This window comes from Puntigrus tetrazona, chromosome 6 (assembly GCF_018831695.1).
Source record: "Puntigrus tetrazona isolate hp1 chromosome 6, ASM1883169v1, whole genome shotgun sequence".
Classification (NCBI taxonomy): Eukaryota; Metazoa; Chordata; class Actinopteri; order Cypriniformes; family Cyprinidae; genus Puntigrus; species Puntigrus tetrazona.
In genome coordinates, this window is record NC_056704.1 from 11,719,934 (window position 1) to 11,864,112 (window position 144,179).

Here is a 144,179-nt window from a genome sequence, read left to right on the forward strand (position 1 = left end):
TCAACTTTTTTTTTAATCTGGACGTTGATCTATCAATGTATTTAACCAATCAGAGTAAGGGAATGAGGGTTTCCATGGCAACGCTAGATAGGAATAAAAACAGAGAATAATTGTCAATCATTTGTCACCACCAGTCTAAATTGTTTTGATATTAGGTTGATATCTAATTTGCATTTTTAATTTCTCTGCAGATGATACACTCCCTGGTTAATGAGCAATTAATTGGAGACAAATTCAAATTAATATAAAATATGGAAAATGCCATGGCTTGACAGGGAACAAACAAAACATTTGCTGGTGCAGAATATAAAAGATAAAACTGAATTTCAGAAGTCGGCAGAGCGGTTGCACTTTTCCAAAACAAAAGCACTAAGTGCAAACGTCATTGTGCTGCATCATTGGGCTACTTGACATTGAGTCACTCAAAAGGGAGAAACCTGTTGAAGCATTTTTAAGACTTGCATATAGCAAATGAGCGGTTTCTGTGGCTTATAGCACCTTCAGAACACCTAATTTCAGTCGCATAATCACACGGCACAATGAACAGACTAAAATTGTAACAATTACATTTCAATCATGTGCCATGAATTCAAACTTTTTAAAAGCCTCTCAGTCATACAGTTCTTTCCTTTTGTCCCCTTTTAAAATGTCTCCTAATTTCCATGAGTTCCTTTTCCTGCCTCCAATTGGATAATGGATGTAAATAGGCCTTATACATCTAATATGACTAGGGACTGAAAATAGAGAGTAAGTGCCTTTTTATAAAGGCTTATATTGAGGGAGAGCTTTTGATTGCAGGAAATGGAGATCTTATCTCTTGTGTTTGCCTGGCAAACGCCTGCACACTGTAATCTGGATTATTTAACTAAAAAGCCTATATGTTCCCTTTTAGACAAAATGGATTAATCTTTGCGTGCATGTGAAGTATTTCCATTATACGCATCCAGACATGTTTTGGCTTGATGTTGCTAGGGTCTGTTCACTGTCTGTTTTATGTAAAGAAACTAAATCACTCAGAATGTTGCTTTTCATATCACCCATCTACCCATCCATATATCCACTCACCTATCTACCCATTTATACCATAAAATCTCTAACATGATTTTTTTTCTGACTTTAATTTAAAATATGTTTTATTAGAAACGGCCCTTTAGCAGCTTTATTAAACATTACTATCTGTGCATACCAATTTATTGCAGCGCCCGAGCGATAATGAACTCTCTTGCTCTATTAAAAACACATTGGCAAAACCCAGACCTGTGAAGTCACAAAGTAATGCTGTGCAAACACGGTCCTCCTACATTCTCCCTCTCACTTGACCTCCCAGGTTAATGGCTACATGGAATACACCCGTGTGACGTGCTGTTTAGAATTCTTGGTGTGTTACAATTGTTGGAACGGTACCCTAAACACTTTAATTCACCTCCATTCATGTGCAGTTTTCTTTTTTTGCAGCTGACTCTAGCAAGAAGAGAGGCCTTAGAGCAAGCAAACAGCTGATTGGGGTGGTTAGACATGTTGAAAAACTATCTTTTACTTCATCTTTTTTGCAATGTAAAGCTCAAAGAAAAGATTTAGGCCTTTCTAATGCTATCTCTTGCTTCTGCTTCAGGGCACGTTTCCCCCTCGCTGAGTCTTCCTCTGATCACTCCTCTTGTGTCGACTTTTGGCTGTTTAGGAGACAAAGAAGTCTTGTGCTGCATTTCGTGCTGACAACCTCACTTGCTTTATTTTGAATCGGCTTAGAATTCAGTGACCTTTTCATTTTGGGCCGTTTTTGTGCGCATCCATCTCTTGGGATTATCTCCATACAGATTGTTTGTGTGCGAGTGTTTGTACGTACGTGTCGGGAGGGAGGTGGGATAGGAGAATTATTTTAGGCTGTTATCATTCTAATGGTATTGGGGGGGAAGTGCCTTAGTTCAAAACAAGATCGATGTGAATTAACGTCCCCTTGGAGATCTGAGGACAACAACAGCACCGAAATCATTTTGTCCTTTTCACATGTTTTCACTCAGAGGGAATGAAAAATGTTCTCCTTTCGTACATGGAAATGAAACACGAGACAGTAGATAATCTCATAAATATGTGTTGCATTTCATGCCCAATTCTCTGGCTTACAGAGAGCGAGCGAGAGAGGAGGAGCAGAAAAGGAGTTAGAGAGAGAAGGTCTTTGTTTCAGGCTTGGCTGACAGGAAGTGGTGGCAGAGGGACAGTCAGGGACACTCATCCCCACGAATAAGGAATGCTGGAAGACACGGTATCCCTTTTTGATCAGACCTCGCTGATGGATCGGTCGGAGAAAGGCAAATGGGGATAAGACAGACTCTCGATGACAGCAGACCAATTTTGATGTCCTTTTAACTCTCATTGCGTTTTTGAGCAGCATGGGAAAATGGCCTTTAACCTGAGTGCAGAATCAGTGAGACCACAAAACAGACATGCAGGGAAAGAGACAGGGTGGGCCGATGTAGAATATTCGCAACACTTCTACAAGACATTACAGCTTTCAGGGGGCAGAGTGGAGCTGATCGACTCTCAGAGGCTGGTTTTGCTGGTGTTTTAACAAGATAAAGCTTTCATTAAGACCGCAGCGCAGGGCAAAGGCGACTGTCTTGTTGCCGTGGTCGAAGAGTGAGTTTCCTTGTTTGTCTGCAGTCGCGGCTGTGATTAATGCTCCTGCTGTCCACTTTAAGCAGGGCTTTCGAGAAAAACACTGAGAGAAACAGAGTGGGGAAAAAGAGAGAGAAAAGGAAGAATTTATGTTCCTGTCAAATTTCCTTTCTCCTCCCGTTTCCGAAAACAGCGAGGTTCTGAAACGAGACGACAGCTTTCTCTCTGCTTTGGACAAAATTAAAAAACAAGGACAGTGGGTTTTCAGTGGAAAATGATTAATTCCAAAACGCCAAACCATGTGCAAAGTGTTGCATTAGTGCAGCGTCCGGTTCCATATTGAATGTAACCCTAAACTCAAAGGCCCCGAGCCCTCCTCCATGTTTATAATGCATTAGTGGAACAAACTCTTCACTGTACTCTATTTACAAATCCCAGCAGGTCACGGATTAGTTGCAGATGTGGCTATGAAACGGCTCCGACCAAATTCATAACACAGAAATAAACGTTATGTTGGTCTAAGGTCTTTCTTTTTCTTCTGGTATTTTGTTTGAACTAATTTTGATGGGGTGCAGGAAATAAGAGAATTCGGCTCACTGTTTGGAACAAGAGGTGTGCTACAACATTTATATTCCACAGATTAGCTCTGCACTCATCTACATGTAAAACAAAGGTTATTAACTAGCTAGGCTAAAAGCTTTAACAAACATTTATTTATCTTGTGAGAGCGGATTCAGCAATTTGTCTTTGAACGCGACAATTATTGCTTTTTACATTGGCTCACACCAACACACGCTCACAGTCTCTCTTCATTTAACTGATTTGGATGAGCACTCAGGAACTCTTAGACAGAGCAACCTGAATTGATTTTCTCAACTAACACCTTGTAGCGAGGGAGACGTTTCAACAAACAAATGTACTGCTCTTGTCAGAGTCACATCCTTGCAAAAGCATCTTCATTTGCAATGATGTAAGAACAACAGCCCTGCTTACAAATGTAGGCACAACGGAAGTGGAATAGCTAAAGAAGAACTAAAATCTGACTGTCTATATACACGACTGGACACTGGTGTGCATTTTATCGTCACTCTGTCCCCTCCAGCCTCTTACACATGATCAGAGAGACAAGTGGCCTGCCGTTGGCAGGTTAATGGACAAAGGAGACAGTGTCTGGGGTGCAGGAAGACCTTCTGCCGGAGCTATCAGCCAGCCCATTGTTGGGCTCTCAGGTGCATTAGGATCATCGTAGCCCTCACTTTGTGTGAGAGGAGAGAACAGTAAATGCATTTAACTTCCAACAGAACACTGGACACGTCAGTCAAGCACCCCCGGAACGCCACTTACTTCCTGCTCCCCTTTCAAATAAATAAACTATGGCTATACCCTGCAACTGAAAAAATGCTTTTCAGATGGTATACGAAGGATTGGGACGCACTAAAACATTATTCGATTGCTTCATCTAAGTGAAAAGGGTCGTGACATGAGAAACCAAATTTTCCTTGATCTTTTGACGTAGAAGAGGCCTTTGTATGCTTAACACATACGGCAAGTTTCATCTATTAAAAGGTCCACTTCAAGAACAAAACAATCGTGTTATAACGATCAGAAAAAAGCTAGTTTGGATCTGAGGTGCCAGGGTGATGTCATCTAGACAGCAGCACATCTATGAATAGTCTTCTTTTTACCACAGGCCCTGCCCACTGGAGTTCAGTCGCTTAACGGCTGAATGCGAGTGTCGCAGATTGTGTGTGAGGATTTCTCAGAGTATTTCGTTTTTTTAAATGAGGCACAGTGCCTTTAAGAGTATACAAAAGAAGCAAGCACAAGATCTGACACACAAACCGTAAGTAAATGATGTCATAATGCCGTTTTATTTTGATCATGCTGTCAAAACACTCACAGGTAATAGAGAGGGGGCTGGGCAATGACGTTAGCCAATCATAACAGCGGCAGATTACTGTTAAGTCTTAAAGGAAATGCCCCTTAAAACAGGTCATTTTAGACAAAGGGCCAGAATAAAGGTTGAAAAATTTTTTTTTTGCATATGTGTGTGTGCGAAAAAGCTTACAGTTTACCCAGTAATATTTAGACAGCCCGGGTTGCCAGTTTGCAGAAAACACAGCGCATGGAAGAGAGCAAACAAACTCAGTCAGAGATTGCAGATTCTACCCGACATATAAAGCCTGGGCATCAATCTAAAAAGCTCTATGACCACAGGCATACTTTACAGTTTAAGGCCTGTCGCCTTCTATTTACAAACGTGTGCATCCTCAATCTGACAACCATCGTGAGCTGGATCTTAATACCAGATGCAAACGAGATCTGTGCATGATATTTAGGAACTTTTTATCAACTGCAGGTGTATTAAATCAACAAAGCTACATTGTTTCTCAAGACAAAACATTTCTGCTATTTATGCAACAGGCTGACTGCAACAGTAGAAGGCCAAGAGTCAAGCAAACCTGAGAGGGAAGTTTGGCTGAAAGTGCGCTGAGCCCTAATCCCACACTGACCCAACCTCTACCGCTTCATCCTCATCCTCCAGGGACCCGAACTCAGACCTGCATTCCTCTCTCTTATTCTCTGCTTAATCAGTAGTGTGCAAAATATGAAATGTATGGTATACTGGATTCAGTCCAATCCTGAGGAGAGCGTAAATCATGTTCTGCAAGACCCACGCTAAAGGCAGAGGTTTATACTAATGCGTGATTTACAATGACTTCACTGTCCAGGTTCAGATGGTAGACAAGCATGATCCTCAGACAGAGCTTGGGGAAAAATGTCAGCCCACGCTGCTAAAAACAAAGTCACATTTGAGTGTGGCCGGTCGACGGTCCCTTGTGGTTTGTATCCACATCCTGAAGTGGAGACAGTGATTTACACAGTGTGCCTATCAGTCGTTTGGGACCGGCGGTTAGCCGGTGGTGTGCTGATGACAGGCATGCTGTGTGCAACATTACGTTATAAATAGATCTTTAAAGCAAAGAGGCCACGCTGGAGCTCGTACGTATCTGTCGCTTGTTAAAACGGCCACAAAATGACCTGCCACCAAAACGGAAATACACTCCACTTCACCAAACCGTAAGGTCAAGTTACAGCCTTGTTTTCAAAAATGTGAAAGTGATTTTGAGGTGTACTACAGATGCTCTCTTGCAGCCATAATGCATTATTTGTCTGAGCACCTTAGATTTGTGGAAGATTTATCTTTAGGGATTTGGCCATTTGCCTCCGCATCAAATTCCCGCTGTCAAAGAGAGCAGGACAATGCTTGGAAATAAAACGCTGTAGCATAAATAAGGCTCCAAATTTATATCCTCTTCTTCAAAAAAAAAAAAATAGTCTGGGCTCATAGTGAGATCAGGACACTAGTGCAAAAGTCTCCTTCGACTATCATCTTCGCGAACTTTTCTTTACTCCGTTTGGAAGACGAATCACCCAACTGGCCGGTCAGATTTCACAGTGCTTTTCAAAAGGCTCTGAAGCTGCTACTCGGAAAGAAAGCAGCTTTGATTTGAGACACCTGTCTGTGCTCCAAGCTGTTCTGATTTGGTCGCTTTTCAGTTTTCAGTGAATGATACACACAGGTTTTGATGTCTCCACCCCACCCTAATGTTCCTGCTGCTAACATCACTTATATTATCTTACCGGTCAATGCAGTTTGCCGTTACAGAATACAGGGGGTGGCCCACCGAATGAACCTGACACCCAGAAGCATTGTCGCTCAGGGTAAGTCACACCTCTTTATTGTACCAGGAGGATGGGAAGAGGCTGAAAGCGTCTCGACTTTCTTCAGCTGGAGGATCCCTGCAGGCCCTCGAGACGTAAGCACTATGACACCAGAGATGTGACTCATTGACTCTTAATGCAGTCGAGTGTGAGTGAGTGATCACCTGAAGTGTTTACAACTGTGTGAGAGCAAAAGTTCAAGGGTCATATGGATATCACCACTGAAAACAGCTAAAAGCATCAGGTCCATTCACTAGAAAGGAAACATTTTCAGTGCAACTTCCTTAAATATTTCATCGTTGATTACTAAGTAGCACAACTATCGTAAGTTCGGTTCTGTGGAAATATCTGTGGACTGTTGCTAAAAGTTAATGCTCTATTGTGTTGGAAATATCTCAAATGGACAGTAATCAAAAAAGCCCACGGTGTTCATTTCTTTTGCAAACTGCAGTGATATGTACTTATTGGTACGTATTTCAGTAAAAAGCGCAGCAAGGTGAGTTTATGTCATGAGACCAGGTAGATATTAAAATCAAACACGTTTAAAGCACTCATTTTTTAACACATTGCTTTAGAATTTCAGTAAAAAGCGCAGCTAAAAATGAGTTTATGTCATGAGACCAGGTAGATATTAAAATCAAACACGTTTAAAGCACTCATTTTTAACAAAATAGTCATAAAAGCACTTAAAAAATAACAAAAACATGATTAATGGTATATAAAACTTACTATAAAACATATTATTAAGTTAAAGTCCCGTTTTAATTTTTTTTATATTTTTGGGAAAACAAATCCCTGACCTAGAGCGCCACATGAGTCAGGACTGTCAAACAAATAAATAAATAGCCCAGACACCCCTGGTTACGGCCTTCTTTTGCCTCGGAAGGCTGCTCTCGGTTCCATTTCATATTTTTGACTACTTTTAATGAACAGCTAATATGGAAAACGTGGCGAGCGGGTGGATATTCCGAGCTTTCACGTCGAGGCTCTTTTATGCTCGGGCCGTCCTGTTTTGCATATTTGACTTTTCCGACGTAGGTCAAGACTTTGAAAAGAGAGAAACTAAAATGGGTTAATTTAACTTGGCAACAGGTTAAATCGAGCCATTCAATAACGGCCAGCTTCACGTTGGTGAGCGGGGCCAGCCAGCAGTGTCATGGAATGTTTTTAAGTGGCCAGCTTTGATGTCTGGTGCGCGGGAGAGACTGCGCCCTCTACGTGCCCTAACATTTGTGCTTCTAACTCCCTCGCTCCGAGGCCTCTGTGATAGTCATCGTATGAAAGGGAGAGCAATAAACACAAAGAGAAAGGAATAGAGAGCGAGTGAGAAGGAAAGAGAAAGGACTGTAGAGCATTGTAATTAGTTGCACCTGTTTCCTTTAACGCGGCTCCGGTTTCTCTGTACAAACGCATGTAGATTAGGCATCAAAGTGCCTCTCTTCAATGCCCCCTTTGTTGGCAGTTGTCAGGGAAGCAGCCTCCAGAAATGTGTGACCCGAGCAAAGCTCTGGAACTCGAGCGCAGAGAACCCGCAGCCGTGTGTCCTCTCCACAGCGGGAGAGCGAGCTTCTGCTGGGTCACCGTTAGACTTCGCTCACTTCTGTAATGACATGTGGATACAGTCCTGCTTTGTTGAGGATCTGAGTGAGTGAAATGTTAATAAGCTGTCCTCCGGACGTCTAACTTACTAGTGAAAGTTACTTTCTGCTTAATAAAAAGCGAATGAAAGCGCCACGGTACGGTATACGTGTGAAATATTCGTGCTACGCAAGGCAAATTGCAGTATTTGCACGATTTGTACATTAATATATGTATACGTTCATCTATTTTTCTCTTTAATTGCTCTATTTACAAGTGAGATCTAATTTCTTTGGAGCTTGCACAAAGAATATGCCATTGCCAGCAATTACCGCAGCATACTGTATTGTTGCGCGCTTGATAAATAAACTTTGGATGCGTCCCAATTCATATACTATCCATCTTCTATTATGCAAGATTATAATTAGCGCGTCTCCAATTATAGCACGTTGAAAATAGTACTCTAAAGAGGTCCAAATGGTATGCTATTTTGAGATTGTGATGCTTCAATGTTAACCTTTTTTAGTTGCATAATAGAGGCAAGATGCAAGGGTTAATTTGATCTACTTGAACGAAGTAGTCAAGAAATTATTATTTTTAGGGCTATTATTATTTTAGAAAAATAAAAAAACAAGAAAACATTAGATACAAAGATAAAAAAGCAATAAAAAAAGACATGAATATAGAATATAGCTATTTATAAATACTTCAGAAAGGAGTCAAGCATGTACACGGAATTAGAAAAAAAAAATCACCCTCAAAAAAAAGGTTTGTTTCGCTTTAGAAATCTTGCAAATGTGACAAGGAAGCAGTGACACCTAGCGGCTGACAAACGCAAGTGCTAGAGAAGCTCATTATTCTTCTTCCAAAGTGGTCGTTTCATACTTTTATCTTTAAAAACTAAGAGTGTGAGGAATTCATAGTTTGTTTTAATGAATCTATGGTTAAGATAAATGACCTGTACTGTACAAGTTTAAGCGGCATGGTTAGATCTAGAATTTCTCCCCTTCTAGTTTTCATTGATTAAGAGAAGCCATATTTTGCACGAGACGGCTGATTGTGTTCTAACACACACACACACACACACACACACACACACACACAGTGTGAACAAACCAGCCTACTGTCCTTAAGAAACAAATATATTCTTAATTTAGTCATTTTACTTGAAACCATTTGCCAAAAAGCATGGGAGATTATCTACCTTTCGAATGATTATTTGAAATAATCTCTTATCTTGTCAAAGACATCATTCCTTATTTTAGCGTGAATAAAAAGCATGAAAATATTTAGTGGCGACTGAAGTATTTTCTCTCGATCAGCACGAGGTTTTCGAGAAACCGAATAGCAGCAAAGGGGAATAAAGCCGGGGATTCAAAGCAACTAAATGAAATGATGCAAAAGAGGGGCTCAGGGCTACTGAAAGCAATTTGCATGAAGGTTATTTACCTCTAACCGAGGCGGACTGGGAAAAAGTACTGTGTGTCCAGCAGAGACTGTAATGGCCGACAGCGACTAAAATAGCGAGCGTTTTTTCGTTCTAACACACTGGTTTGTAAGCAGCTACACGGGTCACGGATTCGGTTCGTGTTTTAGAAACCCTTTATAAATGCAATGAAATGTTTCGAAGAATAAAAGGTCTCTCAGCGCTGCTGCAGTAGGCCCTGCTCACGAAATGGTTCATCTTTGAAAGCGCTTCGCCACCTTGCAGCCTAAATGTTTTAGTCACGGTTAAGCTTCTACGCTAGCTACTTTTCGTCAGCAATTAGCATATTAAATGTCATATATCGATATAAGTCATATATTGCGTGTGTATTCATTTTACACGTTTACGTCGGTTAATAGTCTGGAAAATGTTACCCTTTTATAATATGTGTTTTTTAATTATTTTATTTTTTATCTTTTTTATATTATCGTCCTCCATCGTAGCACTTTTGCTCCAATGTTTAGCCAAAATATCAGGCTGTGGCCAGCTGCGTCACTGATGTAGGCTACAATCCAAAAATCCTCCTTTTGTAACATCACAGTGGAAAAAGAACAAACTAAAAAATAAAACCTTTTTCCTGAGTACACACGCGCGTTGGGTTTGATTTTAGCGCCTCGAGCACGAAACTGCGTTCGATAAACGCGAGTTAAGTTTAAAATGGTGGTTTTTGTAGTCCACTTAAGGTGCAACGGTGCCTCAGACCTTTTTGTGTTCAGACTGTTGCTTTTTGGGTCTAGTCCAGTTTTATAGCTGACCCTACGGCCCTCAACATTTGATCCTTTTCGCTTCAAGGTATGTGCCTCACTAATCAAGAGACTTTTTGTAAAGATTGTTGTTGTTGTTGTTGTTGTTGTTAGTATTGTTATTTTCTAGAACAACTACAACGTAACTACAACACAGCTTACATCTGAACATGGAATATACCTCAAACGTTTATCTTTTTCACAGAAATAGTAATATTTATTTATATTTTATAGCACGAGGCATTTATGACATAGAGAAAATAAAAAATAAAAAGTAAAATAAAAAAATAAATAAAAGATAATATAATAAACTGCTCTAATTTTTAAAGTGCTGTTTGATTGTTGTTGTTTTTTCTCTGAAATAAGCCTTTTTCTCAGGCTCCTATGTATACGTTCATTTCTTTCACTTTAATGGCAATGAAAAGAACCTATTCATTGCCAGTGAAGTGAAAGTACTGAACCTATAGGAGCCTGAAAAAAACTGCCCATTTATTAAACATTAGAATTTTTATCAGGCTCATATCCGCAAAAGCCTCCAAGTGAATTTTGCAATTTTGCAAATAAATGTGACCCTGGGTTACAAAATCAGCCACAGGTAGCACATGTTGTATATTTGCAGCAATAGCCAAAAATACATTGCGTGGTTCATAAATTATTGATTTTTCTTTTATGCCAAAATCATTAAGATATTAAGTAAAGATCAAAATATTTTGTAAATTCCCTACTGTAAATATATCAAAAAAATTATGATAAAAAATTTTTTTGGACAATTTGAGTCACAATTTTCCAAACATTTTTATTTATTTATTATTTATTTGTAATTTTTTTTAAATATATGTTGGCCACGTATTGTCCTATTCTAAAATCAATACATCAGTGGAAAGCTTTCAGATGATGCATAAATCTCAATTTAAAAACAAATAATGATTGATTTTGTGGACCAGGGTCACAAATGTGCATCTCTCCCATGCCCTTAAACTGTAAAAAATCCCGTTCAGTGTGAATGGCACCCAATAACGAATGGAAAAACACCCAGAATAAAAACCTATGATAAAGGTACTTACTTTCTAACAAGGTTGACAAATTCACATAATCTGGATAAAGCCATTTTAATAACGACGCGTATACAAACCAAATGTGCAGCTTGTTCAGTAGCTTTTCATGTTCATTAAACGAGTGTAAAGTTAGCTATTCGTTGTTAAATATGTATGTAAGCCTGTGAGGGATCCAAGTGGCATCTGTTTTGTAGAACGACCCTTAAGGACAGAATAGGAGATGCAAAGACAAGAAAAAGCCAAAAACCCTTTTAAAGCATGCTGACGATTGAGCAAGATCTGACGCAGGCCTTCAGCCTGTTACCATACAGCTCTGCACAGGTACACTGACAACAAAAGAAGAAGAGAGTCCAGAGGTAAATAATTTACTCCATTATCTGCACTGCGAAGCTCATCAGTAAGCCTGAACAATAGGCAAGATTGAATCGCTGATTGCATCTCTCTCTTTGCCCGCCAGGTCCTTTACCTCCCTGAATTCTGCGTTAAAGAGAAAGAGCGACACGAAGAAAAAGTGCCACACAGCCATCATATACATGCACCAATCCAATTAGGAGTCAAAGGTCACATCCGGTGTTTCTGCAGCGTAAGCTAACAGAAGGAGATAGTTACGGACAATTTTTCTGAAGGACCTTAAGTGTTGTTTCCATGTTTTGGTAGAAATGACCTAAAATCTAAAAAGCAACTGGATAAAAACAATTTGCTGAGACCAAAGCCATATCTCATACGTCAAACAAATTACCCGTCATTATGTTTATACTGAAATATCTCGATGCGGTTTACTTCAATGTCTTACCTAGCGAGCGATCGGATTCTTCCAGTACCCGTGTCTTTCGCCTCGAACCGCATGTTTAGCTTCTCCGAACTTACTTCCGAAAAACTCCCTTAATGACTATTTTTAGCTTGAATATAGTCAAGGGAGCCCAAACGGCCCAAGATCAGAAATAACGTACTGGTTTTCTTGGTTCTCCGTTGACTTTGAACCACCTTGCAATTTAAATCGCCACGTTTCCATCAGAGGAAGGCGTTGTCGTAGCAAGCGTAACAAGTCCCTTCAGCCAAGTGCTCAGAGGTCCTGCCTTCTGTCCTGGAGAGCAGGGGGTCAGTGTCTCTCCTCCTCTCTGCTCTGTTTGTTTTATGGAGCACCAATTTCAAAACACCGTGGCCAGTCTTAGTCCACAGCTCAGTGAACTCCTCTGATCTACCCAGAGAAAAAAAAAAAAACAGCCATTTTGTCAGAAGTCCAGAGGGTTATGGTCGTCAGGCCCAGCCAGCCTTCATTAGTTGAATGAGGTCATTATTTTGACTCTGATTTAGAGGTTATTTCAGCACAGAGACCCACGGCGCTCATCTAATAGCGGCGAGCTTTACTTTTTTGACCTTAAGTAGGCCTGAACCATATCCTTCAAATATAAAGAGAGCGGACTCAGTTTTCCTGTTATTAATAATGCAGCCAATCATGTCACGCTCATCTCGCTGTAATTTAACTAATAGAGAATTAAATACACCGGTTAGTGTATTTAGATCTGTGAATCGCTCATTTTGCTAAAAGCTTCTTGAAGACCAAAAAGTGTTCCCGGAAAGGCTTAACGTATTCTCTTGAAAGGCCACATCGCCAGCCCACCATTTGCACACGGCGACTTAAACCTTAGCGTGTCATTTATGCAAGAGAACAGAGAGAGAGGGGCACAAATTGCTGGGTCTAAAGTAAAGAGCTTTATTTATAGCTACCACCTAAGCTGAAAGCCAGTGTAGCTCTAATAGAGCAATCTGTATTCTTAATGGTAATGCCCCATTCGTTTGGTCCATTTGGCTCAGTACAGGTGCATTAATGGGGCTTGTTGAACAGTTCCAGCTGAGCTAATTCGAGGAGGACGAATCCGTGAAAGCAATACTCCCTCTGGTGGAGCAGGAAAGAATGACTTCTATTCTGCGTTCAATACAAGGCATTGTATATTAGATCAAATTTAAAATGGTATCAGATTTAGATATGACGGTATATTTTAGGGTTCGACGTTTATTTAAAAATATGTATATATAACGGACGTCTTTCCCAGTTTCATATTGATAAATATGGCGATTATGGTAAGTGTTAAAAATGTGCACTGTGTCACATTAAACTGATATGTTTTAATATGGTTTTGGCTGTATATTATACTTTAGTAAAGGTTGATAGTGCTTAATTACTTTGAAGAATTTGCTTTATGAAATATCGTTATAATGTTGCCATAATGGAATACAGTGCATGGGGACGGGACTTCGTTTTTTTTTTGTCGTGGCCACAACATGGTAACTTGTGGTTATGCCATATATTTTAGCTACATTTATGTTTTATTTGAAAAAAAATTATGCATAATCTGAACACACAAGGACAAAGGGTTTGTCAAAACCAATAACAATATAAAAACAGGTATCTGATATAATGTAATGTATATTATTTTAATGTAACGTAACAAATAAACCTGACTAGGGAACTAGGACGAAGTACATTCATGTAGAAAAAAATAAGATTTACTGTAAATAGTACTATTAAAGATATTGATTTTACATTAATAACATTATTTATAATGCAAAAGCCATTTAAATACTTAGAAAGACCTATCTGGTCAATGAAACATAAAATAATTTTAAGCTCCCAGACTGTTATAGCTCCTATGCACGATAATTTACCTCTTAGTGATCGTTCGAGAGATACTGCCATTGAAAGTGTTCTAAACAATCGATAACTCAGATAAAATCATGTTTCATAGCAGGATACTCACCGACATGGAAACAAACAGGCGATAGCGACGCTACATCAACAGAACACAGAGAACTTCAGTGCTCCTAATTAACCTTCTCCCTTGCAAATCAATACATAGTACAGGCTCTTTTTAATTGAGGAGTAATTATCAGCCTGTATGCATCTGCCTAATGAAACAATGCTTTGTTACGCCTGCAGCTAAAAAAAAAAAAAAAAAAAAAAAAAAGTTAATTGAGTTCTCTTTTGTGAAGCAGACATTCTCCCCCGGTCACGTGACGTGTCTGGTTTGGGCCTGTGTTATGTCTGCGTCTGCCGAGATGAACACGGATGTTTTGTCGTCCACTCTCGGTCCACTTTTACTCCGTACCACTTCAAAATTTGATTTTATTTTTCCTAGTCGGCACGACAGCCTCCCCTCGTCGATCGTTGAAGCTAAAACGGAGACGGATAAGAAACGACCAAAAACTACGTTTTTAGTCATCTTTAAGCGTTTAGCTCATTTAGGCGTGTTTGATGAGGACCGGAGCTGAAAGGTTGTAAAGTTATTTTCTATAATGAGAGACATTTCAAAGCGAAACAATTTAACTGACAAGAAAATAAATAATGTTGGCGGGGCTTGATAATGTAAGATGAATAAAAAGCGCATAGCAACAGTCTGGCATCAGTTGAGAAAAAAAGGGAAGTTGATCCCAAGTAACATTTTTATAATTTTACCGATCGGTGTATTTATGAACAAAGAAATCCTTTTACTATATGCTTTTGTAACATATTTATCAGTAATTGTATTAATCGATCATATAAGTAAAAATATACATATTTAATTGATTTCTTAAGTCGATAAGTCAACTTTGACGATCCTAAAAACTCCTCTCAAAATGCACACAACCATTAAAAATGTCTCCAAAATTAAGCATAATAAAAACAGCATGGTCTCACAGACAGTAAAGTTTATTTTAAATGCTTTGAGACGATTTATACAAAAAAAAAAAAAAAAAAAAAAAAAGAAAAAATGCAAATTTAAAAGGAAAGCTGGCAGTTTTAAAAACAATTTAATACACAGACTTTGTTTAAATGATCCGAACGACTGCTGAAACCAGAGTGGAATGAACGATTCATGAAGGCACTATTGAGTGTACAACTAATGTTGGTTTGGGCCTTTCTTTCTTATCTTCAGGTAAAATGCAATATTGCGACTTGTGAGAGGATGGTAGCCCGTTTAGACCAAGCTACCCTTAAACCAGTACCACACTACGAGATGATACTTTAATCGTTCAGGAAACCTGTTCTGGATGAAAAAGGCTTCGCACGGAAGCAAGCAAAGGTAGTCTTGTACCTGTCCAAAACAGTCTCTGGAACAACGAAACAACAAAAGTTCGTCTTGGAGGTCAGTTTCTGTTTCTTATTCATTCACTTTCATTCAGCTGTTGAGTTTCATTATTTTGGAGTCTTCAAGAGATGCAATGAGAAAAAAAAAAAAAGTCGAAATAGAAAAGAAAATAAAGCAAGCACCAGTGGGGTCCCCAAAAGATGTCTATGTTCTAAATAACTAGTTTTAAACTCTACAACTTTGAATTTCTTACAACCATTTGGTCCAATTACATAAAATATACATGTAAATAAAATTTTTTACAGATATGAAATCTGTTTTACCACATTCTCTAAACTCTGGCTACAATGCCTTTACTAAAGTCTGTAAACACTGTTCATGGCATTCTATTAAAAATGAATATACACAATGCGAGAAAGTGTTAAGAATTCACAAAACCACAGTTAGTAGTAAAATAAGGAGGTGCTCCAATGTACCAAACGTCTGGTACAAAAAGCAGTACCCTTTTGACCCTGTTCAAAATTGATTTTTTTTTTTCCACAACAGTGACTGATGGCCAAAGAGCTTCTGTCATTTTCTTCTGGAAGGCATGATGAATCAGGTGAAAATGTGATGTTGTTTTCAAGTCCATAAAAAGATACTGGGCTTAAAGTGGCTGGATACTGAGCGTCACAGTCAGGACTGTGTGAGGTCTCTCAAAAAAAACACAAAAAAACAACCCACTTTGAATCCTCTGACCCCTTCTAGTCAAGGACTTCCAGGTATTTGTGTCCACATTGTTGTAAGTCCTTTTCTTCTCTTCCCAGTAAATGTGACAGAACAGTACATGAACAGGCCAAAAGACGCTTGGACCATGCTGATGTCAATTCTAGTTTACTTTTGGATAGATTTTCTCATAAAAGAAGTTCTGAGCCAGCAGGTAAAGCTCTCCGTCTTTTTCCCTGACGCTGTGAGCGCGCACAAACTGAAATTGTTCCAGCGCAAACTCGTAGAACTCGTTCTCCATCTTCCATATATTGGACTGCTGCAGCTTTGAGATGGACTCTTTAGTGGGAGGTTTCTTCTCGCTGGTTTTTCTCAGGTGAGACTTCTTACCTGCAGATCAAGTCAAAGACGAAACAAAACGCAAGTCGCTCAGGAGGTTTAATGATACTAATACAAAGTGATCATGCCTTTTTTTGGTTTTCATTTGCACACTAAAACAGGAAGCTTTTTATTACTAGTACAATAAGATCGTTTTTATATTTAACGAACACCAGACATTTATCACGTTATTTATCAATAAATAATGTTGTTCATAGACCAGCAGAACGAGAAATAATTTCACCTCCAACTTTAAAGCCAAGGCTCAAAGAACAGTGGGTTTTTTCCACTGCTTAAATACAATCAATTCTAACATGGAGGCATCAACACTTGCGGCCCCTTATGAATATCTTTCTTCCACTGAACACAAAAGAAGAATTACGGTTTTTAATAATGTCCCAGTCATTCTTTTCCAAGCAATTACCTTGAATAGGAGCTGGAGCTTTTTAAGCTTCATAAAAGATGCAAAAGAAGCGCAAGTATATTATAAAGTAAGTCCGTGCGACTGCTTCTGAACCTATACAATACCTCCGTGTGACAAGCACACCAAATCCGGTAGCTGCGATTGAATTACGCCGTGAACGAAATATTCGAAAAGTTTGACTTCATTTCAACCGACGGACTGAAAAGAATCTGCAAAACACACATTGTTGAGGGGCTTCTTTTACGGGCAGTCGTGAATTTGACCTTGAGGCTTTCTCCTCACACAAAGCTATTGTATTTAGCTTTAATGTTACAAAAAGAAGCTTGGGTTTGGACCGATGATAGCAGAATTGTCTTTTTTCCCCCTTCAGTTCTTAAATATCGACAAAGTACCTGTGCGGTAGAGCTCGGTGGCTCCTCTGAAGAATCGTGGCAGCGCTGCCTCGAGCATCATGATGAAATCCTCCAGCTCCTCAGTCACTCCCACGAGCAGATACTCATTCACCAAATTATACTTGGCCTGTTCGAGAGCCCATCTACTGCCAACATTCCTGCGCGAACAGACACGCAAGATCATTTCCAGCGCTTACATAGTTTTCGAGAACAAATCGGTACAAAGACTAAATCAATCAATTTGTCTAATGCGAAAGAGCGTTTAGTGGGAAACGGTAACGGGGCTGCTCGTGTTACCCACCAGCACTCAGAGTAATGGCCACAGAAGAACGGGATCTGTAACCAAAGCTTCTCGGGAGCGCAGTCGGAACCTCCAGATGACACGCACTCGTCAAAGGTCTGAAACACGGTCGCGCAAATTGCATCTTAGCGTCCCACAAGGTGAGAAGATGAATAGTTGCTTTATAGTTTAAAAAGATGATACCTTTTTGTCCCCCTGTTTTCTCCGTCTGAGGCCTGGCCGATAATCATCTCCAAATCTGAGAAAATAGTAGTAAGACACCAACCTCTCGATGGGGTCCCGTACGATGTTGATGTATACCGGCTTCCCCTTGATTCCAAACCTATTTAGGAAAATAGACACACTTTGTATTAGGTGGCCTTAAATATTATGTACTTGCGTCAAAAAATAAGTACAGTGTACTTATTGTGGTCATATTGTGTTGCTGCTATTTAGGTGGGTATGTTTGGTGGTATGGGTAGGTTAAAGTGTAAGGGATGGGTCAAGAGTGTAATTATAAATCTAATTGCATATAGGTATTTTCTAAATAAATACAATGTATGCACACAATAAGCGCATTCTACCAAAAGCTGAATTTAAATGCAAGTACATAGTAGTTAAGGCCACCTCATATAAAATTTTTCTGCATTCTTCTAATAAAATGTAATAATGCACATTGCCTTTGTTACAATTATATTAACACCGAAACAATCGGTGAAAAACTGAATACGATTTCAGAGTTTTAATGTAATGCGCTCCTTCTGCTTTAATAAGGGCAGCTCCAAAAAAGTGTGCAAAAATGATTACGATCGTCGTGTTGTGAAAAGCGAAACGAAATATCAAACCTAACACAAAACAAAATATCCAGAGAGGAAAAAAAAAAAAAAAAACACACGTTCCACTTTCAACCACTAGAGTGCAGCCCTTAAACGTATCTTCTTAAGTAGCTGGCTGATGGATGTCCCATTTTTCAGGAACAGACAACAATAAATGTGCTGCTAGATAAGGTCTTACGTGCCTTAAGTACACATATAACCATATTAACTACAGTGAAGTGTAGCGCAATTGCTTCCAGTGATCGTTAAGATGGTTTTATATTAATACAGCAAAACTCACTTTGTGAAGTCCAGATAGGAGACGTGGCCGTGGTAGAAACCCGGTTTCATTTCTCGCCAGGATGTCACATTCCTTACAAACCTCATCTGTAAGCACAAGATAACGCATTCGATTTGTCCCCGTACACAGTTTATAAACCTCTAAATTTATTTTACCGCTTGTGCGATATGCCCCCATCATTCAAGCATCAGCGATATCCAAATCTCAAATAACAATCTCGCACCGACGCACCGCATCTGTCACGGCCCGCTAAACAAACCGGCCGAGCGACTGCTTAATGCAAACGCGTTTTAGCAATGTTTTCTCCAAACATCCTCCCCAAAGTCCCACAGCTGTAGTCCGCCGGGAGGCAAAGGTTGCACCATCTGCGCGGTCTGAAGGCTTTGTTGAAAGCTAGGCTGGATATTACCTTGGCAAAAAAAAAGAAAGAAAAAAAAGAAAATCACCCACAAATAACACCTTCCCTCCCCCGGCTCCAAAGCGTATTATTATTTTGTGGATGACGATGACGTGAATACAAATGTAAACACGCGCTCGTGAGCGCAGACCGACAAAGCCGCACGCTGTGCTGAACGATGCCGACACGTGAGGTCAAAAAACGATGCAGGAATATATATATATATATATATATATATATATATATATATATATATATATATATATATATATATATATATATATATATATATATATATATATATATATATTTTTTTTTTTTTTTTTTTTTAAGGGAGCACCTTCAACTCCGCAAGTAAAACTCGTCAGAGATTGATATCTGTGAGCTGACACGTAACGATGCATGTGATGAATGGAGGATTGTCTTTCTTCGCTGCTGTCGACGAGATCTGCGCTTCGTTCTCCCCCTTGTTCTTCTTTTTATCTGTCACTTCAGCTTGTTCAGTGCTGCTCGTCACGCAGAGGCACAACGGCGGCGTGGATATTGACAGTAGGTTATGAATTATGGAGGTGGAGCCAGAGACGAGGATGCTTGTTAGAGGCAGCGTGCGACAGAAAGACAGGGCCGCTGCGCTAACATCACCCGGACTGTCAAGAGCGAGAATTGAGCAACAAACCAATAACGATGTCATCGGTACAAGCACACTACTCCTCTGCACTTGGTCCGAACTGTGCGAGTTGAGCGTGTCTGGAAAATGTTCCCGATAGCCGGCATATTAGCATCAGTAGCTGTATACTCTGCTACATTGATGGAGTTCAAACCTACGATACTTACATTTAGGATGTTTTTGGTTTGTTTTGCATTGCGTGTATATTTCAAATGTTACGATTTTTTTTTCTTCTTAAAGTGTCGAATATGATGCATGACTGTTTCCGCAGTTATTAAGCAGCTCAAACATTTTCAACTATAAATAATAAATGTTTACCGAGCACATATCAGCATATTAGAATGATTTCTGAAGAATCACGTTACACTGAAGGCTAGAGTAGAGTAGCTTTGTAATAAAAATATATTTTTATCTTTAAAATTGTGATAATATTTCATTTTACAGTTTTACTGTACTTTTTATTAAATAACTGCATCCCACCACGCAATACTCCTAAGCATCTATTTCCATTGTGGAAAATAAACAGCGAAGTTTCATTGGCATTTAAAGTGGTTTGACATAATACACTTTTAACAGAAACTGTTATGGATTTAAAAAGAGGCTTCTTTCAAGCCTTGGACCACTTGGAGTGCTCAAATGAACTAGTGTGAAAATGACCTTAATCTCTTTCCATCACGAGGGGCAAAGTTTAAAGGGACGGTTCACCCAAAAATTAAATTCTGCCATTAAATGACTCACCCTCATGACAATTAATGACAATTTTAAAAAAAAAATAATAAAACATTCACTGTTCCTTTAAGAACTCGCATTAGTGCGCTTAATTTGACAAAAAATGTAAAATAATCTCACACAGGAAGGCGTTTTAAGTTAAATGGGATGCGATGAACATGTTACCTGGTCCTGCAGAGACATGACTGGATTATTCTTGGTGGTGTTGATGTGGAGAACGTGGAAGTGGTTCTTTCCGCACAGGTCGTATGCAATGTTGGTGAAGGAGGTGCTGGCAGTCTTGGGCACACGGTTGTAGATGATGATCAGATCTTCGATCTCAGGCAACGCCGGAGACTCCCGCAGGCCGTCCCGCGTCTGCCTCTGTTCCACCTCTCGCACCTCGTGTCTGGCCATGGTGCGCTCTGCAGGAGAGAGAAGACAATCACGTTTACATATACAAGTTTATCTGACTTTAGATTGCAATGAAAATGGCATTATCATGATGATATATAATCGATATTACATTTTACATTCTACATCCCAGAGTACATGAGGTACATAAGAACGTTACGTAAATCCATCCATCTTCAAATTGCGAGTAGCTGGTGGGAAAAGTAGCTGTAGAGCAAAGTTTGAGTATTTACTGAGAGAAAGAGAGAGCCAATAAATCTAGGCCGTCTAAAGATCTGTAAAGGATCCCAACAGGCACTTTAGCTACCTGTTGATTTAGGCGACAGAAAACAGAAGCAGGATGAAAAAGCCTGAATGATGGAGGGAGAGGAGAAAACAAAGCAAGCTGTTTCAGCAGCAGTGTGTGTTCTTTATGTACATACACACACACACACACACACACTCACACAATATCTTCACCGCCAGTAGTGCAGAAGTGAGACGTCAAGAGAATTGCGCACCATAAAATCCTCCAGTTTTCAGTTTTAATGTGCTCTACCGGCATGACAAATAATTGTACATTTATATTGCAAAAGAATTTGCAGCTCAGCCGCCTAGAACATAAACGGTGCACAGAAAGTCTGAAGTAACATATACAAGTAGAAAAAAAGTGTCAAAAAATTGGTAATAATAGTATAAATGTAGTAATTACCCAGTATATTTTGAAAAATATCTGAAAAAAAAAAAAACTGCAACTGTGAGAACCATTTGTATACACTTTTGGCTTAATAAAAAATTATATTTGGTTTTATTTACATTCTGGGAGCTGCAGACAAAAATAGACAATAATAGAAGATAATCGACGAGACTCACACAATTTCAATTAACGTAAGATGAAAAACGTACAAAACATGTACATGGAATATAGTATGCATTTCATAATCAGCTTCACGCATAGAAAAGTAAACATAAGTAAATAAAAAAAACATAACTAATCGAATTTAAGAGTCATAATTATTCATAATTGCCCAGGGCATAAATATTGTATGAAAACACATCTCGTTGCGATCACTCTGTGTTTATAAAGCAATGCTCCTTTGATTCATTATTCAGCAACTCTTGGTAAGAAACTGTGCATGTGTTATATTCAAGTACAGTAAAACTTTATAGTATCGGAATACAATTCATTTCAGAGCTAGAGCTTTATCCCTGGCCATACGACCATACGGATAAGACGTGCCAAAAAGGAAGATATAAAAATACATAAATGACCGAGCACTTAATAAAATGCAAGAGATTTAAATATTCGTTTTTTTCAAGCAAAATGAAAGCAGATTTGTCATTGTAGGCTACTTAGCATGTCCCATCCCAAACCGAAAGGCACATGTAAAGATCATTTCTCAGCAGCTGTGTTTTAAACAGGATACAGCACAGCTCTGAGCGCTTCACCCAACAGCGACCACCGCTAGCAACATAAACGCTCAATAATACAGCAGTTCCATGTGTTATGTATTCAGGCAAAATGAAATGTCTTATTAATTTAATGAAGTATGAGTGATCCCTGCTGGCGTTATGTTGCATCTTTCATCTTTAATTTTGAGACCACGCCGTACCCCGAATAAGAAACGCTTCTCATGCGGAGATACGTTGTGTGTTTTCTGTTTCAGGCGTGATATACTGTATAGACGATGAGGCTTTTTTCATGTGATGAGAGAATATTACTGTATCTACTAGTTTTCTGTTTCAGGCATGATATACAGTATATATATATACACAGTATATATATATATATATATATATATATATATATATATATATATATATATATATATATATATATATATATATATATATACACAGTATATATATACACACAGTACATATATACACACAGTACAAACCGTTCCAAAAAGTTGGGACACTATACAAATCGTGAATAAAAACTGAATGCAATGATGTGTAGGTGCCAACTTCTAATATTTTATTCAGAATAGAACATAACTCACGGAACAAAAGTTTAAACTGAGAAAATGTACCATTTTAAGGAAAAATATGTTGATTCAGAATTTCATGGTGTCAACAAATCCCAAAAAAGTTGGGACAAGGACATTTTCACCACTGTGTGGCATCTCCCCTTCTTTTACAACACTCAACAGACGTCTGGGGACAGAGGAGACCAGTTTCTCAAGTTTAGAAATAGGAATGCTCTCCCATTCTTGTCTAATACAGGCCTCTAACTGTTCAATCGTCTTGGGCCTTCTTTGTCGCACCTTCCTCTTTATGATGCGCCAAATGTTCTCTATAGGTGAAAGATCTGGACTGCAGACTGGCCATTTCAGTACCGGATCCTTCTCCTACGCAGCCATGATGCTGTGATTGATGCAGAATGTGGTCTGGCATTATCTTGTTGAAAAATGCAGGGTCTTCCCTGAAAAAGATGACGTCTGGATGGGAGCATATGTTGTTCTAGAACCTGAATATATTTTTCTGCATTGATGGTGCCTTTCCAGACATGCAAGCTGCCCATGCCACACGCACTCATGCAACCCCATACCATCAGAGATGCAGGCTTCTGAACCGAGCGTTGCTAACAACTTGGGTTGTCCTTGTCCTCTTTGGTCCGGATGACATGGCGTCCCAGATTTCCAAAAAGAACTTCGAATCGTGACTCGTCTGACCACAGAACAGTCTTCCATTTCGCCACACTCCATTTTAAATGATCCCTGGCCCAGTGTAAACGCCTGAGCTTGTGGTTCTTGCTTAGATATGGCTTCTTCTTTGCACTGTAGAGTTTCAGCTGGCAACGGCGGATGGCACGGTGGATTGTGTTCACTGACAATGGTTTCTGGAAGTATTCCTGAGCCCATTCTGTGATTTCCTTTACAGTAGCATTCCTGTTTGTGGTGCAGTGTCGTTTAAGGGCCCGGAGATCACGGGCATCCAGTATGGTTTTACGGCCTTGACCCTTTCTCACAGAGATTGTTCCAGATTCTCTGAATCTTTGGATGATGTTATGCACAGTTGATGATGATAGATGCAAAGTCTTTGCAATTTTTCGGTGGGTAACACCTTTCTGATATTGCTCCACTATCTTTCTGCGCAACATTGTGGGAATTGGTGATCCTCTACCCATCTTGGCTTCTGAGAGACACTGCCACTCTGAGAAGCTCTTTTTATACCCAATCATGTTGCCAATTGACCTAATTAGTGTTAATTGGTCCTCCAGCTCCTCGTTATGCTTAAATTTACTTTTTCCAGCCTCTTATTGCTACTTGTCCCAACTTTTTGGGATTTGTTGACACCATGAAATTCTGAATCAATATATTTTTCCCTTAAAATGGTACATTTTCTCAGTTTAAACTTTTGTTCCGTGATTTATGTTCTATTCTGAATAAAATATTAGAAGTTGGCACCTACACGTCATTGCATTCAGTTTTTATTCACGATTTGTATAGTGTCCCAACTTTTTTGAATCCGGTTTGTGTGTATATATATATATATATATATATATATATATATATATATATATATATATATATATATATATATATATATATATAGACAATAATAGACATAAATATGTCTATCAGTTTACACTGTAATGATCTCAAGCTACGCCAGAAAACTGTTTTTACATGCTGAGAGATAATGCCTTTAGACGTGATACACAACACAGTACCTTATTGTTTATACGAGTATAAATCGATTACTAGTTTTTCACAAAAACGAAAAGAAAAACGCATTAATATTCATTTAAAATATATATAGTTTTAGTTTCCTGCCTTTAAAATCTGCCACTGAATGTAAGCAATGAAGCTTAATGTGTGACTGAGAAGAACATTGGGTCAAAAATTGAATTCAACGTGTACATTTAGACCCGTCAAGCCATTCTTTCATTATCTTCAAGGTGCATTTAAAAGACGCCAGTGTCTCGGAGACCATCACTCAACAAAACAAGACTTCCCTTGCCGTTCATGTGGACCAGAGAGAGCAATAACACAAGACTACACACAACGATAAAGCCAATGAATTATTCCTCTCATTACTTTACAACAGAATTTCCAATTTTAATAAATGAATACGACTATAACACCAACTGATGCCACACTACTTTTCAGTATGAAAGGACAACAAAAAGGAAAAGGAAACTGCGGGCATTCCAATGATATTGTGCATTGCAGTAGATCTGCAATTTTAAACGATGATAAACAATAGACTTTCATTACACGAAGCCACTTAAATTAGACTAAAGAAGTATAATCTCTTCTCAAGTGTAAACAAAATAAATAACATTGCAGAATCGTACCCTCCGTGCACTACTAATGGAAAAGCACAGCGATCCTGACAACAAAAGCCAAGCTAAAAAAAAATAATAATGAAATCTCTCCCCAGTCATCGCGCTGCATCATGTGCTCGTTTTCCACACGGCAATTATACAAAATCTCAGTTTGCTAATAGACTCATCAGTCTTCAACCGCGCACGCCTACCAGTGCATAAAATAAGCCACTTAAAATATTGATCAACTCTTAACAAGCTTCCATGCATCAGCTGCACCGCTCCACAGCATCCTCCAGCTAAGAGGACCCTAACCACACTTAGCCTGACATCTCATCTGCTCCGTCTGACATCCCGTATAACTAGAACACTATCCCAGATCAACACGGCAGTCTACACAGTGATTGACATGAAGCACCAAAACTAGAACGCTCCCCTAACGCATTTCCTTACCGCCAATGAAACTACATTTTGTCAGTTGCTTGCCTGGGAGTATTATACTACAACACTGCCCACACGGAAACCAGCTAATATATATATATAGTCAGTATATACATTTATAATTGTACAAAAGACTTTTACACTGAATTGCATTTTATATATATATATATATAAAATTTTTAGGTGAACAATCTCTTTAACAACACACTTACTATAGACTAAGTTACACATTATGCATCACTTTCATTAATAGTGAATGTTACCCCAAAAGATAATAATTATAATTTGTAAGACTGGCAGGTTGTCCAACGACAATACTGTCTACTGTATTAAAAAAGTATATTAAATAAGATTATGCCATTTCAGATAGCATACAGAGTTCGGCCGTACAGCAGTGGAAAAGGCATCATAGATGAAGGTTGGGAGTGTAATAGGAAAGAAGTGATGAAGCCTGAAACCCGAGCTGTGGTGTTTGTCCTCTGCAGGCACTAACAGAAGGCTGAAACTGCACATAATGGAGAGGGATGGGGATGGCTCAGTTGTGTCATTGCGCATAGCGTCCATTACAGCTCCAGAGCCTTCAAAACCCCTCCCCAGCTTCTTTACATAATCACAACAGGAATGCATTTCTCGCACTTACGCGTCTTCGCTTTCATCTACCCGATGGAGGGGAAAAGCTTGAATCTCCCTCCAACAATAGAAAGGGAGAGGCCAGAAGGCACGATTGCATTGCTCCCCTTAATTAGTAAAACAAGCTGCTCTTTCCTGACACACAAACGCCTTTCCAGGTGATTAAGCCTTTGATGATGTTAAGAGGAGGATGCATAATTACAAGTGAAGCTGTTTGAGGTGTTTTTGCTTTTGTAATGAAAGCAAGGTCTGATGGGAGCTCATTAAAGACCACGAGCGCCTCCTATTCGGTCTGGTTTCTGTTCAGCGCAGCAGAGGGCAGCAGGTAGCCGAACTGACAGGGGTTCTGGGAGAGATTCCCTCATGGGAAGGCTCAGCAGGTTTCCCGGAGGGGTTTCGTTCACAAATTGACGCTACACAGAACAAATCGACTGTCGGAATCGATCAACTGCTCTTAACATCTTTATATCAGTGCGTCATCTGATGGGAAGACAGAAACCGACTGGAACTTTGTATAAAATCATGTTCTACCGATCATGTGATTACTGTAAATTATTAATGGAAAGCACAGCTAGTGCAGCTAGTTTTCTTAACACATGTAATGTGTGCATGCAGAATTGTGACCTAGTGGGTAAAGATCTAGAACCCAACTCAGCAAGCTTCTATACACACACACACACACACACACACACACACACACACACACACACACACACACACACACACACATACATACACATATATATATATATATATATATATACATATATATATATATATACATACATACATACATATATATATATATATACATACATACACACACATATATATATATATATATATATATATATATATATATATATATATATATATACATACATACATACATACATATATATATATATATATACATATATACACACACATAAACACTCTTTACTCCTAGGAAATATTTATTCCTAAATGAGCCTTTATGATCTTGTAAGAAGTATAAAATATATATATATATATATATATATATATATATATATATATATATATATATATATATATATATATATATATGCTTTTATATTTAATACATATGATTATATTTTGAAAAAACAAAATAAAGAAGAAAAATTAAAATATTACTCAGGTTGTTACAAACCTATAGGGATTTGTTATTCCATTGAACACGAATGACACATTTAGGAAAATGGTCTGGCTGCTCTTTTCATATTTTCTCTGCCAAGTTTGAATATGCAGATGCAATAAGTAGATACGGCAAGCCTTACACAGTAAACACACAACTTAAATTAAAGTGTTTTTCCCCACACAAAACTACTGTAAGGATTGAGATGCGCTTCAATACAATTTTCGTTATGTAGAAGAAAAATCGTTCAAATTTCTCATATTGTAGTCAGCGAAAAGACTTGATAGCATGAACATTGAAACACGGACGAACACTGATGGGACAAAAGGACACTTTATAAGTTCGTGATCTCCAGCAGGTGGCGCTTATCTTGAATAAACAGAGTCAAGAGATTCAATGTTGTGTCTGTATTTTTTTGTATGTACACATTTCAGATACAGCATCTAATCTTCAATGAACGAAGAGATGTAACGACTTAAGAAAGGGGCCAGAGCGGTCGTGCTCGGTGCAGGATTTCTTTTGATATCCACCCTTTCTCCAATAACCCGCGTGCCCTTTCACTCTAATAGCGGCTGCCAGTTATGCCCTATTCTGTACCTGTATTTATTATCCTAATCCAGCGCCTTTCCTCTGAAGAAAACGCTCCAGAGGAGTCATACGCTTATATGCAGTTAAAAGGTGCAGTTGAAAAGGTGCCACTATCAGGAGTTTAGCTGCTGGAATTCAAGCCTTTGTTGTTATTCTCATGAGGCAGTTCCGAACCGCGGCGCTGAAGTTCATCTCAGTACCACAAGCAGCAGGAAGAGCACTCATGTGTGCTTGGAATAAGAGGTATGTGATCAGCAGAGCAGATCTCATCCCCGAGCGATGACAGCAGTCTTTAAATGTGTAGAAGCACGTCTGCACACGTGAGGGTAGTCTCTCTGTGGGGTTCGAAGCTCATTCAAACATGACAAGACAACATATCCTGCTTGAAACCGAAAAACAAACCTACACTCTTTTCTACTGTACTAAATCAGCTCCTATTAGATGGACCCAGCAGTCAAGAGATATAGAGGGTTACTTTATTACTATAGGAGCGTGACAAAGTACGCGTTATTTAGGCAGCAAAAAATATGTGAAAAGCATGTTTACACGGTGTGTTCAACAAAAACTTCAAGCAGCAAATCGTTAAGCAGATTATACCTGCCTACTATTGATCATTAAATTAAAGATCAGAACGAATGGGACCGATTTATTCAGTATATCCAGGAAACATTCTTGCTTTGTAAAAGGTTCAAACACATGTTCTCTTAAAACCTCCAATACTTTCCGATTCCTATACGACCCGGAGCTTAATTTTGCATGCAGACCCTGGAAATGAAAGAATGACTCAGACTGTAGTTTCCATTCCGACGCCGATGGCACAGAGGTATAAAATTAATTTTAATGGCGCATTCCTGATCGATTAGAATCAATTTAGACGAAACCTCAGACGTGAAGAGAAGGGTTCTTGAAGTTTGCTACAGAAACGGTACCGGAGACATCTATTTGATTTGGCTTGAGTTGAGCAACAAAATGACGCAACCGCAAACAGGAATCTGGAAACCCTGCAGTGAAGCCCACCGATGTACACCTCCACCAATCTACCTAAAAAAAACCGGGACGTCGCCAGGGTCAGACAGAGGTTTTACAGGAAACATATGTCGCAGGTCAAACCATCACGGGTTTATTTTTTAACCTTTTAACCAATCAAACAGCAGGGTGCCAGCTGGTAGTATCTCAGTGGTAATCAAGCTGATGTAATTCAAAGCAGGCAGGAGCGTCGACATTATCGGAACATAAAACAAAGCTGAGATTAATGGCTGATAGGGCGCTAGGATGGGGGCAGATGGGGAGAGGAAGGTGAGATGGATCGATCCCAATAACCTCTGCTGATTTAATTAGATACAAGCATATTTATCACCCATCTGTCATAGAGGAGGAGCGCGGAGGACAGGAGCCGGGAGGCAGTACATTATCTCAGCGCACCTGGCTCCGTAAACACTCGCCTGTCTCACGGGCCAATATCACTGACAGGCGGCTCACCCTCTCCTGATTAAAGCCGCAAATTTATTGTACGACACTTCACCGTCTCGGTTCTAACACGCAGTCCTCTTTTCTCTCTCTTCCGATTTCTTTGTTTTCCCCTACCTCTAACAGCTTTTTAGTGGATGCTGATAAATATAGACAAACACTCCAATTAGTGGGTTTTTAAGCAGTCAGCATTTTACACCTTGCCTGAAAAAACAAAAAAAAGCCACAGAATACGTCTGATCTTCAAATTAAAAACAGCTGTCTGCGGTGATTGTTTTGTCGTAACGAGAAAGACATCTCATCTGAACAGAACTGCAAAACACTGAGTGCAAAAACACAATATGGATGCGAGGTGGGGGTTTTTTTGGTACCAAAATGTTGACTTTGGTACCACATTAGTCTCTGGTACACTTCAGGCAGCAAAAAAAAAAAAAGGATGAAAACGGCCTATGATATGCTACGGTGGCCCAGCAGTTCAAAACACAACGAAATCAATCAGCAACGCGACAAAATTAGCACAATGGAAACGAGTCATAGTGAAATTAGCACGACACAACAGAAACTAGCGGCTGCACAATCTGAAACGAGCCACAACAAAACAAAATTAGCACAACAAAACGGAACCAAGCCACGGCGTAAGTAAAAGTCACGATGGAAACATGCCACAACGCAACAAAAATAGCAAAACACAACAGAAACGATGAAAACAAGCGCTGAAAACAAGTCACAACACAAAGACAATAGCACAACACAAGACGAAATGTGTCCCATGTAGGGCTGAGCGATATATTCATTCATGTATTTGTGCGCATTTTGTCTGTAAAGCCAGTTCTTTGATTAACGGTAAATCTTTCTCACATGTGTGGCAGTTAATACAAGCAACATCGGGTTCAGTATCTCAAATAAATAACCCGCGAAACCGAGTGCGATATTGCGTAGCTTGTTAGTGAACTACGGCTCTGTGTATTAACTGCCGCTTCATTTGAAAACAGATCAAAAGAACCGGCTTTACTGGCGAAATGCGCATGAATTTATCGTTGAATATACTGGCCATCTCTAGTCCTGTGCGATGTGTTGTGATTTCATTGTGTTGTGCAGCACAGGGTCTACATAAAAAGCAAATCCACTACGTCCTATGTATAGCATGTAATCCAATAATAAGCCAATAATAATATAAATAAATAATAATAAATTAAAATAAATGTATTATTAAAATAATAATAAATTAACATAGCTCCAACCGAAAACATATTTAAATGAATAAAACACATTTCTATTGTTTTTTGCAATTAAATTTCAATATCGTGATTATATCACATACCATGATAAAAGCATTTAATCAACATGAATAATTTATACCGGCATATGCCAAACTCAGACAAAAGGCCTTGTCCTCCAAGTTTTGGCCTACAATCTTCAATACGCCACACTCCCTTACTCTTCTGCAAGGTGAGCTTTAACTTGCGTTTTCATGGTCCTATCCGTAACTGTAACTGCAGCAGAGCTTGATGGCATCATTTAATCTTGGGACTCACTAATAATCAAGACGTGATTGAAAGCCATGACAAAATTCTTTAAAATGCCCATTAAACAAGAAACGAGCATCCCTCACTTTCATTACAGCCCAATGCCTTTACAACGATTCCCTAAGTACAGACGATAAACATTGCAGATGACACCCATAATGACAGCCACTGCCCGCGCAGGACACTTTACATCCACGGCGGATGACAGAGAGAGAGAAACAAGGCAGTTATCTGAGGGATGAGAGAGAGTCTGTGAAGGTCAGAGTCAGTTGAGTGGTGTTAAACTGACTGGAGACCAGTTCTGACATCATGACAGCTCGGCTTAGCTGGAGAAAAAAAAAAAAGGTGCCTGTGGACCCTTAACCGTAAAACCTTTGATTTCTTGTAGCACGAGGGCAAAACGTAGCATATTTTTGGCACTGACTCAGAGCTTTTGAAAAAAATAACTTTGACCTTAAACTTCACACAAGTACACAGTTCTGCAGCGATCCCAAGACGTGTGTTTCCTAAGGCAATTAGGGTATGTCTGGTACATAAAAAATATCCACCTGACATGTCACTTTATAGCAGTGCGTAAAGCATTTCTTTGTGCAAAATATAGTACATGAATCCAAGTATACTGTATTTTGATTTTGTGGTGGATATCAAGTGCATAATTCCGTAACTGCTCTATAGTTTGTTTTCCAAAAGCACCGGTAACCAAAAAAGGTTTTGACATTTCCCCAAGACCCCAGTTCCGATGAACATTCGCAAACTGGTGTTAGAAGCATATTTTCCTCTTATATCAACGGTGACCGACACAGATCACGCTATGAATTCTTTATCTTCCATTCTAATTAAAATATATATTACATATAAATACGCAACCCAAGCTTTTTTTGAACGGTGCACACGAGAACACCAGAATATGACATAAGTGGTCAAGTAAAGCAAAACAGTAGGGAACAACAGTCAAGTACGTCCTCCTCAGAAACCATGACATTCAGATATCAAAATTCATGATTGAACGGGACTATTTGAAAAAGAAAATATGACACTAAAATGAATGAAATTATGTAAATGGCAGAAGTTGTTACGCGCGCCGTTTTTACTGAGAATAATAGTTTGTTGAATCAACCTGATTCGAACGATAGAGGCATGTTTCTACAGTTTCGGGGAAACGGCTGCAACTAGCTAGTTCATTTATCCACTTACATAAAATATAATGGTAGTTATGCAGTGAATTGAGAATAGTGAGCCATTGAAAATGTGTTATGGAATGCTCGTGCTTTGGGGAAAATATAATTCCTTCTCCCATGCAAACAGTGTCAGTGTGACTAAGAATAAGACACTTACAGTAGAAATGCGCCGGAACAACCCAGAACACCTTAGGACAAGCACACAATCATATATTCTTAAATATAGTTTAAGATTAGTCTTAGTGTAAGCTTTCCTTTAAAACCCCGTGAAAGGTGAAAAATAGACAAAGCTTTGTTTGAGGAGTGGGAGGTGTAATAAGGTTGCGTCCTCATTTCATCATTCAGTCAACAGAAGAGGATTTATTAGAGAAAAAAAGACGACGTATCGAGAAGACAGAAGCCTCAAGACACCATAAAATGAAAAAAAAAAAAAAAAAAACGTTGAGGCTTTCCGCAAGTGAACTAGCGTTGAACCCGTTTAATGTTAATGCAGTACTGTTTCTGTGTCTTTATAAAAACATTCAAGGTGGGACACTGGAAAACTTTGACCCGCGATTGAACTGAAAAGCTTTTTTAATTTCTAAATGTTCCCCTGACGTCTAGCGGACGAACAAACGGCAGACATTACAAAGCAGAACTCATCCTCCGTGAAATTCTGCTACCTTGTAACAGGAATTTAAAGCCTCTGTTTATCATTTTGCCTCTGGAAACAGAATGAAACAGTCAACATTAAGAGCCTGATGCATGTGAAGGGTATAGATAAGAGGATTTGTTACGTTGGTTTAATAAACCCAGTATGCTGCTACTGTACTGTACAAACTCAGGTTACAATGTTTTTCTAAATCACTAACCACTATTCCACTCTACTGCGTGTGCGTCCACCCAACTATGCTTCTCCCAACACATTATCACATTTTAAACGTCAGTTAATGCATCAGGCACCGTAAACTACAATTAAACATTTTACATGTATAAAACTTAGCTTATTTGTGATTGCCACTCAAACATTCAAACATTACAAAATGTTGATTTGCACCCGATTAGCATTAGTGTGTTTGTGTGTGTTTGACCCTGGAGCACAAAACCTGTCATAAATAGCACGGCCGTATGGTATGGGCGAACAAATATGCCAAAATCATTGGAATATTAGGAATTTCTGCACCCTCCGATTCCACATTTTCAAATTATCTCTGTCAAATGTTGTCCTATCATAAACCATACATCAAATGGAAAACTTGTTTATGCAGATGTCAGATGATACAATAAAATTCCAGGGTCACTATTATAATAATAATAATAAATAAATGACCAAGCAATAACTATGAAAAGCAACAATGGTAATAATAATTCTGAGATAAAGCACGTCATCCTGAGAACTACAAGCCATAGATCATTAAGCTAAGAATGCATTACAACCACTTTCTCTATTACTGTCAAAAAGAAAGACAGCCTAAATGGTGCAGAAAATCTCAGAGAGGTGTCCAGCACTGGTAGGTGCCTCCTGTGATACGCCACAGCCTACCTGCTTCCTCACAAAGCCGTTGAATAAAAAAAAAAACATGTTTGTACATTTTTACTGAACAACAACAAAAGTGGAATTTAAAACTATGACGCAGAAACGTGCGATTCCCAACATTCATTTGTTTGATGCTGAACAAGAAATTGCTGCAGCCAATCAAAATGCAATAGTTATGTAACAGTTATGAGAAACAGGCCTGTAGACCAATGAAAGGCAGGCCAACCTGGTTTCACAGCACAGATACAGAAACCAAGTGATCTGTGAAGTGTCCCACCGCAGTCACAGAAGGTTAAGAACATTTTCTAAAAATAGTTTCAAGAAAAGAAACCATTTAGTTTTCCTGGTTTTACTACGGCGTCGTCTATTTCCTGTTTTGAGCAGCATTTGGCCCTAATGTGTCAGGAATATGTGACGAAATACGCTCGGTTGCGTTTGGCCTGCAGGCATGCCTTAAAGCTGTTGTTAGCAATCTCCTCCATCATCTGACTCATCTCGCTAGAAGCTGGCTTCAGTAAATCCTCTTGTCCCAATTAAAGCGCACTCAGTGCTTTGATGCCACTTGATCTCACTGCCCCCTTAACCCCAGGGGTTTTCAGCACTAGGGGGCGATCACTGTCTCTTCCCTTTCAAATCAGCGGATGAGACAAGCTTTGGCTAATGCTTGTTCCCAATTAGCAAGCGTTACACTTCCCGATGTATGGTAAGGGCTCACAGTTTAATGAAATTACAGCAGTCGGATGAGACTCTGTGGGGAGTGAAGTGAGACAGTGAGGCAGACCGGCCAAATCCTCAGCCCATTGTGCAGTGGCCTAGATTTTACCTCCCTCGAACCATCTTTCAAAACCCCGACCATGAAACCGTTCAGATTCCTGCAAATGAATCACACCATGCATTAATGTTATCTGCCACTAACCATACTGCTTTTTGTGCGCAATCGAATCTCAGCGGTACAACGGCAGAGCATTATTCTGACCAAAAACCACCTACTTGTGCAGGAAGAGACGAATAAACTGACATGTAAAGCGAGCAGCTGCAGTTTTTAGCTGAAATGCAATGCCATTCAAATACTTGCGATCGGTATGATTCGGTTTTGTGCATATAAAATAGAAATGAGAAGATTAGTGATTCTTAGATGAATTTAACACTAATATATATTACACAAGCTAATATAGAAGCGATTGGATATCGGTTAACCAATGTGTCACCAGATGTCTAGTTTTTATGTCCATTATGCATCAGTGAATTGACTCTAGGTGGTCTATTTGAGGCTGGGACTACCAAAATATCAACTTGACCTTAACCAAGCAACAGTGTTGAAGCTCCAATACCTCCTGTGCTTTGAGCACACATCAGGAGTGCTGCAGGGCCTCGTACTCGGCCCGGTTTGCTTCACTCTGTTTCACCTTCTGCTGTCAGCGCTGGCCGCGGGCGTGCGGCTAACTCAGGAGAGGACAAAAAGTGCAGTGCCTCCATCAGATGCCCGTTCAGTGACACTCAGTTGCTGACAGCTACTTCAGCCATGCGGACAGGTGAGCAGGAAGGGTGCTCTTATTGGGGGTTTCCGTCTCACTGAGCAGAGAGATGGATGAAGCTTCAGAAGAAAAAGCAAGAGGACAGAAAAAAGGATGGTTGAAGAGCTGCTGTTCGATGCTTTAGTGTCTCTTTAAAAGCCCAAACAAAAGTCAAAATGTGACCGCTACAAATAGGTAAACATTGACAAAAACATTTATTTTAATTTCCGTGTTGGTTTTTATATTGATTATAAAATATTAAAATGAAAACATTAATTTATAAAATAAAATAAAAAAAGCACGTATACAATTAGATACAATAAAAAAAATTAAAATAAATAAAAAATAATGAAATCAAAGTGCTGTTGATGGTTTATATTTTGCATGGATTTTGTAGGGTAGTGTAGGTGGCACTCGAATGATCTGTGCTTGGCTTCAAAGCTCATTCACTATTTTTATTCATAATGCCCACCGCTATTTTCTCATTAAATATCATTAAGTCCCACGATTCAGCTTCATTAGCGATAAGCTAATTATCTGATGACAAATCAGCTCTAATGACTGAAATGGTCAGAGAACAAAGGCACAATGCAACACACAGGATCTAAACGAATTTGACATTTTTAAAATCATGGACAGCTTTGATCCACAGAAATAAACAGAAAAACCAAAAAACAAACAATAAAACATGTCTGTTCTGTTGAAACACGAACTAAATGTAACAACTATACTGACAGCTTGAACTTCAATCACTCTCAACAATTACACTGTAAAACACAGCAGTCGACATCTCCAACAAAACGCCTCACTGTTAACTTCATTTAGGTTTAATTAATGCACTTCTATGTTATGAAACCATATCAGAAAATGTATTTTACATACCTACGATTTTATATAAAGACATTCACCACACTACTTTTGCTGACGTTTCCTGTTGCCGTTACGTTTTCTTTTTTCAATCAGGTTAACTTCTATTGAACATTTATTGAACACCTAAGACAACACAAAAGAAACGTCTAATAAATGTTTTTGCAAATGCTGTCTGCACAGCGGTCGGCTCAGAGTTTTAAGGCTAAGATGGAACGTCTGCACTCCTGGCCTGGCTTACGCTGCTGACTCAGGGAACCGGAGAGTCTCTATGGGCTTCCAAACTGCTGACAGCACACTGGCCTAATTCTCCGTCTCACAGTAACCGTGTGTGTGTGTGTGTGAGGGCATGAAGTATTACCCTCTTCAGAGATTATTCATTCCTTTCATGAGCGTGAGGTGGGTGAAGATTATACCACAGCTTTTGTAGCAACACATACAACACCAATACCTAAATAATTGAAGCGGAAGTTTATATTACTGAATGCCTTTTTCTTCTTTTCTGATATATTCCAACTTTGAGCCAGAGTTACACGTTAATACCAGTGTTTTCGATCAAGGAAGGTCCTGGTTGGAAAGTTGGAACAGATTAACAAATTCCAAATGTACCTCTGCACAATAAAAAAAATAAATAATAATATAAATAAATATATATAGAAATTGTTTCCAGCTGTTGCAAAGTCAAAATGAATAAAAAGCACCTACATTTTCATTCACTCACACTGCATCAGATTGCTTTTTACACTTTTTTCCCAGTGTTGAGCCATTTACACAAGTTTCTGTTGGGTTTAAGAATACAAAGCCCAATCCCTAAAAAATGCACCAATCGGAGGCATTCAGATTAGTAAGAGCTGAAAACGTACCAAAAACAATTACTCTCAAGCTTCAATGATCCCTTTAATGGTCAGAATTAAAGATGTTAATAATGTTTGCTAATGTATCACAGCTCACTTCAAGATGGGAATGTTGGTTCCTAGATTGGTCTGTACTAGAGGCAACTGAAATTCAGAAAGGAGAAATTAGGCTGGGCTATTTCAAGACATCTACAGAGATGTCCTTTTAATTACCAGACAGGAGCCAAATCAATGACAATTAATCAACTGATCTACTAAAGCAAGGAAGAACAGATTTCCATGGATTTCTTTAGCACTTCAACAAAGAACATTTGAGCATGCGCGTGTCAAAATAATAGTAATAACAAAACTGTTGTCTTTATGAATCTTTCAATTAATATTATATTATTATCATCATCATCATCATCATCAGTGTAGATGTTGTTGTTATTGATCATTTAAGTTCTAAAAGGTGCTTCCGCTATTAAAATAAACAACAACAACAAAAATTTATTTCTCAAGACAATTCTCTGAATTGCAATTGGTGCAAATTCTATTTCAGACCAAAAGTTACATAAAATCCAAGAAACTCTATAGCTGACAAAGCCATCCTAAAAGTTCAGTGTGGTTCTTGTATGTCCTTGAAACTAACATACTTAGCGAAGAGCCTCCTGTGTTTCAACGAGATTTCGAGAACACTCGAGTGTCTCTTATTGTTGGCCCATTATAGAGATCACACAAATGCTCCATTAGTCTGCTGAGTGAGGATGAGCACTGGCTCATGAAATAAAACGGGTCAGTGTGAGGGTGCTATGTGCTAATATAACGGGGCTAAAAAAGGCCATCTCATGACTCTCTCAGATGGTTCTCATCCCAGACTGGCCCGGACACACATGATTGAGAGATCGATGAAGGGTGAAGGTTGAGGGGAGGCTGTCGATGGTAAAGATGGAGACGTGTATCTCTTCAGGCCAGCAGGTTGCAGGGACTACTGGGACTAATTAGGAAGGTGGCATTTATCTCCTATGGCTGCAGCCAAACCGAAATGCTCCCATTTTAACAAAGTCAAAGCCATCCTTCATCCTTCTTGTTTGTCTTTCAATAGCATTAACATACAACACAATATGATGAGCAGTTATCACTTGGTCACGCTGTAACCGGTACGTTTGCGTGGGTAGCAATTTCCTTAAACATCTGCATCTCAAAGCCCTGATAGCTAATAGATATGAAAAGCACCTCATTAAATATCTAGTTAAAAACATCCTCTATGAGAATGCCTTAAGCTCTTCGATTGCAGCTGTCCGCTGGGATAACAAAGCTCTTGACCTGAATAAATAGGCACATGAGATTGTACGTCTTCAGCTCTACCTATTTTCCATCATTCTTTCAAAAAACTGGAGATTTTTAAGGGTGTATTCACACCTATCAAGCTTGGTTTGACTGAATTGAACTCAAGTTAGTTTAACCTCTTGGTGCTGATCTTTTGGGCAGGTGTGAATACAACAATTGCAGTCAGTTTGGACCAAAAAAAAAAAAAAGGTTCCAAAGGGACTCTCATACGATTCGTTTAAAAGGTATGACTATGACCCAACCTCAATTTGACCCAATTGCAGAAAATCACACTCAGGCTACGCTTACACAACAACAATATAGTCAAAAACGTTTAAAAGTGAAAAAGTTTGCGCTTACATGTACCAGTGAAAACTGCCAAAAACACTATTACGTTTTCCAGGACAGTCGTCGGTGCTCATGTGTACTTAAAATTTGCTGTGTGTATGTGATGTGTCTTCACTGTTGGTTGTAAAATTGGTGATGTAAATGCACACTTTCCTAAAGAAGTGTTGGCAAATTACACCAAGTAGTTCGGTATGTTTTTCCACGCTTGCCTTTAAAATCTACACGTTCTTGCTCATGTCTACATAACTAACACGAACCACGCATGACGCGTCACCACTTTTTGTCCCATTTCCCGATTCCCGATTCCCGTTTCGGTATTCACATGGAAACGACAGCAGCTGTGTTTTCAAAAATTGTGTGTTCAGTCCCCAAAAGACCACCGTCATGTAAACGAACAGGAAAAACTCACTTTTTTTTATTTTTTAAACACAATGCAACTGCAAATAATGAGTTTTCATAACCGTGGCGCACCGCAGATGTGAATGTGCTAACTGAAGTCGTACTGCTACTTAAAAGACTGGAAGGATTAACGTGGTTATGTTGAACAATAAAGTGCCTTTCAAAGCATGCTCTGGTCTTTCAATATGCATTAGGCCACCGGAGATGTTCTACAGCATTTAAAGGCCAGTGTGCCTTTTAAGCTACCAGCACAGGCAATTCCAGACCTCTCAACAAAGTAATTAAAAAGGGCAGTCTGTTATCAGACTCACACAGGACTCACTGGAGGCAGTGGCAGAAAGAGGACTGGAGCCTATCATTAATAATTCTGCACATCTTTTACAAAATACTCCCGCCCTGAAGCATGTTCAGCCACCGGCTTATACCACTGTCCCAAGAAACACTTTTTTTTGGTTTGTTATATTGCTATCTTCATTACCGTTTTTTTTTTTTTTTTGTTTTTTTTTTTTTTCAGGCTGAGCAGCCATTTATCAACCGGTGCCCTTGAAACTGGCCAATTTACTCAGTGTATATTTTGCTCTTTTAAATATACTTTGAGTCATGTCACTGCCACTTAGTTGATTTATTAAAGTGATATCTGCTCACGTTTTGCTTTTCTATTTGAGAGTACCTGAACTACACATCCGATATCCTACAAGCATCTGAGCCCTTAGATAACAAATGATCCACACTTGCACCCACGACTTTCAATCACTTGGTATAGGCTGTAGATTTGGAGAAACCAATTCTGATAGTAAGCTGGAGATAGAGAGCAAAGTGACTACAGGCATTTGATGGTGCCATCAGGCAGGACAGCTCTGTCTCTCGGAGTGTTCTCATCTCTTATTGAACACGAAAACTCCATTTGAACTCACTGGAGACTTTCAGACAAGGACAAATTATAGTCCTAAGAGGTCCTAGAGGGGGAATAAATTATTTTAAATGGTAGATTTTAATTAAATATAGCTTTACATACCAAAATAGGCGACTTGGTATGATCCTTGTGGTCTTTTTTTTTCTTGTGGACTTGATTCTCCATCTATAATGAGTCCAATTTTCAGCTTTGCCCAACACCTATTCGTCTAGTGGTTAGACAGGTAACCAGTAAAGAGGTCTACAAGCCAGTGTTATTTGGTGGAGGATCAGTGATAACCTTGGGTTGCTTCAGAATGGCTGGAATAGGGCACGATTATCTTTGTCAAACGCACATGAACCAAGCCATATACTGGAAGAAAACCTTCGCTGACAATGTTCCTCAACTCTGAAGGGAGTTCAAAGACTTTTTTTTATTCTTTCAGCAGTACAGTGTTCCATCAAGGTGCGGATGGAGGACTACCAGATAAAGATCCTGTCAAGGCCAGCCCAATCTCCAGACCTGTACCCCACTAGAAATCTCTGGATGTGATCAAAAGAAAGAACGGTGATCAAAACTCAAAACAAAGCCGCTTGAATTTTTACACCAGGAATGGCATAAAGTCACCCAAAAGCAATGCGAAAGGCTGATAGAGAGCATACCGAGACGCATGAAAGCTGTGATAGAAAACGCAGGATTATTCCACCAAATATTAAACCCAAGTTAAAACATTTGCATTGTGGTGCAATGCAATGGTTATTTTGAAGTTATAATTTTCTGCAAATAAATGATCCGACCAACAATATTTATTGTTAATTTGCGACAAATGCTGTCAGTAGTTTATAGAATAAAACAAAGATGGTAATTTTGCACATAGGCTGCCTATAAATTGCAAAATTAAACAGTTTGTCTGGTTTTACTGTGCTCTCGTTTTTTTCTTCAGTGCTCTTTATGCATATTAATAGGCGCACTCTTCACACCATGAGATTTGAAGTTTGACAGTAATTCTAATGAAATTTGTTGTTGGTCGGGGGAAATGTGTTGCAGAAACGCATATCTAGAGATGCAGCTTCTGAGAGTTTACCGTGCTGCAAGAACGCTATAAAGACCCCACACTGAAAATCCTTTCAGAGAAGTGTCTCTTATTCAACCCCCTTTAAGCCAGTGACACTTAAAACATTTTAATACATCAACAAAAATATAGATAAAATATTTCATTAAAGACAGGTCCATCAAACAAGCATCGTGTCCACCCGTACTCCAGATTTGAGTCCCAGTAGGTAACAGCTTCCCTCCCCGCCAGCTCATCTCGCTTCTGTTTCTGTCTGTCTGCCAATGATAAGCATGCTAGTGGTGCCAAAAGTGTTGGAGGCATGGATTTTATGTTAATAGCATTGCACAGGATAGGTCAAGTTAATCAAGTCAGAGAAATCACAAAATAAAATGCAACCAACTGCATCCTCGCCATTTTATTTTTTTCTTACTAAAAACATTCAGCCAAGATTTGAACTTGGGACATCTCATAATTATGGCGGTAATGATTCCCAAGTACGAAGTAATTTTTTATTTATTCAGCAAGGATACATTAAATTGATAAAAAACTGACAATGAAAACATTTTTAATGCTTACAGAAAATTGCCGTATCAAATTACATGCTGGTCTTTAAACGTTCTATTCAAAGAATCCTAATTTAAAATCCATAATGATTTGCAGAGAAAAAAATATATCAGCAAACATCACTGATAATATTATTCATATTATGATGAATAATATTAATCATTGTAATCATATTAAAATTAGTTCTGAATTATTATTCTGACACTGAGGACTGGAGTATCATCTACTGCATGAATTCAGATTCAGCCATCACAGGAATAAGATATTTTAAAATATATTAATATTTTAAACAGTTATTTGTAATTGTGATAACATTTCAGAATATCACTGTTTTACTTATTATTTAATCCAATAAATAGAGTCATATTTAGCGCCTCGTTCTGTTATTTATTTCAGCCTTTTTTTTTTATTAATTACATTTATTTACATTAAATGGAAGAAAACGGTAATTCAACTCGTCTACAAAAATACCTTCTTAGTGATTACTGAAGCTCTATCAGCTAGGCTGCAGATATTTAATGCACACATCATCTCAATATTACGCAGCCATACACCTCTTTTTCTAGGCCACCGCAATCAATCCTAAATCACGAACCAGTGCCTGACCACACAGTGCAAATCAAAATGACCCAGGACATCAGCTGATTGGAACTGTGCTTCTGTCTAGACAGGAACTTACCAAATCAATTGGACAGTAAACAGTCTAAATTAAACACTATCACCTCAGCATTAACCCCCAGCGGAACACAAACGGTGCTTCAAACCCAGCCAAACTGGCAAAGACCCAGTCTGGATCTGTGGAGCACAGCCCCCTTTGTCTGAACAGGGCAGCGCTGGCTAATTGGCCTATTGATTTCTTGACGGGCGATGAGTTTCCTGGCACTGCCGCGGGCTCATACATCATCTGAAGTGGACAGAAAAAGGCATGATGGGATACTACAGCGGGAATCTTCAGCCTAACTCATGACATAACATTAACCCTAAGGGAGCTAGTTTACATTTTACTGAAAAGCATTAAAAGGTATATAGTTTAGTTAGAAACTATCCATGTCATTTTAGTTTCTTCACTGAAACAGAAAAGAATAAATGTGAACGCATGCATTAGATGTGCATTTCCTTGCTATTCCATTCAATGACAAGTGCACAAATAAAGTGGTCCATATGACTTATGCAGGCATCAATGAAATCAGATTTATTTTTCTCATTTAATTTGATCAATTTCCCGGAATTTTCCATTTAAATTTTACCTGATTCCATTTTATTGGTCTAATTACATTTAAATCATCAAAAAGTATGTCTAATCAACGGAATTCATAAATAATTTAATAAAAAAGTGCCTCATGGAAAGGTTTATGTTTAAAAAAAGTTTTCTAGACTGCATGTTTTCTGATTTAATGCATTTTATTTAATTTGATTTAAATAAAAAAAATATACAGGATATAATCAAATGAATGGATGAACGATTACGATAATATTTTAAAAATCAAATCACATTTTGGCTTACTACTTGAATTCTTAAAACATTATCACAATTGTTTAGTTGATGTCATAATTTAACAAACCATATTATTTCTGTTGTTATAACTCAAAAAAAATACATTGTGCAATAGTAATATTCTGTATAATTACTTTTATTCTGTCAGGTAGTGGTGAACAACATTGATTTTCTGTAGGCAACACTTCTCAAATGAAACGCACGTGAAGTGATCTCTTAGACCGTTTTAGAAAATATATCCTATACTGTATATGTACCGAGTGTCTTGACATAGCGAGACTGCAGACACTGAAAACAAGGAGCGTTAGGGCACGTCTAGCCAAAATTGTTTTTACAATGTAATTACAACGTAAAATTATTATTATTATTTTTCTAACAGAGTACACGCCATATGGATCACTTTTGACAACGCTTATGCACCCATTCTGGAGCTTGAAAGCTACAATATCTAGAAAAATGTGACCTGTCCTGCTTTAGAATTTCATAATAACGACTTTTTAAAACTGACCAGAGACTCTGCACTCTGTGCTGACATAACCGGCAAGACACTCTAGACCGTTAAGATGTCCAAAATCGAGCGCCATGTAAATGTTTAATGAACTTGAGCCTTGGAAGGGTGAGAATTCACGCGGGCTGAAACGGATCTCTCAATCTGACAGAATGACTGAAGGCCGCGGTCAGCTGTAGTGTTGATGGGCTCTGTGAAACAGAGCACTCCTACAAATAAAGCGCATGAAAGGACAGTTGCATGAAGAAAACCGCAGAGACTTTACGATTTTTTTTATCCGAGGCACATAACGCGAACCTCTCTCAACAAAGATTACTACATCAACCTTGCATAATTATGTTCGGCTCCAATAAAACACATTTCAGTGTCTGCAGTCAATTTTACTTTTCCTCATAAATCATGCATGAGGGTCGATTTTTAATGTGCTGCACATCATCCAACTCCATTTCTGTGGAAATTGCAGTTCCAAGCATCAAAAGTTTCGGCGCTTCATTGTGGGCTCCTGCGTGCAATAAATGATAAATATTGAGGCAAATCCAACTGACACCTACGATTAATCTCACCATGACAGGAGAAAAAAATATATATATGTGTGCCTCTGCCATTTCTTTCTGACTGTCCATCAAGCACTATTTCCAAAACACTGGGCTGCTCAATCCCTCTCTCTCTCTCTTTCCCTTCCCTTAAGGAATTTTTGGAACCGGTCTCTTTTCCCTCGTCTACTTCCATTCTCGCTCACTTTGATTGTGACCAATGTGCAGCTTCGTGAAGAAAATTGAAGACTGCAGTCGTTAAAAAGCAAGCTACTGGCTGGCTACTTGCTTTATGATTCAGTATCCGTCAGAGATCGATCTGATATAACCTCACTGTGACTGCAGCAGGAAAATGATCGCATTTGTCTGAAACGTTCTTCATTATGACCTACTAATCTAAAGCTTGAGTGTATCGAGTCGGTTCTGCTGTGTGAAGAATCTCAGCATTAGATGGATGCTCTAGAGACATCTCTGCATCACAGGTTATTTTCAGCTCTCTGTCACTCGTACTTCCTTCTCTATTCACCTTTTTGCTTTCCGCCTCGAGATGCCATGTTAGACACGCCACAGGAAGCATAAACCCGGTTCCGCGGTCGCATTTTCAAATTCGAATCAAAGCAGGTCTGCTCAACAATTGGAACTGAAAATATCAATCAATTTGTGTTAATTGAAATCTGTATCGGAGCTGCGTGATTAACTGAAATAAAACTTTAAATCATATTACGAAGCTTATAATGATCATTGTTCGTCAGTAAAGTGCAGTGGCAGACTGAAAAGTTAGTATGTTTCTGTGATGAATGGTGATTTAACGCTACGTTGTCACCAAGTCGGTGAGACTCAATGTTATAAAGTAAATAAACAACTCCCCCATCTTTTACTTTCACAGTGAGTTTATAATATTTGTTATTATTTCAGCAACTGCAGAAAACACGGACAGAAGCACGGCACTGAGTCATAAAAATTAATAATGAATAAATAAAAAAAAAAAAAAAAAAAAACAGGTCTGTACACTTAAATGAAATTGTGATATAGATGCATGTTTGTGAATATTAAACCAATATACACAAGACAGAATTTGTACAAATATTATTATATTATCTTTTATGTTTACATTTGAAATACTGTGCTTCCTGCATAAACCTGCCCCTGTTTGATTGTTTGATTGGCTGTAGCAGGTTGTATTAAATAGTTACCTTGTTTATTTTCTCAATTAAGAAAAAAGTTAATTCTCACGAAGAATATCAGAGGTGTTTTATTTCACAAAATATCCGTATCAAACCCTAACTTTGCTAAACTTTGCCCAAACTTTTTTTGTTTGTTTTTTTTTTTCCATTTAAGACGTCAAATCTCCTGCAGCCCTCCTGCAAAGATCTATTATATGAGTTCAGAAGGTTTGGAAAATAGCGCACGGATCGCAAGAAGTACTTTTATTACATTACGTTTCAAAGCAAAAGCAAGTTTATACGGATTTGGGGAAAAAAAAAAAGCAAGTCTGATCAAATGAAGACAATTTTCATTTCTGAGTTAACTCTCCCAGTTTGACCTTGAATGAACCATTTCAGCTGAAAGCGCATCCCTCTGCGTTCTGCACCAGAAAGTACAATAAACCGAAAATATTTTTAGACAAACACTTGCGATTTGCGTGATCCTTAACCAACATCAGAGAGCGGTGAACATACAAATGCCACTTTAAACTTGGAATGATTGAACGATTCCCTTTAAATAGGGTGTGTGTGTGTGTGTGTGTGTGTGTGTGTGTGTGTGTACAACGTGAGTACAGAATAATGCACCAAAACAGGACGAGTAACCCTAGGGTTCACATTAGATGAATCAGCCACCACACACATCATTAGTGTAAAAGGGTCTTTAGGACAGCTCTCGTTACACAGAAACACAAATGCATTGAAAGCCGACTATTGTCCTTCTCTCTCCCCTTTTTAAAGCTCAGAGCATAATTTAGAGCAAAATACACACAACTGTCTGGTTCCACATAGACATAACCTATATAATATATACACAAGAGGATATAAGCAAGCTACATCTGTATAGCGACAGAGGAGAAAAAAAAGAACTGACTGTTGTTTTCACATTCTGAACCTCAATGCCCCATGACAATTCCTCCAAATTACTCAGCTCGAGTGTTACAGAGCTCCATTCATGACTAATTCATTAACATCCCAAAAATTCCACATTCCAAGAGCCACTAATGACCTTTGAAAGGTCTTCTTTCAAACAATATGAACTGATGCACATAAAGATGGGACAAACATTCTTGTGCAAGAGAGAAAGCTACAGCTTCTGTTTATGGTTTTATTTTATTCAAATGTGCCGTAGGCGACATTAAAAGGAACGGCACTCGAAAAAATGCCTTATTAGCTGACGGATCTCACTGAAATGGGTTACCTGACAGCCCAAGGCTTTGTTAAAAATAATAATAATAATAATAATAATAATAATAATGAGGTGGGGGGCATATTCTTTGCTCAGCCTATCAGAAGGCTTGGATGCACTATCCATCATTTTGCACGTTTAGAGGGCAGCATAGAAAACGGGACACTGAGAGTAAGTCAGCTGGAGTGGATCATTCAAGTTAAGCATCATTCAGCTGTATGTTTGTAGGGTGTTTTTTTGGAAAGAGGTCTAGCTTTCAGCTTCCAACTCAGTCTCTGATATCTAATGACAACTAAAGTGGCACTAGCACCTCTAAATGCCCTCTCCTTTTTAGTCCAACTGTGAGGACCCCGTCAGTTCAATTCAAATAGAAATTCTTTCATCATGAAGTTGAAATGCTTCAATTGTTTAAAAAAAAAAAAAATAGGCATTTCTCAAAATATCTCGTTTTATGTTATGTTTGGAATGCTTTGGAAAGACAAATGGCAGTTTATTTTTGGGTGCACCATCCCTGCAACAGGATATGTACAGTTGAACGTGAATAAAAGAAAGGACAAAAGGCAAAGATGAGGGAAGAAGAGGGAGAATGTCTATACAGAGTGAAGCGATGAAGTCTGACAAAAGTGACTGCAGATTTATTCTGCAAATCTACCTGCACAATGCCTGTTGGTAGTTCAAGGTAATCGTGGAATGGCATAGTTTGTGTATAATACCAAAGCAATTTCGTTTCTATCAAACAAAGCCGTTACAGATGAATTACCCACTGATTATTTTTATTTCTCTAAATCATTTTGATGAATAAAGGGGCAAACAATATGGGTTCATTGGCTTTCATTATATAGACAGAATACACTTCTGTTCCACAAGAAAAAAAAAAAGGTTGGGAACAATATGAGGGTGAGTATGGAGCAATGTGTCTGAATCAGAGATCAGAGAGACACGAGATTTTGTGGGCAAGGATGTCAAATGAAGAGGTTCACATATAGTTCAACTCTTGCAGCGAACAGTAGACTATTCAGTGACAACCGTGGAGCTCGGTCCAATCAAGCTGTTAAACATTAGAAAACAATCATATCCTTGACCACAGCAGTTGAATGAACAGAGATGGGAAACGGTCTAATTTCTGCTGCAGCAAATCATCCTGTTCTCTTCAAATGTACCTTGGTTTCCACAAATATTAGGTAGCACAACATTTTATAACAACAGTAAATATTTCCTGAGCATCAAATCAGTATTAGAATGATTTCTGAAGGATCGTGTGACTCTGAAGACTTAAGTAATGAAAATTCAGCCTTCAAATCACTGACATAGGAAAAGGCATATATACACACACACACACACACACACACACACACACACAATCACAAAACTATAGCTACTGGCAGCAGTCCGACGGACCGTCAGCACACATAGGAGACTGTGGCAATAAACAACTTCAAAAAGTATTGTCCCTCAGTTACAACCAAAGCAAGAAAGATCAAAAGAAACTAAAATTTACCTCAAGAAAGAACACTATGTACTCCACGAGACAAAATATTCCCTCGGACATTTCAAATTTCCATAAAACCTATTTACTTAAAATCCTGCCCTGCAACAACGCACGCAAAACTAATTGCGAGGTAATCATCTGGTAACTGCGGCAATGGTTCTACTTCCTGCATGCAAAGAAGAAAACAAAATGAAGAAAACTATTTTCAGGCATCGGGGAATTTAGCGTCGCTACAGTACAATACTGTACTGTGATTACATTATCGCCTTAAAAACGAAAAAAAGACAACTGTATGAGGGGCATTTTTTTATTAATATCGGAAAAATAATAACATTATAAAATAACATATGAAGCAAAACCAAGAGGCAAAAATATTTGATAACATATTTTTATTATTATTAAATAAAATGTACAAAAATGTTTTTTTCAGCAAAGAGATTCAATGTTATTAAGATTCTAGGCACTGGAGACTTCCTTTTAAGTCAAACCCATTACCCTGTATCGCATTCATGCCAAAATCAATAATACAACAAATGATTTGTCCTAATTACAAATGACGCCGGTTGAAAAACAAGAGTGCTAGAACGCATTTCGGTGCTTTAGAGGAAACATACCTTAGAAGAAACTGTGAGTGCAGGCGCATGCAGCACTGCTTTGATGTTCCTTTCATCACATCTCAATGCGGCCCACCATCTAGTTAACTGTCCTACCCTACCTAGACGCTAACCGTAAGTGAATACAGAGGAATGTTCATACAGTATTAGCAGACAAGCAGAGCAGGCGGGAAGATACAGAGTTCACAAAAACTCTGTCAGAAACCATAAATCACCGAAGAGCCATCATACTTCACAGTTCTGCTTTGCTAGAGCTTCCATCCTACTTAACTGCTCTAAAGCAAACGGGCCTTCGAATCTACCTACACAGCGCTGCAGACGCTCAATGAGATTTCAAAAGGCTCAAATCCGTGGACAAAGAGCGGGTCAAGATTCGGTGGCTGAACCTACATTTCAGAACACTCAAACTAAAGATTGTCGGCATGGAAACCACTCAAATTCATCTTTACCGGTGCAATAACTCCGCTCTTGAGTCAAGGTCTACAAAATTACTTAGTAATTTTTAGCTGCTTTCAAAACTATTTGCAGATGTTATTATTTTCCTCATGTTGATTTTTTCCCTGGGCTCTTAAAGTGTTAGTTCGTCTAAAAATCCAATCGATCACCCCCATATTGTTCACAACGATTTCCACGGTTTGAAAAAGAAATTAAGATGCATTAAAACGAAACCTTAGAGACTTCTGTCCCTCTACTGAAGTAAAAGAAAAGCGTTCTGAAGACTTCATGCGGTGAACAGACACGAGCTTCCGTTTACCATTCAAAGTTAAATTGTGAATTAACGACCTTCAGAGGATTTTGATTAAACGGCTTGAAAAGTGGTGAACTATGCCTTTAAGTATTAAACTTCTGGATTTTTAGCTCTAATCAAAATTTGCTTTGATCATTTGATGCTGCTGTTTTGTACATTTCATACTGACTTTATACTCACGCTCTCAAAGTGAACCAAGATTCAGATCATTCATATCAGAATTATATCACAATGATTCAAAAATATTTGCAATAATGATATTTATGACGATACACAAAAAATGAATCAATAAAAATACGGAACAATGCCTTGTTGGTGATTGCACTTAATAAATGCTGCTGCCAGCCAGCTGCAAACACAATGACGGGCATTTTCCATTTTCCATTAATGACAGGCTACCTACTTCAGAGTGGAAATAAGGTCTATTGTCATAAGGTGAAAGAAGCAGCGCTATAGTGTAATAGTAGTAAGTGTTGGGCAAGTTACTTTAAAAAAAAAAAAAAAAAAAAAAATTGTAATTGGTAACTTCTCACAAAAAAAAAAAAAAAAAAAAAAAAAAAAGTTAAAATGTGTCAAATAACTTGGATGCCTCCAATATTGAATGCTGAATAAAAGAAATGGACACTACATGGAATAAATTATTATTTTTTTACAAATTATACACCAATACAAGACCATTTAAAAATACTTATTCGGCGCTGAACATTAACATTCTAGCAGAGATACCAACAAAGAACAATTAAGACCCCCTTCTTGAGATCTTGCAGCCCTGCTGAGCAGAAGGAAAGTCTTTCAAAACATTAGAGAAGATTATAGATCCAAATTAGAACAGTGTGTGAATATTAAAATAAGTCTAAACGGAGCCGTTGCAATTATCGTTGCGATTATTATTTTTTTCTTTTGTGCTTTTTTTTTGTTGTTGACAGCAGCAGTTTTATAAATTATTCTCATTATTAACTTGGTAGGATGCACGTATCGCATTGTTACATGCATTGTTGAAAAAAAAAACGAAAGTTGCTGAGCGACTGACGAGCGCAGATTTTTCTTACAGTGTGGACTGTGAACGCTGGCGCAGCGAGCTCGTGCAATGCTGTTCTAACAGCCGGCAGTTCATGAAAGTATAACGTTTGGCTGTGTATTTGTTTAAGGCCATTTCACTATTTTAATCATCATATAGTAGGCTATTAACCAGCAACAACCAACCCTTCCTCTTCTCACGGAAGACACGCAAAGCAAAAATTGTACTGGTATCATCATGGACGGTACAATATGACACACCCCTAATTCATATTGTAATAAACTGGGTGAAGCGACATTCAGTCATTTGCAATTGTTTCAAGACAGAGCAAGAAATGATGAGAAGGATAGTAGGGGAGCAGGATCAAGAAATGTCACAAGCAGGACTCCCTATCACATTAACAGCATGAGCATCTGTTGAAGATCTGGCACATTTGGTGACATCAAAGTATTGAAAAAATAAGACTTGGCTAGATCAATAAGTCACTAGAGCAAAAGTATAACTCCATATCTAGAGTTAAAGACCCTAATTATAGAGCTTGTGTCAGACTGTCCAACAAAGTACAGCTCCAACCAGCTTTAAAACACCTGTCCTTAAGTTTCAAGTAATCCTGAAGACCTTGATTAGCTGCTTGAGGTGTGTTTTTTAATTAGGGTTGGGGCTAAACAGTGCTATGTTGATAGCAGCAACTTGTCTCAAAAGCTTGTAGATGGATAAGTCTCAAAGTCTCAAAACAAACAAACAAGGCGTGTTCTTCCAACAGTGGCTTATTCGAGGAACACCATGACCTGAGCTGGTTATTATTTCTGTTGGTTATCAGATTCTGACACACGCGAGAGTGTGAACATCATGCTAATGGATGCTGTACAGTGTGACACCTAGGCAGTGTTGCAGACCTCATAGAGGCTGTGTGAAAAACTAATTGCACAGGTTTTATATGAAGGAAGAAGACACTGCAGGGTTTAGACTTTGCAGGAACACTTTCCAGTCCAACACTAGTGGATCTACTCATTATTTCCAGTTTGGATAAAAATATCTGTATCGCTTCTTAAATGTGTGTTCTACACACTGTGTACTACATACTGTCACACTACGCACTACACACTCTACTGTCCAGTTCAGGGTCTCCAACCCTCACCTGCACCTTCTAATCAACGTCTTCAGGGTTCTTAAAAGAAAAAGAAAAGACAAATGTGTATTGAAGCAGTATAAGAACTTAAGTCTGCAGGAAGTTCGCACTCCAGGAGCAGGGTCAGAGATCCCTGGCCTACTTTCTACACATTAAGAGGAATTAGAAGTAGTTTCAGTCAAAGTTAATATGCAATAAATTCAGTACCATTAGAATTTCTAAATTTCAACTGTTGTATAAAATATCATAAAAACTCAAATTTGAAAACAACAGGCATTAACTTATAAATGTCAGTGAGGTATAAGAAATTTGCCTGAAAAATGATATATAATATATAATAAATATTTGCAAAAACAAACAAAAAAAAAAAAAAAAACTGAGCAACATTTAAAATAGTTCACAAACTGCCGAAGATTGTGTTAGAACACAATGAAACTATATAGGATAGTAATGTGCTAGAGAAAGCCAAAATTTCTAAACAAAATAAAAATACACAAATAAGTAATTCTCAAACTGCTTTGTGAACTACATAAATGCCAAACACCGCATGTTTCACTAGAGTAAATAAAAACTAAATATGCCACCACTGATACATCACTCCACTATAATAATATTTCCTTATTTCTTACCTCTAATTGGTGAAAAAAACAGGTTTACTCTAGAAGTGTAGCAAAACCAAGCCGCCTGGACCAATTATCTGCGTGGTGTGCCACAGAAACAGCAGTTGCGACTAGCTGGATGAAAATATATTATTATTATTAACAGAATTATGATGAAATTCATGCAACTGAACCACATCCGTGTTTGTTTTCATCATTCTAACCAATAGGTCCAGCAGCCGATCCTGATTAACTAGTGTTCACAACCTTGACCCACACGTGGCCTCGATACTCAGCAAAAAAAAAAAAGTCAAAATATGAAATCCAGAGTGTTCTTCGTAGGGCAGAATTTAAGATGAAGGGCATGAAGGATCTCACTTTGATCTCAGCATGTAGAGATGAAGCCATCCACATAAAGCTGGAGGAGATGAAAGTCACATCAAAGTCACAAGACTTATCATCAGGTTTCCCTAATGCAGTCCTTCAGAATATGAGCCTTTCACAGTTACTATTGATAGATAAAAAAAAAAAAAAAATACTGTCAAAAAGCCATCAATAGTTTACTTGGATTACACAAACGCTTGAGAAGAGTGAAGATAGCGGCCAGACTTCCCTTTCTGTGCCAAGGCGGCATTCAGGTGTGAGAGTCTGATGAATAATTCATGACGATCCTTCTGCCGTAATGATTCAGCACAACAACTTTCACCCTCTCCTCGCCGTGTGTAGAAGTTACAGCACCAGCCAAAGTGAGAAATTCTTCACAGACTGGCTCCGGGAAGGAGTTTAGGTTTGAGATCGTCTCTCTCTCTCGCTGCCAGATCAATACCTCTCACAACAGACAGCTGTTACACAGTAGCGGTCGCATCGGCTTTTCTGTGGGATTGCTGATATGATGTCTGTAAAAAAAAATGGCTGAGATTTATATTCAAATCCTGGAAGTAAGAAGTCTATCAATCACAAAATTGGGAAAAAAACTGAATTGTTCACCGATGCTTGTACATGACACAATGCATTTTTACGTTTCCGGTTCGTATTAACACCAATGTTTGGTACAAAAGTTTGACGTGACGCTCGCGTGCTTCCAGAAAAAGAAAGAGGCACTAAATAGAAAGAAAAAAATAAATAAAAGCAATACTGAAACTGGATTCTTCTTTGTTGGAAATCCAAAAATAGAGAACAATCTAGAAATACTTAATTGCTTTTTCTGAAATATTGCTAATCTTCATCGCTCAAAATGTAAAGAAATATTTGCTGTAGCCACAGCAAATGAAGGTTTCTTCTTTTTGTCTAAATGGTTTTAATGAAGAACCTTTAACATCTCTAGAACCTGTTTCACAAAAGGTTCTTTGTGGCGAAAGAAGGTTCTTCAGATTATAAAAATGTTTTTTTTTCTATTGAAAGAATGTGAAGAACCTTTTAAGTAACTACTTTTAAGAGTACCACTCTTATTTTGTGGAAACAATGATCAAAAGTAAAGAACAGTAACCAGGAAGATGATTACAACAACATTTTTGGAGGGTTACAGTTGTCAAAAATTAGTAGGAAGTTTAGAGGCCTCTGTATGAATGACTTTGAAAAGAGTGCTTTCATTTTAAAATACTCCCTTAAATGTTAGAGACAGGTAGAGGTTGCATTCACTCATGACTGTATGTCTGATCTAATACATAAGTATTCTCATGTTCTGCCTCAAACAGCAGTTTCTCTTTGCTGGACTGTGATATGAACAGTGTACAAAGTAACATCAGTACCAATTGTATTGTGGACGTGAATAGCACGGTATGTTAAACAGTGCAAACGGAGATCTATCGCTACAATATGCATCACATTACTAAACATGCTTCATCGTTTTCTAAAGCCTCAGTTTTCACAGTACAGACTACAATGAGAAACAGCATTTTTTCAACGTAAACATTTTCCTCCACAAAAACTGTGTTCTTGGTGTGGATGGAAGGTCGAAACTGAAAGGACAAGATGCGTTTTCAAACAAAACTGTGTGAGCGTGGACAAGGCCTTGGAGGTGCCCACCAGCAATCTCAGTGAAAATTGGAGGAAGGCTTCGGTTAAATAGGATTTGTCATATGTGACCTTGGACCACAAAACCAATCATAAGGGTCAATTTTGTAAAATTGAGATTTTTACATCACCTGAAAGCTGAAAAAACAAGCTTTATATATATATATATATATATATATATATATATATATATATATATATATATATATATATATATATATATATATATATTTTTTTTTTTTTCCCAAACACATACACACATTGAAATATATATATATATATATATATATATATATATATATTTTATATATATATATATATATATATATATATATATATATATATATATATATATATATATAAAATTTTAATATGACGGAAACTGTATTTAGCGGACTGTTTATTCCGAATGGAAAAATAAAACCATAAATTTAGAGCAAATCATAAACTAGTAGCAAAAAAGTCCTAAAATCATGACTTCCTGAAAACTAGGACAAAATGCAAATGAAAGGTGTAGCCACTGGCGAAGCAAGCATGGCTCTAATATTAATGTAATAAATGTACTTGTGGTTTAGAGCATGCAAACAAAACGCTCTGATGAACTTCATTTTTGCTAGCAATCGGCAGCAGATGCCTTCTGTCTAGGAGCGAAGCATCAGATAGCTCTGGAAGGTAACAATCAATCATCTGAGTAAATTATTCGGGTCACATCATTCCTTGATGTGCTTCAAAGCATTAGCCGAAAATTGTTTTATAAATATCTTTACATACATTGTATAAATGCTGGTGGAAATACTAAGATCTTGGTTTTCCCCATCAATCATTAAAAAACAGGCATAAAAATATACTTCTGAATGATTTCAGTCAAGTTCTTCTCTGAAGAAACAAGCTATTGACAAAACATTTTTTACTTATTTCATAAAGTTAAAAAAAAAATCTATCAACTTACAAATTTTTTAAATACAATTAAAAAAAGTACAAACTGTCCATTTCCCTATTCAGCCTATCTCATGGTAATACATTTTTAATTATGTTGGGCCTAAAAACCACCATCCTGACGCAGACCCAAATGACAGGTTCAGCATTACTACTAGAATCCTCCGATTGTCCATTACTACATGTGTGTACGGTCCACTTGCTCTCCTCCGACAACAGAAGCGTGATCAGTGGACCGTGTGAGGCTGCAGACGTGAGAGGGCGGCTGGAGTGATGTGTGGGCAGTGACGGAGAAGTGGACGTTTGCAAGAACATAGCCACACATTAAAAGAGCCTCTGGCACGGGGCACCAGGACGGCTGAGCGAGACGAGAATGGAAATGAATGATCTCGGGCGAGCGCTATTCTTGGGTCAGCACTGCTGCTATTAATATTCAGCTATTCTCATTTAGCGATATTAAGGATAATTAATTTCAGCCCTGAAAGAGACTCAGAATTTCCTTATGGGAGCTGATAAGTGGACTGCAGCTGTGAAAAGGTTTAAAAGATTGTATTAAATGAAACTCTGGGCCGCAGGAAAACATACGCAGTGCAAGAATGGAAAAAAATAAATAAATAAAATCTTTAGGTTGCAGGTGAAACCTCTGGTGTTGAGGAGTTGAGGCAATGATCCAGGCAGACCGGGTTATTTGTCGCTAGGGTTGGGCGATATGATCACTTGTCATAACCGCCATATTGCCAGACTGTGAGATCGCTGAAACACGGCATTATCATGTTAAATTTAAAACAGCTAACTCGTATATTTGGACACAGCAGTGATACGTCTCTATTAGGACAGCGTGCCCTACTGTGATGAGGCTCAAGTTTTAAACATTAATAAAAACTAATCCACAAAGACATCTGGTACTGTCAATATCTCTGACTGTCGTTGATGCACAATGCTATCGTCTATCGACACAACCCTATTCGTCATCGATTCGATTAATCTAAAAGCAAGACCTCTAGGGCACAATTAAACAAAGGGAGTGAATATATTCGGTTCAAATACCACGAACACAAATGCAAAATAGGGCATGAACTATTCAAATTTCTACACATTTGATAATTTTTCAGACCCAGTTTTGTATTTGTAACCGTGGTATTATTTGAATGGCTCTAATGAGTTTTAAAAATGGGGCGCTCAAGTTTTCTTAAAGTCTGGGTAAATGCAATGCCAAACATAAACCTAAGAAAAGAAAATTATTTTCAGTCATAGTCTTGTCATTTAGTTTTAGTCATCTGAATGGTTGTAGATTTGGGCTCGTCTTAGTTGACTAAAATATAAGAAAATATAAGTAATTTAATCGACTGAAATCTAATGGAGTTAATTTAATTGTAATGCATTATATATAGAGAGAGAGAAAAATATAATTGCTATGACACCCAACACGTTTCAATTTATCTTAAAATTAAATAAAAACAAGAATGTGGGTTGTTTCTCAATTTCAAAAACGCAGAGAACGGGCTTAAAACTTCATTAAAATTGAGCAAAACAAAACGTTAAATGAGCGAGTTTAAAGCTTACAGGTTTTTTTACACCGGCCAACCGCAGTGTCTTCTGGGATTTCTAATGGTTCGATCCTTTCTACACTTGATGCATCCTCGATATCAAGAACACATTCGGGAACTTGCGTGCGTCCTCTGAACTTGTATTCTTGAGAACTGGAACGGAACTTTGATGGTATGAAATCATGACATAGAACAAGAACACAAGATCGCTGAAGAACAAATATATAATCGTCATATGAAGGCCTAGGTAATCATATTAAACAATGATTATACAGGCCTATGCATTCTTTATAACAACTTATAATGCATTATAATCCTCTTCATTCTTTCAAGTATGCGTTTACATCTACTGAACCCATAACCAAGTGTGTTTATATTAATTCTCATCAAAACAGACAATTTGACATATTTCTGTGTATTCAGGTGCAACAAGACACAAAGGAGAACCGAAAGCTGACTTTCACATTGCCACACTTTTCTATTTTACCGCGTGTGTGATCAGCTGGAGCTTGGCCAAACGAATAACAGAACATTATAAAAGCATGCTCGCGCGTTTGAGATACAGATCATCGCTTGGATCTCATTACGTTTATTTATCGAAGGCATCTTTCGACATGGATCCAATTTAACCACTTTTGCATCTTCGCACATTATAAATGTCAGTCAACAAAGTGGAGGTTCCCATCATCCTCAACCAACTGTCCACCTTAAGCACAAATTTACCATTTAATAATAGTTTGCCCCATGGTTGTGCAAAGAAACATTTAGATAACGCATTTAAAAGAACCATTTAAATAACGCGAGCCATCCTGTAGCTAAAATTCTGACAGCAAGCAGAGATCTACGGCGTACCCTGCAAACTGTCAAAGATGTGCACTTCCAGTGTAGACAGCTCAGTTGAATATAATGAGAGCCATTAAGTTCTGAAGAGCCTGGTGCAAACACATTGTGACTGTAGGTAGTTTACAGTTGCCAGGCAACATTTCAATGCGATGCATTATTGAAGAGTTTAACATCTTTTGGTTTAACCCCAAGTTTCATAATGCAAAACATCTTTTTTCGCAAATACCAATATGAAGAAAAAAAGATATCTCTTTGTTATGCTCGCATATGAAAAAAAATCAAGTACACTGGAAGCAGAAAACCAATTCCAAAAAACAAAAAAGGTGCACGTTTCCTTGGAATGGCCCAGAAAAGTTTTTTTCCCTCGGAGCTGCAGTCTTTGTGATAAAGCTGAGGCGAAGTCTCTGTGGAACAATAGACTAGAGTTCACAGTAAAATGAGAGGCAGCTGTCAATCATCCATTCCCTTTTTAGCTCTCTACCCTCAGTAAACACAGCTTTGCCAAGGAGACCCGCAGGTTGAGCAGGGAATCCACTACAGAACAAGAGGCATTCCGCTCTTTGGATAAAGGGGAGGAGCAGAGAGGGAAGCGAGTTGGAAAATCTATTCAGCTGTTCCCACACTGGGCTCTATGGGTTTCCTGCTTTCAGATTTGGTCTCTGAGTGGCTACAACCCACTTCTTTCAAAAGGGATTTCTATTCAGAAAGAGGTGGGGAGGAGAGGGGGGCACATATTGGCAGACGGCATAATACAAAAATTAGAAAGTGACCTTTTATCCTACATGCTCCGTCCAAGCCAAAAAATGCGAACTGAATATTCATTGCATGCGATCTACTCTTCCAAGGCCTCGGAAGACACCGAAAGCCTTTTAAATGTATGCCTGTGACCACTGTTATAAACGGAGGACGCCGAAAGGGTTAGTTCACCCAAAAATCCAATTACCCAGCCTTAACATTGTTCCAAACCCATAAGACCTTCATTCATCTTTGAAACACAAATGAAGATTTTTTCTTAATTAAACCTGAGAGATTTCTGTCCCTCGACTGATAGTCTGAACACCCAAAACTTTGATGCTTCAAAAAGGACAAAAAAAAAAAAAAAAAAAAAGTCTCTTTTCGAAGCCGTTCAAGTAGTACTCAATGCAAATAAGCCATCCACATTTAGTTTTTCACATGAGGTTTAGCAGTGGATAAAAATAAAATTGATACTACAATAAAAGACTCAAACAACAGGAACAAAGTTGTTCTTGAGACTCGTTTAATTTCTACCAATTTCATATATAAACAAACATAACGAATATAACAAAGGATGCACCAATACAATACTGTCAATAACTAGTTTGTGGTAGATGACCAATACATGGCTAATATAAAAGTTCTATACTACTGTGTCTAAATGAATTCAAAATAAAACAGGCATTCATTTGAGTTACTTTAACATTATATTTAGTTTTTAAATATATGTTCATGAACAAATAACAGCACCCGAGCAAAACATACAGGTCTGGAAAAAAAATATAACTTGTATGAGAGTAAAATGTGTAAAGGAAACTAGGAAAGTGGGTCATAGAATCAATAACACACTAAAACTTATTCAGTCTATGCCTCTATAAACTACAAAATGTTATTCCAACATAAACTCATTTTTCAATGTCAAAAGTTCTAGATATATATTCAGAGTATACATTAAGACCCAGACACACCAAGAAAATAACCATGAGAATGACAACTATGAGAATATATATAACTACAAAAAAATATATATATATATATATATATATATATATATATATATATATATATATATATATATATAGATCCTTCTTTGATGTAGATGATTATTCTCTTAAAGTTAGAGAGTGTTATAATTTTGAAACTCTTCCTTTGCAATTACGTGGCTAAACAGCAAGATTATTTTTGAGATACTGTTTTTTTTGAGATGCTGTTTTTTTTTTTTTTTTTTTTTTTAATGGGTCAATTAACATTATGGCGACTGTAAAGACAAATTGTATCCCAACAGATGAATACATCTATACCAAAAAGATGCACCCTCTCCCTGGCAGGATCTCTGAATCATTTTAAGTGATATCAGGTTCAGGTAGGCACTTACAGAAACATAATTGCTTGTGTGCAGGTGAACAAAGTGCAGGTAACTTCTCAACCAATTTAGCAGTTCCCATGGCAATGGAGTGCCAGCGGCTTGCAGGATAATCTCTAGGAAATGGAGTTGACCCCTGTATGTATTATATTTCTTGGAAGATGCCTGTAAGCAATATGTGAAAAGCTGTATGGAACAGATTTCCAGCTAGAACACACACAAACAAAGACTGCTGCGTGGAGATTCTGTCATAGTGGGTTTTTGGACATCATGAAAAGAGAAACAGAACTTTCAAATAATGCGAAAAACTACCAAAAATAATATCTAAAAAACAATGATTATTTGTTATTTTATTAAAACAAAAGTAATTTTGTAAAACTTTTTATTTATAAATTTTAATGGATACTGAATAAAGAGCCAAAAAAACTAAATTGGACAGAATGTATATTAATTTTGATAACAGTTATATTAATAAACACTCTACAATAGGGTTCATTAGTTAACTACTATATTTAACATGATGAGATAATTCACTTATTGGATTAATATTAATCGTAACATTCGTCAATGCATTATTAAAATAAACAGTTATGATTGTTACAAGTTAATGCTAAGGGTCGACCGATTACTGGCGCAGATATTAAGGATGGTTATGATTATTGTATTGGTTATTTCTAAAACCGATTTGCTAATAAAATCATTTGAATTCGGCTCCGACGCAGCTGTCTCCGCCCACCACGTATCTGATTGGTTGGGAGTCACGAGTCTGACTAATCAACTCAAAGGCTGAAGGCACTCGAACAGAGGAGCTGCGGCAGTGAACAGCCGTCTCTCAAAAGGAAGTCATTCGCAGACGTGGCTTGTGTCGCAGGAAATCACAATCCTCCAAGTTGTACCTTAATGTTAAATCAATGATTTCTGCGATGCAGAATCCAGTCATATAAATGGAATTTACTGTATAATGCGAACAGAATTGGTCAAAGTTTGGATGAGTCAGTCCAGGTTGGGTCGACGCACCTAAATTTACTTCAGTCGTGCTATGGACTAGTCTCTATAAACATTAAGCAACAAACAGGCTATTTAAATATAACAACATCCCCAGAACTGCTCTCAAAGTCACTTCATGAGCATTTGACCGTTTCATTTGAGTAAAACTATCGCCATATCGTATACATAGGCTACAGAACCCCTCAAAATAAAAGTGAGAATATTACTGCGGCGCAGTAGAATATGTACTAGTACTACAATTATTAAACGTTTTGTTGAGAATTATCACACAATATGCCATTTCCTCCATGGTTTAACTGTATTATTAAACTCATGTCAAAAAATAACTCCTTTGAGTAAAAGATAAATGTATTTATGTCTTCATTTGCGCTGTACTGTAAATATAAACTAATGGAAATGTGTAGTGCCACATAGGCCAAGGTCATTACTTCACACCTGTGCTCTCATAAATCTGCACAAAGAAGCGAGCAAGTGACAACATCCGCATTTCAGCCTACAATACATGACACGAATGTCAGAAGCAAAAAAAATGGACAAACTGATCACAGAAATGAGAATTACTGACAAACAACCATTCACTGCTGTCTCTGACGATCTTTAAAGGACTCGTGGTTGTGGCAGAACCACGATATGCACTAAAGTGAGAAGTGTTATCGTACTGAGAAGCTGCCAGTGATCTACGAATGGGTTGTAAGTAAGATAAAAACCTTGGTCCGGCCAGGAAAAGCTGGCTGCTCGCTCTCCTTTCCAACAGACTTCTGGTCAGTATCAACAGAGTCAACGACGAGCCTAACATACCAGTTCATTGAGAACGAATGGAACAGAAGACAGTGCGTTTTAAACACAAGAGTAATGCACGGATCCCATACTGGGGAGTACATCAAAGACACATTCCTGCACATGAAGTAATGGAAAATTAATAAAGACCATACAGTTTTGTCCTTCACAATGGTGCAAACATAGTGAAAAGCTTGAGGCTTGCTGATATTCCCAACCTTTGCTGCACAGCACATTCATTGCAGTTGGTGGTGAATGATGGTTCGGCCAGCCAAAGAGCTGTGATAGATGTGACTGCCATGCTAAAGAAATGTGTCACTCACTTCCAAAATGGCTCTGCTTCCTGCACCGCAACCTGGTAGAAAGTTCTTGTCAGAGCTCGTTATTATTAATCGGTGCATTTGATCTGTAATAATCGGTATCGGCCCTGGAAAACACAACGATCAACCCCTAGTGAATGCACTCTGAATGAACATGAACTAACCGTGAACAACTGTACTATCATTAAGACAGATTACTAAATACTGTAATAAATGCATTGTTCAAGTTATTTAACGCATTAACTAACGGAAGCTTATTGCTACCTTAATATTAAATCGCAATGCGTTATTTTAATCCTTTTCCATGAAAACAGGAACAAGTATAGGCCTGTCGGTGAGCTATCTGAGCGGACTCTGCTTTCTGAGTTTTGTCTTTTGAGCAGACTTTAAACATAAGCGTTAGGCTGCTATACGAGCAGAAGCATGTTTTTCTCTTTCGGCAAAAAAACCCCCAAAAATGCCATTTTTGGCGACCAAAATTTCAGTGCAATTATTCCAACAAATGGTATAGGCCTATGTACACCAAGAATAAAACTCAACACGTTAAGGGCTATGGGAAAACAAAGTAACTTTTTTTAAAAGATAATAGTTACATAACAGACTACACATTTTAACTTAATCGAAAAGCAAATGCAACTAATGCATAGTTTCCCATCAAATCACATAATGACACCTCTTGAATCCAAAGACAAGGTGTTGCAAGAGTCTGTACACAAGACAGAAAACCAAGCCAGACAAAAAGAAAAAAACTGCATCTAGTCAGACATCACGGGGCCCATTTCCAATTCTATGAGTATGACATGAAAAAAAAAAAAAAACAGCTGAGAGGTGCTGCCGTGATGACAAACAGAATAAATCACTCCATTTAAAAGTCATCAGAGCAAGGTCTCCAATTTAGAGAGCTCCGCTACCAGCCAGTCACCCCGGGCACACGGACAGCAACTGTGTCCACCTCAGTCCTGAAAGAGATTCCAGTAGCTGACATGGGAATGAATCACCTGCTAACAAGGACATCCAATTCTGCTGTCTGTTAAAAGTTAACTGCTATCACTGCGGAAAGAGACCTTTTGACAAAATGCCAGCTGTTAAGTGAAAAGTGTTTTCTATCGGCAATACAAACCTGTATAATTAAAGCTTGGCTTGATAAAAAGTACAAAGAAAATCTTCTTAAAAAGGTCAAGTGAGCATACCGGCCACCGGCGTCACCGAACATTACTGCAAAAGTAAGGAAAAAGAACTCATTCTGAAATGACCCATAATAACTAATAAATACATAATAAAGTGAGAGTTCACCAAAAAGAAAAAAAAATGACTCGCCCTCAAGCATTCCCACATCAAACCAAACAATTTCAAAGTTGAAACAAACAGCATTCGTTATATAGTATCTCTCGATCAACCGACTTTCGATCAATTTAATGCGGTCTTGCTGAATCAAACGATTCGTTTCTTTCAATAACATCTATTTTATACACCATGCCTGCTGCTCCGCACCTCCAAATGCATTTTTAACAATCTGGTGAACTATTCGCTCGGCATATCCAAGTGATTATGCCCCGTATCATTGGCATCAAATTGATTTCAGATATTCAAGTCTTTCATCTCTCTGCCAAAAGCGCAACATTAGGAGAATTTTTACGACGGGCAACGTGGGCTCTTTAAAGCGGAGCTATTCTTGTCACACTGCATGCAGGCTTCTGCTTATTTCTCTTTGTGAGCTGCACAGCTGGTAGTGGAATGAGAATAAACTGATGTTGTATAATCTATGGCATAAGAAAAAAAAAAAAAAAAAACCAATAAGGGGCCTGTTGGCAGTGGCTGAACACCAGATTTATAGCTTGACAGTGATGCTTGTAACTTAGTGGAGTGGGAGGCAAAGCTAAGGGTTTTCCATCTTCTAATGAACCATGTCATGTGAGACAACCTAATAAGCATAGTGCGGAGTCTATAAATTCAAAGCCTGCACAGGGCAAATCAGATTTCACTCCTCTGTCAGCCCTGGCATCCTAAGCCTCAACAAACGTCCATCACGGGGTTAGAACGGCAGCGTTGCTTTCAATTTAATTAACTCTCCACTTCATGGTCTTATGATTAATATTTTCCTCATCCATAATGCAAAAACTGGGCTCAATGCTAAATACGACGCCATCGTTTGCACCGGTAACTGAGAGTGGCATGTTTATTCATTTATTTTAAAGGTGCCACTATATGGAAATGCCGCCTGTCATGCCATTGGCTTTGATGGGATTCCATTATGCCTATATATGCGTGCATTGTTTATTTCGAGAGCAAGTAATCAGGTTATTCCGCAACAACGCATCCAGATGTTTTCAAGCCTCCGGGATTCTTTATTATAAAAAACATGCATTTATTTATTTGCTTACTTGCATAAATAGATATTTTCATACATCTCTGCACAACTACGCAGCATAAACCGCTTCGAGAAACGTCTAAATGAAGCTTCCCCTCTCTAAATCTTCAATGACTTCCGCATACCTGTAACTCGACTCCTACCCACCTTTTTAGTGTCAGATTAAATAAATGGACTCTTTTCAGCCGTTCTGCTGCGCCGATGTGTGAACGCACCTAGACTGCAGAAAACGGTCATGGGTCGCCGGAGGACGCGTGTGAAAACACACCAGTTTCATCCGGCTCACAAGGCACATTCGCTGCAGGTGTACGGCTTGTACGGCAGATCAATTATTTTTGCACCATTTAGGACACACACAGAAAGCTTCGGACATTAAAACGATCCATGCAAGAAACAGCGATACAGTCAAACAGAAATAGTTCACCAATGAAAGAATGTTTGCATCTACTTGGTCCAACTATTTCTAAGCCACAATGCACGCTTTTATTGGCCTTCTACTGTATTTTCTAATATACAGCAGTCACAGTAAAAGAATGGCAAATGCGAGTCATCTTAGGTGTGAACCAAACACAGATTTGCTTTGCAAAGTTAAAGCATGAGCTTGATGGATCTCAGGCCGCATGGTCATGACGCAAATCATGCAGACTCCATCCTGAGCTGTTCAAAAACTTCCAGGATGAGGACCAACTCGAGGCAACCTTTAGGAGGCTATAACATTCATAAGCTCAAGACAAGAAAGACAAGACAGAGCTCCAATCAGCATTCGTAGAGTTCACTTCAGCTAAAGGCTGTTATGTGTCTAATAACCTCTCACCTGTCTCACACACTAAGCGTTATGGCGAGTATAAACGTGTAAGCTGATTAAAAACAAAAGCAGATTGGCGAGTAAAATCGGATCAGCGAAAGAGTTTGAATGTGTTAAGTACCGAGTGCTGTATTTATTCCATTAAAATAACTTTTCTAGTTTTTTTTTATTGTTGTTATTACAAATAAAAGGACCGTTTACCCAAAAATAAAAACGATGTCATTACCTATCCTCACATTTTGAAGCACGTCTTTTCTTATCAATGACAAAAACTCGTCAAACCTCAACAGAACGCATTCAGAAGTACAAAAGTCAAGACTTATATTCCAAGTCTCCTGGAAACAAAACAAAACTGATATCACGATTCACCGAAAAGCTAGTTTTTCGCCGTTACTCCACTGAGACAGATGTTGAAAATAAAAACATTTTGTATATACGTTATTTTAAACAATAGCTTTAAAATACTTTATTTTTGCTTTAAATCAAACGCTTGTAATATTGTGACTCACCTTGCAGCTGTTCATGGTGTATATATAACTGCTTAAAGATTTTTAATAAAAAAAAAAAAATAATATATATATATATATATATATATATATATATATATATATATATATATATATATATATATATATATATATATTATAATATATGTGTGTGTGAAATAGGGATGCTGAAACAGTATGTAGACATCACTGCACTATTATGGTTTGACTCTATTATAGAGGTGAAGATTATAAATAAAATATCAGTCTGTCCCACACAAACCTATCAGATGGCTTCAGATGACATGAAGCATAATGCATGAGGACTATTTTTATTTTATATCACTGGTGATTCCACTTACTATCCATGTCAACGCACCGCAGCAGCATTCTTCTAAATCTCTCCTTTGTCGTGTTACACAGAAGAGACGCATGACGAGTCGATCAAGTCTGGACTGGCATGAAGGAAACTACAGAATCTAATTTCCATTTGCGGGTGAACTATTAGCTGATTACTTATAAGTTGAACGCAGATTCGGTGGTCTTACATCACTCTCCTTCCTAACGTCTCGCAACGGTGTTGCAAAAAAAAAAAAAAAAAAACAACAGCAGCAGACCACCTCAAACCCTGTGAGCTGCCCACCTAAAGAGCGTTTCTGTCCGCAGGCGCGTTTCAACCGATCCTATTAAGAACCGAACGTGCGCGAGGTCCAAAAAAAGGCTTTCTGGGGAAGGCGGGCAGCTCGCTGATGTTTAACACAGAACCGCAGTCTTACCCAGCTTTGCCCGAGACTCTTCCAGCTTCTGAATCTGGTTCTCGATAAACAGCATCGCCACTCCAAACGCCATAACAGCCAGCAGCTGGAACTTGGGTGGCATCATGATCCTCAGGAGCCCCATCAAAGTACCGGATGATTATCTACATGTCATGCCGTAAAATGTGAACGAGAAGCTCGGATCGATCCGTTACTGGAGCAGTAATATCGACTCCGGACAGATGATCTCGTTTAAGCGTAGAGAACACAGTAAAGTTACGGATGTTGTAACCGAATACATCAGCGCGAGCAAAGGCATTTCAGACGCTCATCTGCTGGCTGAAGGTGGTGCTCTGTTAAGACCGGGGACGCCTGACTCTCGGTCTCTTATAGTTGTTGCACATCAGCGCGGCTCCGAGCGTCCACTGCTCTCCTGCGTCACTCAACGCTGGGATTTTATTCCTCCGCGGACTCCGACGCAGCGAGCGGAAAAGGACGGAGCTTAAAGCGCCATCTATCGGGTCGGAGATCGACGTCGCACTCGGTGATAGACTTGGCTGGCGTTGCTGGATCTCCTCGGGATTGCCACAAGCGCACCTTGCCTTGTTAATGTTCACGAGTTAAATACAGGGCCGGAGTCTGAGGCTGAGTTTTATTGTAAAAAAAACAAAAAGTGCAATGCATCGGATAGCGGCAGACTACCCCTTTTTCCCCACCGTGAACAGGCAAAAACTGTAACTGTACAATTTAAAGTATTTTGTCGAATAATTACGTTTCACTGTAGTTATCGGTACAAGGCAACGCATTTGAGTTTTATCAGAATTAGATTAATGTCAAGCAGGCCAATGTTCATGATCACAAGGAACAACCTGTGTTCTGGAGAATGATGCATCCAGACACAAGAAGCTCCACGTTTATGTACATATTATGCTGTTTATAGAATTTTTTGCATTGTTTTAGTGTATTGCCGTGACGGTGTTTTCTGTTTCTTGTGAATCACTATTATATATTATATATATTTTTACTGGGTGTTATTTGAATCTTTTGGGGCATGTACGTTCCTGTGAAACTCACTGTCAAGTTCAGTGATTTATTTGTAATTACACAGATTTATATTTGTAATTATTAAATACAGATTTACATAAAACATTTACTTCGTTTGAAAAAAATATTATTAATGCCTCTGAGTATTTGTTGTAAAAATGGCTAATATATTTTCTAGTCATGTTATGTGTGTGTGTGTGTGTGTGTGTGTGTGTGTGTGTGTGTGTGTGTGTGTGTGTGTGTGTGTGTGTGTTTTAAGATTAACATGAACTTTTTAATTAAATTGTTGATATTGCAGACAGTTTGGGGCACAGTCTACATCAGTTGCCAAACATTTTAATATAAGTTCTCTATGAAACTCCCTGAAGATTTATATAGCTACATAAAAATGATTGCAGTTTATTTTTTTTGTTTGTCTTTTTATTAATAATTCTTACCTGTGGATTTATGCTTGATATTTCAAACATTCCACCACTGGAATCATGTATAGACGCGTATAAAACCAACTGTATCTGCTGTGCCAAGTGTTGCCAACTCACAGCACATATAGAGGCATGGAGGAATCCAACAGTGCGTGAAATTGCCACCAATCATATCATCTGGATTTGGCTTCAGCTTAAAATAACTCCTCTTACCGTCTGTCACACAGCAGGTGTAGAGCCGTATCATCATGTACTGTATGTACGACTCTCATCTTTCTGCGGCACTGGCAATAGTATATACTGCACAAACTGTAGTATATGATGCATATTGAAACAGCCAATAGATTTTTGCGCCTATATGTTCAGACTGTGATGCATCTTAGAAAGAATATATACCCACTGGTTGCACAGGCCTACGTAAGCTATTACGTGCTCGAAAGTCACTTATGTTCGAACAGAGTTCAGTGAATCTATCGAGTTTATTGGACCGCGGTTTCATAAAGTGAGACGCATTCAGTGCTTCATTCAAGTGCTCGCAATTCTTTGTGTCTCAGGTCAATGTTAGAAGATAACAAAGAGAGCCGGTACGTCTCAAACAGACCGACCCGCAGACACAAAGCTTTAGACTTTCCAATGACGCAAGCAGATGAATATAGATTTTTTTTTTCCACGTGGCTTCATTCAGGGATAAATGATCGGTCCCCGTTGAAAGAAGCACATTTTTGAGCATTACTTATTTACTGTGTGAAACTATGAAATGCGCGCAGCTCCTTGAACCTCTCTTAATCCACCACAACCCGCCGTTTCCAAAAAAAATCAATACCGCTTCCCTCAGTGCTCAGTGCTGATAAGAACAGCTTCTGAATCACCCAAAGTTATTTAATGCATTTTGGCAATTTTATATTCATTTTTATTTCCAAACACCATGAAAGACAAATGCTTTCTCATTTACATTTTTTCAAAAAAAAAAAAAGTTTGGAACGGCTTCATTTTAGCCCTGTCTGACGTTTTTTTCTTTTTCATTGCAATCTGCTTAATAAGAAGGCTTTTTCCGGACTTTCTTTTTTCCTGCTTACAGTTTAACCGAAAAAGCAGAGACTCTAGGCCTTCGTGACGGCAGAGCAGACGAATGCTGTTTTATCCGCTTGCTCTTCGAGTCGCTGATTTGCTTCGCCCATTTTAACGTGCGCTTTTTCACTAATTGTTGCATTTGTTTTAAAATACATTTAAGCGCTTTCAAATGTCTCATTATAAAGAATTACCCCTGCGGCAGTGGAGAAAAACCCCTATTTAAATTCTAAAGGTTTAATTATCTTCACAACACAGCATGCAGAAATAACCAGCGAAGGGTGAAACCTCTTTTCCTTCCGGGTAATGTCTTAAGAAAGTAAATAAATAGAAAAATGAGATGCTTATATGAATTTGTAGAATAATTGCTTTTGATAAAGCAGACTGCAAGACAATATTCTTTACAACCAAATGTTTCTTCAGTAGTCTTTCCATGCAGTGGAGCCGATACAATACAAGGTCGATACATTCTCATGAGATTATTTGCGATCCATTGCTCGCCGTCACCTTGTATTGTTAAGCTTCTGTGTAACTGACTTAAAGTATGAAGTGCTATTTTCTAATATTTTCTCCTCTTGTGAGTTAAATGACATCGTCTCTCATTCACTGTGGGAAATCGGAGGTCTGCGGTTAAAAACATTACTCGCGGAGAAAGGAGTGAAACTATAAGGCGCAGAGGAGGCAACCTTAAAAGGATTACAACACTAATCAGCAGCAAGGCATCTGTTAAGGCAGTGAGAATACTCGTATTAGCAGCTAATTAACAATGCATTAATCGTGCCCAGACATCCTTTATTAACCTCTTGTACTATAACTCAAAACTAGTAATTAATAATAAATGCTTTGGCCTAAATGCTGATTTATTAATAGCACTGGAAAAAAGAGAAAAGTTCAGTATATGGCTTTTTCTATTAAAAGTGTTTTGCATAAGAGAGAGCCCGTGGGAAATATTTTATAGGAGCTTATTTTATGACAAGTGATGTAATCAAAACGACCTCAGGTTCATACATCACTAATGTAAGCAGGACACAATGTATTATATGCCTTTTTAGATGTATTATATGCCAGTTTTTTAACAGCTATAATCTGATTCCTTTGTTTTGGGGATATAATTCCTAATAAAATGACAGCCAGTCGCTGTTTGAGAAAACAAGCACTGATGCTTTTGACTCACCTAACCGATATAAAGCCGTACTTCACCGTGTGACGGCCACCTCTTTTCTCCCCCTATGCATTTTTGCGTTCCCCGTTACTTTGACTCTGAGCTCATAGGAAACAGAATCCCAGGCTGATGGATTGTTGTGAAAAGGAGGCACTACCGACAGTGAAGCTGTTAGGACTGTGTGAGAACAGAGCTGGGGAGAGAGTCACTTCAGGCAAGTCAAGCACCTCATTAAACAGACAGTGAAGGATGAACTTGCTCCTCAGAAGTGGCCAGAGCAGTCAAGCAGAGAGCACCGATGAGATTTAAACATCTCTTACAGAGAATCTGTAAAATGTACAGAAATTAATTGATGAGTGACACGTGAAGTTGATTTATATAGCAGTGTTTGTCCGTTCTTGCACAATCATAAACTGCTTTGTTTATAACTGTTGCTGCTAGCCTATTGATTTAAAACCATTAAACATACAGTGGTCCATAACACAGTAATTTAAATACAAGTTTATTGCATGTTTTGGGAAAGCATGCTAAGACTTGAAACAGTGAAATAGGACAGCATTGTAATTTTAATAATAATTTTTAATAATAATTTATCTTGTATTTGTATATATATATATATATATATATATATATATATATATATATATATATATACATATATATATATATACATATAGGATTTGTGGCGCCATCATGTGTTCCATTGCATCATTGCATGGCAGTTTCTGTATTGTTTTTGTAAATTCAAGTTTTCAATTCAATCTCTATTCGTTTTTAAATTAAATTAAATTGAATTTAAATTGATTTTATTTCTCAACTTTTTAGTAGAGGACAAGGAATATAAAAAATTAAATAAATTAATAAATAATTATTTTACTCTGTGGCTATTCAGTTTTGTTTTAAAACAGAATATCAGGTTATACACTCTTACCAGGGAACCAGGGACCAGGGAAAACATTACAGGTGTTCATATTTCATGCTGGTGGAATGTAAGGTTGTAAATACTGCTTCAAAATGCCCAAAAAGAAACAGAACCAAGAGACAAATGGAAATGGAAAATAAGCAATTTATTAAAAACTGCATTTAAACTCAAACAGGCTGTTAATCGGCTGATCAAAGGTTTAAGAAAAAACCTTAGCGTTAAAAAGTTAAAATATGCACAAAAGTATGTCATTGTTCTTCAGGCAGTAACATTGTCATGATTTCCTGATGGCAAAGGCAAAAAGTCTTTCTGTCTTTGAGTGGGACTGGATTGTTGAGGCGCTCATTTTACAATTCCTAAAAGATCCTGAGAGTGATGGGACGAAAACCTAGCTGTGGTTGTAGAACCAGAAAGGTCAGTGGAACACGCAGGGTGGTCCAAAAGAGCAACCTTATTCTCCTGGAAAAACTAGAGTTGTCCTGTTGAAAGACCCAGTCATTACTGCTCAGTTGAGGTCCTCAGTCGAGAGGGATGCCCCTGCATGTCCACATAGCCCATCGCCGGCTGACGCCCCTCCACCACCTGAAGACCCATTATCCCATTGAAGGAAAATCACCCCAGGTCGTGATGGATCCTCCTCCACTGTGCCGTGTAGAGAACATCTTCAGTGGGATCTCTTTATCATGCCCGTAACGTTGAATCTTACGGTTATCGGGCTGCAGTCAGCATCAGTAAGGGCCAGTAATGTGGGTGGAGGATCAGCCTGTGTCTTCATGAACAACCTGCCAGATCCTCCGGTGCAGAGCAGGTGATTTGTTTGGGGGTCTACCGCTTGACCTTTTTTTCGGCCCTTAGCTCTCAGGATTTGATTATTTTTTGAAAATAATTGTCTTGCAGAGTTTAATCTTCTGTCCCACTCAAAGAAAAATTACCTGAAAGACATATTTTTGTGCAGATTTTAACTTTTTAAGGCTACAGTTTTAATCTTTTGATCAGCCGATGAACAACCTGTTTGAGTTTAAATGCATTTTTTTGTTAATAAATTAATAAATTATTTTCTATTTTTCGTCTCTTTGTCCTGTTTCGTCTTTTGGCATTTTGACGCATTAATAAATTATTTTCTATTTTTCGTCTCTTTGTCCTGTTTCATCTTTTGGCATTTTGACGCAGTACTTGGTTCCGATCCACCAGCGTTAAATATGAACACGTATAAGGTACGAAGTGTATCAGGAGTGTATAAAAGTGGCTAAACACACACGATCAATCCGCAATTTTCCCGACAACTGTCTTTTTTCCAGCTTATCTTTAGTTGTGGCGCCTGAGGTCACGAGTCAGCAGTCACCATGGCAACAAGAAACGCTTCTCTCTTAGCCCCGCCCATCAGCAACAGTTACCAGCTGTTAACTTCTTCTTTCAGTTTGTAGCTTGAAGCTTTTAACTTATTACATTTGAGGTTTTTAAATGTAACCAAATCAAAGGTAAGTGCCTAAAATCTCTCTTATATGAACTATTACGGATACTAGACGTTACTTTTGTGTACAGTGTGTTGGTGTTAGTGATATTGGTAACCTTTTTCCCGCTGCCCTGTTACTAGCAAGGCTACAATGACTCAATGACGACATTAGATATTATAAACGGGGGCGATATTTTAAAAATCAGCTTTAAAGCATATCTCGAGTGAGCGCTTGTTATTAGTTACCACGTTTAAACCATTTTTAAATAGATGTATTAATTCCGTTGTCAAATGTGTTTGAAGTGAAGCGCTAATGCGTTTTGTTTCACTTATGTTTGCTCACACTGCTAATTATTTTCCAAAAAAAACTAAAAATTAAAAATTATTTTCCTTGCTGTTGTATTTGAAAACATTCATTTTAATTAATAATCTCAAAATACACGAGTCATCGACGTTTAAAGCCGTTTTCTATGTTTTTGTTACTTTATTGCTTATACATAGACCTACATACATAATAATAAGACGCAACAGACATCAAAAATACATACTTTAATTACTAATATAAATACGTATAATAATAGTATGGGACTTAATTGAGTTAGTTGATCAACCATTTGTTAAAACCCTGAGAAAATGTTTATATTACTGATATAAAATGAGCCTGGTCAGCTGTTGAGATTGAGCAGTCAGGTTTTCAGGTGTGGCTGGTTGTCTGGAAACATGGAAGTGAAATCAGCCAGGTAGTGTGACGGCTTTAGGTCGAGTCGCAGGGAGACGGTTGATATGTAAACTAAAAGGCACTAAACTCAGCTCAGACTGCATGGAAGCCATTCATATAAGATCAAGATGAACCCTTACCAAGTGCATTTTAAGGTAGAAATATTTGTATTTGACTGATATTAAGAAAACTGGTCTTTCGTATACAATACTCACTTAACAGATATACACTTGGTTCTGTTCTTATGGCTGATGTACTTACTAGGACGTAGAGAAGACATTTAGCTCTTGCTCTCTTTCGCACACATTTTGTTGTTGGCAATTAAGCTTTTCATTGACTTTGACAGTCGTGAAAACAACAGCGCAAGAGTGTTGTCATAACTGTTGTCATAGAGATGGACTCAAAGTTTCACAATATTTCACTCCATTATTACAATAAAATAAATACTAATGTAAAACGTAAAGATTTTAGCTTCATCCTGTGCATTTTTTGGTAGGATGTTTTTACCGTTACATTTTATTTTGAACAAAACACATTTATTTAATCCAAAAAACTGTAAAATAGCAACGTCGTGAAATCATTTAATAAACGTTTCCTCTTTAACGTATTTTAAAATGTAATTATTGCGCTAATGATCGAGCCTTCGGTGTCTCGTGATCATTTAGATGCTGATTTTATTGGTACAGCTAAACTGAAAATATTGTGTTTTCTCTCCCTATTCAGCCTCTGTTTAGGAATCCCCGCATCCATTCACCTCTCTGTCTCAAACCCGTCACCATGCTGGGCCAGTTCTCGCCCGGCGAGGCCTACAGCGCCCCACAGCTGCTCCAGCCCTTCCGCTTCCGCTCACGAACCGAGCCCGTAGACTGGAGGCGTCTCTCTGCCCTCGACGTGGAACGCGTCGAAAGAGATATAGATGTTGATGTGCTTCAGGATTTCATCACGACCGTTACATTCTGCGCCGTGGAGGGCGAGAGATGCCCAAACTGCAGAGGACCTGCTGACCCTTCTTTGATCAAGCTGCTTCGCATGTCTCAGCTGAGCACCGAGTACCTGCTGCGCTGCCAGGACTTGCTGAGCTCTCAGGTGTCGGGGCTGGAGGAGCGTCTGCAGGCAGCACTCGATCTGGTTCAGAGAGGAGAAGAACAACGAGCAGAACTCCAAAAACATCTGCAAGAAGCCAAACAGGAGAACCGGCGGAGAAAAAAACTGATCGCCACTCAACAGCTCCTCCTGCAGGCCAGTGCTAATAATTATCACAAGGTGGTTTTTTCTTAAAAAAAATTGGACAATCACAGATATACACAAACATTTGGGATCTCTATGGATTTTTTTAATGTATTATTGAAGCCTGTTATGTTCACCAAGGCTGCATTTATTTGATAAAATATTGAAAAATATTACATTATATTACAATTACAATTTAACAGTTTTCTTACATTTTAAAATGATGGCAAAGCTAAATTACTCTCCCGTCTTCAGTGTCATGTGATACTATCAATTAAAAAAAAACAACAATATTGAAGACAGTGAAGTATTCTTTAATGAATAGAGTTATAGAACAAATTTATTTATTTTTTTACCTTAGTTTTTCATCAATTTAATGTGTTACTTTTCATAAATTTAATCCTTTTACAATAAATAAATAAATAGTATACCGACCCCCCCAAACTTTTGAATTGTTGTAGGCTAATGCTTTTTTTTTTTTTTTGTAGAGTAGGCTGCCAGTTTCAATCCCTCCCACAGAATCCTATCCCCCTCCATCAATACCTGATTAAAAATGTGATATCTTGTTATAGATTTATAAGAATGAATTCTTATAGAGCTATCAAGCTAGTTGCCTAAGCTGGTATTTTGCTAAACAAGGCTAACTGAAAAGAATGGGAAATGCGAGCATTTATGGTCCAATAACATAATATAATATGTAATATGCAATATAAAAAAACCTTCATATATTTTCATGATTAAGTATAAACATATTTTAAATTACTGGCTGCTCAGGAACATTTAGTCCTAATATTTTGATGCCTTTTTTATTCATGACAGTGCCAGTTCTGTGAAAAATCCTTTGTCAACTACTCTTACTTACAAGCACACGTTCAGCGGCGACATCCTGAAGTTACAGATGCAGGTTGGTGGAAATAAATTAGTATTTTTTTTTGACGTTTCATAAAATTTCAGATGCAGGTGAGCTAGCGATTCACTTGAATTTCACTTGATGAATATCCATGATGTGGTTGAAAAGAATTGTTTAATAACTCATTATCGCCGCTTGCATGTGCATGTCTCAGAGAGACAAAAGAAGCGGAAAGTAGACGAGATGGAAGACGGCATAGAAGAGCTGAAGGAGAAACTGAGACTGACGCAGATGCAGCTACAGGCAGAGAAAGAAACAGAAAGTTTGAAGCGTCTGCAGGTGAGTTTGTTAAAAAAAACAACGATCCAGCATCCCATAGAGCTCCGAAATTCTTATATAACGTTATTTCTTTCTGTATCTATTTCCAGTATTTGATACTTAATGAAATTGTCAGGTGTTTAAAGGCATTCATTTACCCACCCTTATCATCAAGCAGAATTTCCAAGCTGCTCTTTTACAAACATTGATGTATGACTATAAATTATTTGCATTTATTGGGGGAAGACAAAAGTTTTGTGAGAGAAAATTTAGATTTTATGGCATCTTATTTTTCCATTACCATATTAATTCTTAGCCCATACATGTAAGTAGGAAAATGGGATAGGTGGAAAATTGTGTTCCTTTAAGTCAATTAAGTCACAAACATTTTGCTTTCTTCTGGAAACTTCTTGCGTGCTTGCTTGACAAATGTTTAATGCAATCACAAAACCGATGATCAAACAAATTTTTAATGAATGAAATGGAAAAGTTGCATTAAGAGGTCTCATCTTTACATGACCATTTAGATGATGAAGACTCCTTAAACTCCATATAAAATACCAGTTTAAGTAAGACAACAGACAGTACATCAATTAATTCAGATGTGTTCCAGGAACAAGAGGAGCAGCGAAGGAGAGAACAATCGGAGAAGGAAGCACTGGAGAGATGGAAAGAAGAGGAGAGAAGAAAGTCTCAGCAGGAAATTGGAGAGCTAAGACAGTTACTTCTCCAAGAGTCTAAAGACATGGCAAGCAAGAGCTCATCCATAGAGGCTGTGAGTATACGACCTTGGTTTGAAATGCAAAACTTTAAACTGTCACCAGTAGATGGAGACAGAACCTCTGGTATGTGGGATGAGCTTCTGGGGGGTATGGTTTTTGTATGTCGTTGTAACGACATTCTGTTTTTTTGTCATCGTTTCATCTATAGAAACTGCAAGTGTTGCAGAACAAGGAGGTGGGTGCAGTTAATAATGTCATTTTACAAGAAGAAAGTGACCCTGAGAAAGAACTGAGAGAAAACAGAGAGAGAGAGCTGAAAGAGAAAATGGCCAGGAAGGTGAGAGTTCTCATTCGTGAGTCATTAATACAATACCCTGGGTTATAAAATTAATGGTTATTATTTTTCAAGTTGGGAAAAAAAAAAAAGAATCTTCGTCAACAAAAACTAAAGCAACTTCTTTCTAATTAGAAATGATCAGTAAAGAATTTGAGTCTGAAAAAATGACTAGAGATCTCAACTCTGTGAGTCTCAGGTATCAAACTATTGTGACTTAAATGCGATTAAGGCATATTTTTTCACACTCAAATACAGACTAATTAAAATCAGCAAACATGGTCTATGACGTCTGTGATCTTTGGTGGCATGTTTACTGCCTTTGCAATGTTCACATTTACTGTGTGGGGAAACTTTTATATCACACTTGGCTATGTAAAATAAATGTTTTTCAGATTAAATAGGGGGTAGTGGTATATCAAAGACAGGAGAAAACATCCTCCTTGCATTATTTGCGTACCTCTGTGTGGTAAATCATCCAGATACAGCACTGAGATTCTGTCATTCTTTCTTCTGTTGCTTGTTCGGTTCAGCATCCGAGGATCTCTTTATTCAAACACAAAACAAATAAGGGTGTAATATACATTTTCGGAGAGTTGATGTAGTTCTGAATGGTGGGAGATGTCGGCTTATATGGAACAGCTCTGTAAGATCATAATATTTGCGCCTGTTAAACAAGATTTCAACACCGTTAGGGTTTTGGTAGCTACATTTGGTAAGAACTCTCTACAATGCAAGTAAATCACTCGCTATGCGAACTGATGTCCATAACTGTCCTGTGAAAATAGTGACAAAGTGTACAGTTTTCAGGCCACAAAATAGATCATACTGAAACAGCTGAATTTTTGGTGTCACAAATCTGGTCCTACGTTACACAGCTGCACGTTAAACATGAAATATATTCTGAATCTGATCGTCTGTTATTGTGTCACACATTTGTTTTTTAATTTTAGACCACTGATGAAAGGTTTTGATCCACTTCAAATGTTGACTACTATGTAATATGCATATATGGGAACTTTTTAGTTCCCAGAGTGCTTGCATTTTTGCATTTTCTGTGTTTTTATCAGTTTCTCAATATATTCATGTCCATTTTTTGTCATTTAGAAAAGTGAATGGAAGAACAAATTTCAGGAAGCACAGAAAAGACACCGACAGGAGAAAGAAGAGGCAAGTCTTTCGAGTGTTGCATTGTCTGGTCATTATGAGTGTATTGAAAATACATTTCTAAAAAAAAATTTAATTCGAAGACAAAAATAAATACAGAGCTTATACAGAGCTTATTTGTTAAATAATGAGTAATTATGAAGGGAACAGAATTACATTTAAAACAGACTTACCATGTAATTAGGCAAAGCCCTGATCATTTTCTGAATTCGAATGCAGGTCTAAATAATTTTTAGATTGCCTCAGATACAGATAATACCTCCACTACTCATGCCTACAGGGCAAATATTGGAACACCCTTATCATGTCTGATTTGTATGTGTGTGTGTTACAGTTGAAGAGTGAGAACACCAGGCTTGTGAAGGCCTTGTCTGTGGAGAAGAACTCTAGCTCCAGTCTGCAGAAACTTCAGCAGCAGGTTGTCTCTCTTTCTTCTCAGCTGAGCCAGAAGGACAGACTCATCAAATCTCAAAAGGAGAAGGTTATTTACTTCACAATTACAAACAGTGGATGAAAGTCAGCTGTAAAAACAATGCTCTTGTAAGAAAACGTTACCTTAATAGTAAAGTGCCACTAGAGGCACCAAACATAATTGCAGAAATAATGGTTACAGAGTCCCCAAACCAACCTACTAGTCCTTTGCCTTGTTTGAGTTTTTTGCAAACCATCCTGTAAAAAGAAGCACCAGTGTTTATACTCTTTGGAGGACCTAAACCTTTAGTTTCCTCTTATTAAGCTGTGATGTTATTTTTAAAGTATTTTAAACGATGGCACACTTTACCTTTAACTCATATATTAATACATATTTAAATTAAGCGATTGTAGTTATTGCTAAATTATTTGCTGATGTTTTGATTCTTGAACACTAATCATCTTTCTAACGATGCTTCATCACAGATTAAAAAGCTGTCAGTCTCAGGTAATGAATTATAGCTGCCATTTATGGACATACTCGTTGCTTGAATACATAAAGTAGTGTTGCTTTGATTGAAACCGAATTTGTTTTTTTTTTTTTGTGTCTTGTTTGGTAGCTCCAGTGGTTTTACAAGAAGCCCAAGATTTTCAAGAGGAACCAGAAGAGGAAGATGAAGAGAGTATGTGGTTCAGTAGTTTCTAACCATAGTAGATGAATACACGCACCAATCATGCGATGATGTACACTATTAAAACAAAATTTGCAATGCAACTTCAGGCATGGAGGATTCAGATGAACCTCAGTGGAAGGTTCTAAAGTTACATAAAGGAAAGTCAGAGCTGATGAAAGCATCTAGACCCATTCTAGAAGAATCTCTGGAGGAAAAACTAGAGAATATGGGACTGCGGAAGGTACAGACTGACTCAAACAAAAGCATAAATATTAACATTTAAGGCATAAGATACTAAATTAAACAGTGAGATTTTTAGGAAACATGTAGGAATCTTTGTCTGGTTCTAGTAAAACAGTCGCAAAAAAAATGTATAAAGTATGCAGCAAGATTAATTTTGGACTGTGGACATGATGTCCTTCAACAGCATTGCTCTGTGGTTAAAATGATGATGTTTTGGCAGGGTACCAAGGGTATCTCTAAACAAACTTTTAAGAGTCTGAGTGCTCTGTTGACTGGTCAGCAGCTGCAGAGATACAGACAGCAGCCAGACCTTCAGAACCAAAGAGACAACCTCGCACATGAGGTCATCAGGCGAGTTAAAAGCCTACAGAACAGCCAGGGGAAATTACCACCCAGCACTTTAAAACAGGGTAAGCAAATGTGTTATTTATCACGCCACCACACTGCCCATACTCACACGTCTAACTTATCTGCTTTCAAGTCAGTTCCATTTGGTTGCCACTATTCTGAACCAAGATCAGTCATTCTTTTATACTTGTTTTAGGGGGAAAGAAAAAATCAACCCTAGTGAAGGAAAAAAGCCTTCGATCCAGGGAGGACTCAAAGTCATCCATTCAGAGGGCCAAGAGCCAGCAGCCACAAGCACTTATTCCAACACCTAACCCACGCTCCAGTGTACCTCATACTCCAAAAACACAGCAAAAAAAGAATAGGTATGCTTCCTTTTGGAAAATGTTTGGAATATTCAGAAAGTTGTGATGTCTAACTGTTTATTGAATATTGAATAAACTATACTGAATATTTTACCTTATCAGTAATGAGTGTATTTTTCTTGTTAGCACACCGCCTTTCAGTTCAGATGAGGATGAGTCAGTTGAGGACAGTGCCTATATCACCAGCTCAAGGGGCAAGCCTTCCCCCTCCTTGCGCCTCGTCCAATCAGGATCTCTGCTGAATCCAACAGCTGAGCCTGATTGGACAGACAGTGAATTGTCAGAGGCTCCTGACGCACGCAACCTTGGTAATGAAATGCCAATCTGTGCCAAACAAAAGTTTACGATTCTTACAGGATTTGAAAAACTGTAACACGCACTGTTTCACCCAATCTCATGTTAATCTTAAATACCCATAGAGCAGTCCTGCATCCTTTATATCTCCAAAAAGTCTTTAGTTTTATCATATTTATAAAATTAAGATATAGATATAAAGAATGACAAGCACTTGAGCGACGATCACCAACAAAACACAGACACGCTCATTTCACTCACCGTCTGCAGTTCTAAATCATCTTTTAGTATGAAACGATGTGCAAGTACAGTGTCAAACTGGGCCTTGTTATAAAACTTACGAACAAACACACTTACGAAACTCCTTTGCTGCCCCGTAATACAATGTGCATCCACTATTCACGTAACTTAACAAGGTTCTGGAAGAAATGCCCATATGAAGAGTTCTATCATCGACTACATCATGCAGACCAACAGTCGAAAAAAACTCTCAGAAACTCTCCAAATCTTCAACTCTTTAACAAATCAAAGTCTTTAACAGTGTAAACAACTCTGAATGCGTGAGACTGCATGTTACCTCCCCTTTAACAAACGAACGCAACTTTGCTGAATTTGAAATCCTAAATACAATCAGCAGACGTGAAAAGCTAAATCTAAACCGACTTTAACAACATCTAAGTCAACTTTTTCAATAGCTATAAACACACACTCACATACACTTTCCATTACTTTTTCAGTTAAAAGGGTTTGTAACCTTAAATGCTAAATTGTTTCTGTGTCTTGGCCTCTTAAAGTTCATCACCCTTGCTGCATAGAACAAAAAACGAATAGACAAGATATTTTAGAAATGCCAGCTACAGAACTTGACATTTTAAGTTTAAAAATAGTTTAGTCCTACATAATTAATCAGGTAACACGAAAGCTTTTGATTGCAGGTTCTGTTGTCCAAACATTGACAAGAAGTTTGGAAAGACAGCTAAGCACACCAATCAAAAAGCCAGTAGGAGGGACTAGAGTTCTGCCCCCGTCCAGCCCCTCCCCTCGCCCTGCCATTGTAAAACAGAGAGCGGTAAAAAAAAAAAAAAAAACATCATATATTCTTGAGTAATTTCCATTGCTGTCAAAATCTCGCAACAGAAATATAATTTGTATTTGAATATTGCCTTCAGTATTAGATTAAAAAGCTTTGTACTATGTCTTGTAGCTGTCTGATGAGGAGAGTGACTTGGAGCTGTCCTCCATAGAAGAGCTCACGGCCAACCGTGCAAGAGCACACAAAGGTTCAGAGGTTGCCGGGACCTCAGGGACCAGCGCATGGAGTTCTGTGGCCAGCAGACCAGGAGCGTGGTGAAGCGTGATGCGCCTGCGTCAAATAAAGGCATGCTTTCATTCCAAAATTCTCAGAGAATTTACAATCTCAATTGCAAAGGAACCATTATTAAAAGACTTTAGGATATTAGCGAACCAAAAAATTGTACCCAGAAGAATCAGCCATTGCTTGTTTGTGTGCTGTGATATAATCTTCAGGTGCTTTGTTTCTGTAAGCAGTGCCAAACATGGTCCAGGATACATTTTATCTTTAGCAGCCAAACAGGAAGCAGCACTAATATGCAATGAGCTGAGAGCTTTTCCACATACAGTAGGTAATCATTAGCTGTAATCATTTGTGTTATTTATAATATAACTGAAATTTAAAAGTAATCGGATTCTAAAACTATCTGCTTCGAAGACTATCAATCGATCATAAACATATGAGAACTGAAATGTGATATTTAGGGAAATATACAGTGGTCGGTTAAATATGCTAGAAATGTGAGCAAAATTGTGACACATTTACATAATTTTGGTTACAGAATTATCATGTGTGCTTTCATTTTTCTTTGCCTGATCACAAATTGTACAGACACTTTTGAGCAGATGCTCATTGGGTTAGTAATAATACTTAGTGAGCATGTACTGATTCAGCACTAATGAAAATGATTTGTCATGTTAACTTATTTCAGATTTTGATACATTTCAGTTGTATGTTTCAAAATATTGAATATCTTTAGCTGTTTAGGAAGCACTAGATGAATGGATGTTAGATGGATTCTGATGTTTTTATTGTTCTTCAGCTGAAGAAAGAAAAGACTCCTGAGAGTGATTTCAAAAATATCTGTGTCATTACCATTATAGCTTTAGTGTCTACTTCCCTATTCACATAAAATTATGAATGATTATTAAAACTATAGTAGTAATCTTTATAGATTTAGTTTGTTTTAAAGCAAGGAATGATCATGCTTAACTCTTCCAGTAAAATAAAACAGTAGCTAATGAGTGAATATTGTGAAATAATGCTTCACGCTGTAAATAAAACAAATATTATGTTTCACAAGAAAATACTATTTCATTTTTCTACTTTAAATGTTCACGCTAATAGCCATTTCTGCAATAGTTTGAAATTCACAAGAAAATGTTTCTTTTTTTCAATGTGTGTGTGTGACAAAGACAGAACACATTAGTTTTGCAACAAGTGAAGTACCGTAGCTGTAAGTTCTGACCGAAAAATAAAAGCGACCACGCGGGCTACAGTCCCCACAATAGCCCGCTGCATGTACTTATCTCTCGGTCAACCGTAAGCCATTCTTATCAGCGCACATTCATCTCAGAATGAGATTAAATGTTGAATCACACCCCTCTCCGTTTCTCACCTGGCAACGCACAACCTGCCTTCCTACCGCTCTTTCAGCGGCGGCCTGGCGATTGTTTGTCCTATTTTACACCGTGACCTAGAATGGCTTGCATCCTCATAAAGAGACATAAAGGTTCCTGGCCTTTAAATTCTGCCTGTGCCTCTGAGCTCTGATAGCCTGAGCAGCTGCAATCATTGTGGACCCTCCATTAGCGAAGTCTCGGAGAAAAGAAGCTGAGCCGCGCGGCGTTGGCCAAGATGAAAGACTCTCCAGGGAAAATGGTGACAAATAGGGTGCCATTTACAGCCTTTTACCCGTGGTTACCTGGCTTACTTCCTCTGTAACTCTTCTTCACTAACCACTAGATTGATGCCTAATTGCTATAACATCCCACCTGCCACTAGAGGGCGCAGTGCGTTCAGAATAAGCCGCTTGTATCACAGCAGGAAACAAATTTGCAGAGCACTTGATAAGAGTGTTTCTTTTCATTCTCTTTTCATTCTCCGAAGCCCCAAGCGGAAACAGTTTGTTTGTACTTCTCAACAGGCCTTGAGGATTTCGCACTGAATGTGGGCCAGTCAAGAAGAGGACAATTAGGATTTTTACCCACATTTCACACTCGAAATAAGTGTTGAAACAGTCGATCCATAGTTCCTCGCAATCTTCTGTGTCCTTGTTCTTTATCTTCTGTCCATCCCGAAGCTCCATAATGCCAGCGCTGCCGCTTTCAGCCGTCAGACAGAGGATTTCAAATCCTCCAAGATGAACGCCCGGGGGCACCCGGCTTCAATGAGCGGCATCCACTAATACACAACACCAAGCAGGCGATACAACGACTCTCGCGGAAAAGACCGGCGAATTCGACTGACATTGAAATAGGTTTTTGTTCTAACACAGAGGAAACACAGATGCTAGAAGCTGACACGGTCCCGTCGGTGCTGGATACAGCAGGCTTAAGTTCTCCGGAAAAGGCTTCAGGATGCTGGATAAAAAAAATAAAGACCTTTTCTCTATTACCGATAGCCGGACTTAATGCGTTGACCCTCGGGTCAGAGCCTCGCGGATAGTGGGGTCACAGGGTGAATTTATTTAAGACATTCTTACCAGGCAACGTGAACTCCCTCTAGAGATAATCAAACATTGTATCGTCAAAATAACTTGCAAGCACAGTCCAGGGTACGGTCTGAGTTCGCTGGAATGAAGAATCACTTGACAAGTGAGTTGAGGGTGGAGATTCCTCCAGGAAGGCCGAGGTCCCCTGCAGTTGAAGGATGGACCCAAACTTTGCAGATTCCAGAGCCATTAACCAATCAGGTCTGGCAATATGGTGTGACAGAGTGAGCACATCATGGGCCGCTGCGACTCACATCCGTTATGCATTGAGACTGGCCAGATCTAAATTAGAGAGCCAATTAACTCTGCTAATAGCCCTCTCCAATTTAATCTGGGAGACAATGGGGGATTGAAGACGATGCTTTATTAAAGACGGGAGCTCACACAATATCCTCTTTCTGCTACGATTCGGAGGGCCTCCGCTCGCTGCCTTGTTTTTGCTTCAATTAGCCCACCGCCTCCCATGATTAAGTGCCTATAATTATTTTTCAATTAGGCTTTGATCTGCAGTGTACTGTATACAGCTTCTTGGCACGACAGAAAGAATGAGGATGAGACAGTGAATTTGTTCCCTTTCTGTTTGGCGTTGATGGGGGTGCGGGAGAGATTATGTTTGCAGCGAGGACCCTCTGGGACGGACACTTCCTCTGTGCAAAAGCTGATGAAAGCGCAGCTCGGATTTAGTGCAGGCTTTAAAGTTGGCGTTTCCTGAAATTTCCAGGTTCGAGTTTGTTCGGGAATATGAATCATGCTAATAAGAGGATGTAGCTGGGTGGTCTCGTAGCGCACATGCCTCGCGAATTGCAGGTCCTGGTTCGGTCCTTGGCATCTCCATGACAATACTCACGACTTGCAGTAAATTGGACTATCCCGATTAGCAACTAATCCTGAATACACAGCACTTGCAAACTGCAGCAGTGGAGGTGATGTAACTCACTGGAAAGGTTGATGCTTTGAACTGGGAGTCGCTTTGGATAAAATGTTAAATGTTAAATGACAAGTGAGCAATAAATTTGGGCAGATTTTTCGCAAAGGAAAAATAGCTGAATGTTTAAAGATACAAAAGGCATAAGGACGATCTTTATTTAGATTATTTATATATTAATTGCTTAAATGGGTACATTACACATAGTGCATATAAAAATTAAATAGCCAGCAACAGACTAAGAGAGAGAGAGAATATTATGCATTTTTTCAAAGCAATTGAGCACATATTAATGCCTTATTCTGCATAACCTTATTCTACATCCCTAATTCTTACCCAGTACCTAAACTCAACAATTACCTTACTATTATATAAATTAGGAATTTATTGAGGGAAAATTTGTGGTTATTAGTAAGTGTCCTCTATTCTAAAGTGTTACCGTTATTGCTTCATTATATAGATCGTATTTTGCATGACTTTAAGTCAAAAATAGCTAAGAAAAACAACAACAACAAAAAAGTGAAAGCTCTCCTGGTTATTTTGTTTTTATAAATGTCATTTTGCAAGTTGGTTTCTAATGCCAGATGAGAAATACTATACTGTTTTCAAACATGCAAAAAATAAGTATAAAAATAATTAAGTATGATAAATGTAAAATACAAATAATCAATTAAACAGCCATTCAGACAATCGATAAATCATCGCACAAAAACCCAAGGCCATTTTAAGTGTTGGGTTGATGCATGTACTGTATACCGAAGCCGCTGCACAGAGGTAGATTTATGCAACAGCGCTCTTTTCTTCTTTCCCACTCACGCAAAAAAATTATGAAATGCAAATGCATGCAGAACTCCATACAAATCTGCAATAAACTACACATTTATAAAACTATAATCAAACAAACACACATTCCCCACACTTCAGTGATTTAATCTTTATCACGATGTTTTTGTTACTGCCTGCCTCAACAGTTTTCCAAAGAATTCTCTTCAGGTTTCTGCCGTGTGTTTATGCGGGTGAGAGTTACAGAGTGGCACTGAAGGGATACTTACACTGAGCTTTTGTGGGGGCATATATATATATATATATATATATATATATATATATATATATAAAAAAAGTTGGCAAACACTGAGTTAAGTGTGCGTCCCCTATACCTCTGCTGCGTTACCTGTACTGGAGGTGATCAAAGAGAGAAGGCTGTGCCGGGCTGGATGACAGGCCGGGCTAATTATCAGTATAGCTGCAGGGATTAGAAGCGATCAGCGAGGAGGGACGGCATTCATGGGGCGGTGTGGTAGTGACAGCTTCCTTTGTGCGAGAAGCTTTAACTACTAGGCCTCACCACACCCTCCAGGCCCGTTCTGACATCCCGGTGCAGAGTCGTGAAGGAGAGCAGACTGGCCGAGAGAAATACTGGCCACTGACAGGGGACGGTTTCAACATCGCCGATGGATCTGCGAGCGAGCGAACGGCCATGTATTACAGCGAGAGAGACAGATAAGTAGTGACACAACGGGTGGGGTTTAGCTAGAGTAGTTATGCGGTTACAGATATGGGAGTTAAGACCTCAGGTAACAGTGAAGAAAAGAAAAGGAGAGATTAAAAAAAAAAAAAAAAAAAACGTTCAAAGCCTCTGGTTTTAACACAAAGCCAGAAACAGGGTGCGTCAGCATTCCAATACCTGCCTTCATTCAGAAAATAATTACTGCCGCCTGCAGAGGTGAACAGGTTTCTGGTTCACACCGAGGTTGATGGTGGTTGATATTTGTAAGGCCCAACACCCCAAATCCTCTTGTCAGTGTGCTATTGAGGACTTTGTATCTTTAAAGAACTGAGTTTTTCCTCAAGGCATTGCGAAGGATCCCTGAGCGAGTGTTTCAGCTAGAACTTTAGTCAAATCCAAACGATTAGACGAAGGCCATCTTTAGGAACTATATGTAATATTTTAATAAAAAGATACACAAACAGTACTGATTTTGAAGTTCTATAAAGAAGTTATGTATAATGACAGAATAATAATAAAAACATGATAAATCTTGAATATAACATTTTATATATACAGTATATATATATAGCATGTGAAAAAAGATGTCTATTTGAATAGATGTTCTTTTGAACTTCATTAAGCAAAACGCAAAATGAAAATAAATAATTCTTCTAGGCACCAGCAATCAGCATATTAGAGTGATATCTGAAGGATCATTTGACACTGAGGATCAGAGTAACGGCTGATTTACATTCTGTTTAATATAAGTGAAATAGAAAAACAATACCATTTTGTGGGTGGTATGATGTTTCTGTCTTTGAAGGCAGCTAGCCAGGTTGCTAAGGAATGTCAAACAACTTTTCAAGTGATAGCAGAATTTCGCAGGTTAGACGAATACAAATCAGATAACTCGGTCTGTTCCCTTTCATAGTCTTAAAACGAAATAGCTTTGACGTTATCAAGTGCACTCCTTAGCACAAGGATATAAGCATCCCGCCATGCATCTCATGTGCTATTTTATGCACATATAAAGGAAAAGACATCTAAACTAAAAAAGAATAGGAAATGACGAAACATACTTCAACAGCACCCCTATTAGATGCCCTTTAGAAGTCAAAGTATTTTAACTCTATCATGTAATATCTGGCAAATGAATGAAGAGAGAATTTCTCATCAACCTGCCTTTTCTATGGAACTGATGAAAAGGAGCCACTTAACACCATCAGTTAATTGCCAATGCGATGTTACAGATGCTTTGCTCTAATGGCATGGCATCATCTAACATGAATGCAGCCAATATTACCCCAGAAGGCATATAGGTTAGTTTCACAACGAATATATCAGATTTACGGAGCTATCCACAAGCATTACAGCTTGGAAGTAGCAAGGATAGATATATTTTTAACACTCCGAATGTGTTCGTCTGAAAGAAGAAAGTCATATGGGGGTTGAGTAAAGTATGCCTTAATTAGTTCATTTCTTTAACGTTAAGCGCCATTATTATAGCGTCGATTTCTATTTCATCGTAAGGCCAGTTCGCACCGCACAGACAAACGCCAACAAACTAGTCAAACTAGTCCCGTCGGACATGTTTCATCGGTGTTTGCTGCGTCGAGCAAACTCTGACGTAATCTGACACGGCCACCATGATCGTTTCAAAGCATGACCTTTTTCATTATTAGTCCATTTTTCAGCAAAGATATTAATAACAGTAAAATTTAGATTGTGGTTACAGGATCAGTTTCTTCCCTAGTAAAACTTACACAACCTAGTCGGTGCGACGCAACAAAATACGATAAAGCTAGAGGTCCGTTATATTGATTATGTGACGCTGAAACTGATTGATTTGCTGTGTACAGAACTAATATTTATTGCAATTTTTGTAGAATTCAGTTTCATTTATTGTGCCATGCACATCTGCTGACGTTACTTGAGCAGCTGCTATCAAAGGGCAAACTAAAAATAAGTATATTATATTGTATTATATTAGTTGTGGCGTTTGTAAAAACCTGCACATCATCAAGGGCTACACAGAAACGAGGCACATTACCTGAAATCATTTTTCACAGCCCACTTAGAAAGCACAAATCACTATGACCTTTGTACAAGAGTCCTTCGCGTCATAAAGCCAGTAGAAATGATGAAAGCACTTTCACCGATCGAAACTAGGTTTTAATTTGTGCATACATTTAATATTCACATTTAATTTGTGCAACTTTCGTGTTAGAAAAGTAACTGTCCTTCCTTTCATGCATAAAATAAAGAGGGTGGTGATAATGAGAACAAAACAGACCCGATTCAACAGTTTAGTGGAATGGAGGTGGTTACTCTTGAACCAGTACCAACAGAATTTCTTCAAAAGGCCATTTTTTAAATAGTTTTATAGTCTTATAGTTTTATCTCACAGGTAATCTACACCACCAATGCAGAATATGTGCAGGTTTTCTCCTTGTTTCTCCTTATTTCCTCATGAATCTTAAAGGAAATGGCTTTTTTTTAAAAGACTTTACCTTGCGTGAAAAGACCTTACAAGTGTAAGATATCTCAGAAATTCGAATCATCAGAAGTTCGTAATTTCTGTTTATATACATTTTTAGAATGGAAGGTTCTCCTTTTAATCTAATGTTAGCAGTTATGTTACCAGTTTCTCAATACAAATTCAGAGCAAGGAGAACAATGCTGTGTGAAGAAACTCCAGAATCCTGCACCAGATCCATGTTAAGGGTAAGTGTATACATTAACACAGAGCTTCTTTACACCCCCTACTATAACACACTAACACATTCTGTTACTCAAGGCTGCATTAATTGAGCCAACCAAAACCATGAACACATTCAACTACATGCAATGTAGCAAAGTTACATTTTAAGTTAGATGGCATCTACGGTAATATTTGTCTTTTTCATTCCTATTCCGAAGTCACTGGAGCCCCCCAGATCAAGACTGTATTCGGATCAGATAGTCACTGCAGTCACCTGAATCCAGTCCATATCCAGCCCAGAAGGTAGAACATCACCGATATATGACCTCTATAGCCCTGAATGTCAGCGGAGATCAGGACAGCTATGAGCCCCAGAGACATTTCCCCAGATAAAACTACAGTACCTCAACGGCCATCAGGACAACACCAAAGGAACCCAATGAGCCCAACGAGCCCTCTGCGCTTTCTGACTTTGTTGCAGTCTAGAATTAAACTGCTGGTTTTGTTTGGTCAGTTCCTTCAAAACATGGTTTTCCTGTTTAATACTGTAAACCTGCTTTAAATCAATCTGTATTGAAAAAAGTGCTATATAGATAATGATGACTTGACTTGACTGCAGTTTAATTGCTTGACTTCTTTATTTCTATGCATTTAAATTGAACCAAATAGTAAACAAGTAAGTACTTTTAGGCCATTTAAATTTAACATTTAAAATAAACAATTGTGCATAGAAATGTGAGACTGTAATATTTAAGCGTTAAGTAATAAATGTGATGGAACAGTATTGTAGTCTTTTTAATAATTTGATTAAATTAAAAAAATTTTAATTAAAGAAATGTTTTTTTATTTATTTGGTGCCCAAGCTGCTGGAATTTTTATTTATTAATCGCTATTTATTTATTTCCTTTTTTTTTTTTTTACAGTATTTTACTGTTAATTTACAGAGAAGTTGTCATTTAGATTACAGTAATGAAAATGTAAGATTACGGTGCACAGCTGGAAACCCTGCTGCCAGTATTTTACCGTTAATTTACAGGTACATTTTTTACAGTGACAATGCGGTTTATTTATATCAAAACCATATTGTGGCATGAAGACCTTGACGTATTATTTTCTAGAAAAAGAATGAAAATATGAGCTAAAAGCTGGAAGAGGAAAGCGAGCGTAAAGAAGTAAAAGTGGATCCAAGTGAAGTAAAGTACGAGGAAGTGAGGGAGAAGTGAGGGAGAATGGAGGGAGCGACAGATCGGAGAGCAATAATGTAATATCAGGGAAAGAAGAGAGGCTCTTTAAGGAAGAAGTAGGGATATTGGCGGTGCTTGTGCCGAGGTGAGGGGAGGGGAACGGGGTTTGGATTGTGTCTGAAACATTTTGTATGACCTCCTCTCTCGGCCATCCATCAGAACGGCTGGCTCATTATTCTAACTAGCCGGCTCTTTTCTTCTGTTGCAGGACGCCATCAGTAGCAATCTGCATGCCAATTATCGGCCAGACCCCCTGATACCCCCGTATGAAAATGATCTGTCAAAGAAAAAAAAAGAAGGGGAAAAAGGAAAGCGAAAAGGCTTTTGCACCATAGCCCCAATCTCTCCCCTCCCCTCATTTTCTACTCTCTCTCTCTCTCTTCCTCACCCTCCCTGTATGGGCAGTGACAGGGCTTCCTGGAAAATTAATCTATGGAGAGTGAAGAGAGAGGGAGTAAAAAAATTATAAATGTAGCTATTCTTCGTCTTCAGCCGGCTCAGCTCTTGGGCTCCGCAGGGCAGGGGGAAGTGGAAAGGGTGATAATTGCAAGAGAGAGGAGGATGATAACAAAGGGATACTCTTCTCCCCTTGAATGTTAGACTAAGGGCAAGGGCAAGTGGGCCAGCTACAGCCATCTTTAAACGCTTTGTGCCCTTCCAGGTATACTCCTTTCATTCGGCTATCAAATTACAGATGGGAATCCAACATTATGTCCACGTACTGATTGAGCTTCAGTAAAACTTCCTCCCGATGCTCTGAAATGTGGAGGGCCAAAATACATAATAAAGATGTCAAATAATGATGATTTTTGTACTAAGTCAGTAATAAAGATCATAGGGACAACATTATGGGCAACAGAACCAGTTAAGGTACTCTAACAGTGATGTTGGTCAACTTAAACGTATTCTAATGAAGCTTCATAATGTCAAATATTCATTTTTCAAAAACAATCATGACTCACAATGTTTAAGCAGCCAGTATATTTGGAGATTTCTGAAGAGAGGATCCAAAATAGCTTGTGATTTTTTTGTCAATTTTAGGTTGGCACCAACAATACCAAAGTGTAAAAAAGCAATGACTATCTATTTATAAGCAAAAAATCAAAGTACATAGAGGGAAAACTGTCAAGAAATATAGCTATTTTTGTGTTAAAGGCTAAGCAAAGTTTATCTTGGATTTAATGTGGATGGGAAACCACATAGGATTACTGTGGTGCTTTAAGCATATGTTTCATTTTTGTCATTATTATTTTACATTTGGCTGATGCTTCTATCCGGAGAGACTTAGACTTGATGTACGGTTTATTAATGTATTTCCTGGGAATAAAAAAAACCCCAATGACCTTGGCATTTCTAAAATAATGATCTATACTGCTTGGCTACAGGAATCCTTTCCAAGACACACCAGCTCCTGGAGATGCACGTTGGTGTGTACAATATTTTAGACTCTTTCTAATCAAACACACCAATCAAAGTCCTTTAGCTATTTCATATAAGAAATGGATGGGTCAGAAAAGGGAGACGTCTAAAATATGTTCTGTTAATGAGCTTCCAGGAGAATGGGTTGGGAAGAACTGCTGTAAGCCAAGGTTTTTTTTCCTTGTCTATGTCTTGAGACACTGGGTCAGCTCCCTACAACCCTAGACATGACAAAGTATTTGGAGAATGAATGGATTCATCGCCCAAATAGAATTAATCTGGGTTTGGGTCTGCTAGCTGGTGATCTCTGCTTTACATCTTGTTTCTGCAGCTCAAAAACAGCGCTTTGCACTAGCAATGGCACGATGGGTTTATTTCTCAGAGAATGTATGCAATGATTAAGGTTAATTAATATTGGATGAATGTGGCTGTTAAACATGCAAAAAAAAAACCTTTCAACAAACGTGTAATTACTCCAATACTCATTAGGTTTTATAAATTTTGTCACTTTATAACCATGTCAATTTTAGTTTGATCTTAAACCACTTCCAATCCATCAACACTCCAGCAATACACCTGCTAAGATCAGACATTTTGCACCAGACTCCATTTAGATAGAACGGTCAGAGTCTAAGAGAGTTTAAAAGTGAAAGAGGCCATTGAAATCCTGTGTGTCAACTCATTTTCAGCATAGGGGACAGCCAGTGAAGCTAAGCCAGAGAACAGAGGCTACGGAGCTCCAGCGGAGAATCATGTTTTCTCTGTTTCCCTTTGTGCTGCATGTGTGTGTGCTTTGATTAAAGAAAGAAGCACTCTAAGCATGTTAAGGCCATTTTGTCCGATTGTTTTCACACCCCCGTCCATATCCTCCCGCAAAAGAAAGCTTGATATAGACGCCACAGTGGAGCAAAAGCAGTGTCTCTCTAACCAGGCTGATCTACCCAATCTCACAGAACAGAGCCAACACAAGTTAACCAGACAAAGCCGGAAAGGGTTCTGTAAAAAAAAAAAAAATTTCATCATGGTGTTGTTGTGTTTTGTAGGAGATGAACAAAATGCAGTAGGTGTCTTGAAGCAATTGCGAAGTAGGTAGCGCACCTGCTGGAGACAACAGTTGTTAGCTTTTGGGTCCAGGGTTTGAATCGAACTTATAGTGGCATCATATGGCATTCCATAGGTTCTAATGACTCGAGGTATAGTCTCATTAACCATTTTGCAGCTAAAGGCAGTCATCTGAATAGTCACCTGGACAAGTTTAAATTTCACTTTGGAACGCCTCATGTGATTCAAGGATTCGGGTTAGTTCTACTTTGAGCAGACCCTAAACAATCACCTAAAAAAGCTACATGCAGTCAGGTCTAATCAGAGTTGGAACTAAACCCAGAGTTGGAGTACTGTACTTCTTTGCACAAGGAATGTTCTTTGTGAATCGGGCGTAACAACCATAGACATTGCAGGGGACAATAATGGCCCATCTGTTGCCCGGATATTGGAAATTCTTTCACTGATTTGCTTCACTCCATTACACAGGGCTCTTGTTGTTAGAAAGACAGAAATCTTTCAAGAGTTAAATTTTCAGCCTGGTCTATTTTAGTGGCCTAACAGGACTAGTCAATGTCAAAATAACTGAAGAGAGTTGGAAGTTGCAAATAATGTAATATTTGTTTTATAACAGAAGTTAAATGATTCACACCTGTATCCAGTGATATAAAGTACCTTTTTTTCAAATATGGACATTTTTAGAGAGAAAGGGATGGTCTTACTGAAGTTGGTAAACATATGCATAGAGATTTAGTAATACTATAGCAACTAAGATATAGTAATATTATAGCAACTGCCGAGCGACCACCCAGAACAAACTAGCATGACCTAGAAGAATGTAGCACCACAATATTGTACATAAAGACTGGCTATTTTTATCTTACTGTATTTAAACAGTATCTTACTGTAGCAGCATATTAGCAAGCACCACCCACATTTTCTTCTAGTTCTTTTTTTTTTTTTACAATTATGTTTGAGGCTAGTGCAACAGAAATTACACACTTTAACTTTAAATAACAGTTTAACATAGTCTAGCATATATAATGCATTTCAGTACATTATAAGAGTAGTTGGGTAGTAGGGAGTTGTCAGTCAAATATTGTGAAATTAAATGAGCAGTTAATCTTATGATATAATTATTATTCCATTAGCATGGTTCATTATTTTATCAGCTAGCGTCTGCTCCGACTGGATCGGACTTTATCATTAGCAGCTAATGTTACAAATACTCGGTGGTTCCGAACTTAAAGACTAAGTAGTCATTCTTCATCTGGACAATATTGTATTGTACTTTCACTCCATATTTCTGAAGCTCCTCTTTCTCTATCACAGTGAGAGGTTTGACACCAGACAGCACAGAGCGAGATGCATTTGAATATGGTAAGTGCAGTAGTCACGGCTGTTTAAGTGCTCTGAGTGGAAGAGCTGAACTCTCCCCCGGTCGCTGTTCCCTGAGGTAATAATTAACAATCCTGTCGCCAAGTCGTCAGCAGTCAATTACACCTCCTGCTCCCGCGATACATACGCAATGACTGCGAGCAAACACCAAGGAGCGAGAGAGAGGGAGACAAATGCTGGAAATTGAGATTATTGCAAACGGGGGGATTTTTGTATGGAGCTGAAGAGCCCAATGTCAGGAGGTGAACGGTGAACACGGGCAACCCGCCGTCCCCCAAAACATGGAGCTATTATAGTGGATTACACAGAACAGGGGACTTTTGGCGGGAGCGTTAATTGGAGCTCTGGATGGCGTCAGTTTCCAATTACTTTTAAGCTAGCCTACGGTTAATACAGTGACAATGGGCAATGGGTATGACATTCGGAGGAATTGAGGGATGGGGAGAGGGAGCGGAGGAAGTTGTGCTGTTCTCATTGATTTGCTGAGAGGAAGATGACAATGGTGGCTAACGCCGCGGTGACAGGCCGCGTTTCATACTTACGTGCTGCGGAGAAAAAAGTAAACAAGAAGAGTAGTAGGTGAAATGTATAAGATAGGAGCGGTTGCAAGAAAGCTTATTTTCCGCACACAATGTTCCGTGGAAATACAATGACAATTTTCTTGCTTCCTCACAAACTGGCAGAAGCGCTGTAAAAGGCTGGCACAGATATAAAGTGGAATTAGATGACACAGTTTGATTTTCCTGGCAAACAATAAAAGAATCCGATTTAAATGAGAACACTGATGGCTACTTTAAAGCATTTGTGATATTATTACATGCATATTGCTCATCTCTGATTTTACTGGAGTAGTGTATGTACTTTTTAAAGTGCGTTACAAGAGACATTATTTACATTACATTTTATTCTTTTTTGTCTTATTAAAAACAACAACAACAACAAAAAAGCTAAATATGATCTCTGGGTAAAAATAAACTCTTTAAAAACATTTTTTTCTTTTACAATGTCCACTTTTTAAAGCAATATATTTTTTCTAAAAGTAGTGAAAAATGACATCAGTGTACAGTAAACCGCTTCTCACAACATGTATTGAATATTAACGGGACATAAAACGTTACATTTGATATATTTAGGCATATTTTCCTCCATTGCCTTGGACACGTTAGCATTTATGTATTCATTAATAATTTATGTATTCACACATAATTTGTGACAGAATAATTGTCAGATACACATATTTGTAAGAAAGCTTTTTTTTCATTTTACACAACAAATATTTACTAAATAACAAATTTATTTCTGATATCCAATACATTGTGATATGCTTTAATGTGATTATTTATTTATTTATTTATTTATTTGTGTGTTTATTTGTGCACATTCGCAGATATGAAATCTTCACACTTTTATTTTATGTGCTGACTTCGTTGGAAAATTTGCTGAATTATATATGCAGATCTGCGTATGGTTTTTGTTTGCTTTGTAATCTGCTAATGTCATACACCATTACAGCAGGAAAAGACCAAGATCAAGATCAAGTAAGATTTTCTCTTAACCTGGACATTCACTGAAGCTTTGCCACTTAACATCTTATTATTGAACTATTTCCTCTACTGACTAATATACGTCTTTAAGCAGAATCTTTAGTTAATATGGCAAAAATGCAGTCCTGACTGTAGATTACCTCCTCATCTCTGGATCTCTATTCTCCACATTTCCAGTTAAACCGCATAACATGTTTGATTAACCCACTAATTAGCCATGTGACATGAGTTAGCAAAGGGGGAGACAGTGAAGCAGAACAGAGTTAAAGAGCTGGAACCGAAAGGCAGGAATCACACAACCCTCCTCTCTCTCGCTCTGTTCTCTTTTCCTCTTCCTCAGAGCTCCAGCATCAGTCATCCACTCCAGTCATCCCTCATGCCTTATTACCCCACTCTGTATGAAGGGCCTTGCTCAGGTTCTCACTTGAGTTTAAGTAGCTATTAGATTTGAATTATGAGCAGCATTGATGCACTCAAGCATATGGTCCTATCATATCAGCTCATTCGGCCTGTATAAATTACAGCTGTATGTGGGAGATGAATGGCAGCAGGCCAATGCCAGCCAATCCACACTGTGCTAACAGCTAGATGTACATATGCTAACTTTCTCAGAGTTTGTTAGTGAGCTCAGCCAGGTATCACTTTGGCACGGAGGTTTGTAGTTGGTCACCTAGTACTGTATTTATAAAATTAAACTTGACAGACGAATATTTCCTTAACTTTTTAAAAGTGCAGTTGAATATTCCCCCCCTCTTTTGGGTCACCATTGACTTCCATAGTAGGAAAAAAATACTGGAAGTCAATAGTGAACCAAAACCAAAACAGCCTGGTTACAAACGTTTTTCCAAGTATCTTCCTTTGTGTGCGGAGAACAAAGAAATTCATACAGGTTTGGAACTACTTGAGGGTGAGTAAATGATGACAGAAATTTCATTTTTTAGGGGAACAATTAAGTCTAATTAAATTATTAATAAACGTTTGTGTCACAACAGAACACATTTTTTGACACCCATGAAAGTTGGCAGTTATGTGCTTTAAGTTTATATTGTCAATATAGCAGTTTACAAATCATGCATTACTGTAAAAGTGTTTTAAGGTCATAAAAACAAAGGTGAGTCAGAAATATTGTAATTATAAAAAATCATTTTACTGTCAGAATACTTATGAAAGATGAATCTAGGATGAAACTCTAGCAATTCTAGGTAAATTCTACGTGATACATTGTTTGGTTTAAACATGGCAGAACTGATGTATAATGTAGGTTATGTCATATAATGCACTAATAATCTATAAAGAGGGAGGTCAGTATGCAGAAAGTAAGTTTGTAGGGAATGGCATGAAAAGGGAATATGTCAACTCTCACAGTTTGCTTTATGTAAGTAAAATACCATGTATAAAAAGCAAACAAATAATGAAAAAAATATTATTTAGATGTAATAATTTGGTTGTTGTATTAATGTAACTAATTTGGAATATGCACCGTTGTTCAAAAGTTTGGGATCAGAGAGATTTTAATGTTTTTTTTCTATATTACAATTAAAATATTATAGAAATATCATTGATGGTTTTCTACTTTTTAAATTTCAAATACATTTTTTAAATCAATGCAATATGCTGAAGATTTAATATAGGGAATGTTTTGGTGGAAAACCAGTGAGAAAATCAGTGGCGTGGTCAGAACGAGACGTTTTTTGCGCCTGGAAAGGAGGTTTTTTGAATCGTGAACTTAATACGTTTTCATAGCGCAATGAACACTTTTAACGCTCTCATTTATTACGAAAGATACAAGAAATCTCGAATCAAATATTGCAGTAAGCACAGAAGATGCACCTCTGAACTTTCTCCAAAGCAAATAAAAGAAGACCATCACCTTTTGGCTTCTTTTTGATGATAGGCTTTCATCTAATCTTGATGAAAAAATGTCATTCTCCCCTACACCCGATGAACATCATAAACTCTAGAGACTCGCAGAGGTGACTAATTTGTTTCTTTTCTCTATTTTAGTAAAACTGTGTAATCGTTCAATACAACTCCTTTACAGAGAGCAGTATAATGGAGTGGTTTTTGGCAAAGGATTGCAGAGTCTCTCGGTTTCCTAGGTATCACGTCAGCCTGCTTTTTGATCCAGCCTACGCCTATTGAGCACTACAGAGAGAGTAATTACTGCCTCCATTGAGTGTCTCATTTCATCCGCTATAATCTTTTTCTCCATTAATGTATTATTAGTTGGATTTGGTACAAACAGATTAAGCAGGGGGCGAGAAAGGCAGAAGTCATTTGTTAATTGCACAGGCACCTTTTATTTGGCTTCTTTCCCCACTCAAAGTAAGTAAGGCGTGAAGAATTCCACCGCTGAGTTTGTACTGTAGATTAGGGCATGGGGTTAGGCGAGAAGAAATGAAAGAGAGAGAGACTAGCTGAATGGCAGAATATTGCTCCAGTCTACCATGTCTTAGTTTCATTGACATTCAGATTTTTATCAAATAATGAATTAAACCTTGATTTTCTGTCTACTCAGCAAAGAGAAACCCAGCAGTCTGTGGCATCATTTATGATATTTCAAGGTCTGCTGGAACATTTCTAAAGGTATTCAAATACATATATGCTGGAGTACATGCATGTACCTTTATTTATTTCATTTCACGAGGGCCCGCGATCGGCTACAGAGCGCGTTTGACATCAGGGTGCATTCCTTTAATAATTCATCTCCGACCCCTCCTCTTAAAATCATACGTGTTTAGACATGGTCTCTGAGGATACCTGGCTATCAAAGAGAGGGAGAGAGCGGGAAATAGCAAATTAAACTCCATCAGCTAATGTGTCGTCAGGTAATGAAATAACAATCTGACACCCACTCGTATTGAAATGCAAAAGAGGGGTCTCACCATTACCCCGGCAATTTATCATAAAAGGTGGTGAATTTCTACTTAATATACATGAGCTCTGCGAGTTATTACGGAACTCCACAGTCTAACAAACTTCTCAAAGTGCGCGCACAAAAGGGTCAAGCATATTATTTTCACTTGCATCATATGTGGACGACAAAATGGCTTTCTGGAGAACTGAAAATCGAGTCTCACTTTGAACATGCTACAGTCTATTCTTCCTCCATACAATGCTCTCTCTCCTTCTCTGTCTTTTTGTGGATGTTTGGAATGAGAAGCAAGAGAGATAGATGTGTGTGTGTGTGTGTGTGAGTGTGCGTGTTAACTGGCGGTATCAGTGGGAAGGTGGAAAAGGCTATTTCCAGTGCTCTAATTCATCTCTGCCAACAAAGTCTCCAGGCTTTGCCTCTCTCAGCTCTCCACCTTCTCAAATGTGGCTTAGTACTTGTTGTACCCTGTTCACCTTGTTTTTCTGCTCCTTTGGGTATTGGGTCATTTCCCTGTGCCATTCTACATTTCTCTCTTTTTTTCCTTTTTTTTGTGTATACTGCTCTCTGAAGCAGAGGAGAAATGCCCTCAACCATTAATGTCAATTGGATAAGTAGCACTATTAGAGATGGAGGGAAAGTTTCACCATCTATGGACAAAACAACCTTAATAATAACTTTTTACTTTTGGAGTGACACAAGGGAAGAAGAATATGTAGGGTAACATGTTCTATGACACATTTATGTTGGCCTTTAACAATATATAGGACATATTGTGCAAAGAAATATATATATATATATATATATATATATATATATATATATATATATATATATATATATATATATATATATATATATATATATGATGATAATCTATAACCTTCCAAATACCCCTGATTTTAATATACGGACTGCAAAAACAATGAAAAACAGCTAATGATTATATATATATATATATATATATATATATATATATATATATATATATATATATATATATATATAAATAAATGAATAAATTAAAAAATCCTTGTTTCGAATGAAGAAAAACCCACCCCTTATTAGATGAATTAATAAAGAAAAGAATAACAAAAAGAAAAGAAAAACACAATGCGTATGTATCTAGTAGGAATATCCATGAGTAGGCACAGGGAAGCAGCATTTCATCCTTAGATTATCTAGAAATACATACAAATTTACCAGATATTGGGGTCACACTTGGGTTGAGTGTCTAAAGAAAAAATGATGGACAAAGCAAATGCAACATAATACAGCTTAAGCTGTTCTTAATGTCTTTCTGCGCCCATCACAGTAGGAGGATATTTAGTCCTGCATTGTTTACCATCAAACAACCTCTAATGAAACAGCCCACTTCAGTATTACTGGAAGCCGCTATATGAGGCCTTAAGGGAGGGGGTGGGGGTGGAGTGGGGGTTCGTTTTCATAGTCCAGACTGAATTTCACTGTAGACTGAGAGCTGTCATATCAATCTGTGGGGCATACCGCTCTATGCTAATGTATAATTTATATGACACATTTTTACTGCAGCTGGCCATAATGCCATTATATTATTTGAATGTCTTGGGCTTCCCTCTGGAGACCCCCTATACAAATCAGGCCTGTCTCTCACCAAGCAGGGCCAAAGATTAATGACAAACGTGGCAAGGACAAATGAGAGCGTCTGACAATATCTTGCAAAGTTTTGCATATGAACTGCCTCAGCAAATATCCTGAAGCCCAGAAACAAAGGCACATGTTCTTGAATGGCCAAGGATGACCCCCACTCAAAAAAAAAAAAAAAAAAATCTTCTTCGGTGTTATTTTTCTTTCAGTGTTCTCCACTGCGCCTTTGTCTTACGTGCATAACATTCCCCAATTCCCTCAAAATTCCCCAGGTCTGTAATACCTGGAGAGAATGATCCATTAACATTTCCATTCCTCTCAATTCTAGTTGCTTGGCTTTCACAGGAAGTATGCTATTTAGAATTTACCATTTTTGGATGCTCTAATCACTCTGGAACCGGGAAAATTATGTCTTAAAAAATGAATCGTCTGGTACCAGAATAATCATGCACTAATAGAACTAGACTGATAATAACATAAGATATTTAGTATTTACATTTTGCCAAATTCATACAGTATCACAATACATGAGTAATTTTAATGGCCGTCCACAAACAAAGATGTTTTTTAAGCCAAATAATCCAGCAGAGGGCCATGTTAATCACGCAGACCTTAACTTACTGATCAGCTTTTAAACGACACGGAAAGTAGTCATTACGTACACAATCACAGTCCTCCGCAATCAAAGCAAATGTCTCATCAGTGCCAAAGTTCACTCGGCAGCCATCTTGGGAATGTACACTGGCAGATATTTTTAGTCATGCTAATTAAATGCTAACATCTAAATAAATATCTGCTTGAAAAACTCACGTTACAATAACAAATCTGACATGAACATCATCACAAAATCGTTTTAACAGCAAGATGTTGTTGTTGTTGTTTTTTTAAAAAGGCAGGGTTTCCTGTACTAGCGCCTCCACATTGCTTGTTCCAGTTTCTCCTGTTCATAGCAATACAAGTGGCCTGTCAGTGTTTAGACCGGTCAGCAGTAACAGCTTTAGTGCTTGTGGCAAGTGGCATGTGTCCTTTTTAACAACAAGGAAATATGTGGAAAGGGTGCGCTGATGACAGAGGAATGACAACAAGAGCAATGATCGTCGGCTACAGCCAGTGGCTTTCAAGATGGATGGCTGCACCGCTGCGCTGGCAAGAAAGCTGTTCGCTTCCATTTCCATCCTGCTGAAGAGTCACAGCTGATTAAAATATCCACACTGCTCATTCCCATTAACCATCCACTCATTTTCCACCCAACCTCAGCTCTGCTCTCTCAATTAAAGAGCCCCTGCCTATATTAATGGACCCAGCAAACTCCACCGCTTTTATTCCTGACAGCCAAGAAGCAATTTGTTTCATGTTTACAGGTCTAAGCTGAGACCCGGCGTTCAACCACAGCTCCACATAACAGTTTGCTCTTGTCGTGTTACTCTTTACTCACGCAGGAAGTAAAACTGTCAAACATCTGTGTATATTCGCAGCCTGTGCCGTTAGTTTGACGTGAAAGACAGGCCTCGGTCGTCTGCTTTCGCTGAAAAAAAGAAAAGAATAAAAATGAAGATTGTACAACCAAGCTGCCGTCTATGACAGATTACACTGTGAGGTGATGATACAATAACACAATCTTCTCTTGAGTCATAAGACAGCAAGATAAACTGCTGTCCTTATGTTATCCATAGCGTAAATATAAGAGCATTTCGCATATACAACAGACCCTTTCCCGTGCTACAGAATGGCAAACAGAAAGCAGCAGGCCTTTCAAAGAGCCGATGTCCTCTTCTACACGCCGAGCTCAAGCATATCTGGAGCGAAACCGCTAAACTCTTACGCTGTATTCTATTGTGCTTTGAAAAAAGCCCTTTGAAATGCATTAGCATTAGACACTATCTAAAGAAAGACCAAGTACGGATTTGAGACACAGCAAAGAGGCACAAAGAAACGGGACACTGAGAAACTTATTTATTTATTAAAAAAAAAAAAGAAAAACACAGATACTCCCAACCCCATTGGAGGCTTTTCTTTATTGTTGGGTAACAATTCGATACCTCAAAGTTCTATCTGTATTTTTTTTAGCTCTCAAATCACTTTTTTCTCTTCTCCTCTCAACCGCGGCAAATTTGTTTTCAGTCTCCATAAAATAGCCTTTTCTTATTTCTGAGCAGCGCTGTATACTGTGGAAAATCTTTCACATAATGTATCCTTAAAAGCACATTACTCTGTCTCACACACCGTTACGAGTTAAGAACGTGGTTAATATTTACAGTCGTGAAGACAGAGCGAGCGAGAAGAAGGGAGAAAAAAAAAAGAAAAGAAAAAATGGGGAGGAAAAAGAGAGAGGATTTTGCCGTGGAATAAAATTCCCCCACCCACGTATACACACTCGCTCTCTCTTTGCAGCAGTCAAACAATTGCTATTCACAATCCTACCCTTAATGCCTAAGACCCGCATAAAAGCGGAGAGTTTAAGAATATAGGGATAAGCTCTTTCAGCTTTTCTAAGTCTTAAGGCTGGTTTATGCTCTGTGAATACTGAGCATCAGCCGCCACTGCTGTTGCCACTCTAAATAGATATTACAATGATTTGGGAACAATGGATTCCTCCAGACACAAAAATACATATATGTGTATATATACTGAATAGGAGGCAAACATTAGCAGCGCTCTGACAATGCGAGCTCGCGAGAGATGGAGAAGAAGAGAGAAAGATTACTGTCTGTGAGAGAGAAAAGGCGAGATGGCAGTCGAGGTGTTTGTGGGGAAAGCTGGGGCTGGGAGATGCTTTGAGAAGCTAAATCTCCCCCAGAGCACAATGCTGCTCCGCTGATACAAGCAGCAGACATGGGGTCACCTCCCCTCCGGGAGACAAAGGAGCCGCTCCGCTCGCAGACGAGAGATGAGCTCCGGCACCTCTGCACCACCGGCTCAGCGAGGAAAACTTTAGCTTTATTATTGTTCGTATTGTTGCGTTTGTTTTGCAATCACTGCTGTTGGTAATTGGCCGTTTCTGTGAGCACTCCCACCAGTTTAATTCATTTTACTAACAATGACTTTATTTAACCGTTTTGTTATTTTATCTGAAAGTTATTGTTATTTCACTTTTTAAAAACATTTTTTTTTTTTTTTAGCAGACATGCCATTTTTTTTTTTTTAGCTGTCATGGTTGACATTTTATCCATTGTAGATAATTAAACAATATTTTTTGGAGAAAATTACTAAGATCATTTTTATTTTTTTCCGGACATTGCGTCGTATTTCACCTCAAGATTGCTCTTCACTTACACTCTGTGGCCTTGTTAGCCAAGTGCTAGGAAAAAAAAAAATGATTAGTTGCAAAATAGCTGGAAATAGCTGAAAATAATGCCACAGCTGATAAAATGAGTTTCGATTTGTGTAAAAAGTGTGTAATAAGCAATTTCAAAGTGTGTAATAAGTATTATAAAGTTGTTGTTTTTTCATTTTTTACAGTAAAATTTAATTTTAAGAATAAAAGTATGTCAAGTATATCAAGATATATACATCAAAGACATCAGAAAAAAGAGATCAGTTTTAAAGCACCCCTTTTCCCTCATGAATGCCTCATGAATGTGCATATAGTACACGCTCACAAAAAAAACTTGCGTTATAGATATGTAAAAATGGACTTGTTTATGGCGTGTTTATGCTACGAGATAGGCAGGATTAGGTAGGATTATGTGGTAGATGCATATCATATCTATGCGAAAACTGTACCGTGTCTTTAAGAAAAATGATATTTGCAGTTGGCATTGGTTTGATTGTGGACTGGGCAGGTGCAGGTAGTTTTTATATTTACATTCAAGTTTGTGGTATTGATGCAAACAGTAAGGCTTGGTGACACTGCAGGAAATATGGAGCCATTATTCTTCCTTCCCATTCAAAAGGCCTGAGGGGCAGTAGCTAACAACTCTCTCTCTCTCTCTCTCTCTCTCTCTCTCTCTCTCCTTGTCTTAATCCAGTGCAATCACCGCTCTCGGACTTTGCCACCTCTCACAATTATAGCAGCCCATAATCCAAGCGGCTTCCATTTTCCTGTGAGGTTTAAGAGAAGCAGAGATCAGGGGGGATCACTGACCACCCACACACAGTCCTCTCCACAGCTCCCCGTCAAACCCTGTCACCACAAATCATATGGCGATGGCTCTGATAGATTCTAATGCTGCCTTCTGCTCATGGTCAGTGCTTAAATACAGTTTAGTGGCTTAGGGGGGATTTGCTTGTATCAGAGGTGCTTGGTGTTTAGGAGAAGCTTTCTCAAGCGTATTGCGCTTGTTCACATGTGTTATGTTGCCAGGATGGCCTTTTGAAGGGGCTCAAGAATTCACCAAGTTTGAAGTGTGGTCAATGAGATACTTGACTTAGAGGCAAAGTCTCTCTCGCTGGCACCCTCATGGAGTTTAAGCTGTTTTTAAGGGAGACATTCCTAATTCAACTCAAACAGATATGACTACCATGTCCATTTGGATGGTGATCCACTTTGTGACCTCTCAGTGGCACTATGTGAGCCGCAACCAAGCCGGAAAACACAATCTACTTTTTAAGCAAGCGCTTCAGGGAGAGGTTTTAGCAGCTTTGTGTTATTTGAAAGAAAATGGAGCATGATTAAACGACTCATTTAGTCGTATACTTTATAAAAAGGTGCATTCGGTTGGTAAATGCTAAAAGAGTGCTGTGGTGATGACATATTTTTGTGGGCAAACTTCTAAAGATTTTTCCATTGGGTTTGCATTATTGCAGAAGAAAAGTTCTGTGCTCAACAAATGTTTATTGTCCTTCACGATAATCTTCACAAATGAAAATATCTTTCATATCGGTATAAAAATGAAGTGCATACCACCTGACTGGAATATTCCAAGTCTTAGATTGCTTCACGTAATGAAGAGATTCAAATTTGAGCCTTTATTTAATACATTGATCAAATATGGCAACAAAAACCTCAAAAGTCAACTTCATATAAGCTCATTGGCATGATGGAAGCTGGCGGTGAAGCTATATCTTCATCTTTAATGGAGCACACTGACTTTCATAATATTGCCAAGAGCGGCAGAGATATTGATATTCAGAGATATTTTGTATTTCAGGAGAAGAGTAAAGAAAGCCATACGAGGAAATGACGCCGTTATATCTTCAACGCACTGCGTACGAATGATACACCTTTGAAGAAACAGACCGGGATTGTCTTAATGATGTTCGAATGTATACAGCAGGGAGAAAAAAAAAACATTGTAATGTCTGTCAAGTGCGTCTTTCTGGAGCTTTGTGCAGAAGGCTGGATTCACTATTCAGCTGCAAGAAGAGTGCTTCAAAGTCATACTAGAAGGAGAGAAGCAGGGAGATTGAAAGTGAGACAGAATGAGAGAGAGTCCTTAGCTACTGCAGAAATACACATAGTGCTTAAGGAGATGATAGAAGCGGTTAAATGAATCATCCAGTTGGCTTTAACTGAGCTTGGCTGCTTCTGTCCTCCCAGCATCTTTAATGTGTTTGTTTGCCTGCGGGGCCCGTGATTTTTTTTTCCCTTCTTGTCTCTGTATCCCTCTCAAAATGGGAAGATACAGATTTATTTCAGAACCTTTAAATGGACTTGAATCGATCAATACCTTTTTGTGTGTGTGACGAAAGCCATACAGGAGGGGGAAGAACACCCCAATGCGGCAGATGTTACAATTCCGATTTGCCTTTCATTCTTTTTCAAACCCGCACAATAGCATAACGAAAGGAATTTCAAAGGCCGATTTAAATTGATTTAAGTTTGAGCTCTTGTCATAAAAGTGTGTGTTTGCAAGTATCACAAAGATGACTAGAATGAGGAGAGAGACGGCAATAAAAGCAACCCAAGGCATTGTACTTTCTTTGCAAACGCCTTAAGATTCTTTTTAAAAATATCCAGGCTTGGAATGATTTGCTCCAAAGTGTTTCCGGATTTTGTATATACATTTCTACAGTGCAAGAGATAGTTATCAAGAAGAATAAACAACTTGAATATGCCAGAAGGACAGGATTTGAAAGGAAGTGCTGAAAAAGAGCCCCCCGCTGCCAAGAAAAAATGGAAATGGAAGGTTTCTTTTACTTCCTTAGCATCACTTTCTTAGATATAGCACAAAATATAGTGAACAAAGATATATTAGTGCTTAAAAAATATATATTTTTAATAAGAACATGGAGACTGGGGCTAGCTGTCTCATTTTTTTACTCAAGTGAATATTTCTCAGGATAACCAATTCTGTGCACATATTTTGAATAATTAATAATGCTTTGTTGATCCTTCGTAAATCCTTCTAATAAACTGATTTGGTGCCAGAGAAGGGTGATATTATTCTTTAAATATTTGTGAAAACAGTGATACTTTTTTTCCTTGATTCTTTGTTAAATAGAAAGTTCATGAGCCAATAATGATAATAGTAATAAAATAAATAAATAAAAATACATTTTTCTAATTCAAAACAATTTTGAACTAAACAACACACAAAACCACGTATTTGTGTGATAAGCTTTTTGACTTACAACATTTGCGAGTACATCTACATCTGAACAGTACATTACTGTTTTACCATATATGCAAATAAAATTACACTCTAAAAGCATTTAGGTCATATTTTATTTTGACAATATACTGGCTAGGTGTCTAAAGATACACAATTGAATGATAGTTTGCAACCCAGTGACCGTGTTACTCTACAGTCTGCATCCTATGAATTCATTTCCACAGCTTGGGTCTTCTTTTAGTTACTTTTGATGGATTTGTGGAATCATCCTAGCAAATGGGTTCAATTAAGACTGGGCAACCATATTGGCAAAGTCCCTAAAATATATATATATCGGCACTAAATCAAGCTGCTTAGGAGAGACAAAGATAATTAAAGGGTGCAAACAGTGAATGATGATGAAGAGAGTGAGGGAAGAGCCGCGGTCTGTCTGAACTCTCAACAAAATGCGTTACTGCTACTAATGAGTGCACTATCTAGGCCCAGGTTTAAGCGCCCGCTAACGAGGGCTTGTTCATCATGGCCAAACACAAGTCACGACATAATCTTATCGCCGGTGCTGCGCTCTCCTCAACAGGAGGAGAAGCCCGATGGAGGCTTGCTTGAACAAAACCAAGAGAAGTCCAGTCACTCATTCACCGACACATTCGCCAAATCTGTTTGTGTATCATGGTCGGGCCTTTCCATTTAATTCCGAGCCACGTCTATCCAGTCCCCCTCAAATTTAACCCTCGCGGAAACCGTTTTGCTCTTTAGGTTTTAATTAAGGCAGTAAATGTAGATCTTGCCTATCCCCGCAGGGATAAGCGTTCGTAAGCGATTTTTAAGCGAAGGTCTCTCACCCTTGATGGAGTTATGATTGTGCGAAGGGAGGAATTGGCCTCAGATGGACATCCACCACTAGAGGGCAGTGCAGCCCAGTCCTTGTACATAGTCGACCGACCACATGCATGGAAATGCAGCCAAACGACTGATAAAGACAAGTAACCCGATGGTTCGTGCTGATTGTGCGACGGGAACGTAGTCCACAGGGTGTGCAGATTCCAAAACATTTATTATCTCCTTTGATTCATTCCTGATCAGCGAATATTTTCATCGGCAAATCCTCCCACCAGGCCCGCAGACTATTGGCTCTCTGTAGTATTTGTTTTTTCTTGTGTCTCTTTTTAGTGTAGCACGGAGAGGAAGGAAAGAGATGTAAGAAAACGTTTAGTGACACCGCTTCCCTTGAACGGGCGTATTAACAATACTTTTACAGCATTTATTAGGCTAATCTTGATTAATGCTCATTTCTATACATGGGAGGGAGCGTGGAATAAAGAAGTTTTAATGCGTTTAAAAAAAAAATGTAAGGGAATTTGTCACTGTGGCAATAAATGATTTCAAAATTGAATTTAACTTTTGAATGTAACTTTTTTTTTTAACGCCTCATAGAGAAGAACAATACGCGACAGATGTTCACATTCAGTGCATTTATGAAAACAAAACATCAGAACCGGTTTGAAAAATGAAATGTTTTAGAGGTGAGTGACACACAGAAAGGGGAAGAATGGAAAGATGGAAAGAGAAGAGTCTGGATTTAACTCTCTTTATCCGTTGGCTTGTTTTTTTCTTCACAGGGCAAAGCTCTGGCAGTCACAATCGGATGAACAAGTTTTTCTTTCCTATTTACGTGTCTCTCACAGCTATGACTCATTTCATACCCTGCAATTATGTGTCTTTGAAAAAGTAAATCTTCTTTTAATGCTCTGTAATTGTGTGTGAGTGTGTGAGTGTGAAATGAGGTTTGGATGGAAAGTCTGATGGAATTTAATCCTGTCAGTATGAATTTATCTGATTGCTTCAAACCTGTTGAGCTAAAACTCTTTAAACGCGTACGAGATATTATTCTAAACACACCGACTGCTATGTGAATAACGAAAATTTTAAAATCCACGTCTGACCAAATGTCACGATACATGCGGAACAGAGCACGTGTTATTGTAGCGAAGAAAATGTTTTATACTCGTTATTCCTCTCTTCCTTTTAAAACCAGACGCTCATTTGGTGTGCGTATGTGGATTTATCTCAAAGAGGAGAATATTTCAAGTTCATATATGTGTGTGTCTGTAAATGTGAACACTTCCTCTTCTCACAGACCTGCGCTTGGCCTCAAGGCATCAATAAACGACTTTGAGGGATCCAACAAATCACACACTGCACTTACTTTACACAGATATGCCTACCAAAGTGCTTTCCTTGGGCGGGGGAAAAGAGCCAAGAGCAGCACCCTGATGTGTCGATCCGTAATATCGAGTCAATTCTGCTAGTGAAACAACAACCAAAGAGAAGGAATTACAGGATTCACCTCGGGGAGATAATCACTGAATGAGATGAGACCACAGAAGAGGATGTTTCCTGTTTTTACTTGCCTTAAATGATCAAAAGGGAGTTGACTAAAGCATAGCAGCCGAGAGTTTAAAAGGCCATGGAGTGCACAAATAGCTACAACGGCGTTACTCAATTATTTTCGACACCGCTGATTCTCAGACGCTAAAACCTGTCGTCAAGCGGCATTATCAGAATGTAATGAACGAAATTAAAGCGCATTATAATCATTTTTCACTAAAAGTGAATTATGCGACCGTCAGAATTGTCTCTGTCAGAATGTGGGCTGAAGAAAAGCGTTTATGTACAGTTACTCGGCCTCATTACGCTCGTCTCTGAGTCCCGGTTTCGCGAGCGAAGGATGTTCCTCCAGCTATGGAAGGCTCCTGTGCTAGCATGCGGCCCCCGAGGGAGCTCACGAGGAAGAAAAGAGATGAGTGTGTAAGATAAAGCCTGTTTAGAGTATGACATGCTTTCAGGCTTGAAAGAAGACACCCGAGTATATACTTAGGTCTAGACATGTTTGATCAACACCTCTATCAGACAATGATCTTTCCCCATAAAGTCTAGCGAAAGCTTACGGGAGCACACAAAGACGCACACGAATAGTTTGTGAAATGCGAACAATGAAAAGTAACGGGTCTTTAAAGAGTCGTCGCAAGTGCTACTTCTGCTTCGTATCATTCATTTAGTTATCGCCGTTCTATTTCATTTAGATGGTATCAGATGGAAATACCACGGTGCTGAACAGTCGGCTTGCCTTAGTCATGAAATATAGCTATAAAATGGTACTCCAGGGTACTTTTCGAAAACAAACAAAACACACGTACGCAAATGTTTGTAGTTGTTTTCAAGTGACACAGCAGAATCTATCCAGCTCATTAAATCAATAAGGTATTCTGCTCATTTAATATATATATATTATTTTCGAAAATTTTCGAATTTATTAAGCGAAAGCAAATCATACAGTACCTTGTGCACCCTATCTTTTAGTTTGTTTGAAATAGCTGTGATATGCTTTATGGAACATTACATTCTATAAAGAACATTTTTCATATTTCATAAAATGTCCTTTTCATTTTAATATCAAAATGATATTTAATGTTTTGGCTCGGCAACTACAAAACTATGGTACAGTGACGAAATACAATATATAAAGTGAATTCAAAAAGAATTTTATTAAAATAACAATTAGATTTGTATAGATATGCCATTTCTTAAGGCCATTTTTCAAGAATGATTTGTGCACGACTCACTTCAGCATTTTTTCAGGGAGTCATATAAATAATAAAACCAGGCAGAACACTTCCAGCACTTCAGAAAAAGTTTTAACAGAAGGAAAGACTACACACGTTGATGTATTTATAATGCGTTTCAATACGGACTTTTTGGGGGAAAAAGGAATATAACTATAACAAAACTTTACTTTACTTTACTTTTACTATTGTGGTGTGCACTGTAAAACATGATTTTAATGGTAAAAAATGCTACAGTACAAACCTTGTAACCGTAAACATTTCTGTAAAATTTACAGGGAAAACCCGTAAACTGACATTACAAGAATTCCCCGCTTTTCATTTCAAATTTAGTTTGAATTTGATGCTTTTTCGTATCATGTTTATTAGGGTTGTATGCTACATGTTATTAAATATTTATTGCATATTTAATTTAATGAGTCTCACCGTGATGGTGTTTTGTGCTTGTGTGAATGACACAGCCGTGATGGGCTTTGGTTCGTCGTGTGACTGGATTTGGTGGTTATCAGTGTATTTAATAGGTTGGTATATTAACAATATGTCAGTTAATGAAATTACGGTGTTTCAAACCTAAAATGTTGCTACTGTAGTTTTTACAGTTGATTTCTGGCGACCACAGCTGCTTTTTTACTGTTTTTTTTTTTTTTTTACAGCTTTTGGGTGTTTTTCGACTCTGCTTTCTTCATATGGCGGAACTTGAAAGGACAAATCAAGAGACTAACAGAGTTCTCATAGCAGTATAATTTGATCCCAAACATCTATAGGGATCTAGGACATCTGAGATTGAGCGTAGGAATATTTTGCTTCTTGCCAGCTTGAAATTTGTGCCACATTCTGTTTACTCTTTTAGCATTTTGTGCATTTTCCTAGACTTTTTCTCCCATCAAACTGACCAGAAAATCGGCTTCTGGCCCATTCCAGCACATTCGGCCATTCAAATCACACAACCCACATAGCGTCCTTCTCCGTTTTTGATCTCTCATCAATTATAGATTCCGTCCTCTGGGGCTCTAGGATGGCAGTGTTTTTCGGGGTGACTGACGCAGAGGGACATATCTCCGACTCATACGGCAAGATAGCCGTCTTTGACCGCACCATTTCTCCATTATTAATCAGAGCCTCTCCAGATCCTAGCAGAGGGCTCTGAGAGGTCAGCTCACATTAGTGCCAGCGCAGAGACGGGCCTGAGATCCTCAGATTGGGCATTTCGCGCTACGCTGCTCCCACTCCTCAAGTCCTGATTTGATATTAATATCCATTTAAGGTTTCTTCTCTCATCTCATTGAGATTATCAGATCTTCTTTGGCCTCTGACACTCATTAAAATCTCTTGTGCTTTGTTTGAACTGTTGTGAAACGGTTAAGCAGTTTCGGCTTTAAATTACTCATAATGCTAGATGTGGATCTATCTGCGTGAACTCGAACGATCATAATTTGATTCTTGCATACGCGAGAACGGAGGCCTCGAACGCGCGCACACACACACACACACACACACACACACACATAGGCAATCTTGTCTATGACATACTTCATCCAGCAATCATTTTCAGGATGGCGATGAGATCTGATATTGGAGGCATGTTTTTATTTGCCGAACAATGTCTGTTGGTCTTTCCAATAAGCGAGCAGCACAAACCACTCTAACGTGACAGTTCCAACAAAGATGGTGGTGACATCTCGTTGGTGGTGGAGAATGATTTCTCCACCCACTTCTGCACTTCCAGCAGTTATCTGATGGTATCAGATCTTGTTAGTAGCACAGGCAGGAGATTGAGGTTTTGGAGAAGGAGGGGGGCAGGAGACACAGTTGAGTGATTTGGATTTACCCCACTAAGGTGATGGGTGGGAGGGGGCTGGCGGATGGTGTCTGCGCCCGAAGGCCTACAAACTCCAGGCCGTCGTCTTCCTCCTATTGTCCCGCGTGACAACTGCAGCCCAACCAAACACATCAGGGGTCGGGTGTCGGGTCAAAGGTGATGGGGCGGACAGCACTTCAGACACTCCGACACGGCTTTAGCGCATCTGATCTGCACAGCCTGAAGAGTTTGTTATTGGTAGACTGTGGGAGTCACAACAAACACAGCAGACCGTGTGGGTTAACCTACCAGACGCTAGCAGAAACATTACTTGTGACTAGAAAAGAAAGGCTTGTTTCACGCCACTTTATTTTAGGGACACTGCCCACATTAGCCGTACAGTACCGCCTAGCAGAAGTGTAGCTGCGAGCAAAGTTTTAGCGCTGAGCCTGTTTGTTGCACGGCATGTGCTGCTCAGCTGAAAAATATGGATAATGTGCAGTTTTTGCAATCTATGCTCTAAAACAATGCTCTCCCATTGTTTGACGGTGATGAATGTCAGGCTGATAAGAGTTATGTAAGCAGTGACGAGTATTTTCAGTAAATTCAGTAAATGTGGTTATTAAATTAAATGATTTTGACAGCTCAGACTTCCTAAAACAGAAATTCGAAGTATAAATGAATGTAAATATTTTTATGCATTTTTGAATAAACATAACGAATGGTTGTATAATAATAATATAGATGTATAAATGGACAGATAATAAATGCAAAACAATAAATAAATGAGATAATAATGATAACATCACAATAATAATTACAAAAAAATTATTTAGTATAAATTATTTACTATAATATTATATTTACTATATTTTAGAAGCATAACAGAAACAAACAAACAAATAAATACACACGCTGTGCAAAAATGTTACTATATTAATGAAAATGTGTATGCAGTTTAATGCCATTTTTATTATTATTATTAATAATTTAGTAGTAGTATTAAATTAATAGATAATAATAACTAATAATAACCTACAGTTTATAGCTACAGTTGCAGCTGTATTCTTTTACATGCAGAATAATACAAATTCGGACGCAAAAACCTATAAATAAACTAAAGAAAACCATTCAATCTAATAACCCATTTTATTTTCTATTTAAAGCCTAAGCCTTGCAGCTGCGCTCTGCTTCTATAAACATTATGAAGCAGGCCTAATGCTAACATTCCAAACTTTTCTGCCTTCTCTGAAATTCATCCTGTTAATCTGTCCTCTCTCCATGTGCAGAAGGGGTGGAGATACATTAATTAGCGTTGTGGGTTACAGAACCGTGGCCCGGCTCAAACCCTGACTGCTTCTGTGACTGAGGTTCGGAGACTGTGGGAGGGAGAGCTTTCTGCCTGGGCCTCTTTTCACACAGTCCTGTCTTCTCATATTTAACATGCCTAATGGAAGAGCCTGTCTACAGCCTGCAGCCATTCCTACTCCTACAAGAGCTTTTCATCATCCAGCACCGAGAGGGGGCGGAGGGGCAAGAGAGAGAGAGAGAGAGAGAGAGAGAGAGAGATGCTGCTTTCTTGAAGAGAATTTAGAGAGAATTCACAAAGAAGAGAATTAATTATGTGGAAACATATTACATTGAGAAGTGGAAGGGCTTCATTTCCAGGAGCTGAAGACAGAGGCGTAAGAGTAGAGCAAAAGAATTATGTCACAGACAGAGGTTTCCCATGAATGTGATCTGCATCTTTACCTTTATGTGTTCCTTCTGTGTGTGACGGAAAAGAGGGTGTGTGTGTGTGTGTGTGTGTGTGTGTGTGTGTGTGTATCCGAGGTCACCTTGAGCCCAAACTATGTGCCCTTGGTGTCTCCTCTCTCCTGCGTGCTTCACTGAACACTCCTCCAAGCACAAAACCTCCTCCCTTGAAGGGCTTTCTATACTTTAGCCATTTACCAGGGATTAGTGAGAAAAGAGAGAGAAGCAGAAAGAAAAGAGAGACAGGACCTGGGAAATGTTACAGTAGCACAGACATATTTTGAGATTACGACAAGGTTGCTGATTTTTTTTTTCTCTCTTAACTCAACAGAATGTAAGTCCTGTAATGCACGCGTGTAAGTGGCATATATACGAAAAGTTGCATTTACTCAAACTCTTTATTGCTGCATTGTGGCATCAGTGCATTAACACAAAGTATAAACGCTATGAATGCATTGTTTTAAAAATTACACAATACAGAAACATAAATTGATTAATTAGTGCTGTCATTAGTCACATCCAAAATAAAAGTTGTTGTTGTTTAATGATTTATTATATATAAATATGATATATTATATGTTATGTATATTTAATATAGGAAAAAAAAATTTCTTAAAAATATACATGCATGTGTTTGTATTTAATATACACAGAGATACACACAGATATAGTATGCAAACAAAAACTTCAAAAAATTACTGGACTGAAAATAAATATATTTTTAGTGTACGCATTTAGTTACTTTATTAGAAATAACGTTTAATGTTATTCTATATTATGCACTATTGTTTGACCATTTAGAGCTAGTGATATATTTAAAAATAAATTGATCATTTTATTCAAGCAGTATGCACTGAAGACTTTAAATGTAATGATACAAAAATAATATTTCAAGTAAATAAATTTGAACTGAATGCTGAATTGAATGCAAAAATGAATGCAATGAATGGAAAACATTTTGTGGTTTCCACAAATGTATTTCTGCATTGCTGATCAAAAGAAATGTTGCCTGATGACAAAATCTGCATACTATGAATGATCATGTGACACTAAAGAACGAAAAATGGCTGCTGAAAAATTCAGCTGTTCAACATATGCTGAGCTATTCAACTTACAAACATATATATATATATATATATATATATATATATATATATATATATATATATATATATATATATTCTTTGCCCAAATATCATGCACCATGCTTTTTAGCAATGGATAGTGTACACAGATCATGCAAAAATGTGCGTTCATATGAGTGATTTGCCCTGCTGTGCAATCTTTTGAGAGCACAATAATATCCAGCAGCACTCCTGTCACCTGTAGAACTGCATTTGAGGAGCACCAACATTCCAGCACGACATACCTGCCAATGGGAAGCCAGAGCATCAATGCCAGTGGATCAGTCAGGCACACAATGGCTCTGTGGGTGGGTAAGGCCATTCCTCCTTTCTCTACACTGGCACAGACTGTCCTCACACTGGCATCGCTGAACGCCAGAATCTCTGACACAGTTGGCAGATGAGCAGAGAAGAACCGGTGAATGCCAGGAGTAAAACTGGCGGTGCACAACCCTTCTGGACCACGCTAAATAATCGCTTAACTTGTTTTCAGAAGACGCTCTCTCTCAGAGTTTTGTATTCGCAATCCCTTTGTTCGTTTCTTTCTTTAACGCATTGTGCTGTGGCCAAAACAGTTCTTTCAAAGTCATAAAAGATCCAATTCATCCCCCGATTCTTTTGTGCCACGATTTAAAAGTAAACAGAAGTTTCAGATATTATATTTAAAGAAATCCCCATAGTGCAAAATCACAATACAGCGCACACAAAAAAGAAAAAAGCGAAGGGAAATATTGTTTTGTTTTTTTTTTTTTTTCTAAGTCTGCTGGATAGCGAGAAGCCAGTGTTGACATTCCGGTCCGTCAGTTCACAAAAAAAAAGAGTCTGACATTCAAATCGTCGAGGGGGGAAAAAAAACAATGTCTCTTTATTCTTCTCACTCATTACCTGTCAAACAACAAGTGGATAATGCGCTCCCCTCTGTCATCAAAACAGAACAATTAAAACACTTCAAATACGGGAGCCGTCTATTTTGCGCTGCCGCTCGCTCGAGTGGGTGTCATGTCACAACAAGCAAAGCCGCTTCACCGTTTTTAATATTTATTTTATTTTTTTGTTTCACGTCTGTGTACCTGCCAGTGCTCTGACACGCTAATTGCGTTCGAGTCAAGTAACCTCAGACAGATTTTTTATCGTTTCACTTGATCTCGCGGGCGAAGAAAGCGGTTCGTTTTAAAGACGCCGTTGTGGGGGTTTTAAACTGGCGGCGTCTTACGGGTCGCCTGTTTTCCCAGGGCAGTGCCACGAGTCAGTGCCCCTCCGCCCCCAGATCCGCCGGGCTATTGAAACTCAAGCGACGTAATCCAAACGCACGGGGTCACCGCTCCTCGTCGAGACAAAGACCAGGTTTTGGCAGCTGGGTTACACTCGCACACAGAGAAGAAAGGAATTGGCCCAGCAGGTAAATAGGAAGTTATTGTGCAATAACAAAGATGTCGGGTTAACCTGCTGACCCCATGCCTCCGTTTCTACACCCTGCCCTGAGCGAAAGTGTAAGAGAGAGATTTGCTAAGGTTTTACAGCGGGGCAAGAGCCCAAACTGTGGCGGAAACGTTCACGGTTCGAGCTGCGGCTCACCCTCATTTCAATGCAATTACCAACAGGTCACCTTCCGTGAACTCCCTTAGAAACCTTCCGTTCTGAAAAACAAAAAAAACGCATTTCCGCCGACGGAACGCGGTTTTGTGCGTTCCGTGGCGCTTTACCGCACCGCTGTACTTCACCTTCACCTCATCTGCCTTTCCAGCAGGAGGACGCACGGAGGCAGAGCAGTCAATGACGAGACCCACAAGGTCTGAGAGCCAGCGCCGAAACATCTCGGATAAACAAATATATAAATAATTCACAATGAAAGAGCAAGTGAATAGGTTTTGTTCTATGATGAAATATGAATGCGGTGCACACTCTTCAAACACACCAACACACACACTCACTAAAGAGAGCCATGACTCTGTTCTGATCTCAATTATTTCTCTCTCTTTCATCTAAAGATGCGCGGTAATTCAGATGCCACTACATTCTAGATTACTTTTTCTTATTTTGCATAGCTGCGAAATAAAAGAAACATAACATTTTAAAAAATTGAAAAAGAAGTTTAAAAAGAAGTGAATGGCCCGGCTTTCTTTCTGCTTATAAATGGTCTATTTGGTTCTTTTACTAGTTCTATTCATTCTTTTGAATGGCATTTGGGCCTGTGTACACAGAGTCACAGATCAGCTCAGAACAAAACCGTCCAATCGTATTTCTTCTACGAAGTGCATCAAACCCACACGGAGGCAAATAGATTGCATTTAACTTCATTTTACCGCGGCTTAATAAGGTTCATTAATTTAAAAAAACCTCACTTTACAGAATGAAAAGATTACAGCAATTTGTATCAGTTTTACATCTCAAACCCACGGATATGCTTCGCGATGTGACTTCCGTGCTAAAACCGATCTAGCGTTTATCACGCGCCTGACAATTTAAGTGCATGTAAACCTAGCCGGGTCCTGTCCTTTATCTCTCCCATGTCACAGATCCGGATTGTGACAGTGCAATAAGATGAATACAACTTAATTACAGATATTTTAAAAAGCCTTTTCTTTCTCCTCCTCATTCAGCCTGCAGCCAAACAGTACTTGTGTTCTGCCACGGCACATAAACACGCACAAAGGAAGTTATTAGCGTAGATGGAAATCAAATTACTAACAGTGTAAACCGCTCTTCTACCGTGCTCTCACGCCTGTAATTACTCAAGCTTATAGGACTATAATGAATGCTAATGATGTTCTCTTACCAAGTCACCAGACCCTCACTAGAACCCAGGACTGCTGTACGCCTTTTTCTCTTTAGTCCAATAAACGTTTATTCTTATCACCATTTTTTTTTTTTTTTAAATGTGCATTTAAAGGCTGTTTTGACAATTTAGAGATTAAAGGAACTTTACAGGTTCGATGCAATATAAGTTATTGGGGCTAGTTTAAAAACTTTAAAATAAAAAAAGGAGGAGGCCGGCAGTTCACGCCACGAATGCCGTTGACTGAGCTCGACTGTGGTTAACTTGTATGAGTCCGAACCCTTCCATATTGTGATGTCAAAGGATCATTGAGGAGAAAACCTTAAATTAGGACAGGGACTTGGTTCGATTGGACGGAACAGAAAAAAGGGCAGGGTTTAAGGAGACTAAATGATTGGAGAAACCAACAGAGAGGGTTTGTCGTTGCGCTGGGAGACTGAATTATGACGTTCTGATTAAAAATGACAAGGTCACAGAAAAAAAATGAAAAATCAAACATGCACGGAGTGACTGTTCTCAATAAGATCGATATGCATTTAGAAAAAAGATTGAATTTTATTAAAGAAATGATTGTTTGCAGTATCCAAACATTGATTTGGGAACCAATGGGGTCAGTGACTGCCAGGGTTTAATTGCAAAAATAAACAAATATAAATAAATAAATGAATAAAATAAATAAATTAAATTAAATTTGCTATTAAAGTCATTTTACAAAAAACGTGTGCCCCTGAATAAAGCCCTGGCCAAGAAAAGTGTGCACTTCAGCATGACAATGAACAAGGCTGTTTTTTTTTCCCCTGGTTTTGTTTGTCACAGAATGTTCCATCTATTACGCTTCTTTAACAATTAATTTTTTTTTTCACCATTAATTTCTGTTGGAACGTTTGTGTTATTCCAGTCAGGCAGCAGTCCGTTCAGACTGTTTAAACCCAGAACAGAATGAGATTTAATTTTACAGGTTGTGCAAGTTCAGCAAACATACAAGTTGGACTCAGACAATAAACGGCTGATTTGGCAGGACAAAAATGCTCAGGCAGTTCACACAATGGCCTCCATCTCAAAACAAGTGTTCTTAAACGCTATTCATTTCAACACACTGAGAGAATGCGTCTTCATGGGCAAATCAATATGTGAAAGAAATGGCCACACTTTTGACTTCACAATATACGCTGGCCTTGAGAGGCATTCACAAATTAGGCTTTTCATCCGTTGAACAGAACTAAGAGAGAGCGTAGACTGTGCACTACATAATAAGCAATTGGAAACAAGAACCATTTAGAAAATGGGCTTGTTCTTAGACGACGCGAAAAGAAACATCTGAGGAAACATGAAACTTAATCAATAAACGTAAAACACCGAATCACCTTGTACGGCACTTAGTGATATTCTGTTGGTTCACGACCTGAAAGTTTTGTCTCTTTGGTGCTTGATTACTTGAATGGCTCATTTTATTTAATTAAAAAGAGATTAGTCATTACCGCAAAAGTTATTTTAGTTTTTCTAAACAGAAAAATAAATACATTTAAGGGCTGATAAATTGGACCGTTAACCACAAAGCATTTTTTAAAGCTTAATGCTCATTCAAAATATTAAAACTACTAATAATAATGGTGCATGGTTATTTACGCATAACTGAAATTAAATATTCAGGAGTCAGGTTTGACTGCAGCAGTCATCATTTTCTCTCTGAAGCATTAAGCAGTTAAGTAACATGTGGAATATATAATAAATATAATACTTGTGCTGTTTAGAAAAGATAATAATAATTTGTAATAGGCCCATCGGTGCTACTCTCTCTTTTTTAAGTCATTGGGAATATGGGAATGGGCATTGCTGATTCATGAAATACAATGCTAACCTCAAAAGGTTGACATGACAGTATGATGGGATTGTGGTCAAATGTAGTCCGACTTATTTAGCTTGATATAATATTTTTTCTTCTGTTTCTCTCTCTGAGATTCTTTTGGCTGCTTTCCATACAGCATTGAGGCAGTTTGCGGTGTTTTGTTGATTTACATCACTGAAACCCAAAAAGTAATTAAACATTGCATAAGAATGTTCTTAACCACTCTATTACTTTAGCATGGCTTATATATTCCGTTAGAATATGAATTCGAAAATGATTTTCCGTACAACCTAATTTGAAATCGTGCCAGAATGAACACATTTTGATTCATTTTGATCACGTTATTGTAATCATATTTGTTTTAATCCCAACCTCGTTCCCACAAATCAGCACAATGATAGACATGCGTACGCAGGCACAATAGACAAGCATGATGGGAGAAATTCAGATTACTACAATAGTGATGTAATGATGCAAAACTAAAAAAAAAAACTAGATGCATTCTGTGCAGCGGTTCTCATTATTGACAAGCGCTAAAGTAAACCAATGCGATCTCTCACTGGAAAAAAAAAAATGTTAAACTTGCAAAGGAGAAAGAAAGAGGGGAGGATGAGTGGTTGTAAAGGTCAGCTCACAGAGGCTCTCCTTTATTTGAGTGATAAAACGGATGGTGAGAATGATCAATTACTGTCTGACATTTTCATAAGAGACAATGTTTCTTTAGTTGAGTGCTGTGTCAAGGCATGAGTGGGCAACATGGCCTCAACGTGGTCTTTTTTAATAATCACATTTCAGTCGGGTGTGAATACATATCTAATGCGTTTTAAAAAGTCACTACCTTCTCACCCATATCACATGTCTGTATGTCTCACCTATATTGCTATGAATAATACATATATAAAACTACTACCATCAAAAGCTACCGTGAACTGTTTGGTTACCAATGTTCTGATTTGGACCAACTTGAGGGTGAGTAAATAATGACAGAACTTTCATTTTTAGGTGAACTAAAAATAATAATAATAATAATAATAAAAATTGTCCTGACTCTGCACAAACTCTTATAGATAGATAGATAGATAGATAGATAGATAGATAGATAGATAGATAGATAGATAGATAGATAGATAGATATTTTTTACTAAATCTAACACATTCTCATGGCAATTCATTTATGATATTTTGAAGCAATTTTTGGTTACGCTTTATTTTGATAGTCCACTTTAGACTACTTTACTTTGTAACTACATGTCTACAAGCTCTCAGAGTGGACTTTTAGGGTAGGTTTAGGTTTAGTAGAATAAGTTAAAATATAATTGCACAGTTTCTCATAGTCAGTATTTAGTATGTTGTGAACCCATCAAAATAAAGTGTTAGAAGTTATTAAGCAGAGTCTATTAATACTCTAATGACGAGTTGACATATAGTTGCAAAGTTACTTACCGCTAATAGAATGTCTAAAGTGGACTTTTAAAATAAAGTGTTACCCAATTTTTTATTTTGAGTGAACTTTGAAATTAGCATGCTAATGTATTAGCCTTTTGCCTGTTAGGAATTTATTTATTTATGTATATAGGAAAGCCTTCTTAACATACATCATTTGTGATCCTTATAATAAAATACAAATAAAATATAATAATAATTGGACACACTTACAGCAGTCACAAAAAAATTGAGTTTTTATTTATAAATGTATAGATTTAATGCTTATACAGGTTAGGAACAGCTTGAGGGTGACAGAAAATAATTTTAAGGTTTAGATTGAGAGCTTTTTGTTTATGACAAATTCATGTGAAACTGTCAACTCGAAAAACACATCTAGTTTTCTTAAAGCTGAACTAGGCAGAAGATCACTGTGAACTGGACTAGATCCACGTATTAAAAACACACATCGTCTCACAAGCCCCCCGTCACTGTGAGCTTTCAATACGGCACAACCAAGGCAACAGGATCGTCAAGGACACCGTATCATTATAATCTGAGGCTTTTTTAGACCATTCGGTTTTAACGTTTACAGACGTATCAATAATAGACTGTGGGTAAACAAGAAAGCGGGGCAGACTCTGCATCGGAGTGACTGAGTGTCTGTTAACTGCCAGTCGATGAGATTCATATGGGCTAATGAGGCTGAATCATTTAAATGCGGCCCTCTTTACGCTCAGGTGGTCTTAATTAAACCAGATTACTGTATTTCCTGCTCTCGTGCTGTCTTCAGTGGGCCGGTGGCAGTCCTTAAGTGGCAGGTTCTAAGTTGCATTTTTTTTTTTTTTTACTGTTTCTCTTTTTTCCGGTAATAAACCAGTAACATTTTCTGATCTGAGCAGTAGAGATAGACGGTATATTTGTAAACTATTTCTAAATCCCTTCCAGAAAAACAGATTAATTTAGAGGTACTCATAGGTGCGCTAATTTGCTTTATCGCTAGTGCTTTCGCAAGCATGCTAAAGGCCCAATTAGCTCCCGAAGTCGCCTCGGCATAATTATTCATACTTTTTGTTTAACTCACTACCGTACATCGGGATGATCTCATGGTGGCTTCCTGAACAAACAGAGAGAGAAATAAATATATAATAAAGACAATAAGTGAGAGGGAACGGGGGTCTTAAAACATCAAAGACTTCGCTATCTCTGTGGCATGTAAACAGTGAGTGCCTTTCGTGCATCGAAGAGCCCTGTTTAATGATTCTATGGAAGATTGCCACAGCGACAAGCATCCTGCAATAAATAAAATTAACAAACATTTCTGTAGGGTCTGTTCAAAGGGAAAGGGAGCCCAATGTTTTTTGTCCCGATAAGTGGTCTATACATCCCTTCTGCTCTTTCCTGATTAGTCTAATCCAGTGAGAAGTGCGTGCCGGGGTTCTGATTGAGTCAGTCACCGCGGCCCCTGAGGGGAACCCTCCTGATAAGTGCCTTTACCTTTCACCTCCACAGCCCCACGCACACACCGCTCTAATCTCATTTGGACCAGGAAGACATGCTCTGGCACGGGGAGCAGCGATTAGCATCCACTCAGCTTACATGCTGTCTCTCTCTCTCTCTCTCTCTTTAGCACACATACGCGCAGTCCTCCACAGGCCTGCAATCAGACGGACCACTACACCCTATCTGTGCCCAAAGAGAGAAAGCGTCTGGCAAACCGGTTTTAGGTCATTTTTGAATGACTCGGCTTGATTTTATCTGGCGGAACCGATGAATGTGAACCGATTATGTGCACATAGGCAGTTCAAAGAACGACAAAACGTCTGAAGACCTTGAAAGGCACGTGTTACGGCACTGACCTAAACAAATAATTGCTACGTACAGTAAGCATTAAGGACACGATCTTCAAACTAAAGGTGCTTAGGAGGCTCTTCAGAGCGATGCCGCAGAAGAAACATTTTTTGGTCCTACAAGTGAACCATTCAGTCAAAGGTTCGTTGAAGAACCATCTATTTCTTACCTTTTTATAATCTGAAGAACCTTCTTTTCGTCAAACAGAAAGGTTCTTCAGATGTTAAAGGTTCTTTATGGAACCATTCAGACAAAAAGGTTCTTCTATGGCATCACGAAGCAGCTTTATTTAAAAGAAAAAAACGTTGATGTTGACAGTCGTCAATGGCTTCCACAGTATTTGTTTTACATACACCATGGAGGTCAACGGCTACCATCAACTACTTGGTTTCCAAAATTCTTTCAACTTCGGGGCGAGCAAATGATGGCAGATTTTTTTTTATCCCTAAGCCTTTGAGAGCAAAAGAAGCATTTTGAAATAAATGACCTCACTCAGGCCCGAAATATTCTGGAGAAATTCCCGTCTGGCCATCATAAACAGCTGTCTTGCTGAAACCGATTAATTGCGACTGGCTTTTTAAAACACACTAATCTCCTTTGTCGAGACTGATGCTGAGTTGATATAACTGCGAACAAAATTTAATTACATTTGATGTGCAGCCTGCAGGAGAAGTGCTCTATCTTTTCTACTCACCTGAGAGTGTCTGGGAAGCGAAGGTTATTTTTGACATCACTTCTCTTAGAAAGATACCTTTGTGAGAATCTTAATAAAGGTAACATTCTCTATTGTTCGAAAGCAAACACTGTAGGCCTTAGTCTTGTTGTACACACAATTCAGAGATAAATGATTCAATACAATTCTCATCTCATTCAGTCATTGTGATATATGCCATCATTAGAACTTCCCTGTTGGAATTTTGCTCGACGCCACAAATGTCTGTTTGAAAGCCTGTAATTACTTTTCTTCGCTTTGATTCAAGCTGAGCTCTGGAGAGTTTCAGGGTCATTTGATTGCTGTGTGTTCCTGACAGGAGATCCAGGTGACTGGATCTGAACGAGACAAGTGACATTTGGACCCACAAACCAGTCACATGGGTCTCAGACCATTGACTGGGGTTTAGGTTTTCCATCAGGTAATATGCTGCAAAGCGAAGGATGATTGACAGCTTGTCAACCTGCATGGCAGTGTGTGTCATAGAGCCCAATGTTGTCGACAGACAAGATCCTTTCGCTTCTGCTTAGGAAACATCAGTAAATAATGCAGTCATTGGTATGAAAAACGACACAGGCCATGATATGACAGATTAGTGCTTGTATGCCTGCGCATTTTTACATTTTATGATTTCATGGTGCGATTACATTGGTTGTATATGATGCATATGTGAACAAGGGCCATACAATATTTGCATTAATCTACTAACTGTTGAAACATACTACTTTGTTATTTATGTGTACACTATTCATTAAAATAATCAGGGTCGATATTTAATATTTTACTTACAGTGGGCTGCATTTATTTGATCAAAAAAACTGGTTGCTTTCTATTTTAAGATATTTCAGAACGTAATTTTTTTCCTGTCTTGTCCACCAAATGAACATATCAGAATGTTTTATGAACAATAAATCATTGTAACGTGCAAATTTAGTGCTCAAGAACTATGTATTATTATTATCAAAGCATGATAATATTTTTGTAATAATGCTGACACTTCTTTGTGTGTGTTGTTTATAGATTTTCTTTCTAACAATGCAGTAATCTTTTAATACACTACAACACCTTCATGCCCAACTTCACGTCACAGAATGTTACCTATTTTCGTAAAATCCTTACATTACTTCATCTAATAAATCAACACTTTTTAAAAAAATGCACTAATCGGTAACTTCCAATTTCCATTTCTGGCGTAATTTGTGCCTTTAAAATGAAAATATCCCATAAAGAAAGTGTTTGCTCTCACCGCTTTCTTGGCAGACAACCTACAGAAACACACTAGAGCCCAGAGGTGTAGAAAGGATTATGATACCCTCTTTATGGCAACACATCTGCACCTGAAAGCTAAAACTGTGTAACTTAATAACAACATAACTTAAATGATTTTGAATCAGTAGCATATACTATATATATATATATATATATATATATATATATATACCACCTGAGCGTATTTACTGAGACACACACACACACACACACACACACACATTGTATTATACATGCTATGTTGTGCATTATGTCTCCTAATATGACTGTATGACTTTATGTCATCTTTATTCCCACCGCATAAAGAAAAGTGAAAATAAACCAGCGCTGACCTGACTTTTCTGCGTTAAAGTAGCTCAATCCTGCAAAACCTCTGTACTACTGTCAGCTAATGGAACATAAAGGGATGCAAATTCAAAAAGAAGATTGTAGATAAATAAACAGAAAAGTCCACATCCAAGAAAAAGGTCAGGTATTTTACAGCTGACACTTCTGACTGTGTGCAGACTCTCAGACAAAACATTTGCTCTGTTCACAAAAGATACATGCAATGCTGCTTTAGGTTTTGGCCAAAACAAAGCGGTTTTTATGGCACTATAAATTTGCTACCTGCTATTTGGCATAGTTTTGGGTCAGGAGTGTGCCTATAATCATCACTACAGAAGCGATCAGATAATGTCAGGCTGCAAATGCTATCAGCTCACCAGCATTTGTAGCATACTACACAAAAAAACTGATTCGGTAAGAAAAGATTTAAGCTCCAGAGCAGTTAATATAATCTTCAGGTTTGCTGTTATATCATTATCACGTCGCAGTAAATAAGAATATAAACCTGGATAAATAACCTTATTTCTGAACTGTTTCAGTTCTATTCTAGACCACAAAGCAGAAATACTGACATTGCACACCCAATTTTAAGTGTAGGCCTATATGAGGAAATAAAGCATCACATAAATCACTAGTGCTTATTGGTTTAAGGACCTTCGGCTTGCTCACCAACCCAAATATGAGAAATATTATATGTGTTAAATGGACATTAAGCCCTACGAGAGATCAACAGTTGTTCAGTGCACCACACAAAAACTCTAGATCACAAATAACATTTATCACGTTAAATGTATAAACAAATTAATAAACACTCCAGAGGAAATTTCAGTTTTCATTTAAAAATATTACAAAGTATATTACATCGTTTGAACGTTTAATGGCAAAATAACGTTTTATTGCATTCGTGAAATCTTTTTTTGTTACAGCATTTATGGATCCCTGTTTATAACATCATCACACTGTAAAGGTTTCGTTAAAAATATCGCTCTAGCCGTATCATTGTCTCCGTCCTTTAACCGAATCATTTCTATAATCTCTTCTGCGAGTTTCTAAATTTATTTTCCAGATTTTCTTTTCTGCTAAAAAGCTGTTATTAGCGGGCAGCCATTTTAAAATGAGCCTTAAATGGGTTTATTCTTGTTTCTTCGTATTATTAATGCTGTTATTATTATTATACGTGACGTATAAAGTGTTACTTGTAACAAAACTACGCTGTAACGCGAACACTGCAAGCTGTTACCAGACCAGAGCGGATAGAAATGCGCTACAGGTAACAAGAAAGCGTCATGAAAGCGTCTCTTTTAATCTATAGTTTATAGAACAATCTGATGGGAATTAAGATGCGTGCTGGCTCTTAACACACGGCGTTTTTTCGCTTTCCTCTGGCCTTGACATCCAGTCCAGTCCAGTGTGACCCACACTGCAAAACTTTCCGTTGCAGAGGTCCTTTCTCACTTCACATTTGTTCCAGTATTATAGCCTTTAAGCTATGTATTTCTTGCATCGTACAGACAGATCAACGCACATTTGATATTGTGATATTTGACGTTGCTAACGGGTCTATGCGTGTTTCGCTGTTTCTTATAGGTGCGTCGCGTGTACATTAAACCGTTCAGTGCGCGCGCGCGCGTGCGTGTGTGTGTGTGAGAGAGAGAGAGAGAGAGAGAGAGAGAGATGCATCCCACTCTCTCTTTGAATCAGTCGGAGGGGTAAAGTCTCAGTGTATATCACATTTCCGACTGGACCCGCACATTAAACCACCGAGGCATGATTCCTTTTCTCTTCCATATTTCCTTATCAGCTCCTTCACCGTTTCATTTCTTTCACATGAGAATTCAGGGACCCCCAAATTCAAGGCCGGCGCTTCAAACAACAGCACTGCGGTTTACTTTTCTTCTGTCCAAATGCTATCCCAGATCCAATTTTAGATAGACGGGGCTTCGGCAATGATGCTTTTAGGAGTTTCCGAGAGAGAGAGACAATAGTTAAAATTTTAAAATGAGATCAGCGTTACACCAAACCCAATATACCGCAGCATTAAAACGCGCCGTATTATATCTCACTAAATTTGAATTGAGATAAGCACGTGTTTTGCTCCCGTAAAATGGCAATTATAACACAACAACCATAAACTGTATTGCCGTTCTGATATGCATTATATATTCGAAATACATTGGAATAAAAAAAATAATTGCTTTGTAAATGTTAATAATAAACTAATCTAAAAAAAAACTAGTTTTTGTTGCGTCCCTCCGTGCGCTGAGTCGAAACAGGCCTGGAAAATGAGCATGGCAAGATCCAGAGCAAGATATCCATAAGCTACGTATTAAAGCGAACACTGCGCCCGTGATTTCAGGGTGACATTAGGAGACAATAATGCAAATGACCCATGGCATTCAATTAAAAGTGTCGTGTCCCCTCACTTTTGTTTCACGCGTTTTATATTTCCCACTGAAGTGTTCGAGAAAAGAAAGCGCCTCGTGTCCCCCTCCTCGTCGAATTTTATCACTAAATGAAGCATATAAATGATCTGAAAGCACAGCCTGTCGCATTAAATTAAATAAAATAAAGAACAATTATCCTCTCTTTTTCTCTGATCTCCTGCTGAAAGGAGTCTTGGCGAGATAAGGCAGATTGAATTCGGGCTCTCCGTTGAGCTCAAATAAAAACGTCTCGGCGAAGAGCTGCAGATTTAGGGCTCTGTAATTTCAAATCATAATTTTTACCTCTCTTATCCCCCCCCCACCACCACCAGTTGGGTTCTGTTTGCGACGTTTTTTCCGCGGAATGCTTGAGAAAATAGTTCAAAATGGCTGCGGCGATCACAGTTGATTAATAGCTGTGAAGGGCTCATAAATTAACATCTAATTACACCCACGTGCTCTTAACTAAACGTAAAGCCTCGGTTTGTCGTTCGTATTCGGGTCTCGTTGTGGTCGGTGATCTAGTTCCGTTTATCGTGCAACCTGTTAAAATAGGAAATGATTTTAGACACGTGCTGACCGGACGCTGAGCCGAATTCTCATTCTAAGTAAAAAAAATTATATATATATATATATATATATATATATATATATATATATATATATATATATATATATATATATATATATATGGAGCTCGCGTCTTGTTGTTTAAATAATCTGGTAATGCAAAATAACACGTTTCCCGCGTTTCCTTTAGAAGTGCTCCTTAAAGTTCCTAATTATCATCGTCCAATTTCAAAGTTGAATCTGCATGCTTTAGGGGGCTGATGTAAAACTTGCTATTCGGTTCAATGGAGTATCACCCTAATTTACAGCGGCAGATAAGAGCACAGTCTGTCATAAAAATCTGAGCCCCCTCCCTCCCTTATATTGAATTGCACCTTGGGCAATAGTGCAGAATCGTGAATCTTAACTTCTTCCAGCATATGTTCCTGGCAGATAAGTAAACAATCTGGATGTGAAATGAAAATTTTAATTAATACAGTAATGCTATTACACCTCGGTGTGCAAATCCCATTCCCCATCCCTGCGACAATAGACAAAAAGTACAGGCCAATTCCAATCCTCTGTTTGCAGCCCAAACCCAATTGTTCTGCGAGCTTGTTTCCTTTGAGTGAATCCCATTCTCCATTCACGCGTCCGCTTTGGTTTCGGCGGCGCGTTTGTTTGTAATGCGGGAGAAGTTGTGTTGAATTGCTGCGTTAAACGGATATCGAACGGAATTGTGAAAGAGATATAGGGTGGCGGTTGCTCTGAACGAGTCCTAACGTGTTTGCTGTTCGGGAGTCAGATTATTTCATGGAAAAGAGCAATTAAACGGAAGCAAATGCAAAGCGGCATTTCAAAACATTGCACGTGTTAGCCTATTATTATTATTATTAATGTTATTAACAAAACAAACAAAACCAGTCAGCATGAATTTTAGTGAGAGCGGATATTTTAGCAGGAGTAGTATCTGGAGCTTATTAAAAATATGCACAGGATGGATGTTTATTTTGCGGAAGAATTTAAGGGCGCGTGAAATCCACAAGCGACGTCGTAAATCACTTTTTACATTAAGACTCGACGGAGGAGGCGTTAATTAGTTTGTTTTGAGAAACTTAGCGGCGTTCTTCTGCCCGTACAGCGCCGGAACGATCTAAGCGGCGGAACAGGTGGAACAGGCGCGGAGTCCCCGAAGGGCGCAACGTCTCACGACACAACCACGCGTCAAAGTGCGCGGTCGCCTTGTTTCGGAGACGTGACACGCACCTGAGCGCGAAAAAAGTTTTCACTCCGAACGCAGCAAGGCGCGCGTGCTTGCAGAAAAACGCGCTAAGATTATAGAAAGAAGAAGAAAAAAAAAAGACGAATGGAAAATTGAGACGGCAACGCAAACCGGCAGCCAACCGGCAACCCGCGGTCTTCTCCGGTGTGTCACAGCGCGTCCGTGGGCGCCTGACGCTTTGCCCGATTGTTTTTATTGGAAATTGTTTTGTAATAGTAAATGACACGGCTCGTACTCGTACCACCCCTTCTTCAGTCCAATTTCCATCCTATTGTGGGTCTCGGGGTAAATCACAATTCGCGTTCGCCCTCGGTTTCCCTAAGCGTCCCCGTACAGTAATTGTTTTGCCATTTAATTTGGAGCCGGCGGTCCCTGTGGAGCAGCCGGGAACGCCACGCGCTGACAGGGTTCATCTCGAAACCTGTGCCGAAAAGCCAGATGGTTATAAGACGGCGTCCTCCGACACGTTTGGCTATTTAAGCAGAGCCGATTGAGAAGATAATTATTGCACATATCCGAATCGGGATCAATTTTAGTTTTATATTTAGCGTTCAAGGCCCCGCGCCGTTCTCTCGGCCAGGCAAAACAAAAACAAAAAAAAATCACCATGTTTAAATGCACAAATAAAAATATAGCTGGAAGAGTAAAAGAGTATAAAACGCACCGTACTTAGTGCTGACATGCCTGTTATACCCTTATGGCAAGACCGTATTGGAGCATAGCAAAACAAAAAAGAAGATTCATAAATAGTTTAAACAGGCAATGTAACAAGGATTATGAATTTTTAAGACAGATTGTCTTTATTCAAAATGTCTTTGCTCGGCAAATGAACAAAGAATCGAGGTATCACCCTTTTTAGATACATTTTCCTTTCCATTAACATGACAGGATTTAAGTTACCATCGCAGATAAAAAATACAACATGGACTGCTTCGCTTCAAACTTTTAAGTTCTTTCTGAAATCAAATGAACGAGTGACTATCACTGAACCACAGGAGGAAAAAAAAAATGTCCGAACGAAAAATATTGAAGGATAAGAATTTTTTTCTTTTTCATTTGATATTTTAAATAAGACCGTCTACTTTTAGGTGCCGGTTTAATCATTATAAACAGTATAACCCGTATAATCTATTAAACGCTGAATTTCTCACTTTGAAACCCTTAAAGTCGTATCATTTGAATTTCAGAGTGCCGAAAAGAAAGGTAAATACAACAGGCTGTACAAGAAACATGAATCCTAACCGTTAGCTGTGCAAATCAAAGTCATTCAAATAATAATAATAATAATAATAATAATAATATGATGAGAAGAACAATTATATTAAGCGTTGAAACAAAAAGTAGCATTATTATAGCATCAAATTGTACATAATAAATAAAATTAAAGGCATCCAAATCCGGTAGCCATAATAATAAACGTTTGAACATTTACATTTCTTACAGTTCTGGGCACCTGCCTTACATCTATTCCGAGATCCGAGCTGGGATCCGAGGAACCTCTCGTAGATGGTGAAAAAAGTTCATGTCCACGCGGCCTCAGTATAAATGTCTTGCTCATTCCTCTCTTCTTATGTACATGCATTGCTGTATTCAAGTTTTCAAAAGAGGAGACCGTTTGTTTGTTTTTTAGCGGTGGAGTCACATAGCAGCGGCGTGTGCTGATGAGTACGGGTCAATCCCACTCTTGGTCATACCCGGGAACAGTATGTAGGCAACAGGCGGCTGTAAACTCGACGCCGACCATGCGGTGCAGTTACACGGCACCACGTACCCGGGGTTTGTGGGCGACGGGTGGGTGTGGGTGTGCTGGCTGGGGCAGCCCAGGCTCCCGAATGCGCCGTTCTGGTATCCCAGAGATGATGCGTAAGGTAAAGTGCTGGTGGCCAACGTGTGGGGCATCTCTGTCATCTTCTGGATAGCGCTGGAGCTGAACTGGCTCGGGTCGAGGAAGGAGTAAGGGGCTGATGTGGGAGGCAGGAACGCGCGGGCTTTTTCCGAGGAACCTAAGAGCGAGTCCGTGGCGGAGACCGGAAGTCCTTTCAGGTGATCCGTGTCGCCCAGGTAGGGCAGAGGAAACACATACCTGTCCTTCTTGAGGAGGTTCTTGGGCTTGCGCCTGGGTCTGTATTTGTAGTCTGGGTGTTCTTTCATGTGTTGAGCCCTCAGCCTTTTGGCCTCGTCGATGTACGGTCGCTTCTCGGATTCAGAGAGCAGCTTCCACTCGGCGCCGAGTCTTTTGCTTATTTCTGAATTGTGCATTTTGGGATTCTCTTGAGCCATTTTCCTCCTCTGGCCTCTTGACCAGACCATGAAGGCGTTCATGGGTCTCTTGATGTGATCTACCGGCTTTGACATTTTTTACGGTTCCCTGTTAAAATAACAACAAAAAAAAAAGTTCTTCGACCAACCAAGAGAAAATAGTATTCACCTGTCCTGCCGACAGACACGGATCATGCCACTTCTGGAAAGCCGGAGGAGTAGGAAAACGGCATCAATGGGGAAAATCCACTAATTCTTCCGCGTTCGTCGCAAAGTTGAAAGATGTCTCTTCTTCGAAACGACGCTATTCGGCTGAGAGAAGAACAGCCACGCGCGCCACAAAATCCAGCGCGGCAAAGCGAAGTTTCCGCGATCTGTTTGCGCGCTTCTTTTTTTTTCTCTCGGAGGATTCTCGCCCCGCGAAGCACCTGGCTGGGAAATGAGGAGAAGCGCGTGAATGAGAGCCAAAAGCGGTGAAGTTCAAAGGCTGGGCTGGTTCGCTCTGCACGCGATCTGACATAATCGCAGGGCGTTCACGCGCCAACCTGAGCGCCCAATCAGCTCTGAGAAAGCCACATAATACCTACCAAAATATGTATATTACAACACAAACAAAGATCGGGGAGGAAAAGGAGGTGACTCTCTTCCCTCCCCAAATCCATTTAGTTGAAGGTCTACAAACACAGACCTTCAACCTTTTTGTAATAAAACCTGACATCTACCAGCGTCAATCCTTCAGAGACGACAGATGCCTGAAGAATAGACAAATTCTTATTTTAAACATCGCTGTCCTCACGCGAACACCGTTCCGCGCGCGCGCTTAAGCTTAAGCTTCATTTAGGTATTTCGATTTACGTCTACTTTTTGTTCAAATTAATTGTGATTCTTTTTTTTTTTTTTTTTTTTTTTTACAACCGGTTTGTTTTTATTTTATTCTTTTAAGATAACACAGGCTACGCATTGCAAGTCCAATTATCAAAACCCCATCGCGCAAATACCGAAATGCCTAAACAAGAGAAACGACGAAAAGACGAACAGAGTTAAAGATATCCGTAAACGCGCGCTTGTCTGAGGCAGTGGCCCCCAGGCCAATATTTCCTAAATGAGAACAATTGTCCAAAACTCTCCCGGGACAGGCTGGGTAGGGGCTTGCACCTGTTTTGCTGCTGTAATCTCACATGTGTAGAACATGCCCATGGACCCTCTCTGAATGGTAACATACCCACGCAAATTTGGCATTGTGAAAACAATAGAATCATGCTCATAGAATCATTACATGCCACAAATAATGAAACGCAAATGAAAACCTTGCGCCGGGTGACGCGCTTTGTTTCCGCCCGTTAATATTTCCAACAGATATTTTTTTGCGCGAAAAGATCTATTAAATGATTCAGGTGTCGCGTCGTTGCTTTAAACGTTAGATTCAGGGTCAGAGTAAAGTTGCTTAATTATTTCCAGTAAAGCGTATTTTACATCGAAGCTGCGGTTAATTACTCTTGTCTTTCTCCTGATCTCTGTCTCTCTCTCTTTTTTTTTCTTTAACGTGCGACAAATACACTTCAGGAATGCGTTTATGATTGTCAAAATCCACCCGGATGTGTGAACAGAAGTATTAGGATACTAATTCAAGGTGATGTTTTGTGCTGAGGTGCGCGCACCAAAACCTTTAACATGCAAATACGAGCGTTTAAAAAAGATCAGGGTCTTAATGAGCCCGAGGCGAGGAGCTTGATATATGAGAGGCACGGGTGTAATTATTAAGTGAAATGTATAAGATATGTGATATCTCGTGGAGAGGCCTTCAAGCGTGACATGAGGGATCTGTCTGTAATTTAGCACGCGAACATATATTGTTTCTGTCTTATTACACGATACAGAGGTATTTCAAAACATGCAGGTATCAATCTAAATGGCGAGAGATAAATGCCGTGCGCGTACACGCGCGTTCTAGTAAGCGTTCGTTTACTTAATTATTTATTTTTTTTTGCTAATTTATCGGTTTCTCCTTTATTTTGCGCGTGGAACTCTTTCTCTCCAAAGCGTCTAATACCTCTCAAAGCTTTGTTTTCGGACCGACGAGGGTATTCGTAATTGCTATATTTATTTATGAACATTTATACCTGTTTATCATAATTATCATTCGTATTCGCTCACTTCTGCTCTTTCAAGGTCACACGATAGTTGAATATCAGCAGATGTATTGATTTTTAGATCACAGGCATATATGCAGGAGATTCAGTCTCGTAGCTTGTAGGGAAATTTTTTTATTTTTAGCCTTATTCATATTTTTCATTTTTTTAAATATGCGTGCTACTTTGCGTAACTTTATTTTGAAACAATGCATGCGATGTACGCAAATGAAGTTAGCTGGACTTTTATTATCCATGCCATATCTTCCGACAGAAATAAAAACAGCCGTTGTCTTTCAATATTATTTAGTGATCGTAAACCGTGGACTTATATATAACTTTTTTTTCAATTAAGCTAAACCCATGTGTATATAAATCCTCAATGAGGCGCTGATGGTAAATGCATCTGGAGAGCATGAAGTGTGTTTCTTAGTAGTGCCGGCTCGATATCCATCAAGCTTTACTGTTCCACCGCCTCTCAGCCTCCTCTCCATTTCAGAGCACAGCCGAGAGCAGTGCAGCTTGAAATCCGGAGAACACCAGCCTGATAGAAACAGAAATTACAACGGGAATTAACAGAAATTATTGGGGCACGCGGCATTTGACATAGAGATGATGTACTCAAAGCCAAATGAAGTGAGATTTGTGAAATCAAGCATGCTGAGGCGCGCGCGTCATTAAATGGAAGCTCGTCATAATGGAGGAGATGTTTCGCGTGCGTACCGTGGATCTCTCACGCGCGCAAATTGAACCGCTCGCGCCTCTTTTACGCGCTTACCGAGAACTTTAGCGTGCCACCGACGCATGCAAATGTGTGCGTGTGTAGCCGTGTTTTGGTGCGTGTAACGTAAAGCACGATAAGTGTTATTTTTACTCATATTCACTGAAATCGCTTCTTTAACTACCTATACTTGTAATATTGCGATATTATCACGCATCGGTACGCTACTGACTTGCTCAGAGAACTGTTACTTTAAAAGTGTATCACTCCCAAGCATTTGCAGAGAGTGAGAGGCGCAAAGGCAGCTGAGGTACGTACTTAACAAAAAGAAAAGGAAAAAAGCCCCAGTCTGCGTAAAGCCAAAAGTTGACCTGAACAGTATTTTTTTCTATCTATCTATCTCTCTCTCGATCGACCTGCTGTATCGAAACTTTTTCCCTTTTTTCTCTTTTAGCATTACCCATCTACCGAAAAGACAAACGAATTAACTTAAACCTCTGCAAGACCCCCCATCAATAACTTTATTAAATAAATAAACGATAGGTTGCTATAACCTAACCACCCGATTTAATTCTTCATGAGCCCAAGGTGACCAGTCTTTATTATTTATATATTGCTTATCTGCAAACGAAACGTTTTTACTAATCTCGGCTCTCGAACGACGACACGTTTCGGAGTGGCCGCGACCGGCTTGGAACACGGACGAATGGATATCAGAGTGGTGTTGAGTGAAAAGAGGTCAACTCAATAACAACACTTCCACGGAACACAGCAAAACAATTCGGTTTCGTCTGAGCTGATGTGGTCGTCCCTGGTTTTTCTCGGAATCGGCGGGAACGCTGTGTAAATCCCACGTGCTCCGACCCCCACGTTTCACACGGGGTTCACGAGACGGATACGGTGGTACAGTAGCTGTCCATGGTGCTGAAGCGCTAAGTGGCTTTTTCCACCGCTAACTCGCGGTCCCACTCAGGACTCCTCGCAAACCCGTGTTGACATTTCAATGCTTTTTATTCTTTTACATCCCATTTGCTGCTGTGATTCTGCTCGCATGATGCTGCAATAGATGTTTTCCCTCTGAGAATTTGGAAGTGCGCTCTTGCCAAAAAAAAAACCTCTGCGACTGTGTTGCATGTTGTTTTCTAAGCCAATATTCACCCTTAGGAATTATCTTGGTAAGTTAAGTTCTGTGCGTAACGTCGCGGGTTCAACAGCGGAAATGGGAGCGTGTTTACAACGGAAATGCTCTCAAGTATACAAAGCGCATGAAGAGCATTTCAAATGTCTGACCTGGTGGGAATACAGACGTTATTCAAGAGCAGACTGAATCCCTCTTTTGCCTGGTCGTCACCTCATATGCAGCTGAGAAATTTGATTCCAATGAAGTCTTAAAGGTGACGGTATCATGATAAAACTACTTTAAAGGGCCACCAGCGGGTTTAAAGGTCAGGTTACTAGTATTTACTACCATAGTTCAAAAAGGAATAATCGTGTATGTGTTTTTTTTTTCCGATTAATGACAAAGGTTGCCTACTGTAATTGACAGTTACATGGCAGCAGTGAAGAACCAATGAAGTAACCAGCATTTAAAATGAACTGTTTACATTGGCAAATTATATACTTAAAGACCACCGGCACTTACCAAAAATGAACTGAATTATAATGTTCCTCCTTAGGGCTGCTATGTCAGCCAATTATATAGACAGACAGTAATGGAAGTTAAAGTTGTTTTGGCATGTTTTGAGTCAACACTAAGCAAACCCCCGATGACCTCCAGCAACTTTTCACTCCGGCTGCCAGTCTGAAAGGTAAAATTCAGAAAATTTCTATCCATTATGAGACAGTGGGTTGAAAAGTGGAGTATTGCCTCAACTCCCCACCCTCCGTTCCATCTCCCTCCCCAGCCTGCTTCCTCCTCACAGACTGACATTATTTCGCATATTCAAATTGCCAGTGTTTGTTCTGGCCGTGGCTCTTGGCTCCCATTTCTCTCCAGTGTGGAAATTGATTTTAGTCAGCTGTCACAGCCAGCATTTTCTGGAACCTCTGCAAAATATATATTTACAAAAAAATCTGTTTGGTTTGGAGAAATTTCATTAGCCCACGTGACCATCCCGGGCCCCTTTTGGAGCGGCCATAGGAGTGATGAGCATTATGCTATTTTGGGAAAATGGTGAAAGACGAGCCGTCGATGCCTCGAGATTGGGCCACGTGTCTGGGAGAAAGTGTCCAGCCTCGGCCAGGCCCGGTCCATCTTCAGCTGTTTACGTATCTGTTTCCTCTTCTTCATTTCTCTCCCGTATCAATCTGCGACATCAATAGCTGGGACCAAGCCCTAATCAAAACTGAAATGAGCATCGGGTGAAACGTATGACCGACGGGAGACATATAAAATTGACAATTCTCGTGGCCAAATCTTTTTATACAATATGATATTTCATGAAGGAGCCCAATAAGGGCCCCTTGAGAATCCCATGCCTTGTGCAAAGGGCAGAGTTAATGAAAAGGAAAAGACAGAGACCAATGATTGAATGAAATAAAACAGAATGGAAATTAAAAAGAGGTTCAAGGCATTGGTTGATAATGAAAGGAGGAGGGTAATGCTTCAGAGACACAGAAGCAAGCATCGCACAATCATACAATACAATTAGGATTAAAGGGCCAGGCACAGATAACAGGAGATAGGGATGAATTATCACCCAAAAGAGAAATGGGGCCTCTTCTCTGACCTTCATTAAGAGGAAGAAAGGCTCTAGCTGACGGCTGGGATGACTTATGGCACACTTTCAGCTTCATGATTGGTAATTGTGACTGGAAGAGTTCCTGCTAGATCGGCCTCTTGAGGAAGGATATGGAAAATAAAGGGCTAGATAAATAAATAAAAATACATAATAACGCTATTCAAAACCAGAGACGCCCGGTGTCACCGTTTTTAATCAGCGTCATTTTTGTTCGTCCTCCTTTGGCCATATTTGCATGGATAATTATAGAGACAGTTCTGCCAAAATAAAAGTTCGAACATTATTTATTAACCCTCATATCGTTTTTAATGCATGAAAATTTCGATTGCAATGACGGACAAAAATGAAGAGAGAGCATGAAAACTATTTTCCTTTGTGCTCCAATGATAGCTGAAAGTCAAATGGGTTTTCAGAAATGCGTATGGTGTGTAAACTCTCAAGTAAAGTTGGAGTGAAGGAGATGAAGAGCATTTTGGGGAAAAAAAATGACCCTAAACGAACTTAAAACAAGCTGCAAGATAAGCGACGCGGTGTAAAATGCATCGTTGAATTAACGCTGAATGCAGCACTGAAGGAATGAATAACCCTGATGCTAACAAACTCAGATTATCTATAATTTCTATGATCCTTTCAATACAAATAAACATCATACAAACCCTGACATTCTGCTTTTCTTTTCCAGACACTAGTAGTGACATGCACGGTTTAAAAGAAGAACACAATACGAGCAAGCATCTTGCAACAACTCTCTGCACCAAAGTACACAGAGAGAGAGAGAGAGAGAGAGAGAGAGAGAAATGCATGCAAAGCAAAAAGAAAACCAAAGGGCAATGATAAAGAGAGTCAATTAAAAGATCTGAATGCCTTTGAATGCAGAAAAATTGATTTAGATGAAACCGGAATAATAAACATTGGTACTGGGTGTTGATTGATTCTTTTTATTGGGAGGGGATCTGTTATTGCATTGTGAGATATCAGTTCTCCTTTTCCTTTACACTTTGTGATTCTCAATGGAGCAGCAGTTCAAAGACAATTCTATTTGGCTTCCTATTAGAACTGCGCTCTGAAGCGCCAGATCGTTATTTTGAATCAGTTTAAAGTGCTCCCGTGTGTTTGTTGGAGATGAAAAACCGCTATGTTCTAAAAGCCTGTTTATTAACTTTTTTTGGGTGCATTAATAAGAGCCAGTCGGAATGTGTTATTTCTTAAGAGTGGTCGCAGTTGTAAACTTTACCAACATCCGCATCCTAAAAATATATATCGTTGACCAACAATTTATAGCAAGTTTATGCAGATGCAGTTTCTAGCCAGATGCGCTTTTTTTGCACTCAGCTTTGCGGGACGCGTTTATTCGGCACCGAACAAAAGTTCTAGGCGCCGCAAATTATTCCAGGTTGGAACGGCGCTCAGGGATCCTGCATCCTCTGAACGTTCGAATCTATTTGAAATCACTACGTGCCTCTCATCCCCTCTCTCTTCTTCGCTTTTGAATATAATAGCTATAGTAGGCTCTCAAACAAAAAGGGCTTTATCAGAGACTCTAATGTCAGCCTTCCACAGCCCTCTCTCCATGGCCAACTCCTTCCTCTCTATTCTCATTCATTTATTCCACTGTATGTGGAAATAGGCTGGCCAACAATTAATTTCAGAGTGAATTCAGGCAGGATCTATTACCCCCTCACTGCCTCCATTGCTCTAATGGAAATCTATTTCACTTCTCTTTTGTGTCCAATATAATTTAATGCCCATTTATTAATGGCCTGAAATAATTATGGGGAAGCCTTTTGTGATTTTTGAGTATGTTTCATTTAATTGTGCAATAAATGTCTAATCAGGCCTACCCCATCTGAAGCCATTATGGCATTAAATTAACTAATTACGCCATGAATGTCTTGGTGAATGCGTTGAGGTCTATAGAAATCGCTGTTGATAACAAGACACACATACATCATTCATGAGAGTTTTTTTTTTTTTTTTTACCCGCTAAAGGAAAGTGAGAGATATGGGAACGGTGGGAGAGAAAAAGAAAGAGAGAAAAGTGGAAGAAGAAAGGAAGAGAAGAAAGAGGCCCAGGCTCTTTATTCCTTTCAAAAGAAGGGATAGCCAAAAGATAGGGCATTCTAAAACTGTGTCACCCACTCCGAGTTCTTTTCTTACGCCGCTCTCTCTCTATCTCCATTTAATTTGCCTCCTCTTTATTTTTTTGAGTGACAGATTTCTCGGGAATGGAAATGTATTAACACGTTAACTTGAGCGATAAAATATCTATCAACCCTTTGTGCCTCTTGCCCAGTCTGCAGTTCTGAGCCGTGTGGCACCCGCTTTTGCCTGTGTGGGTGACCAAAGGCAATTAAGAAGACATTAGCCCTCTTTCCGTCTCTCTCTATCCCTTTCTGTCCCACAGTCGCTCTCTCTCTCAACTCAAATGGGGCAGCTACTCAACGCACCAGCAAGAATTGTTTTCTTAGTTGCCAAGTATTCAAATTTCACGGTTTGGAGGAACTCCATCCGCAGTAAAAAGCCTTGTCAGTTCCTCCTTGTCACTTCCCAGCTAATATTCTACAATTGGTTTTGGGTATCTACTTTAATGGCGGCCGGGTTTGTTTCCCGCTCCTGCAGCGATCTGCATGTGGCCTCAAAAGACTGTAGGATTGTTTTGAAGTGACTGGTGTCTGCCAATCTGGGCGGTGACGGATGCCGTTGGATGCTGAAAGAAGCGCTTGGCCCCGGTTAACCTCTGCATATTCACGCTACCTGGAAGCTGTACACTCCGAGGGCTTATTTGCAGCGCAAAAACTTGATTAATTTAACTAGCTAATGAAAAAAAAGCCTAACAAGTGAGAACTCAATGCATAAACCAAACGCGATTCGCCAGTGAAAATGAAAGATTTTCATCTTCTTTGTATCCTTTGGAATAAAACCTGACATCTGGTTGAGGCGCACCGCATACAAAGTAAGCATTGTTAACTTTACGTATTATTCTTATTATTTTATATATCAGCTGTGGGAACGGGGTTCGCCTTTGGAACCTTGCTGAGCTGAGAGGAAACAGCTGTTCATCACAACCCGCGCAGATTTCATCAATCTAACGCTGAATGATATCTATCAGGGCACATTACGCTTTTCCTTCCTTTAAACTTATCCTCTCAAATTTAATAATCCATTTAACTGATGCATAAATTAACCTTGGCATTCACACAAAACCACTTTTATATGTCACACCCTCGCACCTTTTTCTCCCTTTTTTCATCTCTTCTCTCATATATACATACATATGTTACAGCCAATTTAATTCCAGGCTCTAGATTTCATGGTCAATTTTATTTTGTCTCACTCCTCATGAGTCCGTCATCACCCTTTCACAACTTTTCATGTCCCCTTTCTCTCCAGATCTCGCGATAAATTGCCTATTCAGGCTGCCAACAAGTGTGTCACCGCTGTAAACTTGCATGCGACGCTCAACACGCTTTTGAATATGCATTTTGAGTGCTGGACTTCTCCAGCCGGTAATTAGTAGGTAGTCTTGTTTATCCTTTACACAAATCACACGTAATCTCCTTTCTTATGATCCCTTCATGTGCATCCTCCTTCTCCTGTCTCTCCGCGCACAGAACTCGGCCGAAAAACACACAGAGAAATCCTTGGGAGAATCTCACAGAAATAACGAGAGATTGACCTCTGCCATCGATTCTGATACCACAGTGTAGGCAGCCGCGCCACTGATGTGACATACAGAGCCTTCGAAATGTGTTATATATGAATGCATTTCAATGAAAGTGCATTGGAACGGCACAGAAAATACGCTCAGAAAAGGACCGTTATGCTCATGCGGTGACCTCATCTTTACATAGGATGGGGACTTCTTTTGAGCAGACCCTGCTCCTGAACTCCAGCTCTTATTCAAACACACCTAAACTAATTCAAGGTCTTCAGGATTGCATGGAAAATTTAGGATCTTGTTTAGGCCTCTGTCTGGTAAGCCTCTTGAGATTGGTCTATAACCTACAGTGTTTATTGATGTGCTCAGTGTAGTGGTTATTGAGTTTAGTAGTCATATGTGCAACTGGAATATCTTCACTGAATTGCTACGTCACTTCTGTTTATTAGAGCATGCCTACAATGTCGATGCCACTGTGTGTCCGGATAACGCCCGGATGTATTGTACATATCCTGGATAAAGCTTGAGCTTTAAACTCTGCAGTCATGCTAAAGGTTTAGATGACATTTTGCAGTGTACTATTATTTTATACTATTGTCATTTTTAAAGTGCATGCAACCTAAAAGGCTAGGTCACTAAGCCAACATACTGATCTGACGTAAACCCAGCAAAAATCATTCAAAATCATTTAGCAATTTGTAATAAAATATTTCTGACACTCAATGAAAATAATTTGTTTGACAAAAATACAATTTATCAACTGTTTTTTTTTTTTTATTCAGCAATGATGCATTCAATTTTAAAGAGAGTTATAATGCAATTGTAGGTAATTAATAAATACGTTTTTACTTACTTTTTATGCATCAAAGGATTCTGAATCTATCACAATTTAAGCACAAATGCTAAGCAGCACCGCTAATAATAAATGTTTTTTGACGCTAAATCAGCGTATTAGAATGATTTCTGAAACCATGTTACACTGATTCATAGACTCCATGGCTGCTGGAAATTCAGTATTAATACTAGTTATTTAATTATTAAGCACATTTTTGTTCAGCAATGGAGTCAGCATTAGACATTTGTTTCTATAAATATAAATATTTATGAGTGATGATAAAGTGTATATTTCTGTGAATAAAAGAACTAATCTACATTATGTACTTTACTTGGCGCATTCATGTAGGGTGTATAAATAAGTATACCGCTGACGTTTGAATGCAATATTACTTCACATTTATAATTAACCGTGTATTAGACAGCCCTGAGCACAACATCACATCCTGTTGCCACAGTCAAGTGCAGAGTAATAGCAAGTAATGCTAACACTTAATAAAAATTCAAGTTTAACCCAGGCTACACTTAGCCAACAACTCATCATCTCCGCTACAACTCTCCTCCTCAGCTTTAGCATGAAGACCACAGAACACAAAAAGACAACAGTATGTGTTTCCTTTTTGGTATGAGAAGAAGAAGGGATCCTGGCTCTGGGATTACCCTATTATAGGGAAGAGATGTTCTTCTAAACACACCCGCACACACACATACACATTCCTGCTCTATGGGCCATTTTCTTTTTCAAACATTTCTGTCAGTAGGGCTTACCAAAATCTACATAATCCCTCTCCCATCACAATTAAAGATATCAGTGAACAATGAAATTGTTTCTCTCTGGCCTGCTTCATCTTCCTTCTGAGGGGTTATGAGTACATGGCGTTCTTCATTCAGAGGAAGGTGTCTTGCAACATGATACAAGGGCAATGGGCACACATCGGACAACGCCACTTAACCTCCAGTGCAGATGTGCACTTCGGGCGATCAGAGGTCTGGTATTGTGTCGCACAGAGAATCCAGCACTCCAACAATTCTTCCAACTGTCTCATAATGATAATTTGCCTGTCACCGCTGTAGTTTAAGCTTCATCTTATCAGTTAGCCTGTCAGATTAGTGATTTGTATCACGGTGTAGCTCACACGGAGTTCCTGAACAGAGGTCAAATGAATTTAAGGGGAAACGCATAAACCGTCTTCTGCACGTAACCCCAGTGATTAGCAGGCTGTAGTCAAAACGACACTCGACTGATGACTTGTGACCTTGATAAGGCAAGGGGCGCTAAACCCCACAGGTCTCTTTATATAAGCTTATGCTTCCCGTTAGGATGAAGCAGGCTTAACATATATAATTAATGCCTAATAAAGCCCTGATTGTTTGCCACACTCTTTTTTTCTCCTCTGTTTTCCTGACCTAGTAATTCGCAGTCAGCCTGCAGGCAGTGTGTACTGTGATATCATCTTGGTTACTTGTTCTAATACCCCGGTCTGGCCGGGCCAATGCTAACTGCTTTCATTTACACGCATCGATAAATGCAGGGTCTAATTTATCACAGTTAGCCTGGACTGAGGACTGTCCACCCCGGAGTTAGTAGCCTAGTCGTGTTGCGCTACGCTTGCGTCTCTATGCCAAACAAATAAATAAGTGCAAAATGTATCGCTATTATCAACAGTAACGCCGCGACAGGTAACGAGAACATCTTAAAATAAAGGTAGCAGAAGAAGTTATAGTGCCGTAATTAGAAAAACAGCTTTGGTAGTACAAGTGTATTTACTCAATGAAAGCAGGTAAAGCAGGGGTGAAGTGACATTTGTTAATGCCCAGTTATTGTAGTTAATACTATAATATATGTACAAATGAATAGACTGCAGAATAAAGCAGTAGTTACAAATTTCCTTGTTACATGCACTATACATTGGAGTAATATTGATTAACTAGATGCACTTGTACTAGACGATACAAGGGATTAGGTTACTTGCATGTAACTGCGATAATTAATATTTGCAATGTGTGTAACAAAGACCCTAAGATAAAGTTTTACGATACCCACGGGAATTGGTTTAACAAATAAAAATTTGGACGTTAGTAGGTATGGCTCAGTATTTGTAACATCAGGCAGTTAGCAGCTAAAGGCACGTGACCAGTTGTCCTTGTTAGTCACCTTCGCACATTCAGCATAAGAAGAAACGGCATAAAGCATTTCGATGGACAATAAAAGTTTTATTGTGAATGACAGCACAAGGCCTGCCATTAAAGAGCCTATAGCTCTATTGAAGTGTAAGAAGGCTATTTGTGCGGAGTTGTACACAGTCAAAATCACAGGCAACAGAACAAGATGACGAGCCGACTCAAAGGGCTGTGAATAGTCCAAAAAAGAGAGAGAGAGAAACAACAAAAAGTCAAGAGACTGAAAGCATTAATTACTAAGACGCAGGAAAATAATAAATCAAGGGAATCACTTACACAAGCTCATTAAAGCTAATGCTATCCACTTATTTTCCTTTTAGCTCAAGAAAGACAAAGGAGGACAATATCCCACAGTTTGCTTTCGTAAGGCCTGCATTTGAACTAGTACTAGCATGTCAGTGTTTCTGATTAAAGTCTGATAGCACTCCAGCAGACTCCCTTTGAAGACACATTTGGAGAAATGAGGGTGTGAAAAAGTTAAGGGAAATGGCTGAAGCAATAGTAATTGTCAAAGAGAGAAGAGAAGAGAGCGTTCTAGGTTTATAATGTACCGTCGAGAGTAGTAGTGATGATTTAGAAGGCAAAATGGTGTGTGTGCTTGTTGTGTGTGTGTGATGGGCTCTCACCCCAGAATGCAGATAGAAACCACTCAGGGTAGCTGCGGGGAGCAGGCGTTTGTGATTTATGGCTAGCACTGGGCTGATAAGAAGACTCCTTCATTTAAGGCCTTATCGCCGCACTCAAAGAAAGGCCACACTTGCTTATCGCTCTGTAAAGCCCCAGATGCAACTAATCTTTCAACCTTGCAGACAATCTGCCTCGTAAAAACTATAGATCATTCACATGTCTAAG

General features: G+C 38.7%; 3 protein-coding genes across 4 annotated transcripts; 1 reads left to right on the forward strand and 2 right to left on the reverse strand.

The window, feature by feature from the left end:
* Nucleotides 1-14,882: 14,882 nt before the first annotated feature.
* hs2st1b (heparan sulfate 2-O-sulfotransferase 1b) lies at nt 14,883-66,229 on the reverse strand. The gene is made up of 7 exons (XM_043242737.1): nt 65,789-66,229; nt 20,522-20,760; nt 18,564-18,649; nt 17,652-17,790; nt 17,469-17,566; nt 17,168-17,325; nt 14,883-16,363 (listed from the first exon to the last, which is right to left on the reverse strand). The coding sequence occupies exons 1-7, from the start codon at nt 65,910-65,912 to the stop codon at nt 16,137-16,139; spliced, it is 1,071 nt and encodes a 356-aa protein (XP_043098672.1). The 5' UTR covers nt 65,913-66,229; the 3' UTR covers nt 14,883-16,136.
* Nucleotides 66,230-71,736: 5,507 nt separating this feature from the next.
* dzip1l (DAZ interacting zinc finger protein 1-like) lies at nt 71,737-81,863 on the forward strand. Of its 2 annotated transcripts, XM_043241253.1 has the most exons (16): nt 71,737-71,863; nt 73,280-73,819; nt 74,603-74,687; nt 74,848-74,972; nt 75,565-75,726; nt 75,882-76,010; nt 77,115-77,177; nt 77,509-77,655; nt 78,072-78,093; nt 78,206-78,268; nt 78,367-78,500; nt 78,723-78,912; nt 79,047-79,215; nt 79,342-79,523; nt 80,445-80,578; nt 80,714-81,863. In XM_043241253.1, exons 2-16 carry the CDS (start codon nt 73,334-73,336, stop codon nt 80,858-80,860), a joined length of 2,238 nt encoding a protein of 745 aa, XP_043097188.1. In that variant the 5' UTR covers nt 71,737-71,863; nt 73,280-73,333; the 3' UTR covers nt 80,861-81,863. The 2 variants fall into 2 exon arrangements, with proteins under 2 accessions (XP_043097188.1, XP_043097189.1); XM_043241254.1 differs by lacking the exon at nt 80,445-80,578 and having other exon boundaries at nt 80,714-80,819.
* Nucleotides 81,864-130,324: 48,461 nt separating this feature from the next.
* Nucleotides 130,325-131,298, reverse strand: sox14 (SRY-box transcription factor 14). Its single transcript, XM_043241126.1, has one exon. The coding sequence runs from the start codon at nt 131,157-131,159 to the stop codon at nt 130,443-130,445; it is 717 nt and encodes a 238-aa protein (XP_043097061.1). The 5' UTR covers nt 131,160-131,298; the 3' UTR covers nt 130,325-130,442.
* Between the last annotated feature and the right edge of the window lie 12,881 nt (nt 131,299-144,179).

Bases quoted from the DNA above. Each gene is read 5' to 3' on its own strand.
- dzip1l (XM_043241253.1), top strand. From the start codon at position 73,334: ATGCTGGGCCAGTTCTCGCCCGGCGAGGCCTACAGCGCCCCACAGCTG. The intron at 75,727-75,881 runs GTGAGTATACGA...TTTCATCTATAG, and splicing joins AGAGCTCATCCATAGAGGCT to AAACTGCAAGTGTTGCAGAA. The intron at 80,579-80,713 runs GTAAAAAAAAAA...TATGTCTTGTAG, and splicing joins CCATTGTAAAACAGAGAGCG to CTGTCTGATGAGGAGAGTGA.
- sox14 (XM_043241126.1), bottom strand. From the start codon at position 131,159: ATGTCAAAGCCGGTAGATCACATCAAGAGACCCATGAACGCCTTCATG.
- hs2st1b (XM_043242737.1), bottom strand. From the start codon at position 65,912: ATGGGGCTCCTGAGGATCATGATGCCACCCAAGTTCCAGCTGCTGGCT. The intron at 20,761-65,788 runs GTAAGACTGCGG...TCTCTCCTGCAG, and splicing joins AGAGTCTCGGGCAAAGCTGG to AGCGCACCATGGCCAGACAC. The intron at 17,567-17,651 runs GTATCATCTTTT...ACCGTGTTTCAG, and splicing joins GAAAACAGGGGGACAAAAAG to ACCTTTGACGAGTGCGTGTC.